General features: G+C 45.8%; 8 protein-coding genes across 10 annotated transcripts in view; 4 read left to right on the top strand and 4 right to left on the bottom strand.

The window, feature by feature from the left end:
• The window catches only part of LOC128304790 (cilia- and flagella-associated protein 299-like), an 817-nt gene extending 248 nt beyond the window's left edge, over window positions 1-569 (top strand). The window contains exons 2-3 of the mRNA XM_053042025.1: window positions 1-105; window positions 177-569. The exon at window positions 1-105 is cut by the window's left edge and continues 49 nt beyond it. Of these exons, the coding sequence (XP_052897985.1) occupies window positions 1-105; window positions 177-569 (498 nt within the window). The remainder of the gene's footprint in view (window positions 106-176) is intronic.
• Window positions 570-16,952: 16,383 nt separating this feature from the next.
• On the top strand, window positions 16,953-21,628 carry LOC128300914 (probable protein phosphatase CG10417). The gene is made up of 6 exons (XM_053037162.1): window positions 16,953-17,870; window positions 18,003-19,267; window positions 19,342-19,523; window positions 19,589-19,770; window positions 19,851-20,048; window positions 20,124-21,628. Exons 1-6 carry the CDS (start codon window positions 17,760-17,762, stop codon window positions 20,502-20,504), a joined length of 2,319 nt encoding a protein of 772 aa, XP_052893122.1. The 5' UTR covers window positions 16,953-17,759; the 3' UTR covers window positions 20,505-21,628.
• Window positions 21,629-22,321: 693 nt separating this feature from the next.
• Window positions 22,322-22,864, top strand: LOC128300917 (intraflagellar transport protein 20 homolog). Its single transcript, XM_053037166.1, has 3 exons — window positions 22,322-22,457; window positions 22,523-22,677; window positions 22,748-22,864. The coding sequence occupies exons 1-3, from the start codon at window positions 22,334-22,336 to the stop codon at window positions 22,862-22,864; spliced, it is 396 nt and encodes a 131-aa protein (XP_052893126.1). The 5' UTR covers window positions 22,322-22,333.
• Window positions 22,865-22,956: 92 nt separating this feature from the next.
• On the bottom strand, window positions 22,957-24,729 carry LOC128300915 (BTB/POZ domain-containing adapter for CUL3-mediated RhoA degradation protein 3). Its single transcript, XM_053037164.1, has 2 exons — window positions 24,319-24,729; window positions 22,957-24,247 (listed from the first exon to the last, which is right to left on the bottom strand). The coding sequence occupies exons 1-2, from the start codon at window positions 24,482-24,484 to the stop codon at window positions 23,532-23,534; spliced, it is 882 nt and encodes a 293-aa protein (XP_052893124.1). The 5' UTR covers window positions 24,485-24,729; the 3' UTR covers window positions 22,957-23,531.
• Window positions 24,730-25,115: 386 nt separating this feature from the next.
• On the top strand, window positions 25,116-25,905 carry LOC128300916 (dynein regulatory complex protein 8). Its single transcript, XM_053037165.1, has 5 exons — window positions 25,116-25,137; window positions 25,202-25,318; window positions 25,380-25,503; window positions 25,571-25,781; window positions 25,843-25,905. Exons 1-5 carry the CDS (start codon window positions 25,116-25,118, stop codon window positions 25,903-25,905), a joined length of 537 nt encoding a protein of 178 aa, XP_052893125.1.
• Window positions 25,906-25,990: 85 nt separating this feature from the next.
• Window positions 25,991-27,124, bottom strand: LOC128305386 (INO80 complex subunit B). The gene is made up of 2 exons (XM_053042795.1): window positions 27,016-27,124; window positions 25,991-26,943 (listed from the first exon to the last, which is right to left on the bottom strand). Exons 1-2 carry the CDS (start codon window positions 27,050-27,052, stop codon window positions 25,991-25,993), a joined length of 990 nt encoding a protein of 329 aa, XP_052898755.1. The 5' UTR covers window positions 27,053-27,124.
• A 1,976-nt stretch (window positions 27,125-29,100) lies between these two features.
• Window positions 29,101-106,157, bottom strand: LOC128305385 (uncharacterized). 3 transcript variants are annotated; one of them, XM_053042792.1, is made up of 9 exons: window positions 106,043-106,157; window positions 42,703-43,114; window positions 42,346-42,630; window positions 41,786-42,261; window positions 39,676-39,860; window positions 31,873-32,068; window positions 29,630-29,842; window positions 29,333-29,563; window positions 29,101-29,249 (listed from the first exon to the last, which is right to left on the bottom strand). In XM_053042792.1, the coding sequence occupies exons 1-9, from the start codon at window positions 106,155-106,157 to the stop codon at window positions 29,101-29,103; spliced, it is 2,262 nt and encodes a 753-aa protein (XP_052898752.1). The 3 variants fall into 3 exon arrangements, with proteins under 3 accessions (XP_052898752.1, XP_052898754.1, XP_052898753.1); XM_053042793.1 differs by lacking the exons at window positions 29,101-29,249; window positions 29,333-29,563; window positions 29,630-29,842; window positions 31,873-32,068 and adding exons at window positions 35,902-36,044; window positions 36,127-36,357; window positions 36,431-36,643; window positions 36,802-36,997; XM_053042794.1 differs by lacking the exons at window positions 31,873-32,068; window positions 106,043-106,157 and adding an exon at window positions 36,802-36,997 and having other exon boundaries at window positions 42,703-42,872.
• A 20,717-nt stretch (window positions 106,158-126,874) lies between these two features.
• Window positions 126,875-127,665, bottom strand: LOC128304859 (uncharacterized). Its single transcript, XM_053042098.1, has 3 exons — window positions 127,494-127,665; window positions 127,176-127,406; window positions 126,875-127,094 (listed from the first exon to the last, which is right to left on the bottom strand). Exons 1-3 carry the CDS (start codon window positions 127,663-127,665, stop codon window positions 126,982-126,984), a joined length of 516 nt encoding a protein of 171 aa, XP_052898058.1. The 3' UTR covers window positions 126,875-126,981.
• Between the last annotated feature and the right edge of the window lie 5,054 nt (window positions 127,666-132,719).

The following is a 132,719-nucleotide window of genomic DNA, read 5'->3' as shown; positions in this document are numbered from 1 at the left end:
ACTAAAGATCCGAACACACTGTTCAGCCGCAGTATTACACCAGACGACCCATTTCTTCAAGAACTTGCCAAACGTGAACGTCCGAACCGGTTGGGTCTTATGTCGGTAATTGTCCTAGCCAAACCGGGTGTGAGTTCAAGAACATGAGTTCTAAAGCAAACGTTCCATCCCCGTAGACCATCATCTATATGCGCTACCTGAAGAAAGGCACGGAAATCTCTGGCTACATCGACTACGAGGAAGGATTGCGGCGTGTCCATCATGACCAGCAGTACTCGAACGACTGGCGGGCTATCTTTACCGGCGAGAAGGTCCTCTACCCAACGCCCGTCGATCTGCTGTACTACAACGCGAAAACGGGCCGTAGCAGGAAGAACAACTCGCGCAACTATCAGATCCTTTGCGATCCGCACCGTGGCATCATCTTCCGCAACATGTACGACCGGAAGGATATCCATCCGGATCCGCTGGCGAGCTTTCACGGTACCAACACGAGCCGAATCGAGATTGCAAGCGATCTGTACGAACAGGTCGTCCTGTACGATCATGTCGTGCGGAAGAACTATTGAACCGGTAGTGCGACATACAGTAACGAATCAATACACGTTCTAGGGCTCTAGGATTTCTGACCGCGTCCTTCCCGGAACGGCGCTGTTTCGCTTTCAATGTGTGTATGTATACTCTTTTTGTTTCCTTTAGTTGTTGGTCTAATACCACAAATGAATCACTTTCCATCGCGCCATACAGATAACGGCAAAAAGCTTTCCAACGCCTGCGCTTTTCCGAGGAACGCTTTTTCTCCAGCTTGTTCTCTCAATCTCTCTCGCTCTTTTTTGCCCACCGACACAAGCTTGCCTTACCAATATCGCTAAACGGTGTAAAATGCACCAAAAAGCGCGGAACAAACCGACCAACTCACAAAACGTACTGACCTCCCTCTCTGTGCGAGCTTTTGTGCTACAGGAATAAAGGTAGCGATTCGTATCGGTTCCATGCGCGGGAACGAATGCATTTCTGGTGCCATTTTACGCGCACACGATGGAGGTGTGTGTGTGTGTGTGTATGGGATGGTATACTCTACGTAGTACGGAATGGAATAGTGTTGCTTCGCTTTATCCTTTGCAAGTGATCCCTCAACGAGCCGTCCTTGCGCGTAGTTCGCTGTTGAGTTGAAGCGTAAATTTACGATTACTATCCCGAACGTCATCAAACCGGGGCTCACTTTTAGCATAGTGAGGGACCACTCATGTACAGCGCCACCCCCGCATCCTAGCTGCTCTACCGCTCAAGCAAAAGCCAAAGGACCGAAACCAATGACGTTCTAACGCCTGCGACCCTGGGAAACGTTTGGCCTTGTTTTGTCGTCACATGCACACGCGATGCATCGTCCCGATGTTGCGTCGCTGTATTTGTGATGTTTTTTTTTTCTTCGTAGTATTGACGGCCTCGTTCTGTACTAGGGGAAAAAACGCAACAGGATCTTGTACGCTACACTACGGAACAGGTGGACGGAGGTTTGGCAAGGTCATGTCATTGGAGTGTTAAAACAAAACAAAAAATCTCTTCGCAATGGCGTATTGCTAATTAGGAACTAACACAACCCACACACAGTTCAAAAGAGTTACAAATCGGATTGGGAAAATCCGGCTAATCGTGAGTAGCGCAGGCAGTGAGAATTTTCAATAAAATCAAATCGAAGCCCGGACGGATGGGACAGGAATTTTGATATGTTGAAGCTGTCGGAAATGAGCATCCTAAGGAAACCAGCGAACGAATTGTGTGTTGGCGTACTAAATACATCTAGACACAGCATGCACGTTCATTCACTCCCATCCACTCCGGTGTAAGGCCACCAAAACCATCTCCCGGTGTTACCTTGATTTGTTCTTTTGGTATGCGTTGGTGGCGTTCATGAAAGCTCCCAAGCGCTTCGAATCCCACGCACCAGCGTAACCCGGCATCGTTATCGTGAGTTTACCCGGTCTATCCTCGACCCATTCCTCGAACCCTTAATAGTTCCCTCCGATACGGAACGGTTATGACGTCACACAAACCATTCTGACCTTCTTTTTTGTAGGTTTGTGGCTTCCATTCTGGGTAGGTGGACTTTCATCTGCCGATTCTGTGCTGTCGTGTCGGGCTGTAATTTGCGGCTGTGCTTGATATTGGTTTCGGAAAGGACAGGTTAGTATCGTTTGTTGTCGCATCCACCCAAAGCTCATCACCACACCCGGTATCGTGTCGTGTTCTCTCCAGGGAATCGTAAACCACCGGCCTGGTGAGATCCGAGCGTTGGCGTTACCGGGAAATGCACGTTTTCCCGTGCCCAGTAGCGGCTAAATCATTTCGCAAACCGTTTTACTCGACACATTGTTTTCCACTTTACGATGGAAAGATTCGCCGCAGTATTAAGCCTGGGGTCTTCGATCTTCTCTATAGTTTATTTGCTCCGGGAGGAATTTTGCGTTGGTTTGCAGGTGAATAAATGTTACCATACGGCCAATACGTTACGTTTGGTAGAAGAAGTTTGGCAACTTTTTTGTTCTTACATCGTTTCGGAAGTGATACTGAAGACAGGAAAAACTTACACTCTACAGTGAGATAGAGCCACCCATTCCGGTACGGCGTAACATCATCTGTACCGGGCTCGATAAGAATTCAGCTCCCTGGCACGAGGGGGAGAATGTAGCGATGAAATAAATTGCCCAAAAATTAGATTAACGGGCCCAGCGCATGGCATGGCGAGCGTGCGATCGTGAAACCGTCTGCCTGCCGCCGTTTGTAAGTGTACATAAATAAGAAGCATAAAAAAGGGGTAAGTCAAGCCGTGCCAAGGAGATATTTGCCAGATTCATTGCACTTTCAGGTGGATATCCGGGGGAAATTAATAAAACGCAGATTAGAATGATAGAGAAGGAGGATTTAGTATTTAGCGCGAAGGTTGCTAACTAGTTATATAAAAGCATATTGGTACTTCTTTTCAGCGGCGGATCAAACGGTAGGCGGAGTAGGCGGTCGCCTAGGGCCTCGCCGTGTTGGGGGCCCCAAACAACTTGTGCCGATTGTGCGATTTTTAGAAATTTAGCAGCAGAGTTAATTTATAGTACAAAATCTAATTAAAAAGGTAGAAGATTGGTTATCCTTGGTTAGAAAATTTTTTTTTATTTGATTAGCTTTATCGGCCCGGTTACACCGCTACGCAAGAGAAGTATGCAGTGTATTCAAACTCCTTCTTCTTAATCGGCACGACATCTTCAAGATGTTTACCATTTCTATTTTTTTACTTTATTTACCCTTAGGATAGTCAGTGCTGTGTACGGAGGTTTGGTGGTCCAAATGAAATTTTTCCGTGGTCCTATCTTGTACAGACCGGCTGCGCTACCAATACACCATCTGGCCGCCCGTGAACCCTTAGATGCCCTTTTACTTCAACCTATTCATGTATTCTATTTCTTGAACGGAATTTTTTCATCTATTCTTAAATGATCCTACCGTTAGATGCTAGAATAGAAACCATGCTTGCTTTCACTTCCGCAATATTCGCCAGCAATTGCCATTGCGATACTCGTGGTGTGGTATTGATTTCTCTCACCGATTGAACCGTGAAAATGTCCAGCCTACGTGTTTCGAAACAGTATTGTGGTGGAGTATTGTGTTTAGTATTTCGATTTTCACAATTTCTGCAAGTTTGCAAGCCGGTAATGATGTTATAAACGACACAATCTGTCTTGTAATACGAAATAGCTAGCATTGTCATAGAATATGAATAAAATCATATTCCAATCATTAGAACTTTCTTTTCCGTTCGATATTTGATACTTCATGATTCTTGGAATAGCATTTCTGTCTTTCTTGATTATTACTTATTCGAAGCTGGATTGTAGGTTCAGCTTATGTCCACCCATCCCAAACTGTCCAAACGCTTCATCAAATCCCCTTGTAGAATACTGTTCAAACTACATTGTTGTAATCTTGGTAACATTTGCATCGTTGTTAGACTGAAATTGTTCTAAAATTTCCAATTCTAAATCCATACGGTTGGAGATCATCACTGCGAAATCGTTGATCTAAATTAAAAAAGAACACGAAAAAAGATACTTGAAGAAATCAAGTATGCATTGATATAAAAACGATGTGTTCAGTGAAGAACCTATCATAGTAGTCTTGCTAAAACATTGTCGTGCGTGCTGAAAGTGGACTCGTTTTTTGCATTGAAAACTCAGTTTGTTTGAGAAAAATAAGTGAGTGCTTTGTGGTGTTGTATCCCTATAATTTGCTACTGACTATCAAATTGTGCCTGAAGAGCACGTAGTGTGTTTCGTACTGATGTAAATGTGACGACATGATCGCAAGTGTGTTCACAATGACCGAAGAGATCGGCCCAGAAATTCTTGGATTTCTTGACGCACGGACAACCGACCTAAAATTGGAGCATCAAACTTATTACGCGAAAATCAATCGAACGATCGAAATTCACATTAATATGTGCAGGGCCACGAGAGTTGACAAATTTGTCCAATGACCAAATAAACTGGGCAACTGTGAAAACCACTATACCATTGCCGCGCACACAATTGTTTTCAGATTTACGATACCAGGAGAGCATGTTTTTCAAGTGGTGACATCTGCAGCTTGGGACAAATTTTCCCATCACAATTGCATACTATCAAACACGTGATAACGATCGCTAATAAGTAATATCAATAAAACGAAAAGCATCCTTCATCTCGCTCAAACTTTCCGTCGGTTGGTACGAATTTCCATACAAAACCAGATGTTTTCCAATTTCGGATACCAGGAAAGCATCCACGGAAGAGGTAGCACCTTGTAGAGCAATTTTGCTCGAAAACCGCCGAAAGGTATGCAATATTTAAACATTAACTTTCCCGTTGGTCGAGTCAAATTTTGCAGCAATTTTGCTCAAAAAACGCCGAAAGGTATGCAATGTTTAAACACTAACTTTCCCGTTGGTCGTGAAAAATTTCTTCGAAAACTACCAGTTTTTGAATGTATAATACCAGGAGAGCATCCACGGAAGAGGTAGCTCCTGGTACTGCGCCGTAAGGTATGCAATGTTAATACACATACTTTGCAACCAATTTTCCGCCGTAACGTATGCAATGTTTATACACTAACTTTGCAACCAATTTTCCGCCGTAAGGTATGCAATGTTTATATACTAAATTTGCAACCAACTTGCAATGCGCCGTAAGGTATGCAATGTTTAAACACTAACTTTTCTACAAACCAGCTGTTTTCAGATTTCCGATACCAGGCGAGCATGTACTTCAGGAGGTGACATCTTCCATCCCCCTCCCCCCCTTCCCCTCAAAGATGACGACCAAGATGGCGGCCAAGATGGCGACCACGATGGCGGACAATATGGCGACCAAGATGGCGGACACAATATGGCGGACAAGATGGCGGACAAGATGGCGGACAAGATGGCGGCCAAGATGGCGGACAAGATGGCGGCCAAGATGGCGGCCAAGATGGCGGACAAGATGGCGGACAAGATGGCGGACACAAGATGGCGGACAAGATGGCGGCCAAGATGGCGGCCAAGATGGCGGCCAAGATGGCGGACAAGATGGTGGACAATATGGCGGACAAGATGGCGGACACAAGATGGCGGACAAGATGGCGGACAAGATGGCGGACAAGATGGTGGACAAGATGGCGGCCAAGATGGCGGACAAGATGGCGGCCAAGATGGCGGACAAGATGGCGGACAAGATGGCGGACACAAGATGGCGGACACAAGATGGCGGACAAGATGGTGGCCAAGATGGCGGACAAGATGGCGGCCAAGATGGCGGACAAGATGGCGGACAAGATGGCGGACAAGATGGAGGCCAAGATGGCGGACAAGATGGCGGACAAGATGGCGGACAAGATGGCGGACAAGATGGCGGACACAAGATGGCGGACAAGATGGCGGCCAAGATGGCGGCCAAGATGGCGGACAAGATGGTGGACAATATGGCGGACAAGATGGCGGACACAAGATGGCGGCCAAGATGGCGGCCAAGATGGCGGACAAGATGGCGGCCAAGATGGCGGACAAGATGGTGGACAAGATGGCGGACACAAGATGGCGGACAAGATGGCGGACAAGATGGCGGACAAGATGGCGGACAAGATGGCGGACAAGATGGCGGACAAGATGGCGGACAAGATGGCGGACAAGATGGCGGCCAAGATGGAGGACAAGATGGCGGACAAGATGGTGGAAAAGATGGTGGACAAGATGGTGGACAAGATGGTGGACACAAGATGGCGGACAAGATGGCGGCCAAGATGGCGGCCAAGATGGCGGACACAAGATGGCGGCCAAGATGGCGGACAAAATGGCGGACAAGATGGTGGACAAGATGGTGGACACAAGATGGCGGACAAGATGGCGGCCAAGATGGCGGACAAGATGGTGGACAAGATGGCGGACACAAGATGGCGGACAAGATGGCGGACAAGATGGCGGACAAGATGGTGGGCAAGATGGCGGACAAGATGGCGGACAAGATGGCGGACAAGATGGCGGACAAGATGGAGGACAAGATGGCGGACAAGATGGTGGAAAAGATGGTGGACAAGATGGTGGACAAGATGGTGGACACAAGATGGCGGACAAGATGGCGGACACAAGATGGCGGACACAAGATGGCGGACAAGATGGCGGACACAACATGGCGGCCAAGATGGCGGCCAAGATGGCGGCCAAGATGGCGGCCAAGATGGCGGACACAAGATGGCGGCCAAGATGGCGGCCAAGATGGCGGACAAGATGCCGGACACAAGATGGCGGACAAGATGGTGGCCAAGATGGCGGACAAGATGGCGGTCACAAGATGGCGGCCAAGATGGCGAACACAAGGTACACTACGGAACAGGTGGACGGAGGTTTGGCAAGGTCATGTCATTGGAGTGTTAAAACAAAACAAAAAATCTCTTCGCAATGGCGTATTGCTAATTAGGAACTAACACAACCCACACACAGTTCAAAAGAGTTACAAATCGGATTGGGAAAATCCGGCTAATCGTGAGTAGCGCAGGCAGTGAGAATTTTCAATAAAATCAAATCGAAGCCCGGACGGATGGGACAGGAATTTTGATATGTTGAAGCTGTCGGAAATGAGCATCCTAAGGAAACCAGCGAACGAATTGTGTGTTGGCGTACTAAATACATCTAGACACAGCATGCACGTTCATTCACTCCCATCCACTCCGGTGTAAGGCCACCAAAACCATCTCCCGGTGTTACCTTGATTTGTTCTTTTGGTATGCGTTGGTGGCGTTCATGAAAGCTCCCAAGCGCTTCGAATCCCACGCACCAGCGTAACCCGGCATCGTTATCGTGAGTTTACCCGGTCTATCCTCGACCCATTCCTCGAACCCTTAATAGTTCCCTCCGATACGGAACGGTTATGACGTCACACAAACCATTCTGACCTTCTTTTTTGTAGGTTTGTGGCTTCCATTCTGGGTAGGTGGACTTTCATCTGCCGATTCTGTGCTGTCGTGTCGGGCTGTAATTTGCGGCTGTGCTTGATATTGGTTTCGGAAAGGACAGGTTAGTATCGTTTGTTGTCGCATCCACCCAAAGCTCATCACCACACCCGGTATCGTGTCGTGTTCTCTCCAGGGAATCGTAAACCACCGGCCTGGTGAGATCCGAGCGTTGGCGTTACCGGGAAATGCACGTTTTCCCGTGCCCAGTAGCGGCTAAATCATTTCGCAAACCGTTTTACTCGACACATTGTTTTCCACTTTACGATGGAAAGATTCGCCGCAGTATTAAGCCTGGGGTCTTCGATCTTCTCTATAGTTTATTTGCTCCGGGAGGAATTTTGCGTTGGTTTGCAGGTGAATAAATGTTACCATACGGCCAATACGTTACGTTTGGTAGAAGAAGTTTGGCAACTTTTTTGTTCTTACATCGTTTCGGAAGTGATACTGAAGACAGGAAAAACTTACACTCTACAGTGAGATAGAGCCACCCATTCCGGTACGGCGTATGGCGGACACAATATGGCGGACAAGATGGCGGACAAGATGGCGGACAAGATGGCGGCCAAGATGGCGGACAAGATGGCGGCCAAGATGGCGGCCAAGATGGCGGACAAGATGGCGGACAAGATGGCGGACACAAGATGGCGGACAAGATGGCGGCCAAGATGGCGGCCAAGATGGCGGCCAAGATGGCGGACAAGATGGTGGACAATATGGCGGACAAGATGGCGGACACAAGATGGCGGACAAGATGGCGGACAAGATGGCGGACAAGATGGTGGACAAGATGGCGGCCAAGATGGCGGACAAGATGGCGGCCAAGATGGCGGACAAGATGGCGGACAAGATGGCGGACACAAGATGGCGGACACAAGATGGCGGACAAGATGGTGGCCAAGATGGCGGACAAGATGGCGGCCAAGATGGCGGACAAGATGGCGGACAAGATGGCGGACAAGATGGAGGCCAAGATGGCGGACAAGATGGCGGACAAGATGGCGGACAAGATGGCGGACAAGATGGCGGACACAAGATGGCGGACAAGATGGCGGCCAAGATGGCGGCCAAGATGGCGGACAAGATGGTGGACAATATGGCGGACAAGATGGCGGACACAAGATGGCGGCCAAGATGGCGGCCAAGATGGCGGACAAGATGGCGGCCAAGATGGCGGACAAGATGGTGGACAAGATGGCGGACACAAGATGGCGGACAAGATGGCGGACAAGATGGCGGACAAGATGGCGGACAAGATGGCGGACAAGATGGCGGACAAGATGGCGGACAAGATGGCGGACAAGATGGCGGCCAAGATGGAGGACAAGATGGCGGACAAGATGGTGGAAAAGATGGTGGACAAGATGGTGGACAAGATGGTGGACACAAGATGGCGGACAAGATGGCGGCCAAGATGGCGGCCAAGATGGCGGACACAAGATGGCGGCCAAGATGGCGGACAAAATGGCGGACAAGATGGTGGACAAGATGGTGGACACAAGATGGCGGACAAGATGGCGGCCAAGATGGCGGACAAGATGGTGGACAAGATGGCGGACACAAGATGGCGGACAAGATGGCGGACAAGATGGCGGACAAGATGGTGGGCAAGATGGCGGACAAGATGGCGGACAAGATGGCGGACAAGATGGCGGACAAGATGGAGGACAAGATGGCGGACAAGATGGTGGAAAAGATGGTGGACAAGATGGTGGACAAGATGGTGGACACAAGATGGCGGACAAGATGGCGGACACAAGATGGCGGACACAAGATGGCGGACAAGATGGCGGACACAACATGGCGGCCAAGATGGCGGCCAAGATGGCGGCCAAGATGGCGGCCAAGATGGCGGACACAAGATGGCGGCCAAGATGGCGGCCAAGATGGCGGACAAGATGCCGGACACAAGATGGCGGACAAGATGGTGGCCAAGATGGCGGACAAGATGGCGGTCACAAGATGGCGGCCAAGATGGCGAACACAAGATGGCGGCTAAGATGGCGGACAAGATGGCGGCCAAGATGGCGGACAAGATGGCGGACACAAGATGGCGGACAAGATGGCGGACAAGATGGCGGACAAGATGGCGGCCAAGATGGCGGCCAAGATGGCGGCCAAGATGGAGGCCAAGATGGCGGACAAGATGGCGGACAAGATGGCGGACACAAGATGGCGGACAAGATGGCGGACAAGATGGCGGACAAGATGGCGGCCAAGATGGCGGACAAGATGGCGGACAAGATGGCGGACACAAGATGGCGGACAAGATGGCGGATAAGATGGTGGCCAAGATGGCGGACAAGATGGCGGACAAGATGGGGGACAAGATGGCGGACAAGATGGCGGACAAGATGGCGGACAAGATGGCGGACAAGATGGCGGACAAGATGGCGGCCAAGATGGCGGACACGATGGAGGACAAGATGGCGGACAAGATGGCGGCCAAGATGGCGGCCAAGATGGCGGATAAGATGGCGGACAAGATGGTGGACACAAGATGGCGGACAAGATGGCGGCCAAGATGGCGGACAAGATGGCGGACACAAGATGGCGGACAAGATGGCGGATAAGATGGCGGCCAAGATGGCGGACAAGATGACGGACAAGATGGCGGACAAGATGGCGGACAAGATGGCGGACAAGATGGCGGACAAGATGGCGGATAAGATGGCGGCCAAGATGGCGGACAAGATGGCGGACAAGATGGCGGCCAAGATGTCGGACAAGATGGCGGACAAGATGGAGGACAAGATGGCGGACAAGATGGTGGACAAGATGGTGGACAAGATGGCGGACAAGATGGCGGACACAAGATGGCGGACAAGATGGCGGACAAGATGGCGGACAAGATGGCGGACACAAGATGGCGGACAAGATGGCGGACAAGATGGCGGACAAGATGGTGGACAAGATGGCGTACACAAGATGGCGGACAAGATGGCGGACAAGATGGCGAACAAGATGGTGGACAAGATGGCGGACAAGATGGCGGATACAAGATGGCGGCCAAGATGGCGGACAAGATGGCGGACAAGATGGTGGACAAGATGGCGGACAAGATGGTGGACACAAGATGGCGGACAAGATGGCGGACAAGATGGCGGCCAAGATGGCGGACAAGATGGCGGCCAAGATGGCGGAAAAGTTGGCGGACACAAGATGGCGGACACAAGATGGCGGACACAAGATGGCGGACAAGATGGCGGACAAGATGGCGGATAAGATGGCGGACAAGATGGCGGACAAGATGGCGGACACAAGATGGCGGACAAGATGGCGGCCAAGATGGCGGACAAGATGGCGGACAAAATGGCGGACAAGATGGCGGCCAAGATGGCGGCCAAGATGGCGGACAAGATGGAGGACAAGATGGCGGACAAGATGGCGGACAAGATGGCGGACAAGATGGCGGCCAAGATGGCGGACAAGATGGCGGACAAGATGGCGGACAAGATGGCGGACAAGATGGCGGACAAGATGGCGGACAAGATGGCGGACAAGATGGCGGACAAGATGGCGGACAAGATGGCGGCCAAGATGGCGGACAAGATGGTGGACAAGATGGCGGACACAAGATGGCGGACAAGATGGCGGACAAGATGGAGGACAAGATGGCGGACAAGATGGCGGACAAGATGGAGGCCAAGATGGCGGACAAGATGGCGGACAAGATGGCGGACAAGATGGCGGACAAGATGGCGGACAAGATGGCGGCCAAGATGGCGGACAAGATGGCGGACAAGATGGCGGACAAGATGGCGGACAAGATGGCGGACAAGATGGCGGACAAGATGGCGGACAAGATGGCGGACAAGATGGCGGACAAGATGGCGGACAAGATGGCGGACAAGATGGCGGACAAGATGGCGGACAAGATGGCGGACAAGATGGCGGCCAAGATGGCGGACACGATGGAGGACAAGATGGCGGACAAGATGGCGGACAAGATGGCGGACAAGATGGCGGCCAAGATGGCGGACAAGATGGCGGACAAGATGGCGGACAAGATGGCGGACAAGATGGAGGACAAGATGGCGGACAAGATGGCGGACAAGATGGCGGACAAGATGGCGGACAAGATGGAGGACAAGATGGCGGACAAGATGGCGGCCAAGATGGCGGACAAGATGGCGGACAAGATGGCGGCCAAGATGGCGGACAAGATGGTGGACAAGATGGCGGACACAAGATGGCGGACAAGATGGCGGACAAGATGGAGGACAAGATGGCGGACAAGATGGCGGACAAGATGGCGGACAAGATGGCGGATAAGATGGCGGCCAAGATGGCGGACAAGATGGCGGACAAGATGGCGGCCAAGATGTCGGACAAGATGGCGGACAAGATGGCGGACAAGATGGCGGACAAGATGGTGGACAAGATGGTGGACAAGATGGCGGACAAGATGGCGGACACAAGATGGCGGACAAGATGGCGGACAAGATGGCGGACAAGATGGCGAACACAAGATGGCGGACAAGATGGCGGACAAGATGGCGGACAAGATGGTGGACAAGATGGCGTACACAAGATGGCGGACAAGATGGCGGACAAGATGGCGAACAAGATGGTGGACAAGATGGCGGACAAGATGGCGGACACAAGATGGCGGCCAAGATGGCGGACAAGATGGCGGACAAGATGGTGGACAAGATGGCGGACAAGATGGTGGACACAAGATGGCGGACAAGATGGCGGACAAGATGGCGGCCAAGATGGCGGACAAGATGGCGGACAAGATGGCGGACAAGATGGCGGACAAGATGGAGGACAAGATGGCGGACAAGATGGCGGACAAGATGGCGGACAAGATGGCGGACAAGATGGCGGACAAGATGGCGGACAAGATGGCGGCCAAGATGGCGGACAAGATGGCGGACAAGATGGCGGACAAGATGGCGGACAAGATGGCGGACAAGATGGCGGACAAGATGGCGGACAAGATGGCGGACAAGATGGCGGACAAGATGGCGGACAAGATGGCGGACAAGATGGCGGCCAAGATGGCGGACAAGATGGAGGACAAGATGGCGGACAAGATGGCGGACAAGATGGCGGACAAGATGGCGGCCAAGATGGCGGACAAGATGGCGGACAAGATGGCGGACAAGATGGCGGACAAGATGGAGGACAAGATGGCGGACAAGATGGCGGCCAAGATGGCGGACAAGATGGCGGACAAGATGGCGGCCAAGATGGCGGACAAGATGGCGGCCAAGATGGCGGCCAAGATGGCGGCCAAGATGGCGGACAAGATGGCGGACAAGATGGCGGACAAGATGGCGGACAAGATGGCGGACAAGATGGCGGCCAAGATGGCGGACAAGATGGTGGACAAGATGGCGGACACAAGATGGCGGACAAGATGGCGGACAAGATGGAGGACAAGATGGCGGACAAGATGGCGGACAAGATGGAGGCCAAGATGGCGGACAAGATGGCGGACAAGATGGAGGACAAGATGGCGGACAAGATGGCGGCCAAGATGGCGGACAAGATGGAGGACAAGATGGCGGCCAAGATGGCGGACAAGATGGCGGACAAGATGGCGGCCAAGATGGCGGACAAGATGGCGGACAAGATGGCGGACAAGATGGCGGACAAGATGGCGGACAAGATGGCGGACAAGATGGCGGATAAGATGGCGGACAAGATGGCGGACAAGATGGCGGACACAAGATGGCGGACAAGATGGCGGACAAGATGGCGGCCAAGATGGCGGACAAGATGGCGGACAAAATGGCGGACAAGATGGCGGCCAAGATGGCGGCCAAGATGGCGGCCAAGATGGCGGACAAGATGGTGGACAAGATGGCGGACACAAGATGGCGGACAAGATGGCGGACAAGATGGAGGACAAGATGGCGGACAAGATGGCGGACAAGATGGAGGCCAAGATGGCGGACAAGATGGCGGACAAGATGGAGGACAAGATGGCGGACAAGATGGCGGCCAAGATGGCGGACAAGATGGAGGACAAGATGGCGGACAAGATGGCGGACAAGATGGCGGACAAGATGGCGGCCAAGATGGCGGACAAGATGGCGGACAAGATGGCGGACAAGATGGCGGACAAGATGGCGGACAAGATGGCGGACAAGATGGCGGACAAGATGGCGGACACAAGATGGCGGACAAGATGGCGGCCAAGATGGCGGACAAGATGGTGGACAAGATGGCGGACACAAGATGGCGGACAAGATGGCGGACAAGATGGAGGACAAGATGGCGGACAAGATGGCGGACAAGATGGAGGCCAAGATGGCGGACAAGATGGCGGACAAGATGGCGGCCAAGATGGCGGACAAGATGGCGGACAAGATGGCGGCCAAGATGGCGGACAAGATGGCGGACAAGATGGCGGACAAGATGGCGGACAAGATGGCGGCCAAGATGGCGGACAAGATGGCGGACAAGATGGCGGACAAGATGGCGGACAAGATGGCGGACAAGATGGCGGACAAGATGGCGGACAAGATGGCGGACAAGATGGCGGACAAGATGGCGGCCAAGATGGCGGACAAGATGGAGGACAAGATGGCGGACAAGATGGCGGACAAGATGGCGGACAAGATGGCGGACAAGATGGCGGACAAGATGGCGGCCAAGATGGAGGACAAGATGGAGGACAAGATGGCGGACAAGATGGCGGACAAGATGGCGGACAAGATGGCGGCCAAGATGGCGGACAAGATGGCGGACAAGATGGCGGACAAGATGGCAGACAAGATGGAGGACAAAATGGCGGACAAGATGGCGGCCAAGATGGCGGACAAGATGGCGGACAAGATGGCGGCCAAGATGGCGGACAAGATGGCGGACAAGATGGCGGCCAAGATGGCGGACAAGATGGCGGACAAGATGGCGGACAAGATGGCGGACAAGATGGCGGACAAGATGGCGGACAAGATGGCGGACAAGATGGCGGACAAGATGGCGGACAAGATGGCGGACACAAGATGGCGGACAAGATGGCGGACAAGATGGCGGACACAAGATGGCGGACAAGATAACGGACAAGATGGCGGACAAGGTGGGAGGTGGGTGGTAACCCGTAGGAGGTTGGTGGTGACACGTGGGAGGTGGGTGGTGACCCGTGGGAGGTGGGTGGTGACCCGTGGGTGGTGGGTGGTGACCCGTGGGAGGTGGGCATCTCGTGGGTGTCAGCATTTTAGCAACTCTCGTGGCCCTGGACCTAATGGATCAAAGAATGCTATAAAACATGATCAGTTGTTAAAAAAGTTCAGTAAGTAGGAGCTCACCATAGAAATCAACCGTTAATTTTTGTTCATCGCCTAAAACATCTACATGAGCGGAACAGGTTGCTAAGAAATTTCGCTGATTGTTACCGAAAAAGTAAACCGATTGGAAACTGTACCTTGGGCGAAAAAATCGTAGAAGGCGTTGGACTAATCAGGATGAGGAAAGGAATCATAAAAGTATGTAAATCGTAGAAAATGTGATCCAAGTAGTGGCGTTATGGTTCTCCTTAGCTCATACAAACGTTTATATATAGACTAGCTTAACGGCCCGGTTTCAGGGCTACGCAATAGAACTCTGAGTTGTACGCAAGGGAACTTTGTTTTCGATACTTTGCTGATGTTTGTTTGATCATGGAGGTAGTCTTTCAACACAAAAACTTGACTTGATTTTAGTTTTGAAACGCTAAAAGCTATGCAAATCTAACCGGCTGTGCATAACACAAATTACTATTATTATTAAATAAAATTTGCGTTGTTTGCTTAATGGGATACACAATATTAAACAATCCACTAAATAACAAATAAATAAAAGAATCGAAATTCACAGCTTAGTAACTCGCTCATTCTGTATTGCAAATCGTACTGGACTATATTCCTGTTATCAAGACTCGGGTTACAAGTCACGGTGATCTGGTTTGCCCAAAAGCACAAACAATGATCATTGAATTTTGATACATTGCCCTCATGTATCCGCAGCAACTGAGTGTTGCATGGCGAATATCCCGAAAGCACTGCGAGCGAACCAATTCGATGGCAAAGTGCTCCTTCAATGCTGTAGTTGTAAATTCCACCACGTGCTGCTTCTCGAAATTGGCGCACGTATGATTGTAGCTCCATTTAGAAGAGTACAGATACAGTGATAACTGGTGTTGGTGGTGATATAGCCGGTTCCAATATTGTATTAGAAGATGGTGATGGCCCTGGCGGACCATTTGAAGAAGATGATTAGGGGTGGCCCAGCGGCGAATAAACCGGTAAGCGGAGTAGGCCCTTTCTTACTGCGCTTTTCGCCTTGTCTCATTTCAAGTCCCCTCAATGTTCCCCTTCCCTCCTGCATCGTTTTTAAAATTAGAGGCCCCAACTATATTTCCGCCGTGGGCCTCCAAGGGGATTGATCCTCCACTGCTTCTTTTTCTATCTCTTCTTGTTCAGAACTCAAAAATAGAGCGATCATCTTACAGGAGCGCAATTTTCAATCACTACATCCATTGAATGGAAGAATGAATACTGTTCTTGACCGCAACACATCTTCCATGTGTTATTGTGTCAAGAACAATTGGCAATGTTGATAATTACTCTTGGCGTTATCACTGCCTTGTAGTAATTAAAATAAGACGCTCGGTGTTCTTTTCGTTTGCGATAACAAAACACAAGTGTTTGAGAAAGTCATAGCAATCAAACAAAATGACACACTAGAGCTACTCGCATGCCTATAATTCAATTCGATTCGACCAAGATCCATACTTCTACACCGATTTGCTAAACTCAGTCTTTATCAAAAACTTGGATTTTACCATTAAATAGGAATTACAATCTTATCATTGTAACTTTGAATGGCTTTGGTTAGCGTTAGTGGGTTAGCACAATAGAAACGCGTTAAATGTTTATACGCACCGCGTGTTTTATTCCACAGAAACAGAGTTTACATTTCAAAACACGGATCAACACTAAGTTGATAAGCAACTGCGGCAAACCGCCGTACCACATGAACACTTTCGCTGTAGATTACAAACCGAATCTGCCTATCAATCTGCCAGAGCAACAAAACACTGCCGATCACGATCACTCGAGGCAAACTGAACCACAGACCAGAATCAATCGTGATAATTTAACCACAACGAAATTAAGCAGTCATTGATTGATCCAATTCATGGGCAATCAGAATGAAAAGTCTTGGACAACGCTTTACAACTGTAATATTATTTTTGTAACAGACGCTACAATACCGTCTATTGTTTCGAATGTTTTATTGGGCACCCAAGGGTTAAAGCGGTGCTGAAATGAGCAATGACATTTGTCGAACAATGAACTGTCAAATGTCATCGAATGAGCTAACCTCGAGTGTACGCTGCAAACAAGAAAATTTTGACCTTTTTCACTTCCCTCTACTCAATAATTTATCGTTTTAGTTATTTTGTAATGCAAATTGCTCCTCTATATCGTTGAGCAGCGGTTTGTTTTTGCTTGTGCGGTTTGCTGTGCCCAATAATTGCTAGCGTCAGCTACGGCAAAGCCCGTCCTGCTTGCCCGATGCGTCAAACTCGATGTATTTTTCCGATGACATGCGTCGGTGCGCGAGTGTGAGAAAGGCAAGCTGAAAAAATTTGCCGGGAAGTGTGGTCCGCGTTTTTTTGGCTCAAGCAAAAGGACACGAATCCTGTCGGGCACACCTTGTTACAAAGTAATCCGTCCCGCACAGGAAGCAGCATAACGGTGCAGTGTGTCGGAAACATCCGGAGGATTGGTAATATCGCGCCGATTATTGTTTATTTCACCGTCGGCAAAGCTTGCCCGTGCACCAACGCCTAGACCGGGTGTGTATGTGTGTATGTTGTGTGGTGGGTTTTGTTCCGTGTACAGTCTTTTAGCGCAGCGTTCCATTCCGGGCCGGAAGTTCTCGGGAACTTGATAGTGTCGGCTTGCCGCTAGTTGGAACCGACCCCGTGTGCGTTGCATTTTGCAAACGGACGGTGACCGCGTTTGTGTGGTGGTGTGTGCGTGTTCATCCAGGCGGCAGTAGCGGGCACGGTAGCGGAACCCTTTTTCAATGTGTTTGTCGTGCCATTGTGACAGCAATCATTTAGTGGCGCGTGCTGGCGAAAAATAACAATCAAAACCGGCTCTGTGGTTTTGGAAACAGCGAACGCAAACATCGCTCCCAGGTGGTTTTGATAAGTTGCCGTCTCTACGTATACGCATACATACAAAACACACGCATACGTCGCGCTTTCTTGACGGTGGCAACCACAGTAGGCGGCGAGCAGCAACATGGGCGCCTACCTTTCCGAACCACTGACGGTGAAGGATTCGAGCGATGAGGCCAACGAATACTTGGCATGCGGTTCCAGCTCCATGCAAGGCTGGCGAATCAGTCAGGAGGTAAGCATTGTTTAGGCGCTTCGCGGACGAAAATGCTGACGCGACTCAACACCGCCGCCAGGATGGTGTTGATTTACACTTTACACCCTCCCAGATTCTTCCCCACTTACATTACACTTTTTTTGCCCACAGGATGCACACAACTGCATTCTAAGTTTCGATGATAAAAGCGCGTTCTTTGCGGTGTACGATGGGCACGGAGGTGCCGAGGTGGCCCGGTACTGTGCTCTGCATCTACCCGACTTTCTGAAAACAGTCGAAACGTACGGACAGAAAGACTTCGAGAAAGCGCTGAAGGATGCGTTCCTCGGACTGGATGCGACGCTGCTGCGGGAGAAGGTGATCGAGGAGCTGAAGCTTCTGTCGAACAAAACGAACGACGAGGAAGAGGCCGACGAGGAGGAGGAGGAGGAGGAAGACGACAATGTGGAGGACCTGTGCAAGGAAGCGGTAATGCCACTGAACGAGGTGCTACAGAAGTATCGCAAAGACACGAAACCGGCCGAGGGCGCCAACCAGCGGGTGGTTGCACTCAAGGAGGGCAACTGTTCCAAACCGATATCGCCCTATCTGAAAGGTAAACGGCGCGCTGCTACGTCTGATGCAGGTGCGGGTTCCAGTGAGAAAAGGCCCGCCGTCGCTGTGGAAGGTGATGCCGGTTCCGATGCGGAAGCAGATCCAGCAGCTGGGACAGATGACAGTAAGTCGGCCGTACCGAAGGAAGAGAGTACCGGTCCGGATGCGGCCGATTCGACTGTCAGTAGCTCGAGCAACAAAACGGTGGAACGTGTAAAAGAAGCGACACCACAGCCGGAACCATCTTCGTCGTCATCGTCCACTGTCAAGGTTTCTCCGAGTAAGAGTGAGACGGATGCCAGTGCTGCCAGTGCGAGCAGGAAAGCTGAGCAAAGCGACGAAATCAGCGACACGGCTGGTAATATTGCTGCGAAATCGAACAACACTGATGAGAAGGTGGCTCCGGGTGCCAGCGCATCTGGTAAGGATAATTGTGCCCCTGATAGCTCATCCTCGGATGGAAATAAGCTGCAGGGAAACAAATTAAATGGTGATGTTGGTAAGGTGGGCTCATCCGGCGCTGTATCATCGTCATCGTCGTCATCGTCTGGCACAGCAGGTCAGGAGAATGGTGTTGCTGGATCGGGTAGTTGTGACAGCGGCGGATCGAATAGTGTTTCTCCTGCAACGGCCAAGGTACACAGTAGTTCCGCTGCTGCTAAGCCTTCGCCGAAGAATGGACCGTCGGCGGCCGATGTCTCGCTCAGCATGGATGACACGGACGACGACGATGACAGTGACTCCGATGAAGAGTTTCCGCATGCTGGTGAACCGGCAGACGATACTTCCTCCACGGACGAAGGTGAAGAAGATGCGTATGGGTAAGTGTGAAGGATGCTCCATCGGTTACGGATGCGTTTACAGGAATTAATATTGAATCAATATTAATTCTCAGTGAGGAAGGCAGCGCCGAGGAGGAGGAAGAAGAACCAGATGAGTATGCCGATTTGGGTGACTACATCAATGAGGAGGACGCCGAGTTCATGAAAGCCATCACCGACGAACCGGGAAAGGATAGTGGATGTACGGCGGTGGTGGCATTGCTCCACGGAAAGGAACTTTACGTTGCCAATGCTGGTAAGTGTTGCAACGAATTTGTTGTCAGGTAATATGAAACTAAACTTGCCGGTACCTTGTTGCAGGAGATTCCCGATGTGTCGTTTGCCGAAATGGGAAGGCACAGGACATGAGCTTCGATCACAAGCCGGAAGATACGATTGAGTTCGAGCGGATAGAAAAGGCGGGCGGACGTGTAACGCTCGATGGACGAGTTAATGGAGGGTTGAATCTTTCGCGAGCAATCGGTGACCATGGTTACAAAATGGTATGATTCTCGATTATCATTGTATCCTAGTTGATGTTGTGTTTCGGAGCTAACTGTCGATACTGCCTGTTTGTTTACAGAACAAATCGCTCCCACCCGAAGAACAGATGATATCGGCACTACCGGATATTGAAAAGATCACAATTGGGCCAGAGGACGATTTCATGGTGCTGGCGTGTGATGGCATCTGGAACTTCCTAACCAGTGAGCAGGTCGTACAGTTTGTACAGGAACGAATCAACAAACCCGGCATGAAGCTGTCAAAAATTTGCGAGGAGGTACGCAACTACTAGGCACAATCTGCTAACGGAATGGAATTAGTGTACAACGAGTTTATTGTTTCTTTTTTGTAGCTATTTGACCATTGCCTAGCACCGCACACGCGAGGAGATGGTACAGGCTGCGACAACATGACAGCCATAATTGTTCAATTTAAGCCGAACTTCACCGGTGCCGCTTCCCGGAAACGTACCGCATCGAACTTGATGGCCGGATCCGTCGACGAGAGCGATGCGGACGCTGTATCGTCCGCGACGAAAAAGGTAAAAACTGATGTGACGGCTGCCAGCGGTGATGATGCATCCTCGACAACCGATGGCAGTAATGGAGTGTCCGCTGGGAAGGATGCAGACGCAACAGAAGAAACAGAGGCGGCCGCGGCTGTTGCTTCGATCGCGGATGATGTAACACCCGCCGATGTGGCCACCTCGGAAGCCGCTTCATCTTCGACGTGAACTCGCCAGGGATCAACTCGTGTTTAGTGCGTTGGTTCAATGGTCGACCGAAGCAGAGAATAGTGTTCCCATCGTCGCCGGTTGGAGTGTCGGGAGTTTGTTTCCCGGGTGACCGTCTGGCACTGTTTAGTACATAGTAAGTCGCAATTCATTTTCATACGCCCATCATCTCCCGTTTAAGAGCAAAACTAAAGTCCCCAACGTATGCATGGACGTGAGAAGTTGCCTCAATCACGAAGTACCCGGCGCAAGGAAGCGAAGAAAGATCCCCACGGAATCAACACGGAAGGTATAAACCGGAAAGCAGCCCAGTATAAAATCTTTCGTCTTTCAACGAACAAAACCACTGCACATCCCACTTAAAGGGCATAAGGGGTTTTAAAGGCTTTTACCTCACAGGATCACTACTCGATTTGTAATTTTCGATCGACTTCAGTTCAGTATTTCGTTACAAAAAGAAGCAAATGGTAAAATAGCGTTATCAGCAAATGCCGAACCAACGCGAGGGAAGAAAGTAGAAGGGTGTGTTAGTTTGTAATTTCTTCCAATATGTTTTTTTTTTAATTTATCAAAACACATCTGTTACATGGTAGAGCGATAAGGCAGGATGAGAAAAACAAATGGCGAAAGGTGTACGGTTCGGAACGAATGTCGCCATATTGGGAAAATCATACCATAAAGAATACAATACATCTTTACTTGATGGCGATGGCGTCTCGGCGATGATTGCGTTTCCATTGCAGAGTACGCAACATTCCGCAAGCGCGTGAGTAACGCCGCAAAACCGGACATAATTGAAGCTATTTTCATCGTCTATATAGATGTGGTTGAGTGTAAATGGATGAAGGAAGCACATTATAACCGTAAGCGTGACCGAATTAAAGCAAGGCGGAACAAGGAACCCTAGTAAGAACATATAACTCCATACATTCGGGGAAGAATTAAACAAAACTGTAACCTAGAGGATGTGTTTTTAGCGATCAATCGATGTGTGAAACGTGACGTCACTCACAGTCCCATTTCGTTTAGAATTAACAGACGGTAAATAAACATTCGGTAGAACGGAAAGGGGAGAACTACAGAAGTAATACAACTTGCCGTTGTTGAAATAAATGAACCATTAAATGTAATCATCTCGGAGTTGAAGGATAATTTTTTCACTGGAGAAACATGATGGTGGTTCTGTCGGAGTAGCTGAGAACCCAATATACTTGTACAATATAAGACGCTGTACTATTCCAATGATGAAGAAAGAATATGCTGCAGACGACTTCAATTCGCACTGAATCTAAAATACATCTGGCAATGTACTAATGTTCCTATAGTTTTCTACCTATACGAAGGCTGTATCTAAAATGAGGATCAATTGACTTTTCTGAAAGATCAGCACATTTTGTAGAGCTCATGTCCCAATGAGTAGGACGGCATGGATGTTATTCCGCACGACACGAAGAGCCGTACGTTATGGATGTCCCCGGCAGAATTATGGGAAGCAATACTTGTCGAAGATCGTGCAACACCGATCTGGGGATGTGGATAATGAACGGTGATTTGTCGTATTAGAAGAAGAGGTGTTCAACTGTGAGTTCTCTGAAATTGGATTGGATTGAAATTAAACTTTGATTGTATTTAAATTATCACAACGATTCATGGACCGAGTATTGTATGGAAGTGTCTCGAGATTTGTTAAGGCGGAAATGTGTTGGAAATGTACACAATTCCACTGGCATTTCGCTGACACATCCTGGTTACCATGACAACAGTGCTAACAAACATTGGCCTTTGGTCAACGTTCAGAAAAACGATTCCATGTTGTTTGTCCAAGCGAGATGAGTGAAGAATTCGGCAAATCCGGTTTGTACATTGACGATCTGTACACGTTACGTGTGATCGACCCAGAAGTTGCCAACGAAACCAATGAACTGAAGGATGAGTGTGAACGGTTCACCGAAAGTAAGTACATGATGGCTCAAAGTAATGCCCCCATTTAATGCGTTGCCTATCATTCGTTTACCCAGAACTTACCGATTTTCGTCGTATCATCGACCAGTTCGCGAACATTGTCGAGGTGTTCGCGGCCGAGGTGGATCAGGAAAAGATGCGTGCGGTCGGTGTGCAAAACATGTTGAAAACATTCTCCAAGCAGCGCGAATCGGAACAACAGCAAATACAGGTATTCGCATTTATTTTGGGTAAATATCCTGTTTAATTTTGTCTTCGTGGATTGGTTTTGCTCTTTGCAGAGTGAAATTATCGAGAAAATGGTTGAGCTGGACAAGCTGAAGATAGAATACCAATATCTACAGCGCATCGAATCGGAGCAACAGGAAATGATCGATAATTTCTACCAGAATCAATAAGCTGACAATAGAATCGCAAACGAACGAACGCATCACGAGTTGTAGAGAATGTAAATGGTTTATTATTGTATTTGTTTTTACTATGTAGTTTAGATTATTCTAGTTTCATATGGATATTGTATGTATGCATTGTTTCCCGTTTATCTAAACGCAATTTATTGATATTAGGAGTCGATTGTTGTTATTATTTTAACGCTTTCACTTTCCACAGGAGCAATAACTCCTATCGCATCTTCAATCTTCCTTTGGTGTTGGATCGCTCCCAGACTAAAGGGCAGATAAGTTATAATGTTTAGGATTGATTGTTATCGTCCGGTTTTGTTAGTTCCGCACAAATATTCCATATCAACCCACGTTGTCGTATGTCGAACGCGACTAACACGGAGCTTTTAATTGTTTCTATATGATTGTAAATTTTAATCCCATAGCTATTCCATTTGATCATTGTCCACACAAAACGCGCACATACCACGAGCCGAATCGTAATACTCAATCACACACACACACACGGTCCTCACTCACACTGGAATCGTATTAGCTGTTGGTGAGCGCCAGAAAGGCCGGAACAGCCGATGCGCAACGCGATGAGTTTTCTGCCTCTGTCTCTGTGGTGGTGCTAGTTCCTCTTTGGCAACAGCTTCCTTTTCAGCACTAGCTGATGTGTGAATCATGTAGGGTTGTTCTGTTTGTTTGAGCGTAACCTAGCCAAACCGGTCCTCTCTTCCTCCTCGTCGCTCGTGTACGAGCTGATACCGCCAACCGCACCGCGTAATGATGTCGCCTGCATTAGCTCCTGATCCGGTGCGTTTTTGTTCTCGTATAGCAGTATGTTTAGCGTTTCCTCGAAAATGCGCGCCTCCGGAAACTCTACCTTCGTGTGCTTCTTATCGGTAGCGTACACGATCGAGGTGCAACACACTTCGGCCACCTTTTTGCCATTGCCGTAAAACGACCAGCAACAGATTTCGCTCGAACCGATCACATCCTTGATGAAGAACACACGCCCACTGAAGCGCAGGGACAGCTTGTCGAACAGCTCAATGTTTTTCAACAGATTATCATCCGATGTGTTCGTGTACGAGTACTTATTGTTGTGGCGATTGATCAGCAATTTCACCACCGGTTTGGTGGCCGTGCTGATCAGGTACTGTTCCTCCTTTTGCGATGTTATCAAGGGCACCCGGCAGATCGGTTCCGATTCTCGTTCCTTCTTAGCGAGCACCTTCTCGCACGCTTCGATCAGTTCCTCGATACAGTAGTATTTGGATTCGGCCAGCAGTTCCGCGATACCTTTGGTTGTTTCCGGCAGTGCTACGCTTCCGTCCCGAAGGAAGTTCAGTATCGTGCCAAAGTGTGTACCGCATCGATCGATTAATATCCAACCTAGGAAAATAGAATGGAATAGTTTAGAAAATATGGTATTCCAACACCAACGGGTTTTCGTGGCACAGTACCTTCCGAATCAGTAAGCACCTCTAGCCGTCCACTAAACATAGCTCGGAGCATTGTGTCCTGCTTGCAAAGTGTTCCGATCGTGGTGTAATGTAAACATCCACCAACGTTTAACTTCACGTACTGTGATGGATTGCCCTTGATGAGGGTTTTTTGATCACCCGACATCCTGGACGATGCTCCGTCGGTCTCAATTTTGGCCGGATGCTTCGCGTACGAATAGTACGCCCCGAGGAACCACTTCAAGGTACCACCGACCCCCAACGGAGCTGGCAAGGAGTAGCGTCCGTTAGCGTTTTCGTTGGGCTGGACCGTACGTAGTACCGGCCGATCCAACCGGTTGCGATAGGAGAAACGAACGCAACACACAGATTCACCAAAACCGTACAGGAACAGAGAATTTTGCTTGTTTAATTGTGATTCACCTGGAGAAATGTATGTTTTGATTAAATTTACAGATTAACAATGTGTCAAATCGTTGTTTGTCAGATAAACGCCTGGTTTTCGCTTCGATAAACGCTTCATTAAGCGTTTCATGGCATGCTGTGAAATTTAAACCACAGATGGATGAATTTAATTACAATTTAGTGATATTATCGATTTCACAAACAAAACTTCGTTATATAACCAGTTGCACTGAATTGTGTAAAGCATTCAGACCATTCAAACTATCCCTCTTTTGTATTTTTGTCTCTATTTTCTATATTCTCTTCTATTTCGTTCTGTTGCTATAGAAACGGTTTTACCAAATCGATTCATCACCGTTTGATCAATATTGTTTTGCCGTCCTTGAAACGATATGACTGATTTCGAATACTCTGGCAAGTATTTAAATACAAAACTCCCCTCATGGGTGAACAAATTAATGGCTTACTTTCCTTGCAGACATCAATCCAGCCAATGAGCTGGAGAAAAGAATTGCCGATGCGTTTCTGATTTTCGACCATCATGGGAACAAAACGGTTGACGTGCGAGAAATTGGAACCATTTTGCGCTTTTTAGGTATGTGACGCATAATTGATATTGAATTTCTAGCATAAAGGGGTGTACATTATTTCTCCAGGATGTGTCCCAACGGAGGCAGACGTAAATGAAGTAATCTCGGCAACAGAATTTGAAGATTCCAACGGCACGGTGCATCTGTCCAAATTTCTTCCGTACGTTAGTCAGCTGATAGCGGAGCATAAGTATGAGGCGAACACATTGCGTTGTAGTGAGAAAGGATTTGTTTTGCATGCTGTTTGATTTCTACAGAATGGAACCAGCACCACCGGAAAAGCTACTCAAAGCGTTCCGTGTACTGGATCAGGAAGGAAAGGGTTTCGTCGACAAGGAGTACATGACCAAACTGATAACCGAGGAAGGTGAACCGTTCACTGTGGAGGAGCTGGAAGAAATGATGGCAGTTGCAGTGGACATGGCAACGGATAAAATTGCGTACGAGCTGTACCTGAACCAATTGCTGGTAACGACTCTTTTGCTGGTCAAACAATATTCCTACTACCAGTTCATCCTTTCTTAACTAGCACGAACCACTCGATTCGATTTATGCACTTGCTGATACACTGCCTAATCGAAGCAATCGCTGATGAATGTTTCTTTCCTTTGCTTTTTCACACCACAGGTTGATTTCTAAATGAAGCAAAATAAATTTCCGACCGGCGTTACTCTCCTTCAACAGATGATTTTCTTTATTGATTCCACGTTGGCTTTGTAGCACTTGAAACTACACAACGGAATGTTCGTTCTCGAACAGTTGTACCGTTTTATGTTGTTGCAGCTAGGGATAGCACACAGTGTGGGTTTCGGTGGATCTCGGGGCGTTTGCTTTGCTAACGGAAAGTCTATCTCTGGCGGGAGAGAGATGGTTGCTCCGTCAATACTATTAACGTACGTTATCATCGGTACCTTTTCCTTAATCGGGCGGTTCTTTATCGCCTTTACCGATTTCGAGTCCTGTTTTTTGAGCAGCCGCTCCATAGTTTTCTTTTTGTCCTTTTCCCGCTTCTCGTCAGCCATTTGCTTGCGTTTTTGGGACTTCAGCTGAGCCTTCTGTATCGCTTCTTCCGTCAAGACCTTTTCTTTGTAACCGGTGGGTAAGGACATTAGAAGCTCCGAGCCGGGTGCTGGCTCTTTATCCGAACCACGCTCGTACATTGCACGCTGCCGGGCCGTCATAAGTTTCGGATCTTTCGGTTTAATTTTCTTCAGCTCATCGTCGACCTCTTCCAGTTTGCCGGACTCAATCGCATCGAGCCAACGTTCTTCCTCGCTAGACGTGCCACTATCGCGTCCTCGTTTACGGCTCTTTTTCTGTGCCTTGTTCATGGCTGCCAGTGATTTTCCGGGTGAGAGTGCCTTTTGTTGCTGGGATAATTGGGAATCGTTTAGCAGTTCCATCTGTGAGATGCTAGCATCGAACGTGGTTTGTACATCCGTTTCAACCTCCGACACTATCTCCGGCTCTGGATCCGCTTCCATGTACTCAATTTCTTCGACCACTTCCATGGTTTCGTCCAGGGTCTGCTCCTCCACCAGCTCGTATGTTGCTTCCGGCTGAACACGGGCCTTTTTGTGTTTCTTGTGCTTTTTGTGTTTCTTGTGGGACGATTCCTGGGCAACACCACCTTGAATGGGACCGTCATTGTTGGTTATAAACGATGAAGCATTGGAAGCTTTGAAAACCGAATGTTACATACCATCCTTCTCCGCGCTATTATCTTTCCTTTTACCCATTTTAATTAAAGTGATCGATGAAAGTTGTGCAGCGGAGTAGATTGTTTATTTGCTACGACCGATTGTTTATTATTGGATTGGAACTGTCAAACTGTCACCTTTGCGCCCAGTGAAAAAACTACAACAAAACAGAAACGCTACAATTAGTTCGATTGTTTACCACCAACGAAAAAGAAACGCTATAAAACAATGGTGTGCAATTATAGCACGCCAGCAACGTGTTTTTGCATTTTGTTATGTGAAATTCAATGGAGACGCCTGGTAGTTAAAGAATCATCGACAAAGAAAGGAACCGAGTTCATGATGTTTAAGGCAAATAGAGGACGTGTTAAGAATCGACAAATTAAACTAAATATGCAAAAATCAATTCGGATTGAAAGTTATACTTGTCAATTATCATTCAAAATTTAGAAGAAACACGAAATAAAATCGCAACGTTTGTTACACGCAGGTAAACATTGTATCTAACGGCTCGTAGTCGTTTTATTGTCCTTTTGAGTATTTGAATGCAGCTACAAGGAAAAGCCAACGCCAAACAAGCATTATCAAACAGGAAGCAAAACCACAAAAAGCCCCAATATTCGGATGTTTCCCCATTGGGAAAAACTAACCAAACACACGGAATTATTCTTATCTCACTGTTTTATTATTGTTATTTATTGGCTGAACTTGGTTTGTTGCTTTCGAGTCTTCGCTCTTTTTTCCTCTCATTTCCGTCTCACATTCTTATGCTAGTGCGGTACAATATTTCCCATCGAATGTATATGTTATGCTAGTCTGTTTTGTCGTATCTGGTTTTACGAGGTAATGCAATACAAAACAAAACGAAACAAAAAAACAAACCGAACGAAAAGAAACTACACGCAAAGGAAGCTTCTCCAATACACAAACGCGCACAATTTATCTACTGCGCGCGATTAAAGGCGAAACAATGTCGAAAGCATTTCCTATACAACCAGTTATTGGTATGCCCGAAGGTACGGTTAGCGGGCTCGTTGGGGATTATAGAGAGGAGCCATACGATACCGTACAAGTCCCGTGGAAAAGCATCTAGTGAAAGTCGAGTCACAAAAATCTGATCCTCCCGCCCCGCCAAGATTTTGCCTTCAAATACCAACGAAATGCTGGTTGGGCGCGGATGGGAAGAGATTCGTTACGAGCTGCCATTACCCGTAGCCGTTTGCCTAAACCAAATTGAAATATAGCTCCGGGTGTAATATTTTATCCAGCTTAAATTGAGCACATGAATTTAGCACCTTTAAGGCAGTTATTGTGTGCGGAGGGGGAAAACAAGTTTCTCTTTTTCCGCGCACAAATTCTTTGGTGGTGAATCATGGTAAAGGTGTGAAGAGTGTTTGCTCACCGCTTGCAGACGATAAATGTAGAAAATCACAAAAACTGATTCGTTTACGGTGTTTATAGCTAGATCGAGAGATAAAGAACAGTTACCTAGCGAACGGAGACTCGTGTTTCGAATCCGATTCCGATTGCGGTAGAGAGACAGACAAGATGGCGGTGGGGATGATTGCATCAAGCACACATCCGGACCGGTGCTAGTTCGCTACGCGCGCACGATATTTTGTTTGTTTTCGACGCTTTGCAATGCTTTTGACGGAGAAGCGACTACACTAGATCATTCGGCAGGGATACTAACAATAGAGTACATTTATCCTAATTAATCGCACTGTGGCAAGAAATGGCTCTACCACCGTGGCCACCAGGCTGGAACACTGATCCGATCTCTGAGCACGGACGCAGCACAGACGCTGCGAACGGGTTCGTTTCGTTGTCCTTATCTAATGAACATTCCTTAATCGGTACGATGACGGGGTTTGCGTGGGAAGGACGGTCGGCTTGGGTGTACAGATGACTTGCAAAAGGTTTTCAGTCCGCCGGTTCCGGTAGGATTTGCAAAAAGGGGCATAGCGGTAGGAGAAGGAGGAGGAGCGTGTGTTGGCGGGTTGGACGTTAAGGGGGAAAAAGGCTGGAACCTTCACATTATGGGACACGAGTCTTCACAGGAATTGGAGTGTACTATCTATTGGCTACTAGTTAAACTTTATAGGAGGTATGTGGTTGCCACATCGTGGGAAGTTCGGCGGCACTGGTGGTAGATCGGCATGGGTACCGATGTGCACCACCAGATTCATACCGATCACTATGTGGAACTGGAAGTGACAATGGAACAGCCAGTATCCTGTTGGAAGTTGAGAAAGAAAAAAGGGACCATCTTTAGTACACTTTGCCAAGTTAAGCTGAGAGTAGGAGTGCTTCACTTACCGGGATTATCTGCCCGGAATCGTAGCACGACGTAACCATTGTTCGGGACGGCGATCGTGTCCTTCAGCGGTGGCAGATTGAACTGTCGATTCAGCAGACCTCGTCGATCCAGATCGAGCGTGTGGCGTAGATTAATCTTCTTCACCGTACTGTCCGGCGAACGGCCCATACCGATCACGTGGAAAGCATGACCGTGCAGATGGAACGGATGACTCAAGTTTTCTTGTTGCACTGTCAGATCGAGTGAGACTGTTAGACGCGTTCTTCAGAAACTGAGAGATGCCAGAGAGATCTTACCTTCATCTACGAGCACTACCTCCACGATGGCGTTGAGCGGAATGTCGACCTTGTGCGTGCACATGCAGTTCGGACCACAGTCTGGTGGGCGGTTATCACCGTTACAGAACTGCTCGGGCGGAATATCATTGATCTGCGACAGCATCGGGGACGGTGGTGATACGTACGAGATTTCATCGATGAGCGAAATTAAATGATCTCCACCGGGGGCAACTAAAGTTTGTAGAGAAATAGAGAGAATAGGGGATACGTTAGATCATTAGGATCATTAGTTCGAGTGGAAAAAAATATTCCTGTCTTAATGACATAGTTGGGAAATGAAGTAAAGTATTTCCACAAGACTGTCCCACATTGAACAAGTCTTTAATTGCAAAAGTCATCATAGCAATTTAAGACAGGCTTGACCGGATACATTTGACCGATTTTAATCCAACATTTCAAGTCTAATTGCAAAATAAATCTGCAATAAATTTGTGCTTTTCATTATTGCTATTAGTTTACTACAATTGACATGTTTACTATTTGCCATAATTGAGTTTGAAGGTGATCTGTCAGATGTTCATGTGTAGAACTGTCACTTTCTAGTAGAACAGATAAACGGACCATCTGTTTAACGAGTGTGAAATTTATCGAAGAACTTACTAACATTACTAAGTTCTGTTTTATTACTTTATCAAAAGTTATGTCTAATAATAAAACCTTTCAACATTTGTACGACCTCAAAGTTTTCTCGCCATATCGAAGAAATTAAAAGTAAATTATCCTGCTCGTCAGCATCAGATAAACTTCGTTCATTAAATAAAGTTTTATCTTTGATTTTTCATTCTCTTACCGACCAGTGAACATGTGGACACCCTACGAGGGAAATAGGAGCCGAGAGCAGCCTCCCTAAACTCCCTGACGTGCGCTCATAAACGTATGGTTGAAAATAGGACACTATTCACCATTTTCTTCACATCGTATCCAACACCCGTTAGAGCAACAAGCTAGTATACTCCATGTGCGGGAATGTTCCCGCTGTGTTTGTTGGTTGTGATCACAAACGAACCAGTGAAGGGCACCAAGATGCACACGGTTGAATCGGATGTGCATTCTTATTTCCATCGTCGGTATCGGACAGGAGCAACAAAAGGAAAACCCATGCAGGAGTGTGCGGTATTTTATTTCATTTCCCGTACCATCGGTTTAACTCTCAGAGGGCTCGCGGCCCGCTTGCGAGTGATACAAGGACGGAAAGGTACAACAGCCGAGTCGACGTTCGTAGCGGCACCTGTCAGCCGGGCTGGTACAAAGTGCAACGAGCGAGCAAGTTTGCTTTTCGTTTACTATCTCCCTTCGCTCAATTCTTTCACTTCCTCTACGGCCAACAATTGTTTCAACCTTTCGCCGGGCAGCCAACTGCAGAAGTGCACCGGGAACGGTAAAGCGGCCGCAGGATGCTAGTTGATGTCTATTTTTGCTCCCGGACTTTTCTTTGAGTCGGCCAGCAGCTGAAAGGCATTCGTGTTTGTCTGGCTACATGGGTTTGTACTTTTGTGTCGTCACACAACCAAACTGTGGCGGGACCCGGGAAGTGCATCCTTCCTGACCTATCCAGGACCAGGGCCGACGCGGAATGCAGTTTGGGGAAAATTGCAATATCTCGTGCGGTGGCAACAGTAAATGCAGTTACCTTTGCATGGCGCAATCGTCCACACATCGTAATGCCGGGCACATTGAGTGCAGGAAGGTATTTTTAGCACGTCCGTCCGGGTACGGGGTACGTAAAGCAATTTTTGCACTGCTGTTATTATTATCTTATCAGTCTGTTTGCACTGCAGAAAGGATACTATGGCCCTGTGTGGCTGTGTGTTTGTGCCATATGACCATTACTCATTCATTTGGAAGCGAAAATAGCTCATACAGCCGCTGCAGTTGGTTCACAATTTGAAAATGAGAATTTTGGTTTATCGCGTGACCTGCCATCTGGAGACCACCTGACATAAATGTGCTTTCCAGGGTTGTCATATGCTGCACGGTTCATTTCCTCATTCGTTCTGATCAGGATAAAAACTAACTGCCGCCATTGATGGGAGTACCATGACACATTCTTTCCATGGATATGCAAGGAAGCTCATCATGATTCCGTCTTCGATAGGAGTCACCCTTATCAAAATGCTGTCAAATTACGCTTCCTCTGTAAATTGGGCTTCAGTTTGCGGCAGATAACGAAGACCCCACACCCGGCGGCCATGGCTACTTACCCAAGAATTTGTTGTACGTGTTCGGTGTGAACAGCTCCTCGACGCGATAGAAGTAGAACCGGAATGGGAGGAAAATCTTAACGTCGGGCCGTTCGGAAAGTACCGCCTTGTCGGCTTTCTTCGCATTTCGCAGATTGCTCACGCAGACCGCATCCGGCCGGGGTACGTTGCAGACGGCATCGAGCGGGTTCAGGACCTGTGAATTGAAAATTAAATCAATTGTTATGGCACACGCACACACACACCGAAGCACTCGGCACGAGTAATGGTTGGATGCCATTCCGAGCCACGGTTGTTGGAGGTGGCCGAGCTCAGCGGGCAATGGAAGCAGGAATTGAACGAAGGCTGTTTGATGCTGGCGGTGCGTAAAGATGGCTGGCTGAAGAGGGTGTTTTTGGTGTATCTGTACAAGTGTTTGGGCGGGTTGTTTGAGCGATGATAGGCAAAGTGAGTGTGATAGAATCAAGCCATTAAGGGAGAGAGAGAGAGAGGATGGCTTGTAACGTGTACTAACGAAAACGATGCTACAAAAATGATACAACGCGTATATACAGAAAACAATGTACATTTAGGATGGAGAACTTGGGAAAGCTTTCAGCATTAAAAGGCGTACCTAAAGCTCACCTTTTTTTAAAGAACAAAATCAGTGCTCTCTGCTTTAACATAATGCAAAAAAAAGACACACAGAAAAGAACCAAAATAACTTTTGCTGTTTTGCAAACTCCGAAATTTCCCGAAGTGAGCTCAATTTCCAGCGACATGTCTCCAATAAAACTTTTACCATGACGAAAACCCACTTCGTCAACAGATGGAAACGAAAACAATGCTTTTTTCCCTACCCACTGGATCAAGGATCAGTGTAGAGTTGTTTTGCTTTCAGTTTTAATTTGTATCCGTGTCGCTAAATATCGTGAAACACGCAAAAGGATGCTATAACAAAAAGCTGTCGTTGCCAAAAAGGTGAACTTCTTAATTATTGCATTGCTGCTACTAACACTTTACTTGTTGTGGGACAAATGAGGAATACCTACGGGAGAACAAAAGTACATTAAGTTTAACTCTTTATTACTTGCGCTTTATCTTTATCTTGGCGCATTTATTTTTGGAAGCACCTGAGGTGTTACTCCCCCTAAAGCGAAAAGTACCTCTTGATGCTTCTACTACTCACTGGTCTGTTCTATCCGCTTCTAACGTAAGGATAATTAGCTTACGTTATTTTCTCTCTTTTCATATTCCGATTTTAGCATATCGTGTATATTTAATTAATTTCCACCATTTCGGTAGCAGTTTTACATTAGCGTTAATTATTGATTTTTTCCGGCTCCTGTTTTGCTCTATCATTCATGGCCAATGTTTTACCCCACAATACTTACCCGCTGTGCCGTTACAGTGGTGAACGTGGTGTCAAAAACTTTTGCCAACACAACGAATGCCAGCCGTGAATTTTTCCTATCAGGGGAGTTGTTTTTTTGTTGTTGTTTTGTTTAAACTACGGTTTGCACTACTGAGTGAGCTGATGGTGTGTACACCCACAGGTGTACCGGAAAGTTTGAAGCAAAAGTTAAACCGAGTGTTGCTGGTTTGCTTTTGTTTCTTTTTTTGCTATTATGGCTTCATAAAGGGCGATAAAGGAAGGAAGAAAAAGGTTCTGAAGAGACGGGAAAATAGGATATTTTTACTGTGCTGAGCGAGATGTAAGCTTTTTCAGTCGCTGCACTGCTGTTCAGGGAGCGTGACGAGAAAAACTGTACAATTAGTGTGACAAAAACTGCAAAACACTGAGCGAAAGAAGGGAAAACCCAAGCGATAGAAATAGGAAAAGCAAAAACTGGAAAGAAAATCTAAATATACACAACTTAAACACTAGAAAACAAGAGAACAAAGAAATATGTACAACGGATAATATTTTTTTTTACAAAAAAAAACTTTCTTTAATAGTTGGCAGATCTATGCTTAGCTGGTTTACGCGCGTTACGTTTTGCACAATCGTTTGGCGGGATTGTGTTTGAACTTTTCATTTAATAGTATAGCTTTATTCATACAATTCCAGTTACGTTATGCAGGAATATGCAGGCTGTCTGTTGGTGTGTATAGAACGAAAAGCGGGTTTTCGTGTGCCTGTTGGTGCTGTAAATCTCAATATCTTGGTTGGTTTATTTTGCTGTAGTTGGTGTATCGATTTGAATAATATTTTCTTCTATATAGTGCGTTCAGATAGCGAAGCCCGGAAGTAGCACAAACGATACCGAGACTACCGGTAAGAAAAAGAAAAGGTAACACACTCACGAAATGTTCATCTATATTACACAGATATATGAGAGGCAGTAGAGGGGTGACGGTTGGTGATGCGGTCTGGATAGCGTCTGCCGGCAGCTGAGCTATGAGTATTTACAATGTAATGTTAAACGTTCCCACCTGGGATGTTGTGTGAAATGTTGCAGAATGTGAGTTCCCAAAGGGAAGTGATGTAGGGAAGGGTAGTTGCGATAGTTTTTATAGATGGCGAACATGGTGTCGATTTCTGATGTGGGGAGTTGATGTTGTTGTGGTTTGGCTAAGGCAGAATCGCCACTATATCGCGCAATCCCCAGAACCGCTGAGTATTTTTTATCAAATATTTACAAACTATCCATCGAATCCTATTTCAGGCGAATGATGAGAAGGAGTATGTTATCATTCCTGTTCCTATTTGCTATCATATGGATTGATGTTGTGTGTGTGTGATACATGTGTTGGAGGTATGATCGATGTTTGACGAGGAAGAGAACAAAGTAAGAACACAAACAAAACCCTACCAATGCAAGCTCTTGTTTGCTTCATTTGCTAAAGTGATTGATAAAAGAAAAGAAAAACATAAAACCGAACTAACTAAAACTGAATAAAACATGTTGGGTGTAATGAAAACAAAAGAAAGATAGAAAAGTAAAAGTAATAGTTCAAAAGTAGAAACAGATATAGAATCAGTACACAAAAAAGGGAAAAAGAGAAGCGAATGAACAAGAAATTGACTTTAACAAACAAATATGGCAACAAACGTGAACCCTCCGGTTGGTGATGTTTCTCTTCCTGCTTTGAACCTTCGCCCTGTTGTCATGTCTCTGTGTATTTTGATCGATTCCGAGTGTTTGTGTGTGTTTGTGTATGAAATCGATCAACATTCCGAAATGCAATCAATTCAAAACATTATAAAAAAAAAACACCGTTTCAATATCCCTATATACTGCCGTATTCGTTCGTGCTCGTACTTGTGGACAACCCATTCGTCCCATTCCCGCACAGAGAGGGTCCAAAACACTGGAGGGAAGTTGAAGGGAGTAGCCTGTTTCAACCGTTCCTTCCATCGTCCCATCTCACCCTAGTTCTATCTACAATTAATTTACTTAAACACTGGAAAGCTTTGCGCTATAAATTACAACATGAAAAATAAAACTCGTACGTGAAGAGTGAAGAGGCGCGCGCCGCAATAGCCACGCCGGTCGCAAGGATTACATCGAAGTACGTTAAACAAGGGAGGGATAATAATTAAAAGATAAAACTGCCCCCGAAAACCGGAAAGCAGGTTTCGCATCCGTCTCGGGAGCAGTGGAGTATTCTCATGCTTGTGTGTGTATGTGTGTGTGTTGGGAATAATTTGGGAATTCCAGACCATTTTCCCAATTCTAAGGTGCGTTATGGGAAGGAAAACTTTTGGGAAAAGATAAAGAAGTTATCCTTTCTTTCCCCTGTTTTCGCTCAGTTAACCAACTCGAGCTGGTTCGGTTCGAGATGTAGAACCTGGAAGCAAGTACACACGAAAAAAAAAACACACACACAAAGGGTATGATAATAAAACATAATAAGGGCAGGCAGTAAATGTAGCGATCGTATGCGATATGCAACTCCCATTCGCGCACGATTCTCGAAATTAGCGAATTAAAACTTCTGTTCATAACGGGGGGTTCTTTTGTTTGTCCCTGTGGAATGGTTTGATTCGTTTGCCCGGGTGCACGTGGAGCGTGTGGGGCGAATTTTTCACGGCGCCTCCACGCCTCAGTTAATCGGTGGTAAATGATCACCGCACGTAGGGAAGTTCGGTGGCACCGGTGGTAGGTCGGCGAGCGTGCCGACCTGCAGGATCAGGTTCATTCCTATCACGATGTGGAACAGGAAGTGACAGTGGAACAGCCAGAATCCTGTTGGGAAGTGTTGCGAGGAAAAGAAGGAAAATCGTAGCGTTAGAGAATGTCCGCAGTCGGTGGGATTCTGCCCCATTACCTGGATTGTCGGCACGGAATCGCAACACGACGTAACCATTGTTCGGGACGGCAATGGTGTCCTTGAGCGGTGGCAGATTGTACTGCCTGTGGAGCAGACCGCGCCGATCGAGATCGAGCGCGTGCTTCAGGTTGATCTTCTTGACGTTCGAGTCCGGTGAGCGGCCGATACCGATCACGTTGTACGCGTAACCGTGCAGATGGAACGGATGGCTCAGATTCGGTTGTTGGACTGTGCGAGGGGGAGAGAGATTGTAAGAAAATAAATAAGGACTTCCTCAACACTTCCGCCCGCCTCAACCTACCTTCGTCGACAAGAACGACCTCCACGATGGCATTCAGCGGAATGTCGACCTTGTGCGTGCACATGCAGTTAGCACCACAATCGGCCGGTCGGTTATCACCGTTACAGAACTGCTCCGGATTGATGTCGTCGAACTGTGACAGCAGTGGGGCCGGTGCCGACAGATACGAAATCTCATCGATCAGCGAAATAACATGATCTCCAGTAGGAGCGACTGAAATTGTCAAACACACAACCACAAATCACAGGATTAGAGCAGAAAAGGGAAGAAGGAAACAATTTCCACGCTGGAATCTCTAGAATCTGAAACACGGGGTTTGTTTTTTGCCTTCGGGACATTCCAAGGCAAAACCTTCATAAAAATCAACTCACCCAAGAATCGGTTGTACGTGTTCGGCTGGAAGAGTTCCTCCGGGCGGTAGAGATAGAAGCGGAACGGCAGGAAGATCTTGACGTCCGGTTTTTCCTGCAGCAGCGCACGGTCAATTTCCTTGGCGTTCTTCAGCTGGCTCACACAGATGGCATCGTCCCGCTGGACGTTGCACTGAGCGTCGAGTGGATTCATGACCTGCCCGACGTTGACAGCGCACGGTTACGGGTGCGTTTTGTTTTATGTGTTCGGTACATTGGAGTTGGGTTGTTTTTTGTTTTTTTGTTTTGAGAATGTGGTTGAATTTGAGTTTTTTTTTTGTTTTCGTATAGATGAGGAAGAGAAAAGCCAATCGATTAAGATACGGATCGGGGGAGGATTGAAGTGGTTGATTTTTTTCATGAGTGACGAAGGTCTATGTTTTGGGAAGCATGCGACGACGATATGGGGACATCAAGCAACGAGAATAACACGAGGTGACAACTGGGCGACAATGAAGATTGCTGGATGTCTGATACAGCTCCCGAACATGACGACTTTCGAGATCCAAAGAGTCACCCTGATGACTCCATTGAAAGGGTCCTTCCATTAGAATGGAGGTTGAAAGGCAGTTGAACCCATGCAGGGTTGTTTTCCATCCTGCTTAAAACAATAGAATCTCTATTTAATTATGACAAGGAGAACTTCATTTTGAAATTCTATTTGCCCGGATGAAGGGAACCCTGGGTAGACATTTTTCACGCTCACATTGTAAAGTTGTGTAATCTAACACAAACAAACACAAACACAAAGCGTATTACAGATATGGTCGGTAATTTTCACGCTCGTATCGCTTCCGGCACGGATACTTCGGGTGTTGGATTAAAGGATGTTTCCGTTTTGGTCCTGCCACCTCGCAAAGACGTAAAGGACACACTCAACAACTAGTGTTTGCCCTCATTCCACTCGTGTGTGGGTTTATCGGCTTTAATAAACGGATGTACGTCCATTTATCGGCTGGGGCTTTGTTTCACACATGGATGAAATAATGGCCACCCGCAAGGAAGTTCGTCTAAATAGGGCATCGTTCGCGGACGCCTCGAACAACAGCTCCGATTAATTAGCTGTCAGCTGGTTCACCGACTAGGGTTCGACTAAGATCCCTACTATCCATTAGATCAGCAGTCGGTGCCTCGAAATAGCGCAAAACCACCGAGGATGAACCGGTACGCAAAATTGCTACGAACAGGGTTAATCTGTTTGACTTTCTGCTAGAAGGATGAGAACTAGGATGCCTGCTTGGAGGGCATTTTTCTTGTCCAGGGCACTAACCACTCCAATGGCAATAGGAGTAACCACTGATCTACAAGATACCGAAGATAGCCGGACGTAGGATAAGGTACATTAATCGCAAGATTCTGCTGGGAGCTTTTGATGAAATTCGGGCCTCCGTGGTCGGGCAGAGCAGACGGTAATAATTAATTCACAATCACTTACCCACCTTCAGCGTGTGTGTTCGCGCTAAAGTGTTCAGCTACCTTACGTGGGAAATGCAGCATTTGCCTCGCCACCTTTCGGGTACCGTAGGCATACCGGGAATTAAATCCATTCGCTAAAGCAAGCCAAATGTTTTCCAGTAAAACCCTTCCCGATCGTAATGTGCATTACGTCCAAAGCGGATAAGGCGTTCGGACTGAGAAAGGGTATATCCTAGGGCGCTTTGCTAAGAAGTTTTACTCTCTGGTTTTCTCGTTCGTTCGTGATCGTTCCCTGAATAATGGGCGAGATTTCATCTGCTGTAGACATATTTTTTTACATCATTCTCCACAAACGGAAAAAAGAAGAAATCTTTGTACAAGAAAAGGATTGATATTTGCTTAGCTTACGGTCCTACTTATATCACAATATGTTACAATATAGTACACAAAGTTATGAAATATGTGATAGAAAAACATAATAAATGGTGATTCGTTTGTACAAATTGAGGTGCTCTTGAGGTATTGTAAAGAAAACATATCTACACAGTAGAGGAGGGTGAATATTGTATACACAAACGCAGACGAAGCTCTTCAAACACACAGGCTTTGAAGAACACAGACTCACACACACACACACACGCACTGGGGACGCATCAACCCCCAAAGGGACATTGTAAGTGGTAAAGGATTATTTACAACCACTTTGGCAGAGCATCGAATCGATCACTGCTGAATAATCCCCCTGCGGAAAGATAGCTTTTAAAAGGGAAGCTTGTTGGGAATAACAGAGATCCCAGACAGAATGTGAAAAAAGCAACAAAATGCGATGTGAAGAAAAGAAAAACACAGTAAAGAGAACAAGAAGAGACAATAAACATGGGGGGGGGAAAAAAGGGAAATAAAGCGGTCGTGTGATAAAACATTTACAAATAACACACAAATGTCACCAGAAAATGGAGGTAGAAACGGTGGCTGCGAATATCAAACAGAAGTGGTGAAGACAAGCGAGCGCGCGCACGTGTGTGTGTGTTCGGGAAAAGAAGATACCAAGGAAGAGGAAAATTGGCCCGGGTAAGCAAACTCCAGGCACAGGCACATTGTACAAACAGTGAAATATTTACAGAAACATAAAAGGTCAAGCCCTTTCTTTTTGTTGCCCTGCGAGCAATTTCCTTCCTTGTACGGTACGAAGGAGCTTTTTTTTTGCTGTAGAGCTTTTGCAGTGTTTTGGAAGCAATAAAATGGGTGAAAGAGTACAATAAAACACGCACACACACGCGCGCACTTTGGAGAGTGAAATAGATGATGGAGGAATAGATCTTCGCGACCTTCACGTAGAGAAGAGATTGGTGTGATGTGTCCCTTACGGGAGATGCGATGGGAGATGGTTTTTTTTAATGGTGATTGATGGCTACTTACAACGCCCTGCGGAAGACCGACATCGTACGTTGGTGGCGGTGAGGCTGGTTGGTACGGTCCGCGGGCATACCGAAGGATGGCCAATTGCTGTGCACGCTTGATGCCGCACTCGCCGAGTCCTCGGAGCTGGATCCAGTACGCACCGACCGGTTGGTCAGCGGTGATGACGAAATCGTACCGCTCTCCTGTGAAGTGACCCGTTGCAGAGTTAGTAATGAACTGGACTGGTTTATCGTGGGCAGTATATTAGAGATCCGATATAAATTGACGCTATGACTGCAGATAATGTAGGTAAAAGATGCACTTCCATTATGGCCAATGGAGAGTTAATATCCCCTTGAAAAAAAAATCCCCACGCATTGTGTACGCCACGACTCAACTTCAATGGAAGGCAGCACATAAAAGCTAACCCCATTTGAAGCTGTAGCAACTTCGAAGTAACAATATCCACCCAACAGGTGGAAACTATTTATTGGCTTTTTATTAAATTGCGTCGCATTAGTGTGCTGGTGCTATTTTATTACTGCACCGTTGCCGGAGTACTTTCCAAGCTATAATCCAATAAAAGGCCAAAGACAGGATAAGGACTTGTTTTGTGATTGCTGCTTTTGCTTGGTAAAACAATCCGAGATCAAAAACTTTCCAGCCACTCTTACAAATCATTCGACTACGAGGGAGGGCACTGGATGGGACAAAGAGACACAATGGAGGAGGGGAACATGGTTTGTTGCACCCGTAATAGAAATAATTTCACCCTCTAGTTTGTGCAATCGGATAGGACTTGCTCGGTGTACATCAAACGAACCGGACACGGTCAGAGGTACCCCCCCCGGAGCGTAAGAAGACACTCCGCGTCGTACGCTTTGGCATCCTTGGTCCGGTTCCGAACGCTTCGCTATGCATGCCAATGAGACCTTGCACCGAGTGGTTTAGTTTTTCCAGTACAGTGTCTGTGTCCGCAAAACCACCCGTTACCGAGTGAAAAGACCGAAGACGGAGCTTTGGAAGTTTCCCTTTTTTCCCCACTACTATGTGTGTGTTTTGGTTGTTTCGCATTAGTTTGCGTTTCTACTGCAACAAATTGCATCGGATTATAGGGTGGGTGGTGAGCGCATTGCGTACACAAGCGTTTTCTTACCGCCGTTGAATGAATGAATGCAAAAATTGATTCCAATGTTGTCTTGATTCGTATGCAAGACACACCAGACGAAGGGTTCCATTTATTCGCCACGAATTGATTTCTACGTTCGGGCAATTTGTGGCAAACAAAAAAAATCGTGACTGTAGCAAACCATAAAACTAGGAAAAAAAAGCCAGAATAACAAGCAGTATGACCAATCCCAATCCGCACCCACCACCACCTAGGCAGTAATTTGGTACGGGTCCGGGGTCCGCGTAAAAGGTCGTATCAAGAGTTCCACTCACCTTGACAGTGAGCACCGGTTGCTGAGGTGCGTTTTTATTTCCAATGAATTCTCAAGACCCTTCCATCTGCGAGTAGCGTTCAAGTGTGGATTCGAGTGCCAAAATCACGCACTCGCGCGCAACGGAATCACAGTAAAAAGAAAAGTGCCAAACGTTATACGATCGCTCAACACGGAAGCGCCTAATGAAACGCCCCATGACCCACTGCCCTTTGCTAGGCGAGAGATGGAAACCCGGGGTTTCAGTGGGGCGGAAGTGATGGGTAAGGGAAATTCGGTAGGGTGCGGCACTGGTAATTGATTACAAACAAACTGACGCCATTGAAGCCGTCAGCCATTGTGAATAGTCAATGGGTGGCATGCACACGTGGAGGGAGCGAAACTCAATTAGCCAAGGAAAACAATCCCGTTGATGGAGGAAATATGAGCGGATATTGTTTTTAGACACAAGTTATTTGATTAAATTGATTATCACCGTATGCAATAACATGACAATCTGTCAAGCTTTAAGACAAAATTTCACGTTATAGCCACAAAGCCGAATGGCATACTATTTCCTACACTATCACGATTAGCGCCATCTGTAAACAAGTTGAGGTACTACAAATGTCAATTTAATCTATTTTTTGTACATCAGTAATCGCAATGCAACATAAAAGCCGTCCATTTAACAACGATGTGCTTACCTGAGAACGAAATAATGGTGTTAACCTGCACCGGATGTACCGGTTCGCCGTCGGTAGCGATGACCGTGAGCGCGTGTCCCTCGATGGTAACCTGGGCCGGACAGACGGAGGCAAAGGCGTTGATCATGCGGAAGCGATACCGACGGCCGGGCGTGATGGTGAAGATCTCCAGCGGTGTGTTGGTCATGAAGCCGGTGTTCGGATCGCGGAACTGACCCTTACCGTTGATCAGCAGCGACTCCGGATCCTGACCGGTGTTGACAGCGAGACGGCCCGGATAACGCTCAGCGGCGTCCTCGTGCAGCCAATCGCTCACCAGCATAATGTGCGTGGTCAGATCGAAATCGTACAGGTGCGAGTTGGGATCGCGCGACGGTGGCTGACGTACGACGATGCTGCCGTACAGACCGTCCAGCTTCTGCAGACCGGTATGTGCATGCCAGAAGTGGGTGCCCGCATTTCCTGTCCATTGGTAACTGTTTTAAGAGGAGAGAGAGAGAGAGTTGCAAAAACATGTTGATGTTGCCTCTTTGGACGATGTCCGGAAGATATGCACTTACCGGAAGGTGTTGCCCTGCTGAATTGGACACTGTGTGACGAATGGTACACCGTCGTAGTACTGTGTGCCACGCTGCCAGATACCGTGCCAGTGAATCGTCAACTCCATACCCTCCATGTGGTTCTCGACGTCGATCACAACGCGATCGTTCTCGCACACCTGGATGGACGGTCCGGGGATCATACGGTTCACGGTGAGAATACCACGCTCGACACCGTCGGCCAGAACGCACTGACAGTGGCTCCAGACGGTGTTGGTAGCGTTCGGTGTGCAAACCTGGCAGGCTCTGTAAAAACGGGGAAAAACGGATTATGTCCAGATGTCCAAGTGCAAGTTCTGGCGATGTCCGATTACTTACGCTCCAAGTACGGTGTAGTACTCAACGGTGAAATGGTAGTAGCAAATCCTTGGTGGTTCTCCCTCGCGACAGGCGCGCGCACACTCGTCCGGGGCCGAGAGACTGGGATTGCGCCGTAGTTCGGCCGTCGCACTGGTGCTAAAGTCCAGATGGCGAAACGGCGACCGTGGGTTCGGGTTGGCAATGGACGGAAAGCCACTGTTCAGGGCGGCCGACGAGACGGTCGGTGCCTTGCGGGTTCCGGAGCTCAAGGGCAACGCGGACGGTCCGGCGACCGGCTTCAGGCTCGGGACGGATGGGTGCGTCTGCAGCAGTCCGTGTGTTGCCTGGTAAAAGTTCTTGCTCGGTGGCTCGGTCAGATGTGAATTCCACCACGAGGAAGCCGGTGTCTGATCATGTCCGAAGGATTCATCTGCAAAATTGTACAAGAATATTTAGGTTAGTTGCACTCGTTCAAGACGCTTCCGTGATGTCACAACCTGCCCGTTGTGCACCAACGCTCAAGTGGCTCCGAAAGACCCATTTATTCACGACAAAAGCCACATATTTGCCTTTCACACCATCAGTCGTGCCGAGTCGTGCATGGGAAATTATTGATCAATATGTATGCCCGCATGCATAAGTGCATCCCACATGTTCACCCGGGGTGGTAGTTCCCACGTGTCTTAGCATCCTAAAAGCACACACACTCGGCAAGCTGCAATCCGCATGCATAACATGCGCTGGTCGTACCAGTCTCGTTTGTTCGGATGGCTATGGCAGTGGATTCCCAACCTGAATGGAAACAAATCCAAGCACATTGACTATCTGCATAACAACAACCGCACGCTGGGAATGCAACAGTCGTCGCACGGGTTCCATTTGCAATGCAACGCTGCAGAAATGGTAGCATCACTCCCTTGCTTATGTGACGGTCGGTTTTTTGTGTCGCTTATTTTGCTTGTTTGTTTTGTTTGGTTGTCGTGTGCTTTTGCAGCGGCGGGAAGATGTTGGAAGCTTCGATTGAAATTGACATTTTGTTTGGGAGTGCCATTTGCTTCGCCCGAGCGCCATTCATCTCGAGCCGGTTGTGCACCTGGTGAAGGTGCCATAAGGCCTTGACATTGCGAAATCCCAGTCAGCGTTAGGTGTTGCTTCAACGTGTTGCAGATCTCAGTGCGTGATGTGAGGTACGCAACTTCCTGGTGATGCGATTGAGCAATAATCTTAAAGTGTTATTGCATCGAGGAGTTGCCATGTTGTCTACGTTAGTTTAATTGATATTTTTAAAGGTACCTCACTTAGAGGCACTTTTGCCCGAAAACTCCCATAAAATATTATATCTGGATATTATGCATCGTTTGCAGGGTAGTAAACATAACCATTACGCGATTTTTAAGCGTTCCAAACATTTTACACGCTTTTCAGTTAAATCAAATTATCCTTCCTAATACCGCCGCTTTGTCCAACTTCGGTTCCATATTTAAGGCATTGTAATAACAGTCACGGACAATCATGACGGACCGTACGTAAAACTGGAACTCCTATTATAGTAATTCGTTCCTGTGTAGAACATTGGTGTTGAGGGACCGACAAAGGGCACACAAACACACACACACCACCACAACATCCTGCAAAAGGCAACGGAACTGCCAGATCGAAAGGTCAGCAGTAACGATCGGTACGGATTTGGTGTTTGGATGGATTCATTTTTCATCCAATAAATGGTCAACCGTTTGAGCGAATTTTCCCACCCGGTACGACGTAGGTTTGGTGATGGTTTTGGAGCCCAAAAAAAAATATACACAACGTAGAACGAAAATGGCAGTAACCGTAAAAGTTCCGTACGTATTTCGATTCGATTACTGATACATATTCCTCTCCCGGGTTTTTTTGTAGGTGGGTTAGCGGTGATGCCTTCTATTCGGAACGCACGGGTATGGACGATAAATTATACTTTGTGCGCCGTAACCCACCGAAGGTTTTTGGCCGTTTGGTCGAGCTGCAGCGGAAGGAGGGCTTACAAAATGGCTTAGGTGTTGGCGTACCGCGCATATCGGTACGGATCAGCACGAAAAGGGGAACACGATACACAGTCGAAAATATCTCCCGGCTGGATTGAGGAAATCGAGGAGCTGCTCGTACGGTACGCTCGATGGAAAATGTCAATGTTTGCCATTGAAATAGCTTCTCCGCTTCAAACGCGCACCCAGCCACGGTAGCCCCGTACCTGGCTAGAACGTTAGATTGCTCAGTCTCGGTGGAATTGATGAAATTTCAGACATTCTGCGACCGGAAAAAGGGCAACAGCGCACGAACCTGAGCGAATGTTTCATCAAAAAACCCGCCGTCAACACGCAACGTTGTCGTTCGGTGTTGGGGGGCCTTTACGGTGCGCACAGATAAATTGCACAATATGTGACGACCTTTGCCGTGCGGCTCTCGGTTGCCCTGTGTCCCTACTTGTTGGCGTTGTCAAGCGGCAGTGACACCTTTCCACAGTGCATCCCGGAGCATTCAGGGATATCAATTTTTGGTTCGAGTTTTCGAGATCGTTTTCACAGCTGGACGATATAATTTATGTTAACGATCCGTTTTGCGGTCGCCCCAGAAAGTGGGTGGAGGAAAACACTTCTGGAGGCAGAATTTCCGACGCACATAAGTCACCGATGGGGCCAATCGTTAGGAGCACTTCATCCAATTGCATTCATGGCGCCTCATGTACGCCTTCTCTTCTCACACTAGATGTTCTTCAACTTCAACTGGTACAGCAACCGGGTGAAGATGATGTTTACTCATCGTATCTACCAGCTAGCCCGATTCCATCGTCAAACCAAACAGTTAGACGTACAGTTAGCACGTACAGTTAGACCACCAGGATCAATATTTCACCTGCAGCAATTGCAGCTAGTTTCCGGGACTGGCAACCGATGCAACTTGTCGGGGACAGATATTTCATCGGCAAACCGGAAGCAACTCTATAAACTTGTCCTTCGCTTCAGGGGGAGACACAGGACAGGACAATGCGCATCGCCAAATAGGCAAAGTTTAGCTGGGATTGATTTTTGAGCTACAATCCTGGAAGGAAGATAGATTGACAGGCTTAAAACTTTTTGCATCTGGGGGAAAAGGGAACAGTTATTTTTGGGTTTTTGGTGGTACCGGTAGTTACCGAAAGTTTCCAACTTATGATGATGGTGAAAACGTAAAAGCTCCTGCGTTTGCAATATTTTCTGCGGACGGCTAAAGTTTGTCCCAAATCGGCTAAACCGACCGGCGAACCGGTCGGTCGTTAGGTGGTATAATTTTTGTTGCCTCCTTATTCTTGCAGGAATTGCTGATTTACGACATTTTCCTCGCAGCACACGGAAGGAAGTTTGTTTAGCATAAATGCAACGTTAGGGAACCGGTTGCCTCGTTAAATGCTGCGTGCGTGACGGTCGCAAATGTGCCAACTTGCCAAATGGCCAACGCGTTGATATGAGATGGGGATGGCAAGGAGATGGTGGTGGGGGGGGGGGGGGGGTTTGGTGTTTAACGATGGTTCAACTGATTGGGTTAGTTTGGAAATGTTTGCAGAATTGTTGAAGCTGTTTTATGGCAGTTTTTTTAATTTGAATTGAGAAATTGCAAATGGAGTTATTCATAATAATTTATGTTTGATTGTAGATTATCTAATCCCGCGAAGATTTGAAGCTCATGAGCAATTAAATATTTAAAGTTCATGCATATAAAAAATATCATCCATATGGACATCGTATAAATATTTTGAGCTAGTTTCATCCAATTTATTTACCACAAAATTGTATAATACACTAAATAAAAGTTCTTAAATGGTTTTTTGTAAAGTATTCGTCCCCTGTTTGTTTTCGATGCCCTTTTTGTTCAATTTAGCTCATGCATAATTGAAAACACTAACACAACTGGGTACAGTTAGAGTTTCATGTTTGGCCAGTTAAATGGACATAACAGTTAAACCACGGGCTAGAAATTAAACACCTCACCGGTTGGGTGGTGGAGTCTTTTAAGTGAAATCGATCCACTCGACAGTCATCGGCACCAGCAGCAGGATGCACCGATGCGTGCACACTGTAACGCAATGGCATGTTTGGCGATCGTCACCAAATGCTTACCGATGCGAACAAAACCGATCCGGTTAGCACAATTTCAGCACACACACGGATAGCACATGGAAGCTCCGTTCGGTAACAACATACCACAGCTGCATGGGTGGGGTGGATGCGGAAAATGGCAACACGGTGCAGTGCGGCATCACAGAAATATCACATTCCTGACCGAGTGTTTCGATCGATGAGGTGAAGTAATCGGACGGTAATTACAGGAAATTGATTTAATTGGCACCGGGTGTACCACAGCCGACTGCCATTGAATGCAACGGCCGAGTGCATTGCGCGTCGCCATCGTCGGTGGCAGGTAGCAGCGTTGCGCATTGAACTCTCCTGGGTCAGCTGATTATGCGCGGCATTTTGGTTTTTTATTTATTTTCCCCCCTCACACTGCCCGAATGATGTTTTGGTAGGAGTGATGTGTCTGCTACTTTTATTTTCTTTGCCCTCCGGCACACATCCGGATGTGTTCTGTTCGATGCAACTGCTGCACTTTCGTTCGGTAGTATTTATTTGTTCAAACAGTTTTTCTTTGTCTGGTTCCGACGATCGTCGGAATCAAAACGTGAAATAAGAAGCCTCGTAATTGATACGTTCGGAAATTGGAAATGATCCAATTTGAGGTCATAAATTGAATTCCGTAAGCTTTCCTCGGCGGTTCGGACACAAATTGCAGTGCAAGCCCTTTGTGAACGGGCATGCCCGAGGTGAGGCGCAGGCGTTAGCACTTTAAATTATGCGCACGGTGAATAATGTACGGTGGAGGGAGAGAGGATTAAAAAAAAATAAAACCATACACTGCTAGTGTACTAAAGTGAGCTGAAAATGAAATATGTGTTTGTCCGTAGCGAGGAGGGTACAATCACCCAGCGCCCTGCTTTATGACAGACTTGACGATTGTGGTACCGCCTGCACAGGCAAAACGAAATAAAAAAAAGGCCCGCCGCGTATTCATTTACACGAGCATGAAGGTTTAGTGTGGCAGTTTTTTTTTCTCCCTTCCCTTCAATGGGGCATTTGCTATCGGCAAGGGCGCAATGCAGGAAGTAGAAGCCTTTGGCCTGTCAAACGTAAATCAATTCCCTGCCATGCCATGTTCGGGTTTTGATTGAGGGGTTCGAAATGTACCGAAGGCGCCACACATTCAAAGGCGTCCGAAGTGCACTCGATCATTCTGTGCGGCTCGGAGACTGCAACCGGAAAACTCCATGTCTTCGGCGGTGGAGGTGTCGTCTAATTAGAGCTGGATCGCGATCGAGAGCGAGAGTAACGCATTTCCCGGTTCCCAGGGTCATGGGGTCGCCCGGGTACAAGTGGTCGCTTCGTTGTCCGACACTTAATTGGGAGTGATTGAGTAGACGGGATCGCTCCATTATCCACGATCCAGGGAGGCTGGTGAAGAATGCCGTGTATTTGTCGTCTCCGCAAATGTGGAGCGGTATGTATAGATACCACTCAAGACGCTGCGGTCGACCATTATGTGTTATGTAAATTGTGCAAAAAAAAAAACCGGGAAGTGATTTAAAGCACCGATCACAACAATTTGCACACATTGTACGGCAGGGTGAAATGGGGATTATACGTAGCAGTACACGGTTTAACAAGGGATACAATAAAAAACATTTTCTGTTCCAGGTTCGGAACGCTCAAACACGACGTTACCGATGAAATGTGCCTTTTGCTAGACCATGCAGCGATCAGGTTGAGTGCTTTCTTAATTAATGAGATTTTGAGCTCGGCCGGTCGATGTGGTCAGGTCGATATTTCACACAGCCCCCCCTTCTGCCTCCTGCGCGTGTACTTGTAATAATTAATGAAATTTCGATTGAACCGTAATTAAATTTCGATCTACATTTGATGTTTGGCCGATGTGAAGGCGTGTATGCCTGGGTGTTGAATAACCGTGAATCGCTGTGGCCAGTGGCTTCTGCTTAAGCGAGTGAAGATTTGCCAAAAAAACCGTGGTTGAATGCGCTGGTGTGTTGTATTTTTTGTGATTCGTCTCATCCGAGCTAAAATTGAGCGATACATTGCCGTTCGGTTGTTCGGAAAATGGACCAGCTCGCATCGAATTGACCGATTCGCAGAAATAGCACCTTTCAATCATAACCCAACCATCATCATCGCAAATAAAATGAATAAAGAAAAAAACACATTCAGCACCGTCAACAACAAAAAAATACGCGAGCGAGATTGAGAAAAAAAACTAGGACCCACACGTGGCCGGACCGTTATGAGACCGTGTTTGACCCTCTGCCCCAACAAAACTATTGCGAAACACACACTGCACACGGGAGATGAGCGATGTGTGAATTTCAGGTGTCTGTACCATGCAAAATGCATCCGCAATGGAACGAGTCCTTCACAAAGGATCAAGCGTTGGTGTGCAGCGATTTTCACCGAATTTCCACACGCGAACACATATCGGCCTGTCACTCGGTCCCACCGCCAACCAATGGCATTGAGGCTGGCAACGTGAAAGATTGGCACATACATCGTTCGCGGACACTGCGCGTTGTTCGGGAAATTGGAAAATCCTCTGTTGGAAAATTAAATTTATTTTATGTGATTATTGGGTGAGGTGGGACCACGGCACGGTGGATGCGATTGCAAACGGTGATGATGTTGATGGTGTGTGATCATTTTCCATTTGATGGTGGTGTTGAAATCGGACAATCAAATTTAGAGTGAAGAATTTAACAGCATGCGTGTGTTGGTACACAATTCTTGTAATTCGAAACTGACGGTTTTGGTCCGATGATTGAAGGCAATTGTAATTTATTATTGTTGGATGCGTTTACAGCTGCATAACATTTATAATGGCTTGATGATGTATACATCATGCATTAATCTGCTGTTGGAAACGCTAAAGATTTAGGATAATTATTAATATATTAGGGGAATATCCCAACTATGGTTGATATTTTACAAATTAGTAGCCTACTTTAAAAACGATGTAGCATGGAAATATCACAAAAGAAGTTTTCTATTTAATTTTTCTGTCTAATAGTTGGAAGCGAATGGTTTAAATAGACAATTAAAAACTTTATAAGAGTAATATTATTCTCCTAGGCGAAAAATGATGACATTCATTTGTTTTTATTCCTCTGGTAATTGATCCCAAACAACTAAATCAATGTTTGCCAAACAATCAAAACCAAACCAAACACCCCATGAGATAACAACTCCCACCAGCGCGACCTAATCTTCATTAAACACACATTCATCTGTGCCATTTTCTGGTGGCCCTCCAGGGTGGTGTTCGGCCGGTGTTGCAGTGCTTTTTATTTAATTGCGCCCCACTGTCAGTCGGAGCTGGTAACTTTTTGTTGTCTACTGAACTTTCTGTCACCAGAACCCGGCAGGGGACTCGATGACGATGATTGATGTAATTAAATGCGCGTCCCATAGTGGTCCCCACCCCGGAGTGCACAATAGCGCATGCTAGGGGGGTGAATTGGCTTAGCAAAAAATTAAAAATAAAAGCACACATTCCAAGGTTTTACCGATACACCAAAAAACTGCTAATCCCGAACAAGGTAAACAGTGTGCTTTAGATGGTATTGAAACATTCCACCGTTTGGGGAGGCACTAATCGTGTCGTTTTGATTTTGACATTTCGATCCCCTGTCGCGGGGGGAAGGTTCCGAGCTTTCCCGCCAGAGGTGTTCAGTTTGTGCCAATTAGTACGCGTGGAGTACTGTCATTAGGCAGTTCAGATGGTTTCAAATGGAAATGCAAACATTATCACAGTAAATCAATGTTTTTCGCGAATGGAAACTAAAATTGTTTACGTTTTTCCTCGCCCGTGCTCTCGATAAAACAACTACGCTAGGATGAGGCGCACGGCCAGCAATACAGTGGAAGCGTTGCTTCCAGAGTGCCTGTATGCTGGTGCTATGTGAATGTGTTTTTTCTTGCTTCTCAAACAACTATTCCCGCGACTGTTGCGTCGCCAGTGCAGCTTTTTCACCGCACATAATGCTAATGTGCGCTCACGGGGCTGATGCTAGGTGTAGTAAATGGTTTTATGTGCGGCGAAATGTAGCGAGCGAAAAATACATCACTACAAAACTGGAGCAATAGTGTGTGAATGTGTTGCGCCAGTTTAACGAGTGTGCATAATTACCTACTTAGCGTGGAATTTTGAAATCGGAGGTTGGCTTTTTTTTCTTGCTCCTTTCGCTGGCTCCCATCAACCGAGCGCAGGCACACTGAGAGCTAGAGTGTGCCAGCAATTGATGCAAATGTTGGGGGCACGTTTGATGCTGTTAGTTTTAGTGTCGTTTAAAGTGGTAATTAAAGTTTATCGCAAATTTGCTGCCAATGCGATTGGATTGGTCTCAAATGTTGGTAAAACAATATTTGATTAGATTGTTTAATTACGGCGAGCGAAGCGCATGGGCTTAATGCCAGATAATATTTGTAAAATGAGGTAATCTAGTCGGATGTTCTGTGCTACTGTTGATCATCATAAAGCTCACTTTAATAAGGCAGAAGCTTAGAGATCATGGTGATGAACCATTTCTTCAGGAAAGATTAAGTGATGATGATTCACCAAGGCATTTTTAACATTACGGATATGTAACACTTGAAGTAATGATTATTCCAGCACACCTTTGGTATGTTTCCTAATCCTCGGCATTTAATAACACTTCAAGGACTTATTCATTAACCAAATAAAACTGACTTCAACATCACAGTCGTATTGTAGAATTTTCAAACAGCAAGCATAATAAAGCAAATGCCACAGACGTGTACAGAATAATTTTGCAACACCTTTCTGCACGTACAGGGTAGCACGATAGAATTCATAAATATAAAATTTTACTGCCATCAGTGCGCTGGTTAATCACTCTAACGAAATCGAATCGGTTCTCACACATATCATCGCGATGTGGAAGACACATTTTCCGACCAAGTGGACGTGTTTATGCAATCTTTAAATTACATTACACGATGGTTAATGATGATTTATCGTCTATCCTCCGCCGCGGGAAGGATAATTTATGCGTATTGCTTTGGCGGCACCTTTTGGTCGTTTATGAACGGTACCGGAAGCGCCGTATCGTGTTTGTTTCTCACCTGCAAAGATAGAGCAAAAAATAAGAGCAACATTAGAATTCCATTGATGAAACTTGTGCTGCAAAGAGTGATGATTTCCAGTAATGTGATTATAAATTACTGAGAGCCATGTTTTCCGCGAGTATTTGAAATTAATTTAACCATCAACGCATCTTAATTGCGTTCCTATTGGGTGGAATTAGGTGTTGAGTTATGAGATTTTGAAGGTTTAATTTTTATTACGGGAAGCAGTTATTTAATATGGACACTAAAATGTCGTAAACATTTATAACAGTTATGGCATAGGAAGTTATACTGCTTGATTTTTTGACGAATAATTTAATTTATAAACGTTTTTGGTTTATGCTGAATTAAGTTGGAAAAAACATCAAATTATTGCTGCAAATTCATTTCCAAAACAGAGAATTAATACTCTTACACAGTCAAAACATAACCCTGGCGCACGGTATGTTTCGTCATGCGTTTTGCAAAGTGTGTCTTTGGTCCATTATTAACTACGCCTGTTACCAACCGCCAACTGTAAACACGGTGAACATGTTTGGTTTTTGTTTTTGCTTCTTATTATGATTTCCGTCGGTCAAACATTTGACTGAGCATGCATTTTGTTGCCGAAGTAAATGCAAAATGCACACAATTACTACACGCCACCTATGTGTTTGCGTGTATGTAGGTACGTGGATTCGCGCAAATTACCGGCGAGCACCTCCCGTACGTTTGGGGATAGTTTAAAGACAAAGGTGTTGACTCAATTCTTCTCGCCACTCGTACGCCCAAAATGAGGCCACCTGACGGGCAAGAGAATAATGCTTCGCAAGCGCCAATGCGTTCGCAAAGGGAGTCACTAATTACCGCAAATGAGATTGCATGCCAGTGTCATTTGCAAATGTTGTTAAGAAAAAGGAGCAGCAGTTGTTGCTTGTACTTGCTCCATAATGATGGCTGTAAAAATTTAGGAAAAGCGCACAATTAACGCTTCAATTATGGGTGGATAATGTAGGGGAAATGAGCGAATGGTTCGTCTATTTCCGGGAGGACCTTCAACGTTTGCGGCGTCTTGCACGTATTGGATGTACCGTTGACGTAAAGCGATCTCCTGTGAACTCTGAGTAAGTGTTTGACATTTTGAAGAAAAAATTAAATTCTTCCACCGATCACTGTGAAGCTCAGCTATGAAACAGGTAGTACCTAGGTAGGTAGTACGAGCCACAATTAATGCACAATCAGTTAGGCTGCATAAACACGCGCATCAGCGCATTCATTACACATTTGCGGCGTGCCACTCCATTCGAACGGTTCTGATCGCCTGCCGGTTAGGCGCTGCCACCAGTCAAACCAACCTGTTAATTGAATTGTACCGGCTGTGACTCGACTAATCTTGCGGCCGCGTACGATTGATATGCATTATGTACGCTGCACTACACTATTTCCTAGCACCGGCAGCGGATGACATTCGCAAGACCGTAAATCGAAGTATAATTGATAAATTACAACTGCCGGACGCGGTGGTGGACGGTGCGCAAGAAGACGACAGTACTTAAGATGAGTAATAGTGGTATGATGGGGACACGATAAGTGGTTTCCCTTTCGCTCGATGGAACGAGGCGAATCATCATCAGCTGCAACACTGGCAACATCCAACAGCCCCACAAACCGAGTTGAGTGACGGCAATAGTATGGGGACGTCTCACTGGTGACGTATGGAATCGTTCCTCGGAACTTGTGTCGAGCTGTTGTCTGCCGAGTGCCGGTGATGATTTGTTATAAAGTTTAACCCTTCCGTCCAGGGCAGCCGAGTGGAAACCAGGACCAAGACGCCATCGGATGGGTCTGCCTGAGAGGGTGGAATGATGCGGAAATTTTCAATCACTCATCTGTCCGGATGAGAGGCGTCGCTGACTAATTGCATCGCATTTGTTTCGAGCCGGATTGATTGACAGTGTTTATGTGCTTTCGAGCGGTTTGCGTTTGGGTACGCGTGGGGCTTCGGCTTTTTTTGCGGAAGCCTTTCCGAACCCATTACCAGCGGTGGGAAAATCAATTATTTTGCTGCCTTAAATAGGTGGGAGGACTTTTGGGAGGACGAAAAGTTATTAGAAAGAAAAGAAGTCGATAAAAAATGGGGATGATTTGTTTTGCTGATTTGATGAAAGTAAGCGACGCGGAATGATTGGTGGGTCAAACATAAATTAAAAGGCAGTGAAATGGAAGTGTTCAAATGTTTGATCTCTGTACATTAGCGAGAGCGATCTATTTCCGATTTGCAAGTACTTCTACTTTCGAATACTAATATAAGGTACTATATATACAAAAGTAAGCAGTAAAATGGAAGATTTTCCATTTTCCGCTAGGTGGCGCCACGCGTTTGTTTGATTATTTGAACATATTGTTCTGTTTCAGTACAATCACAAACGATGTATGCTTTCGTTGCATGAATTTGAAACAATTTGATAAAAACAAACAAATTGCTTTCTAATTTTTTACTTCTAAAACCGCATCGATAATAAACAGAACAAATCAGCTAGAAAATGGCGTACCAAAAGGGTCAAAACATAACTCATTCAATTACCGGGTAAACGATCAGATTAGGGCGTGCTGGTCAAAAAGAAAGCATCGCTGTTTTACCCGTCCATACCCGGTTCCCAGGGAGGTTGAGTCCAACCCTGGCAGCATTATCAATTAAGCAGCTGACTGGCAGCATAAAACCAGCTTACGAGAGTGTAATCGTCCGCAAACCTAAAGCGTTCCGCTTATCCTTAACCATGAAAAGCGATATCTTCTGTGTGTGTGTGTTTGTGTGCGTTTTTGCTTTTGCCCTTCCTTGGGGCACCATACCACCTCCAACCAGCATCATGATGGTCCGGATCGGTTTGATTCATTTTGTACGTTTCGTTTCGATATTCGTCTTCACGGTTTCCTTCATGTTTTACAGCTCTCGCACACACTTGTGTGTCATTCAACGGAGGGGTGTTTGCTTGCTGTACCAAGTCGTTATCAAGCGCCCTGTAGAAAGCCCTCGCCCATCGATAGGGAAAGCATTCGACACGGTTCGCCAAAGTTGTTTTCTTCACTGGAAATCAAATTTTCACTCCCACCGATCGGTCTCTAGTGCGTCGGGTAAGTATTTGCATTCGACTACTGTCCGATGCAACTAACACAAACCTCCCCCTCCTGTGCGAGGGAAAACAAGATTGGGGAAAAAGCGTACCAAACACGCATCCGCAATGGGGCGCGTGGGGCGTTGTTACCTTCACGGCTTTTAGGTGCACGGCGGTGATGATGTTGTTTCACACTGACCTACACCTTGAATTAACGATTTCAATGCAAAATTCGTTTTCAATGTTGTTCAATGTTGTCTGTAGATAGCTGTTTTGTGTTGGCTTTTCCAGCGTGTGCCGTGCTTGCGCTTGTTGCTTCATGATCTTCCTCGTTGTACTCTAAAAGCCACGCACATCCACGCAGGGGTTGGAAAGAGAGAGAGTAAAGCGAGCTTTTGCATGAAGCGACGCAACGGCACGCATGCAGTTCGTCTTGCTTTCTATGCAGCTCATTTGCAGCCGCATTCGCAGCCAGTTCACCCCCTCACCCCTCCCCCACCCGCTGGGTTGGGCCAACCATGGGTTGGAGTACCTCCCTGTAATTTATGGCCTTATTTTTATGCACTCCGCTCATCGCACACACCTCGTGCGGTTTGGTGAATTTTCTTCCTACTGCACGCGATTTGTGCGTGCTGCAGCACTGCATCTGGCGTGCTCCGCTTTTGCATAGATTTTCCATTGCACCACGGTATGCAGGCTTTCCTTTTTTTTGCCTGCTTTCGCCCACGAAGGCCGTTCCTGCTTGATGGCAGAAACGGAACGAACAGGGACAACCTGGTTGGCATTAAATAATTGCACAATTTCTTCCCTGGGTGTGATCGATCGTGAATGCACCCGGCACAGAAGCTTCATGCACCGGTGTGCGAAGGTATGGCAAATTTGGTTCAATTTATAGGTTAAATGAAGCCACCGTTTTTCCTACCGGGAATGACCTTTTAGAGAAAATGGGGCTCCACTTTATGCTGCAATGAAGCTTTCCTAAATTGCACTTTTAAACGGAACCCAATTTTCAAATTTAAATATTATTTTCAAAACGCTTAATAGTGCAGTTAGGGGCTTATGGGCTGTTTATTGCGTGGATTATAGTTATTATAGAAATAATTTCCCAAGAATTGTGAACATTTTTTTTCCCGGGAGTATTTTTCTTTGCAATTGTAGTTTTGCAAAAAAGCAATAATCGACCCGCAGCACTCGCATGATTGGGCCGTGTCTAGGCAATGGTTAATTAACTGTAAAAGCATGCCACAGTGTATGGGTCCAAAAAAGGCTACAAAGCCGGCATAAATCCCCTAGATGGTATGTACCGGTTCTCATCTCGAATCTTTCGACGCCTCGGACCATCAGTCCAAATGTGCAATCGTGCCAAACTGAACACACAAACAACAAAAAATCGTAAAGCTCCTTTACTGTTTTGGTGTCTACTAATTACAAACCGTACGGCAAGCAAACGGCAAGGAGAAAAAGGTCGTTCCGTTTTGCAGCAATTCTGTTGTGACGAATGCAATCGCCGACCGGATGACCGGCACTGGACTAGACGGTGGGCAAGGGTATGAACGTGAAACCAATCACCAGCACAAGACGATGATTGACGTTGGGAATACCTTTTTCTCGTCCCTTTTCCTTCTGTCTCTCGCTCCGGTAGAGTTTGTGCGAGTTGATCGAATCGATCGATGAAACGATGCAGGAAGGATGTTTGGTACCATGGACAGCGTAACGTCCCAATAGGTGGTCGACCACAAATCGGATGAGCTGTACGGATTCCAGGATGTTTTTGTGCCGCTAGAAATTATGGTACATTACACTGCGTTGCCGGTATGGTGATGCAAGCTCCGTCGGCAAGTGAAAAAAAAAAATTGGTCCTATTAACGTAACGTAGGATAATGTAACGCTACATGTTACGTTACGGAGATGGTTAAGTAAGCGAGCGTGTATTTAGCAGGAAATTAATGCAGGTGTGTACGGATGAGAAGTCTCATTAACGACTAGTCTAGGGACATGGTTCATAGAAGTAAAGGAGTTGAAGTTCCGACAGGTTGATACGGGGAAGAATGTTTTATAGCAACTCCATTAGAGAGACTACTTATCAGTGCGAAAGATACTTTTGCAACAGAAACGCTACTAGGCAACATTCTTTTCGTGAGCTAAACAGAAAGTGGTTTTACTGAGGTCCGTAATGGTTGAGTTTCACGCAACTGACATTCAGGAGATTGTTTAAACGTCGCCGTCCTTTGTGTGATATGACAGTTCTAATGTCGGGCAGGTATTCTAGCTCCGCAATGCAGCTATGTTACGTCTCCAGCAATTCCAGTCTGAGGAAATCGGTATCTTAAAATGCCACCAACTGGCGAGGTGTTCCAACATCTGGCCAACGCTTTATAGCGGGTCCAACAAGACCCACCCTAGGAGAAACGCACGCTGACACATTGATCGCATGTGACACCCCGGGCCGGAAGGCGGAATAAATAATGAACAGCCGTTTGCTTCCTAAAGACTGCTGTTAAGCGTTGCGCAAATAAAAGCACCAAACCAAACGGTATCAATTAAGCATGTGCTCAATGCATTCCACTTCCACTTGGAACGTCCTTGAGACCTAGGGTACCTCCCATTGCGAGGACCTCACCGAAATGAAAGGGAATCGTGCATGCAAATCCGTGGTCGTTTCAAGGGACCGGTTCCATCACTCAATTCACCCGCGTACCGATGGGTGGTTCCCATTTTTCATTCTTACTCCACGAAAGTGACTCATACTACACCCGCCTCCGTAATCGTGTAACGTAATACCTGATGCTAGCCGTGGCCGTATAAAAAAATTCTTAAATAACTCCACTTTAAGCGTAGAAGAAAAAAAACGCATCAAACCATCGAACCGGTTTTAATAAAGAGCACACTATGGAAAACCAACCCTCTGCCGTTCATTTTCATCACGATAGCACTTTAAACACTCTATCAGCGCAAATGGGTCGTGCTCCGCTTCTTTTGCTGTTTGCCTCACTGACGAACGGTGACAAGCGGAGTGAGGCTGCGGAGCCGCCGTATTCTAATTACTGATCGATTAGTACAATGTATACTACCAATCGAAGTGGGTCAATTTAGCTCAATAAGCGTTCCAGAGAAAATTGCCCACCGTTGATGCGAGCGTGTGCTTTCGTGCCTGGGAACACTTGGCACAAGATACCGGACGTTTTCCTGGGTCGATTTTTGCGTGCAAATGGCGTTCTATTCTTGTGCCGCCTTGTTGATATTGTGAAGACATTGAGTGAGGCGTATAATTTCGATTGGCTGTAGCTTTTTTGTTTTTTGCGAATGAAATAATTGAAGCATATTGAAGCTAAATGTGTATATTTTTGTAAAACCTGCATAAAGTTGGTATCGAACAGACACGCAACACGCTTGAAATCAGTGAAGGAAAAACTGACCTTAAATGCGGGCGCGCGCGCGCCTGTGTGTGTTTGCACATACATGTCGTTTGCTTTAATAATAAAGCGCGGACAAATAAAGCCATTGCGGGCGACTTGGTGCTGCAATTGGAAACCAATTAAGCTCGCTTTTGGAAAGTGTGTGCACAGGAAACTTTTGCGCATTGCTCATACATTTATATATATATTGGGTGGCGTGAGCGCTGTATATCGATTGATTTGGCAAGGTTAAGATAAATTGTAGTTATTTTTTTCGCTCTCTTCCCCACCACCATTTTGCTTCGCCATCTTATTGCTATGGCGCAGTTTTTACCGTTGTGTCGCACGCACGTAGAACAAAATGGCTAACGAGTGATGGTTTATGGTGCTACAGCTAGCTTGCCCCGTGGTGGAAACGATCGAGTGTATTTTTTTGTGTTTTCTATAAATTGCGCGCATTAAACGCGTCGTCAGGAAACTGCATTAAATGATTAGCAGGAATGTTGCCACCAAATTGCTCAAACTCAATAACGCTTAGCCGTGATGCACGGCCGCCCGTTCTCGTTAGCGCCCGAAATGTGCCCGAAAGGCAAATTGTGTGGCAGTGTGCACCACTTTCACAACAGAACCGGCCCGCGAAAATGGAGTCACGTCGCGCTAATTGAGCCAATTCTCATTAGATGCAGACATTTTAATTAATCAAACAGACTTGACAAAACAAAAAGCCATACAGACACACACAAGCACACGTACAATCCAGTCCGGTGACATTTTCGTGTGCAGCACACAGAAATACGTCCCTCGAGCTGGTTTTGACTCATTTCGTTCCGATGCTCTCGCACCCGGGCAAAAAGGTGTAATTGAGGTGTTACAAGATGCCATTCGAGTGTGATCTGTCTGCCAGGCTGCTACTGCGGTTGGGACCGAGTGTGTGTGTGGGTGTTTCGAAAAATGTCCACACGAAATCTAGTAACTAGTGCAACACGGGGTGGCCATAAAACACGTGAAGGTGGCGAAGTGAGAAACCTTCGATGTGTTTCACCTTCCACCAATGGCCGCCATCCATGCGAGCGTGGTGTGTCGCGTTTGATTGAGAAATGATAACCAAACGAAACTGGCAGAAATTTATCTATCAATTAAAGTTTATTAACCGCGGTTTTGGCATCGATGACGGGAGCCTACTATAGCGTACACGTCACGGTTGGTGAAAGGAAAAATTCTTTCCAGTATTTCCAAGTCCAAACGCCTGTTGGAATGGTACCGTTTACACACGACTTCGGTCCATAAATTTTAAATCACTCCCACGGTAACTGTTGTCTATTTTAATCGCCAACATGTTGATTATCACCTGTCAGCAAAAGAAGCCGAAGGAAGAAAGGGAAAAAATCCCCCCCGATGCAATACAGCATACAGATGCAGCATGTCATTCGTTTTTTGGTGTCTGGTTGAATGCACCCAGCAGGATAGTGCTGCAGTGGGCTTTTATACGCTGTATGTTCTCCCTTTTCTTGATGATGTAAGGTTGAATGAAAGCACCGATCATTGAATGTGTGTAACGTGACGGAATGGGCTGTAAAGCGTTGAACGGTTGTCGATTTTGAAGTAATGATACATGTGTCATGTTTATTGCACCGAAAGTCATCTTGAATCTCGGACAAAGTTTGCCTGAAAGGGCCACCAACATGAGGTTTAGAAGAAATATGACCAAATTCAAAAATATGTCAATCGATACCGAGAAGTAATTAAATGTTTAAGTTGGTAGCGGTGGAATGAGGTTCACTTAAAATAAAATATGCAGGATGCTATTTTGCCAGAGGAAATTCCTTTTTATTCCATCACTCTGCATGATTCGTGGTATTTTATTGCCATTACGATGTTCTGTGAAATGCAAAAATGTAAATATTTCAATGAAGCCGACATCGAAAGATCTTGGAAATTGATAAACAACAAAAATACCCTCGAGAAAAGCATCAGTGGAGATCTTTATGATGTCTTTTACATTGCCCATTACGGATTTATGTCGAATGATTGGAAAACATTGGTAAGAATTCTGTAGCTATAGTTGGAAGCTGTCGCTGCAGGAAAAGATTTACACATTGCGTTGTTCCACATGTTAGAAATAGCTCAATAATGAACATTTGTTGAGGCATATTTCAAGAAATACTGAAGGGATATTATAATAGCTCTTCAGCCGCAAACACAAGGAAGGACTCATTGAAAAGAAATTTTCTTGTAACATTTAATGATTGAACATTTTAATTTGAAGTCTATTTAACTTGAATTATGAAATTAAAGATCTGACGTTAAATCTTAGTATGCATCATAAGAAATGTATGTATAGTATGAAGAGGACATCTACCAAATATTGATGGTCTGGTATAATTAATTTCATTGGATGGCAGTCTATCTAGAAAGAATCAGGTCAAATACACAAACAGGTCGTTTCGTACTTGCTTGCTGTGGCCCTGCGATCCCAGTAAATACCAAACTCGATCAGAGCATTCATTTATGTTACCTGCAAGAGATGGAAGAGAAGAAGAACGAAATTAGATAAACAAAGCGAAAAGATGGAACAATTTATCTTACAGGTCTAGGTCAAGATTGAGGAGCAAAAAGCAACGAAAGTAATGCTATTATACGATCATTCCCTCGTTTTCGAGGCACGATATTGCCGGAACAACGTTACGGCATTGGCACATAAATCAATCAACGGAATGTGCTCTCGTCAAGCAGGACAAGTTTTCGCTTTTCGTACTCTCGTCTGGTCAAGTTGGAGATGAACCTTACGGTTCTCGAAGATCCGTTCCGTATGTTTGTGATCCTGAGGTGTAATTTTTTTACTTTTCCGGGAAGGCTACGTTTAAAGTAGCATTTCGTGTTGCTTTGTTACCGGGAAATGTGGATCCGAAATCCGGCCTACGGTGTGGGATGTTGCATTCGCGCAGTTCCCACCGTTTCTTGACCACGCCTGGAACACCTTTCGCTGCTTTGTTCTGTTTGTTTATCAAACAATAACGTAATTATAAATCATTTCCACCGCTCGTTATGATACCGAACCCGGGCGGGACCACGGGACTGCAGGGGACCCACCTGGTGGGCAGCATAATCATTCCCCAAGGGTCATGACAGTGGTCACGATGGCCGAGGGTGTCGTTCGTGAGCCAATCCGCCTCCAATGTTTGGTCACATGAATTAGGGTGGATGATTCCGGTGAAATCATTAGGCACTGGGGCGGCGTAGGCACATATTGGCGGGAGGTCCCTTAGGAAGCAGCGTGGAAGCGTGAACTAATCACCTGTGGCAGGCTAGTTGCAGCCCGCAGTAATCGTTGTATGTGAGGTGACGGCGGTTGGCAGTCCCTCGTGACAGGAAGTGATCTGATTAATCAAACACCCGGAGCCATTGAAAAGCGTTGGCTGCGAGCTGATTAGCGGTGTGAACTTGAGTGTAAGGTGCACCACCGACACACACGATCAGCTTTACCGAGCGTTACAACGCAATAACGGCAAACAAATTGTATGTTGGCTTTTCCCGTTTTTTTTTTGACAATTTTTCAACGTTAAATAGAGAGAAATTACTGTACGGTGGATTACACTCCCAGGCAGCCGGAACTGGATGAAACCGGACAGCTTAATATTTAACATCTACTTAAACGAAACCAAGGACATGTGGATTATGCCGGCCAAACAGGCACACCGTGGCTGCAGCAATTTGTCGTGAAAGCGATTTTAATTTGCCATAATCGGGCGGAAAATGACGGCCGACCGGCTGGTCAGTGTTATTTTTTTCATGTTTTTGTAAACCGTCCTGGGTGTAACTGGCAATATCGAACGGGAAAATGGTTGTTCAGCGGGTATCAAAACGAAAGGGAAAGTTTCACGTTCGCTTCGTCCCGGTGGGTTAGGGTTAGGTTTTTTTTTTCTTTAATCGAGTGCTGATGGGGGGTTGATTAGAGCGGTCTGTTTGCTGGAACCTGTTGGGAAACGGGACAACAGCTGGAAGCGACGGTTTTGTTTGACGCAACTTCATAATCGAAACATTATTTGTACGGTAGCTGTCATTTATCATCGTCAAACTGGTGCCCCTAATGTGCGTTTATCATGTAAGGCAAGCGGAGTTACGATTTTACGCCTATTTAAACATGGGGTAATTAATAACGCGGATTTGTTTTCCGAAATTAAAGGGAACTCTCTCTGTTTGTTTATTTGTTTACCTGTTACAGGTTAAAGCTCACCTCAGCGACTTAAGGCTAGTTCTAATAAATTAAACGCAATTCACCTATTTACTTGAATATTTAGAATTTTGCAGAACTAGCGGTAGAATAACATAAAGTTAAGAACAGCTTTCCCATGTTACTTTGGGAAAGTCTTTCACTCTCGTCTGTTCTGCTGCGTGGAAAATTCGTAAGCACTCTTCACCCCGCACGCCGTATAGATCCGACCGAAATCTCATTTAAAACTCTGTCCACATAGTAAATCTAATGAAAACGTGCCCCAGCTGGCGGCGTTCACACCGAGCGCTGAGGGAAAAATCTGCATTTTAATACGATTCGTTCCCTGTACGTTCCGACTTCGTTTCGTCGCCGTGCCCGGTAGGGTTTTCCGGAGTTCGGGTGGGTTTTCCGGAGCTAAAACAACACCGACCGAAAGCTCTTTTATGAATAGAATAAAACAGAGAGCAGCGAGCAAGGGCTTCCAGCGAAATCTTGCTTCAGACTTTCCGATCACGTTGCATTCGGTAATCCGTCGAGTTAGCATTTCCACCGGAGGATACGAGCCATGGATAACCGGGAAACCGGGGGTCAGTTTTCGAATAGGTCGGTCGGCTGGCGTTGAACAATAAACGGGAAGATGCCGAGTAACGTTCTCCAAATAAGCCCTTTTTCCTTCCCAGAGAGCAAACATAATGGGCAAACAACCAGAGAAACAAAAAAATATATACGCTCGAAATAATCGCCAGGCAAAGCCACGATTTCCATTGATGAAGCCTTGATGAATCGTGACAAACCGGCAGTGCTGCAATTAGCCGAAATCTGCTTGTGGTTAAGCAATGTGCGCCCCATTTCTCTGATGTAATTCTCTTTGCCTTTCGATGGAAAAGCTTTCAGCTTTTGGGAATGCGAGGGAAAAATAAAGCATGGTCGTTGATGTAACTATTTCAAAGTTTTCGTTCAAATTTCTCATGAAATTTATTCTGAAAACACACAACAAACGGCTTTTTGAACGATTTTCAATTCACTTTTGAAATAAACAATAGAAATAAAACCGATAGACAAGTATTCAAGTACAATTTGATCTTTTCTGGAGAAGGTTCTACGCCGTTGAACCCTTAAAAGCGAAAGGGCTCTTTAACGTTTCGCACCAAATGGTTCCACTTTGCGCTTCGGCACTCATCCATCTGGGTGGTCAAACCAGACGCAGTGAATGCAGTTTTTTGCTCTTCGGCACCCCATTTCCCATCGCACCAAATGCATCGATCAATCGACGCGGATCGAAACGTGATTGAAATAAATCGCACAGTCACGAGCAAAGGATGGCCACGAGAGCCAAAGCGTGCAAACCAGCGAGCGTACGCGAAACTTTTACCACCCATACGCGGTTAGATAAATTCCACGTGCCAATTGTAATGGTACCGCGGTGAAGAAGGACAAAAAATAAACCAAAAACAAACACAGCGTCGCACCGAAGCTGGTGTGTTGTACTTTTGTTTTTTAATGTGCACGGGGTTTGTTGGTACACCGTGTTGTGTTTGTTGGTCGTTTGTGTTTAGCTTTTGCTACTGGCCAAATAAACAGGCATGTACTGCACTTTAGCCCGCCAAACGGTTGCACCACAAACAGGTGGCAAGTGTTCATTGACTTTGCAGAAGACAAAATGGGTTGGCTTGCATCATTCATTCATGCACGTGGGCACGCACGAAGGCTTGGCTCAAGAATGTGACCGGTACAAGAGGAACGAGACAACAAATGGCACCCTTTCTTAAAGTTATTACTACAAATTCACTATAAAAATTAGTCTCATTTTGAATTGTGTTCACCATCATTCCTCTCTCGGTTGAAACATGTACTAAAATTGTACTAAAAACATAAGGGTTGATGCTTACACCGCTTGATTACATGATGTCTCAAATTCATTCACAAAAAAGCTACACGCTAACAAGCGTTTGAGTTCCCCTTTTGTTCGGCATCGATCGAACCCGCACCCTGGTGGAATGTCACACAAATGCCACACAGGTGGTGGTGACTATGCTTTCAATTAATAGTACATGGGTGAACGGGTGGGGACAAAACCCGGGGGAGAGGGTTAAAAGTTTTAATTGCGCGAAACGGTCAAAACCGAACCTGGTGGCACTAATCGACTTCGATCAAAATGTAAATCATACCACCGAGAGGGGTCGAGGCGTGCGTGCGTGTGTCATAATGAGTCGAGGTGCGTTTTCTTCACCTTCACTTTCCTTTCGAGGACGCGAAGCGAGCACATGTCAACATATGTTCGTTTCGGTGGGGTTTGAAAGCGATAGACACTGAGCTGATCGTTGCTTGACTGATTAGTGAGCCGCCGTGTCCGATGGTGAAGGAATTTTCTGCCAAACGATCTTGTCCGAACCCGCCGTACGGAGGAGCGCCCGTTGACCCAGTTCAGGGGTTCGGTTGATTCATAATTTCTAGCAGGTGCAAAAAAAAACCTCACCACGCATTCATTTGGTGGACTGCTACTTCTACTGCCAGCAGCTCCCATGTCGGCCATTTGGTAAAGGTGGTAGTTATCTAAGACCTCCTACGAGGATTAGCAGCCGTTTTGTGGTGCAATTTTGATGTTTCCTTCAAGTAAAACGGTTTGACATGATGAGAAGAAGTGGCGAACCGTCTTTACGAGCGTGACAGACTAGGTGGCAAAGCGATTGCGCAGGAGCGCAACGAAAAGCTCCCAACATTATCCTGTCACTCGCGGAAAGGTATGTGCTCCGACTTTCATTGGCAGTAGACTACACAAGGGGGTACAAAATAAAATACAACGATAATATCAGCCGGGAAAATAATAACCCCGTTCCCGACCATGAAAAGTGGATGAGTGAATGAACTTCCCGCCACTTTTGGGGCTGTGGTCTGGGGAGAAATGTTTTCGACGGGCTACAAAAACAAAATGGGAACCTCACAATGGGAAAACCGAGGAACGCGCTTAACCTTCGTTTCGATGCTCTTGGGCGGTGTGCGTCATCATAAAAATTGCGTTTCGCGGTAAAGTAACTCAATTATGTGCGGTACACGCACCGGCACAGTTTGGTACATTACGCGCATCGCCTCGCAAACCAATTGGATGTTGGCAAAGTGATGAACGGATCACCGTTACCAGCAGACCAGAGTCTTTCTGCCGATGTGTAAAAAAAGGGGGAAGGAAACCACACTGTTAGTAACTTTCTCGGGCACAATTGTGGCATTAAAGTTTAACTGATATGTTTAACCGAGGCCCTGGGCGTTGTATTATTGCCCGAAGCTGGACAATTGGTCAATTTTGGTTTGTGGTTCCAATTTTATTGGACGACATGATGGTTTTGAAGAAAGTTGTGCGAAAGTGTGATTACATAGTAAAGTCATGGAGAAGATTTCTTACAAAATAACAAAATTTGGTAGTAAATCTAAATAAGTAAATAAGTTTCCATTATGAAACGCTTTCTATGAAGTGGTTCTGAAAGATTTCGAGGCGGTAAACACTTCCAAGAAATCGTGAAAGACTTGTTTTCTCTGATTAAACAGATTTAATCTAGCTAGCTCTGAGCATACTTCGAACTTCAGCAATGCTCCTGATGTGACGTTAACATTATCTATTTATCTTTTATATTTCTTCTACGTTTAGCTTATATACCACTAGATTGAAATGATAGGCGTACTAAAGTATCATTAACACGGATACGAAAAGGAGTCAATACCCTTCTTCTTTAGTGGCACAACACAACCGCAACAGTTGTCAAGGCCTGCTATTTCCGGCTTTCGGCGACGGGTTGTTCCGGATTTTTTTTTTGTGACAGCTGCTTACGAGTGTATTAAGGCAGTAATGCACAGTGGGTCTTTTTTGCAGGTTTTCTAATGTCAGGATGCCTGGATGCCAAACCTAATCAATGGTTTAATATGTTTACAAACTATGTGGAGTTATTAAAAACCTTACTAATTGATTAGTATTGAAGATAAAAGTTGGTAAACTAAACTTAATTAATTACATAAAAAATGTAAATATTGTGAATTAAATTGTGAATTCTGTAATTATCTTGTTGATAGAATTTTTAGTAGTTTCTGTTAGCTAATTGTAAAATGCTTTTCTTTACTGGGTGATTTTCATTGTTTTCATTGTCATTCCACTAGTTCAAAAGCTGCATCTCTAACGCCTGCTGGTGCAGGTATTGCCGGAGGTACATACATTACCCCTCTCCAACTCTCCGTGCACTAATTAGCATGACCCGAGCAAAGTCCGGTGCGGTAGCTGCATGTAAAATTGCTTCCAAACGAGAGCGAAAGCTTGTCGTAGATCGAACGGTTCGAATGCATCTACCTGGATATCAACCTGCATTCGTTGCATTTTTCATCCGAAAGCATCGGACGCAACGGATCGTCATGCATAGCCTTTAGCGAGCGAAAGCGAAACCATGCATGTACAAAAAAGTGCATCGATTGGATGCAAAGAAAGTAAACGCGGTGCGCTAAAAAAAAAAGAAACAAAGCTTCATGTCCACCATTGCTGCAAGTTTGGTGAGAAACGGTGAAGAATGTAAACAAAGGCCAACCCCAAACCATTCACACTTCCCTGCTGGGAAATACATTTTCGTATTTTGTGTGTCGGGAAAATGGGTCCGCTTTTCACGTCACCGTTCACGTGGAGCACTCGCGGTACACACTGTTGCTTCGCTCCTGAAACTCACACAAGCCATCAATCTTTCCATTGATCTCCTCGTGTTGCGCCACTGCGTACCCTGTGTGTCCGGTGTTTTGCTATCGAAATAATATCAACAGTTGTATCATTTTGTCCGTCCCCGAACCGTCATCTGAAAGCCACATCAGGCCTCCGGACGGCAGTGGAAGCAGCAGGGTCATGGTGTAATGCGTCCCCTGCTGCTTCTGCTGCCGAGTCACCGTCGGTGCAGGTTTGCGAACGCCATCAAGGAACGCGACGAAGAAAAGGTGGCACTCTCGGGGCCGAAGAAATAAACACGACCCGCACGGACGGGCTGGAACATGGAGTAAGCTTTCGCACGCCGTACCATCGGGCGTGTTGATGAAGATTGATTTCGTTGCTAGGAAGTAACAAAACACGGGATAAACAACAACCCAACAACAGTGAAACACAACTTGACGGATACCGAAAGCGAAACAAGTGAAACACGAGCACTCAGAAGTGAGAGACGCACTTTGAAAAAAAGGCGAACCGGAGAACACTTCTGCGCCACGTGTTACGGTTGTGTATCGGTGACTTAATTGAGCTCGGTGGAAGAGAAGAAAGGCGGACGAGAAACGTAATATCTGTTGCCGATCCTTACCCGTGAGCTCAGTGTTTTGTTTCCTCTATTTGCACTAAACGGAACTTTGGGGGTTATCACTTGCACAGAATTTACTACACGCGGACGCGGTTCGGATGAGTTGCGGGAAATAGACTTACTCGCTCAGCGTTCAGATTGTAAGGACAATTCCCTTCTGCGCTCGGTTTACACCCATGCGTTGGGTGATTCGATTGAGTGCTGCGTCGCGCAGTTACAGTCAGTCCCCGAGATATGCGGTTCCTCGTATACGCGGATTCGGAGATACGCGGTTTTTGGAAATTTGACAACTGAGCTAGTTTAATGCACAAAATTTAAGCAAAATGGTGAAAAATTGGTCGAAAACACATTTTATGTCACATAAAATATTTGTTTTTAACTTATTTTAATGTAATCTTTCTAAAAATCGTCTGATGCGCTGCATAAATTAAATGCAGAGAAGGAAGTCGACTCTGTGACTTTGAGCTATAAGCGAAATTGCACCAGGATTCGACTTACGCGGAAATTAGAAATACGCGGATTTTCCCCGGTTAATATAACAGCGTATCTCGGGGTCTGCTTGTACTTGATTCCTGCTATCGAGCAGTTCCCTACATCACTCCCCCCTTCAGTAACAATTTCGTTCCGGTATTGTGGTCACGCAACCATATCGTGTGGTGTACTTTTTTCCGTCAGGCACTGTCGTAGTGCTTATCGGGAGAGAATCTTCTTGCGCCTGGAGTGCGTTCCTGGGAGAGTGCGGGACGAACGGCATCGATACGCATCGATCGCGCATTAGAACCACACATGCGTGCATGGTTCTAATTCTGCTCGTACGTACGACTTGCTTTTGTCATGGCGCTCGTGTTTGTGTTGACCTTATCTCGCTCATCATTTGTTTTACATTATCTCTCTTGATCGTTGATCTTTATCCTTACAATACGATTGCTAGTGCCTCAGTCCATCTCGCGCGGTCGTGGCACATTGTTGCGTATTTTAATAGCCGGTGCACTCTTTTTATTTTCCCGTTAGCTTGTGGATGGTATGGTGTTGTTATTAAATGGTCTATTCGTAATAGTTCTAACATGCGTTTAAAATGTTCTGATTTGTGCTGTCTTCCGTGATCTGTTGTAATCTGTTTTGAGGGCACGCCGAATCTCGATGCCCAGTGTGTGACGAACGCTTTTGTTCCAGTTTCTGCGGCCATTTTGGGTAAAGGCCAGAGGCAATGGCCAATGAGTGAATTCGTCTATCATTATTAGACAATAGTGGTTTCAATATTGGATGGTGGAAGTGGGGCTATTACAAGCCCATGTGCACGTGGTGAAACTTATGATCTGGTACAGTGATGCGTTGTGTCGGAGAATATTGTTTCGAGTGATTTTTTTTGTCATACTAGTGGCATAATAGGCATAGTGTTTGGTGAAGTGTTTGAAATCTTTTCAAATCATATCAAGTGTGTGGTTCCCGGATGTGATGTGTAGTGCAATTTGTTTATTATACGCTTCCTTAGCTTCAAGCGAGCAAGTGGTCTAATATTGCGTGTAGATGTGTCGCGAGAACAGTGTTGTGTTTTCGTTGCGGGTGTATATAATTCTCTCAATGTTAAGGTTTAATTAGCCGGTGTATTTTTTTGGGAAGTGTTGTGTTTCAATGTCGGTGCAGTGTCAGTGTGTTTAGTGTTGGTGCGTCAGTGTCAGCTACGCCATGTGCTCATAATCAATCGCGTCAGTGTTAAACGCATCGACCCGGCTTAACATATCAACGGTTTGTGCAGCTCGCCAGGAACGTAAGTACTCGCTTTTTGTAGACAGGGGGTTAAACTTTTAGAAAATGTGTTTGCTGCATTTCTTAAGCCAAACGCCGAACGGCGTCTATATGGCCGTTCTCGCGTTCTATCTTCTCTCTTCTCTGGTATCTGGTGATACGCTCTCTGGAGATCTATATATGTACAAATGCGAGCTCCACTGAGAATGTAATTCACGTCCTGGATGTTCGGAACCGGATAACGATCGGGAATTGTAACGGCGTTATGGTTTCGGTAGTCTCCACAAGGGCTCCAAGATTTTTTTACCATTTGCAATGGGCTTGCCCAGTTACTCTTCGACGGTCGGCAAATTGCCTTGCTTTACGAGAAAAAGAAATTCTGCTTTCCGCTTCCTTCATTTTATCTAAAGGCATCCTGCGTGGATGGCTGAACACAGCTGCGCCTGTTGTTAATATTTGACCTTGTTCGACCTTGTGGCGGGGCTTTTTCAATGGATTGAGCTTCGTAATATCGTTACGAACGCTTCGATAAAATATGGTTTGTCAGATTTTACGTCGTTCACGTAAAATGCTGCTTCCAGGCAAAGGAACCAAGTGTCGACATCATTTACGTCGGATGAAAAATGGAGAAACCATTTTGTAGCGATAAAAGAATACATTCAGGCGTTCTGTTAGTTAGCCTGTGACGCAAGTCAAACCAATATTTGGTTACACATGAATTGAATTGAATGTACTGTTTTGGAATACAGCACTACTTCAGCCCACATTAATTTACGCATTCCGTTAGCTAAAGCTTGATTTTGGCGCTCTTTTCGCTTATATAAAACAGTCCCTAACGATGGGCCGGGTATTGGGTATGGAAATTCATTTAAAAATATGCGCCTTCGCTGGAGAACAAACCACTGGGACTGGGAGATTATTATCGATTTATGGATACATGAGTTGTTGAAATCGAAAACATCGTCGACTGTCTCTTCAGCGGCCCACCATGGAATGGCTAGGCAGAAACCTACGGTTCATTATGACCAATTGTGTTTTCGGTCATGTTACTGCCTACATGGAGCGAAAAATCCCGCACTATACCAACTAGTTCCATTCCTGCTGTTTCCCGTTTGCCAAAAGGTGGCTACCATGCGTTCGTAGCGAAGGAGATCCTTTGCTGTCGAATTTGCATACCGGCGCCACTCCCGGTCTAATGAAGTTATTCAAATCCATCGATACCGCAACGTGTGCTGTCGTCGTGCTGTAGGCGACAACATGACATGACGGTGTGCCACCATCGGGTGACTTGTGTGTCCACCCGCGTGATCCAAGCTTTTCTTCGCGCCTTTCGCTGGGCCGTGGCTAGTTGCGTACCTTGTTGATCGCAATTGGCCATACGGTTCGTTTTCCATCTCATCGATACTGGTACGGAATTGTTCGTGCACAATTATAGTGTCAGTTTGAAAAGAGCTTTCGAAATGGCGGGAAAAAAGACAAGAAGGCTAATGGTTACCATCCCACACACACCTTCACACTGTCTTCTGGCCAAGTGATCGGGAGTGGAAAATTGATAAGATTAGCATGTTAGTTTAATGGCGTTTGGCGTGGTGTGCCTCGCGGAACCGGTTACGTCCGGTGCCGGTGGTTCACAACGGTAGCGAAATTTCTCCCGATCGATATCAAGCTGAAGGTGAGCCCCGAACCCGCTATCTTGCATCTTGCGGGTTGGCGTCTCGGTTAAAGCTGACTTCGTTTGATGGTGGTGCTGGTATCGAAGGCTAGACCCAGTATCGACCCCTTGCAGGGTGTGTGTTTTTTTCATTCGTTTTGCTGTAAGCACTTCAACTTTATCGCCATTGATGATGGGGTTTTGATGGGTTCGTAAACTGCACCTTACTGCTCTGTCTGGAACTGCCTGTCTTTATTCCGTGCTCGGCTAATCTTGCCGATCCGGATGAGGTTCCGTCGAGTGGAAGATAAATTACAGGCTGAGTGATGTTTATGCACCTTTGGAGGGTGCAGGTTTTCAACCATGGTCCCTTGGTGTAGTGGCGAGGCTGTGCGAGATGGTAGCTTGTCTAATGAAGCTACCGTAGCAGAAGTCGTCACATAAAACTATGCGGAAGAAAGTTACAATACCAACACCTGGAAGCAATCATAATTGGTGCTTGAAAGCAATTCCAGTGGTTATTACATGTTTGCGAAACTAGGGAAAAATAAGGCTAAGAGTAGTTGGCTTATTCATGTATGCTTTTTGACTGTAAACTCATATAGAATGACTTACCACATCGATCAAAGTGCTAAGATATCGTGATTGAAATCAGTTTTCTTGGGCTTACTCATAATGCGAACCATTTAAGGCATTTAAGATTCTTACCGATAACTTCGAATTCGCTGTGCTCACTTGGGTGCTATGGAATTCTTTTGAGACCCATATAAATCTAATCATTCATCGGATGGCAACCGTTTGTTGGGCTGCTTAAGATGTCAATTACTTTGCCAAAATGCAGCTCCACAGCAATAGCGGTCCACGATTACGATCGAATGGAAATTGGAATTCGTCACTATCACGCCAAACCAATCTTCAAATTCAAAGCCGTACCAATTAGCGTACCTAAGGCCACCAGGTTCAATCATGCGCTGTCCGGCGGAATGTAGATCTCTTCGCGAGCCCGTTAAGCCATCGATTGGTGTCTCGCACCTCATTAACTTCGACTTACGGATAGCTGACGGGCGCGATACGATACCCGCTCTGTCATGTCTGCTGGCAGCTGTGATGTTTTGTTGATCGCTTTTGATGGTTTAAAATGCGTCCAACGTTTGACAAGCATCACCCTGGCTCTTGGTCAGGGGTTGCGCGGCCATCAGACACCCGGTGAAGGTACTTCCAATAAGTTGACCATGGTCGGAACCGTCGCACCAGCTCGAGAACTCCGACGTTCTCTTTGGCCGTTGCTGTGCTACCGTTAAGGTCAGTTCGTGCAGAATAGACGACGGCTTAGCACTGGGTGTTGGGTTGCACTTTTGTTGATTAGTCGTTTAAGAGTGGCTAGAAAATTGGCCTCTTTTTGGATGTGTGCGGACTTTTTAGTGCTTGGTAATGCTATCGATTTAGCCTCTATCGATTGACCGTACCGATAACTTTCGGCTCGAGTGGAGTTGGCAAGTCGGCTAAAGACAAGAGGTGGTAAATGCTGTTTATTTCAAAGCTTCTCTTCATTGTCTTGCGCGTTTGCCGGGTAATTGGAACGGTTTCGATTGAAGCGCATGAAGCTGCTTGGGAAAATTTTTTGGCAAAAAACACGCTTGTCCTTGCTCAAACGAAGCTCAAAGTCAATGGCATCGTAGAAGAGCCATATGTGTGACGAGGTTCTTGGAAGGGGAAAACACCCATTTTGTGTGAAGCTTGGAAATGTAATTTTGTCTCCAGGTTTATTGGAATTTTTTGCCTCTTTCTTCGATTCTCCCTGGGTACTGAGGTATGGGTGTGAACTTAACCTTGAAGGTATGGAGTAAGATTTCATACAGCAAGGGTGAGAGGTTGTTTTGTGAATCCGAAGGTCATTTCATGGGCAGGGTCTCATGGTACACAAATCAAATTGCACGAAGTAATATCCGTCTCCGCGTGCGTAGTTCGCCGCCGATAAACCCGTATCGGGATGGTTTACGTATGCAAGCAATGCTACCCAACATCCGAGACGTAATTGTGCCCCCTGGAACGAGGGAACGAGTTTGCGGGCTTATTTCTAATATGCAATGTCTAGCGTACGTCGACTTCTGGTAGATAGACAAACACAACTTAGCACCGTATTACTTGAACCAAGCTGCAGAGACAACGAGGTAGAGTTTCACCTCCGGTGTAAAGTATCGCGATAATTTACTGTTTACAACCGCTGGATTGCTCCGCGATAGTAGCAGGTGTCGGCTAGTAATTGGAAGTGCCACAATCACAGCCCCCATGTCCGGAATATGTCTTTGCAGATAGCAGCTTTTCCATCGTTTCCCTAACCTCAAACACACACACACACACACACACACACACACACATAAGATGAAGATCAAGTTTGGCGAGTTTTCCAATTTGTGTCCGTTTCTACTTTTACTCCGTCGACTAAGCGTAAGCACGCAACAGCTCGCTATAGAGAGTGCCCGTCAATCGGTCTGAAAATCTGTGGAACCACACTTGGCAACAAAACCCGCACCGCTCATCGTGGCCGGACGTCGTTCCAATGACGGTTTAAGTGGCAATGCATGTGACATCATCTACGGTGGCATCACGGTGGTATTTTCCTGAGTGCAGCTGGGGAATCTTTACAACCATGGTCACCCATTTGCCGGCACGCGCTGAGGCTGAGACGGGGTGGAAAATTATGTAGCACCGGGCAAAACGGAGTGTCGTTCGTCGCGCGGTACCGTTTGCCGGTTTGCACCGCGCTGGCAGTCGCGCGACTTTGGAAATTATAAACTTTCTCATCTCATTAGCGCAGAAAGAAAGTGTTTTTCTGCGATCCGATGGCCGGTTGTCTGATGGTTTGCGCCTTGGAGATGAGTTGTTTTTCATCTCCACCAGCCTTGGGCGGCCGAATGCAGCGGTAATTGCGGAACTGTCCTGTGTCTTGTTGCCGTACCCGGGTATGGCCTTTGTCGATTTGCATAATGCTGCCGGTAGATTAATCAATAATTAACAGATATTCAGAGCACGGATGCGTTTGATGGAATCTCGCACGTTTCTCCATTACCGCGCGCGCTGAACCTTCGCTTAATACTGTCAAGGCTTTTCGGACGCAAGTGACTCATCGGTGTTTGAAGCTTACCGAGGCGATGTCATGGTCATGGTTTTTCGGAGAGATGTGATTCATTCGGAGCTTGAGCTGAATGTGTGAAGCGGGATGACGTCGCCAAGGGGACACAAAACTTTCCCATTGGTAAATCTTGTTTTCAAACCCGCTACCCACACCGGACGAAAGTTTGCCAACCGGTCCACAAATTTTGTATCAATTGGTGGTGTACAAGATTTCAGCTGCCTCAATCTGGTTATCTTAATTATGCACATCCCGTTACGGGTTCTCGTATCAGTTTAATGTAATTATGAGCAACAACTCGGAAAGCTCATTGCGGTACATCCTTTCGGGGATGGGAGCGCCGTTGGAGCCAAAGTGCCCCAGAAAGCAGCTGTCTTCTCGGGGTGGTGGGGTAATAAACTTTATTTGTGCGAATGTTGTTTTCATCAATGATAAAAAGAAGCTGCAGCAGCAATCATCATCATCGTTGCTTGGTGGGATGAGCAAACGCTTCGGCTTCACCAGTGTTTATAGCGGTTTCACATGTCTACCCTCCGCTAAAACCGCAAACCCTACCCGGACAAGTGCCCCGGAGCAGCAAGTGTGAAAACATTCGTTGAAAAAGAGAGCTAACTTCATTATAACACTACCTTATCGTATTTACACACGGGTGTATCGCACCAATCACACCTGGCACTGCCTGACTGCGAAGGCTTGCGAAGAATGGCCATGCGGCCGTGCTTGCCGTAAGCACTACAACCCGACGGTTATGCTAACGAGAATGGTACGTTCTTCGGACCGGCTAAAGGCGTTGAATGGCTTCTTGGCACCACCGGGGACTAGAACTGGCCAGTCTGTGGTTAGGCAGGGCCTGGGTTTATTGAAAAGCACAAGCGCCCGCTAACGTTGGGCAAAGCATTCTCTTTTTCCAGCCCCTGTGAAAAGCCAGCCAAGGGTTTCTCACATGGGCCATTTGGGTGGTTATTCACGCCATACCCCATTTCCAGTGATAGTTGCGTATTAATTGCGGTGCAATTGAATTAGTATGTAGTGTTTTTTCCCCTCCTTTTCTTGGATTGTGCAGGCGAGAAATACTGGGTCACTGGAGGTGATGCAAGCGAAAGCACTAAGAAGATGAAGTTTTGTGTAACGGGTTCTGTAGAAGAAAAACTAAACGTGGAAACTTTCCCGTCTTTTTAACGTTCAGTTAGAAGCGGGAGGAACCCGCCGCTTCGCTTGGCACTTGTTGCTTCGTTTTAGTTGCGTTCTTAGCGCCTGGTGGCGGTATGAAATTATTATGGAAATACGCCAGGCCTTTCTTCTGCCACAGCAATTCAGACACTGGTCAGTGTCTGGTGGGAATTCGGAACGGTGAATGAATGGATATGAAAATTGCTAAAGTTTTTCACTTTCCTTCTGGAGTAGCAGCTGTCAGCGTGCTGCTTCATTCCTTTTTTCGTCGCAGCAAATGCCTCGTCTATCGAAGAGTTCTTTTTTGTCGCTTTCTCTTGGCAAAAATGTGAAAACTATTTGCATGGGAGTGATGCAAGCGACAAAGCCACTCCCCACAGGATGGGAGATTTAATGTGAATGTCTTGCTGGATTTTCGGGTTGAATATCGCTGTGCGAATTTTTGCAATTTAGGAACGGGAAAGGTTGATAACTTACTGAGATTGAACTGAGCGAATTGATGTGGAATCTTTAAATTCAATGCTGTAAGATTTTGGATCACCCAAAAGCAACTAGACCACTTGCTTCTTACCTGAAATAGAAAATGGAGAAAATAGTAGTCAGTACTATGCTTCAAGAAGACATCACTTTTTGAATCAAATTTTGTAAAAATTACGAATTCATCTAGTTTAATAATATGTTACTCGTTTGAAATATTTACCATTATGTAATCTGTAACAAGGTCGATGTATTTCCCTCTCTCTTTTTCCCGCGAACAAACAAGCCAGAAGAAAGTAATTTCCCCATCATCCAGCGTTACGGATTCAATTATCAACCTAATGACAACAATAAACGTCCCACGCTTGTCACACGTCTAATACCACGGTTTAACCGTCCATCCGGCACGGGCAGAGAAATTTAATCTATTTTCAATTATGCTGCAAACAATATAATTCAAACCCAGCCACTAAAACCACCTTGCGGGATGTGCCTTTCGGCCGGTAAAAAAAAAAAAAAAACAGCCGGAAAGTACCCCTGGCAGGTCGTTTAATCCGGAAACACGTCCGGGAAGGTAGGAAAAGGGTTTCACGCGGATCGATGCACGATTCTGCGAGGTTACAGGCATGTAGCGGCATCCTCCCCGGTAAAGCTTTCCCGAAGACAGCATGAAAGCGCGGTGGAACCGCTGTAGTAGCACAAACAGTCTTTTATCGAATGTCGAGCGGGATGAGTTGTATGAGAGTGTGAGAAAATGTTGGCCCTTTTGAACAAAATAGTCACAATGCTGGACGATAAACGCTTCCAGCACACTAAAACCCTATCGGATCTTTATACAAACAATACAGGTAAAATAATTTGTACTCTTGTTCGATGCCGCTGTTGATCGGCATCGGAACGGGTGAAATAGGGGAATTTGAAGGTTTTTGGAGGTTGCCTTATTTTCCGCTTTCCCAACCACCGTCCACCGTTGGCGGAGTGGAATTTAAACCCCTTTTTTACTAATGACCCGAACCGGCGTGCCTGCGGGTCCAGCCAACATCAATCGAACAATCGTCTAACGGGTGACGCAATGCCGTTAACGAGTGAAAACTTTCCGTATTGAGTGTTAAATTGTACCAATTAATCATGATAGCGTGCAAAAGGGCGACCCGCCGGCTTCCTTTCGTGGCGTTTCCGCTGTTTCCCGAATGATTATTTATAGCGGGCAGAAGGATTTTGTGGTGGTTTTGATGTGTTTTTCTGTAGTTGTTGCTGTGTATAATCTATCTAACCTTTTGATACCGTACTTTGCGTAAGTGTATAACTTAAGCGGCAATGCTTTCTGTTTGATTGCCTGCGGCTAGGATTATTTGCAAAGGTAAAACACCGCTGTTTTGCAAATTCACCCGTCGATTCAATGCTAATGATGGCTGTAGGGTGTTTTTTTGGTGCGAAAAAACTAGAAGAGAAGCTTAGCGACTTTTTGTTTTTGAAACGTTTTGCCTTAAGCTCGATTTTAAGGACTCCATTTGCTTTCGTAACAGGTAAATGTGGCATGTCGCATAGTTTTGTTATCATTATTTGTTCAAATGAATATCCCCCATCGATATGAAGCAGTCTGCCTGGTAATGTATAAGACAGCCGCGTGGATTTGCGTAAATCAGGCTTGATTTTCATTGATCTTGACAAGATGTGTTACCGAAATGGTCAGCGAAAGGCATGATAATACTTATGCAATATCAAAAGTTCACTTTTCGAAAAGTTACACATCGCGCGAACGTAATACCCCCCCCATGTCAAACCGTTTCAGTCCGTCGGCTTGGTTTATGTTTTAAAATGATTCAACCTTACTTTCACCACAATCAAGCGGTTACCATCATCGGTTGCATTGGCAGAAGTAAATCTTCTTAAGTGATACGAATGTCCATCATGATAACAACGTCCACGAGCGAAAACTGAAAGGAAATTGCTTTTCGAAATTATTCGTTCGTAAGCTTAATTTTTTTCACACGAACCAATTCTGGAAGGACGTCAACGAGTGTGAGCAACTTTCAATCCTGCATGATGAAGTTTCTCTCGTGGCTTTAACACTATTCATTTTTGTTTTAATTTTCCGTCCACAAAATCTCAATGCTGTTAAAAGATGAAAAGTGCTTTTCATAGCCGCCATGCTTATCGGACCACACTTTGCTTGATGAAAAGTTATTCTATTCAACACACAGGTACACGGCCGGATCATACCGGCCTAGAACTTTATAAATCTGTGATAAAAAAAATCAACCCCAAAAACATCACGGGTATGTGACGGCAGAAAGAGGGAACCAAGGACGTACGTCAGGAAGGCAGTAAAGGTCCGTTTCCTCACCAGTGTCACCACACCAACCAACCATTTTATCTCATTCGTTGCGAAGTTTCTGCTTCACTCCCACCGTTCTGCCCTGTTTTGGGCCCTGAAGGGACTTGGGAAGAATATCGGTGAATGGTAACCAACTTCACGGGGGTTGAGTCTTTCGGGGCTAGCAGTACCTGGGGAGTATTGGGAGCGATGACTGTTTTTCGTCCTGTCCCGTTTTATTTATGGCTTGTGCAAGCTTTCGGTCCGCTCGGTGCACTGTTTTTCATGTGCCACACATCATGCAAATGCAAAAGTCACTCGCCGGTCAGTGGCTTCGGTGCGCTGGATACTGTTACAATATATCGGAACGGATGAAGGGACCGAAGGATAAGAACATGAACGGACGTAAGGGCGTATGTGAAAAGACAACGGGGAACTGGGCCGTGCATTAAACCGACGAAAATAACTGGTTCAACAAGTTATGTAAAAAAGTACCACCGCTGGGTCATACTTTCGCTTTTTTTTTCTCTCTCCCTCATTATGCTGTCGCTGCTGTGTATTTTATCCAACTGCTTCTGGTCAGGTTCCCTACCACGGTGCTGAGGAGGATGCGGTCCAGAAATCCTTTCTCCATTTGCAGGATTTCTCTCCGGTACATGTGTTTTGCATCACGCACCAGAAGGTCACCGGAGGATTTATTTCTCCTTTCGGGTGCTCTGCACAGTTTCTGGTCTTTCTTTTGAGTACGAATCGTTGTCGAGGGAGTTAACTTTAATTAAAATTCAAGCACAATCCATCACCACACGAGACAAGGACGCTAGGGAACGCTTCTTTGCTCAGTGGAGTTCGAACGTATCCACCTGAAGTGAGCGACAAACGATAGGGATTAAGGGAAACTGTTACAAAAATAAGCATTTCGTAGAGTGTAGCGCTCGTAAATCAATTATTTATTTAAAAAAGCAGTTGTGCTTTCACTCCCCCGAGCCGGGTGCTGATGCGATAATCTTACCGCTGGTGAGTGTATTATTAATATGTTGTGTTTTGTTGTCGTTGCTGGGGCTAAAACTAAATTTTGAAATTTCATAATGGAGTGTAGCGCCCATACTGCTGCTCCCTGGGTCCGGTAGTAATTTATGTGTGCTGGATTAATGTACCCACGCCGGGTGGTCGAGATTTTGGCGTTTTCTTTTCTTTTCCCTGGGTAGAAGTGGGGTCTTAGAAGGCTCCACTTAAACCTGCCAAACTTGCGGCAGAAGGTCATTAATTAGCAGGAAGACAAATGTTAGCGCCAGAAGGCGCGAGCGCGCGGCAACTTCGGTGAGGTAATTAAATTGATTTGTTTTTCCGTTGATCCTCTTATCGTTCGGAAGGATATTTGGTGTGTTTTCGAGGCCGACTGGCGGCTAGTGAAAGTAGTAGTAGGACTCTTTAACGCCAGGAAATCGTTTAAGATAAGGCAGTTTAAAGCGGCGAACCTTCAACTCGGATCGTTAGGAATGAAACATATTTCCTGCGAGCTTTGTTTTAAGGGCATTCGCAAACAGCCACAGCACGCAAACCGAAATCTAGCGGACAATTATACATTTTTATTACATATTGGCATGGGCGATGGGCAAGTGTTTCCTTACCGCAAAAACCACCTCCCCTGAAGCACCTTTTCGTCATGGCTTGTTGCGCCTTTGATTCCCATTTCCACAACATGCCGTGTGTTTAACAACCGTTGAAATGAATGCTAATATTGACTTTTGCCTAACCACTCCATCAAAACGCATCGCGCTTGCGGTTTATGGACTGTGTGCCGTTTGCATAAGCACCCACCAGGAATGACGGATGCCATACAACATCACATGCACTCATCGTGCTCGTCGACTGTGTGTGGTTTATTATTATGATTATTTCGTGAAAAATCTACGCGTCTGTTGGGCTCGCGGTGATAGGGCGGCAGTACGACATCGAGGCATGACATTTGAAAACTGCTCATCGTCAAGTGTCGCGTGCTGGAAGTCACCCTTCCATTCATGGCCATAGTGACGAACCAACGGAAAACTGGACCGACTGGGAAAATGTATGTCTAGCAATGATTAAAATGAAAATCCCTTTCCAACCTTTAACCAAACCCTTGCTTAGCCCGTCTTATTTGACGTCTAATTTTCATCCACTCGCCTGTGCAGGGCTTTTCATTTTCTAATCCAATTTTGTGAACGTAATAGAAAAAAAAACACCACGGAAAAACGAATTCCCATTACGAATGTGGGTGGGGCTGTGGTGTTGTGTTTGGGGAGCTTGCGTGTGCATGATGAACTGTGATTTGATTCCATTCCGACCCGTAGGGTTGCGCGATAATAATCTAATCCCATGCGAATCGCACCAATTTTTTTTTCGGGTTGCGTACGGTTTTGTAATTGTATAATGCTGCTCGTATCGCCGTTCCCATTGCAGCCCTGTTCTGGTGCGGGGAGGGTGAATGATGGCAGTCATAATTGGGGTTTTGGCCGGTGTGTCGTGATAAACAGCGAGGTTTATTGTTTTTGTGGGAAAGGAAAATCTATTTGAAACCAATTGCACCTGATTATGGACCAATTATCTGTGTAGCTTTGGGGTGTAATGATTTTTATCTGCGGTGTTTGAAAAAAAAAACTATCCAGCTGAGACTGTTAGCAACCATAGCCAGATATCATTTCTGTGGAGAGGAAATGTTGGGTAAGGTCCACATAAGCCATTTGCTTGCCTTTGTCCGATGTGTTACTTTTTCTGCAGATTCTCTTCGAGATTGAAGAAACTTGGAAATATTAAATAATTTTGTAGTGTGTTAAAGGTTTCTATGATCACCATTTTTTATGAGATTTTTTTGATATCTTAAGAATTAAATATGTGACTGGTTAATAACTCATAACTTCCATTAACAGTTTTTTTTTAATATTGCTATTCTTTGATGCTCGAGAATTTCCTCTTTGAAAGATACATAAAAGACCTTTGAAAAACGCAATCAAGTAGTCGAGCTTGTTTTCCATTTATAGGCGGAGATTTTTCTCGAGATACCGAGTGTATATCTCCGCTTGAAATCAATTCACGTAACAATTGTATCATATCTGCACTAAGATAAGATTGCTCACACGTTGCACATTATCTATCGATGCAACAAAAACCAATTGCCGGTGCGGCCATTAAATCATTTACCATCATAAAACCCGGTGACACGAGGAATTCAGCGCTGGCCTAGTTAGTCGCCGTCATTGTTCCATTGGCTTAGCCAAAGGAAAGCTGTAACATGAAATCGGCCTCAAACAAGGCTCAAATTGTCCTGTGTGTGTAAGTATGGCCTACAACGGCCATTATGTAATAGGGGCCCACCTCACCACGAGGTGGTGACAATGGAACCACAACAACAACAAGTTCTGGTGGTACGACAACTATTACCTTTCTTCGGCTCGTTTGCAGCAGCCCGGGCGGCACGGCACAAGGTGGTGCGGTTCGTTTTCAAACGCGATTCAACATACAATCGAACTCGCGCGGGGTTCGCATGGGTGACATACCGCGCACGGGCACGGGCATTCAATCGAAACCTGAGCGCGCACCTCGTCTGGTGGCTGGCCTCCCGCACAATCCTCCTTCGCCGGTGAGAGGGAAAACAGTGCTGCCAGTTTGCACGAGAACATGCACGAGTGTTTACGTTCGGTCATTTACGCCAACAATGTGTTGGCTGGCCCTTCAAGCCGCACTCAAACCACCTGATCCAGTCCAAAAACCACCACTTTCGATTGTTCGGTACCGATTAAAACGAAATAAAAACCGTAATAAATCGTTCGTCTATTGCTTCAGGACGGAGTGGTACGACGCCGGGTTTTGTCCACCCACCGCATCGCGCAGGCATTAAAATGTTGTACCGCGGCGCTCGCAATGAAAACAATGGTGCAATGTTTTGAGTGTGCGGTCTTTGTAAAGTTTTGCTGTCGTCCATTTGGTTTGGTGCGGCGTCCCGGAGGCTATCGTTGACCCTTTTTTTTTTCGCCTCACTTCAAGTTTGAAGAAAGGGCACTTGCTTACCATGCAGGGGACATTCCATTACTGAGTGGAAATTCTCCCTAGATCTCCATCCTGGCCTCCTCCACCCTTATGGCATCCCATCGTTTAGAACGCATTACAGATCGTTTCGAGTGAAAATGGTTTCAAATGGAATTGGAATTGGAAAAACGTTTCGTTCCACTTTCGCGCAATGGAGCGGTTTCGTCCAGTGCACGAAACATGCTGACAGTTTGCCCATTGGGGAACGTGTGCCATTTTGTGCTTTTCCATTGATGGCTGTCTGTGGCGATGCTCCGTTTGGGGTGACCTTTTTGCGCTGCTTGTCGTTCGAAAGAGGGGACATAAAACGCTAATGACTTTTATTGTTCAACACTTTTCCACCCGGTGTCTGTCTGTCCGGTGCGGGGTGATACATTTTATAGCTCAATATGTATGTGTTTTCTTGACAAAATTGCCAAGACTCATGAATTTTTAGCTCCTTTGTTTATCGCACAATGTAATCACGGGACAGTATGGAGGAAAGCTTTTCGTTTTCTTAAAGCTCGGAAAATATCCCAATAAGATCATTTTCCAGCCAAATTACCACCCTCAGGGGCATTTGTCGAGCAATGAGCCGGCATCGGAAAGGTAGACATGATAATTTGACAATAAATAGCCCTCCCCCAAATGGAAGAAATGGTGTCGATACCGTGCACGACACACTGCCTGTCTCGAATGTACAGCAAGTTTGAACTTTTCTTCACGACCGAGGGATGAAACTGATTGAAAGGAAGCTAGCCAGCGCTAACCTATCATTTGAAGGGCAACTTCACAACTGACGCACACAAACACACTCGCAGCAACACATAGAAAGCACGTCGAAGATGATGATTAATTCGCTTCGGAAGTCACGCACGTGCGCTTGGCCAGTGCTGGAACATTGAACAAATAACATCACCCAGCGTGGAGGAAAGCGATGGAAATGTATACATTTTCTTTAAATTATTATCATCAATATTTATGTCAGGTCCGAAACGCTAAATATTGCCCTTTCGGAATCAAGTCGTGGGGGTTTGCTGTGCGTAAATGAAAGGTAGTGAAAATACTAAGCTAGCTCAATACCTGCCCTTCTTTACATAAGCGCTGAATAAAAGAAAATCCCAACACCCCAAAATTTGGGACTTGCTTGAGTGAGCGAATTACATTGCATATTTGATTTTGTGAAAGTAAAACGAAAATTAAAAATATGCGCAAAAAACACACACACAACCTTTCGCCCAACCCTTGGGTAGTTGCAACGAATTGGTGCGGGAATTCGTACGGGAAGTTATAGTTTTGCAAAACAAAAACCCCGAAAAGAAAAAAAAATCACCCCGAACAGATTGAGATGAATAATGTTAAAACAATAGCGGCCGTATTCGCGCCGTACTACAATTAATAGGTACGGGGTTAAATTGAGTAACAAAACTAAACCGCAAAAGGAATTGTTTCGCCGTTCGCTGGTTCGCAACACGCGTCCGCTACCAACCATCGATCCTGGGCCTTGCTCTACTTGCGCCGGGTGAAAGATGATGGCCGTGGACAACCACGGGCTCAGCGCGGATCAGATTGGATTCCGGTGAAAGTTTTCGCCTGAAAAGCGACCGTTCCCTTTTTCGCGTCCCGCGTGCAGTACCCGCGGGGCCCGGTTACGCAATGTACCGAGAGTGTGCGAAAATGAGATCGATTCCGCATTTGGGGATGTATCCCGTACCCGTGTCGGATGCACCGCTCCGGGCGCACCTTCGTGATTCGAGGTGATGATCGAACTGACGGCCGGATGGGTCCGCTTCTTACGGCACCACTCATAAGCCAAACCAACACGAAGGGTCGCGAATTCGCGAATGGAGGTTTGACGTACGTCAAGCCCAATTTTGGCATGATCATTTGAAATGATCTGCTAAACCGTGCCAGAGCCCACCCCGGTTGCCCTGGAGGGTGTTGGAAATAATGAGTCGAAATCGATTTCGCAAAACACCTCGCTGGGGCTGGATGTGTGAAGGGTCGTACAGAGGGTTGCCGCCCTCCTATCCGACACAGGTGGCCGGTCAATGATTGTTAGGCCCGGCAAGGGTCACGACCCGCGGGGGCAAACCGATAAAAATCAATCAATTCTCACCGTTGCCTGTTGCCAATTATTTGCAAACCAGCATTAGATGGGTCTCTGCAGCCGGAGCTGTTGGACAGCGTCATGTGTACGATAGTCGCGCTAGCGGCGGCCCTCCAGCGATGTCAATGCCGCTGAGAGCTCTAGAGCACCGGGGCACCGACGAAAAGCACTGACTTTGGTCATAAAATTAATTCCTGCTGTGTGAGTGTGTGTCGGTGTGTTTCTGTTCGGGGGCAGCATGGAATGATTCCATCAGGTCGCAGTTTCCTCGATGCCTTGGATAGGGAATGAGAAATAGCGATCAAACAGATTGTTACAGAAATTGACGAGCAGCGAGTTGCAGCAGGCCGTGGAGAAACATGTGAGAAGAACCACTGTTGCGCCATCAGCTAGCTGCACACTTGCAAAACAAACACCATATATTGGTACGATCTGACCTAAATAAAGGCTCCGGCCTGGTCACAAAACCCATCGTGAGATCCATCCAAGTGTGCGCATTGTCGACTTTGCCCGCTCACGCCAAGATTGGCAGGTTACCTCCTGCTCATTACGCCGCGCATACATTGATCCGATGACTGATCGACAGCATAATATTAGCTCCATTTGTAGTAGTAGTCCCCAATGTCTGGATGATACAGTTTCCAGCCAGTTCCTGCTTGTCTTCTCTTACAACACTCCACTAACCAGCTCATAGAGACATAACTATTGCGCAATAAATCAAACTACCGATCGGCGGAAGCGTACTACACAGAGTACTCCGCAAAAAAAAATGTGCCTTCTTTTTCTTGTGGCCACTGGCCACCTTCAAGCGTGATGGCTTCAGTGTGTGGTGTTACACACAAAATAAACCGGACAACGGAGAGCGATTGATTTGACTGCACATCGTTACCCAATTACGTCTCATAAATAAAACATAACGCATGTAAACAGAGAAAGAGGCCTTTCGACGGCCAGGTTGAAGGCCCAGCCGGAAGGCACATTTTCGGTGGGTTTGGCACTTTGCCGGGTCATGTTTGGAAGCGAAAAGAGAGAAGGTAATCCGTAAGTTATGCCAGCAACAAGGTGCTGATGCGGTATAAATTGGGAAACGCTGGATTGGAGATGGGTTTCGGGCCAGCTGATTAGGGTTTCGTGGCAAGCCTCTGGATGTCCCGAGAGAGAGAGAGAGAATAAAAAAGAAAGGCTTATGGAATGCATCTTCCAATCCATCGGCAAAGGTTGTAGAACCTCAAAAAGAGTAATTTATTAAGGCTCCTTTCGAGGGCCTTTCAATTTGGGGTGAAGTGGTTTATTACCTTTAACTCGACAAAAAAAAACGCCTCACAGAAAATGGACAAGAAGACGGAAATGGTTGTTGAGTTTTATAGCGCGAAGTGCCGTAGTTTGTGTTAAGTTAAAAACCAGATCGAATCGTTATTTTTTCCATGATTTAAGGCGTTTCGGTTGACTGATATTTCTGCGTATTGTACGAATCAAAACCACACTTGAGGTGTGGAGGTTTTTTTGTTCTATCCAATTCGCCAAGCTAGACGAACTCCATCGGCTAGGTTCAAGGTGATGGTGATAGTCTGTATCCACCCGAGTTCCTTAATGCGCCTGATGGCGGAGTTGAAGGCTACGTTGGCAAATATTTTTGCACCAAAGCACAGGAAGTGAAAAGACCTTCCCAAAAACGCCACCTGTGTAGCATTTATATTATATTGATCGTAGATTAGAGATAGAGACTTAAGAGCTAAGAGTAGGTGTAGCGGAACTGTGCTGGGAAGGTTGCAATAATTACTAACCACAGAAGCAATTCACCAAAAAGGGAAACAATTCACCACACGAAGCTAACGTTGCGAGTGAATGGACCGGAGTCCGGTTGATGCGGTGATTGTTCTTGTCAAATGAACCGTTTGAATGCCACTGAATGCCGGATTTAGAAATTGTCTCCAGCTGGGTGATGGTTGGTTTTGGGGTGGTTTTTTTTTTATTTCTTCCGTCGCATTGAGGTCTCACCTCCCGCATTGGGTGGTCGATAATTTACAGTATCCGCACAGGACAGCTCGTACTCCACTATTGTTCCACGCGGTGGGCATTCGCCCAATTCGTTCTGTCCAATTAATTGATAAAATGAAGAATTCGAATCTCCGCTTCGAATCAGGTTGTTACAGACGATTGAACGGGCACGATCGGATGGGGACAATTGGTGTGACTGTGTGTGGTGACATCGTCACCATCATCATCATCATCATCATCATGATCCGCACCAATTCGCAGTGGACATTACGTACCAATTAAAAGCATACGGACGGACTCAACGGAGCTGCGAACGGTTCCTCCGTTCCGGCACGGTACATTAGGTCCCTAGCGGAGGTGCCGGGTCGTGCTGAACTAATTCTACGAATATGGCGCTGAAGTTCAGCCATAAAAACCGGTTCTCCGATCTCTTCAGCCCATTTGGTGGCTTTAATGGACCCCGGGCATTTGCCGAGCGCTGGTTCTTGTTGTGGGCTTAGTGCGCTTTTGCTGCGGTCACTAGCCTTCAGGTTGGTTGGTTGCTGCACATAAGCACAAGCAGTGTGTCAGTTTGTCAGAGGGGTAGATTTTTTTGTTTGTTTGTTTCGCCTTCTGGTTGGATGCTTGCTTGGAGCCATTGACCATCAACGCGAGCCGTGGAAACATACAAATCAAGTACTTTCATTTTTCTTTCCGTTCGGTGTTCGTTTTCGGGGTGTGCAGAGTGGCGCACAGTGTTTGTTGCCTCGAATGGATCCGTTATTTTCAATGCCATACACCCCAATTCCAGGTGTTACCGATGGGCGAGACAGATGGGGCGCTGTAAAAGAACTGGACCGTTTGATGGAGAAACTTGCCTCAATCGCGCCAAATACATTTTAAAGTCTTATCGAACGTTTTGCATCTCGCACGATGCATTTGGACGAAATATACGGCTCTGCATCTCTGTTCTTTAATGACCGTCAGGGTGACGGTGTTTTTTGTACGGCCTTTAGAAGTCATTCCCAACGCAGCCACATAAACCTTTTGTCCGATGGTGTTGAAATGAAGTAATTACTTCGCTATTACGTGCGGTTATGTGTCTTTGTACTTCATCGAAACCTCGCCTGCTTGATCTTAAATTCGCGTGCTTCATACCGCGTGTGAAACATTTCCGGCGGAAAAGGAAAACATTACACGAAAGCCACGGGATGGGGGACGAACGTCTGGGAATCGGGGTTTGACCTAAAAATCGAGCGATACTTCAGATACTTGATCTGTTTGGTAAGAAATTTAGCCAATCTGTCCGGTTGCTCCAGCCGTTCTTCGAAGACCTCAGATTGCTGCTTAGCTCATTAATCGAATTGAGCTACTGTTCTGCCACCACCGCACCAAAGAAACCGTTTAAAACGAAGGACCATATTTTTCTCACCCACAGGTCCATACTCACGAGCACCTCCTGGGGGCCATAAATCGAGTGTCTCCATTATGTAGCTGACAGCGATTAAAAAGCTATTTAGCAACCGTTTTACCCTCGGCACATGATCACGGTAAGATATAATTTATTTTGTCCACCGTCCGGTGTGCTACTGGACGGAGGTGTTGAGTTATCCGCTGTGGAATGTTGATTTTTTCCTCTCTGTGTCTGCTTGAGGGGACCAAAAGTGTCCTTTTAAAAAGACGTTTCGTAAAATTTGCTAAAACGAGTTAATTTTAATCGCTTCTGGATAAGGGATTATTCACACACCCGGGGATTGTTTTCGTGTTCTGCCAGCATGAGCAGCAGATCGATGCGTCTTGTCGGGGTGCATTAATGGTTAATGGGTGCGTTGATTTGGACTTTCATTAAAAACACCATGAAATATGGGGTTCGTGCCTTTAGATAACGGCGTTCCGAGCAAGAGAAATATGATGCAATTTCATCATGTTGCCGGATCATTAACAAAGCATAGCAGTGTGACTTTTTTACATGAATTATGCAGCACTCGTGTTATGTGTGTTATGAGTAGGAAATGATTTCCGAGATTTCCGAGAAAAAAAAAATCAGAAAAGAAAAACTCGTAGAATTTCAAACCAGCATAATAAATAAACGTTCGGTTACCGGTGCGACGCTACGCCTTGCCTGGCGCCCTGTTCCTGTCAGCAAACACAGCGGGTCGTTTTGCGGTTCGTTGGTGGGTTAATTAAGTTCTCTTTTTTACCGCCCCCTGAACCGTGTACCCACTCCCACGGCGATAGTGGTGCCGCTGGTAGGAAAAATGGAGAAAACTTAATCGAATTTCACCCGAAATTCTTCTCCACATTCTTCGCTGCTGAGGACTGTGCTGGCAGAGGGTGGCGAAAAATTGTTAACTTCATCCCTCACTTTCTTCAGCCGGCACCGGCATGGCCGAATGCATAGAAAAACCCCCTATTCGGGCACATCTTACGATCTGCATTCGGAATCGGCGATGCGTTCCGTACCCGTGTGCGGTTGAACATTGTTTTAAATAAATTCACTAACGAAGCGATTTCACGGTCCGTCCGTTCCAGGGGGGGGTGATGCAGACGATGTGGCGTATTCGGTGCAGTCGAGAAGAAAGCTTTATTGACTCGCGTAAGTGTTGCGGAGATTCGCAACTTCCAACCCAGCGTACCGATTCCGATCTTCTGTACGATCGTACGATGCGATACTAATGGTTGATGATGATGCCGATTTGGAGGCAACCGAATTTCTGGCCAATGTTGGAATGTGGGGGATGTTGCTGGGGGGGAGAAAAGTTTTCCACTCCCCAGGAAGCTGGCACGGTTGTGCGGAAGAGGCGTAAAGTTTATAGCAACCGTCCGGAACGAAGAAAACGCACCTCTTCGGTGCGGTGATTCAATTTCGGTACATTTTATGCCAGGCATTTTATAGAGATGCTTACCGCTCTAGCATTCGGTGCAGAGCAAATGATGTAATCGGTCGTATTTTAAACAGTCTGCAGCCATGGGCTTTTGTGTTGGTGGGAAAAAGTGAAAGTTTTCTTTTCTGCCGGCGGTTCCGCGTCATCTCGTGACATTATTGGTGGCGGTGTGTAGGTTGTGCCGCTCATTAGCCGGTTTCTGTTGTAGCGTTCGGTTCTGGTTGCTGGTAATGACCGGAAGAATGGTAGCAGAGCATGCTTTCCCCGGGCTTAGTTGGCAACTTTTCTTGCATGATCATTTGGCATTTCGAACACGGCCCCGAGAAGCAGTAGAACGAAGACCTGCTATTATGCTCAATATTGTTTGGTAGTCTCCCGTGAAGAATACGGTCACCCGGTTCCGTGATTGGCCGAAAAAGGTATTGAACTCACTAATGAAGTTGGCGCTGTTATAAAGCGTCTCTCAGCAACTTCATGTCCTACATTCAACATCGTGGCGTGCTGCTTTTCTTCACCCTGCTCCTACCACTTCCTTTCCACCGTCCGTGCTCCCTTTTGAACTTCCCCACATCAAAGCGTGTCCGACCTGACCGAAACGTGACCACGTGGCGGCAAACGGTAAAATCACCGGAGAGACGGAGCACGTTATGGTGTAAAAATTTGCACTCATTTAGTTGCGCAATTGTTACGCAAACACCGGTGCCGATGATTTCGTTGACCCTTCGGCGGGTTGGTTGATATACGCGGTTTGTTCTGACGATCGGCGGCCTGCAATCCCTTCGAATCTCAAACTTTCAGTTCGAAATCATCATGCTGCCTCGGTACTGGCCATCTCTCTCATTCGCTCTCGAGCGCGCGCGTGTGTCCTTGCCAATCGATGGACATACGGACATGTCTCACCGGTTCATAACCGAAAAAAGGCTACTTTCGAAATTGTGCAGCGGTAAAGCCGAACCGGTGGAAAGTGGTAACGGAAAGCGTTAGCAGTTGCATTGCAGTCGTGTGCATTGCAGGCGGGCGAAACCTTGTCTGATTGTGGGGGCCAGTTTTGGCCTTTTTGGTAAATGGTGAGATTGAAGTCGAAGGATTTCGGGCGACTGAATGGTGCTCCAATTTGGTGGAGTAATTTGAACGTCGAACAGGTATTCTTTGCCGCAGGAAAGTTGATTCTTTATTGCCGCACCAAAAACGGGGCCCCGCTTTGTTTTTGGAGTGGAATTTTTCGCAAAATTATATCACACAGCATGCGTTGCAATTTTATGTTTCCAACTGGTTCAAAAGTCCTTTCCATTGTACGTCTAGCAAACTTCATCCAAAAACCGACAAATTGCCAATGGAGCAAAGGAGCGAGTGAAAATTGTCCCCATTTTGCAAAGGAAAACATACCAGACATCCGTGAGTGTAGGTAGAAATAAAAAAGTTTTGATTGAAATTTTGTGTCACTCCCGCACTCAGACAAACAAAAATCCTCCCAAAAAGAGCGAAAGTACCGCTGGCAGTTACGTTGAAGTTTGTTGGAAACAAATTCGGGCAGTATGTTTGGGGAGGGGTTTTTGTTTACGGTAAACTCACCCCTACGAACAAGCGAGAACTCATGTACTGTTGGGGTGTAATTCCAGTTAAAAGTTCCGGTCGGTCCTTACATACCTGGAAAGAGGGGAAAAATCATAGGAAAAATATTAAAGAAAATGTTTGATTTCGTGGTGAGAATAAACAAAAAATGGGAAGTTTGATTTGGAGTGGAGAATTTTTAGGCAACGGCAGTTCCAACCATCAACAAGCATCAGCCGAGTGAGCGTGCAATGAGGCTCAAAACGACGGGAGACACGAATCGATACAGATTCGTTGCGGCTGCTGGTAGCTGCAAAAATTCGGTCAGTTCCGCTCGATGAGTTCCCAACAAGCGCAGCATTGGTACGGTGTGTCGCACTGATGACTCCATCATGTGTATGGAACAGGGTGTACGAGACGACGTGGAAAGCGAAAGTGTTCTTTGTCGAGGCAAGCTTCACCGATGGTGTAGTGACTCAATGGACCGTAAGTTTGGTTATGTCACAACCATTGGCAACCGTTCATTGTTGGGTTGAATTCCTGTGAGGTTTCGGAAGCTCTTAATCTGGACAATTGACAATGAACTGCCCGAATAGTGTTGCGTGTTGGGTGATACTAGAAGCATCAGATTTGAGGAACATCCCTGCAAAAGCTTTTTTTTCAATCAAGCATAGCAATGAAGTCCTCTCGTGCACAGTGAGTATTAAGCCATAGATTCTAGGCACAATCACCATACTCGAGTTCGAAGAACCTTAAATCTGTCACACCAACGTCCGGCGTATGGCGCATTTTTCACCGCTAACACACCAATTCCATTCACGATCGGTTGAAATCGTGTGCAATAAATTTATTCGCCCACGGGCGAAGGATAGCGGAAAGGTCCACACACACACTAGCATTCTCCTTCTATGGCAGCGCAACTCGGCAATCGGTGGTTTGTAGCGACCACCAAACAAATGCCGCCCGCTAGTGCGTGGTGATGGCCGTATCGCAGGGGGGAAAGTGGTTCAGAGTTAGATTTTACAACGTCACCTGCGCATTTACCCACACAAACCCCCCCAGATCAATGACACGAGATCCACGGGCGAGTCGAGTACGAGTTGCAATGTACGTAGTACTCGCACCGTATGGCCCGAGGCACGTTACGTTTGGGCTTTGGTTTGACCCGATTTGTGGAAATTCTGGTGCGGGAAGTTTAGCGCAAGTTGCGTTCAAGCTACTCGTGGGTGGTTGTCTACAGATTGATGGCGTGATAGCTTCCAAAGTACTTCCAAAGTGTGCTTAGATGCTATCACTCAGCCGACATTTGCCATCAACAACTCGTCATCACAAGTCGGGAGTCGGGAGTGTCGTGTGGGAGTCGGGATGTGACTGACCTCGATGTCAGTGGGACAACCGTTAGCGTAATCGTTCCGCTGCTTCATAAACTGGAGCATTACCGGTGGGGACTATTAGTGAAATTATTTAACCAAAACTCGATCGAAAGTTTCATGTGCGCCCATTAGCAGCCCACGAACTCGCCATCAGTTCCGCAATCTGTCTTGCTGGGGTGTTGCTAGATGCTGGACCAACCGACCAGCCACCCATCCACGTGGTGCTACAGTGTTGAGGTTGAGCACGGACCCGGCAATTAACCTTCCGATTCCCTAACCTAGGCCAATCGGTACCCCGTGCGTTAGACGTTTAGAATGTGTTGAGCTTAGCGGATACCCAACGCACGATTGCGGCTAGTTGCATTAATAAATATTTATGCTCCCGTCTGTGCCTCACCCCTGTACCTCACACTCATGGTCAACATTCACGGTCCGTACACTGCAGTGGGCTGGAAAATGGACGTGCAAATTCTACCATAATGGTGATTATGCAGCTAAACTGGGAGGGTAGACAAGCGTGCTTTAATCCACCACCGCTACTGACCGGGCACTACTGACGTGTATGCGTTTCGCGTGCTCACGGTAAACGACGTCTCGAACAGACGCGGGCAGCTGGTTCTACAGCTTGTCTATGTAATAATCGTAATAATCATCATTTAAATAAACTCAATGTGAGTGAAATGAGCTTCGGAGAGGTGCAAGAACAGCGTGCACATTCGTTCTGTTCCGTGCTGCGGTACGTGTTCGCGCGTGGGATTATCAAACTGCCCTTTTAACGATCTTCAGCTTCTGTTCGGTAATTTTTGTACTAACGATGAAATACTGTGGCAGTCGCGTCTGGCAATGGGAAGCTTTGCTACAATTTCACGCTACTCGAATGTAAGATGGCGAATAGCTTTATCAAAACATCCTTGAGCTACGAATTGCTTTTAGGGAGCTGGAGCCACATGTTTGTGTGGGAGCGATATTAAAATTAGCAGAAACTAAAGCCGTCCTTGAGGATGATTATTATTGCGAGACTGCTACGGTCGGTGTGACTTTTGATTTATATTTCCGCACTCGAAGTTCTCGAAAGCGGCGTGAATATATGGTCATTGTTTCTTTTCCAACCAGAATGTTTTTAAATCGTGACTTTTCAAGGAACTGTGTTTGCATTCTTGCGCACAAAGCAACTTAATGATAAATATCAGCAGAATGGTCACACACAAAAAAGGTGTGGATCGCCAAGAAATAGTCAACCGAAAAGGTCTTTAAGAATTTAATTTGCTTGCAGTGCAAATTTTTCGTCATTGCTGTCGTGAGCGATCTTCACCCCATTCACAATAATTGCCCAAATTTTGTCGATGATCGCACTGTACGATGCGAGTTCAAACAAACAAACTCAAAACACGAAAAACACTGCTGCAGAGGTTTATTATGTTTTTTGTTTTGTGTTAGCCTTCTCCCGAAAGTAATTCGATCGCCAGATCGTTCACAATGTGATCGGCTGTGTGTTTTTTTTTCGTCTTGTTGCTCTTTTCGCGTACAAAACGCTTTGCTCACCCCAAAAGGTGAACTCATGTTGCCGAACAAACAAACAACTGTAGCTAGCAAACCAAAGGTTGCACTGGAACGTGGAAGGGACGGTGCCGGGGCCGGCAGCTTGTTTCGCAGCCATTGCGAAATAGTTATTGAATTTAAATTAGATTGTGCAACCGGTTGCGCTGGATGGTGACACGGTGCGAACCGTTAAGGAAACCGAATCCCTGCAGGCACATACGACCCAGCACATTCCACAACCTCCGAGCTGGTTCGGGGCAGGAATTCCCAGGAGCATGCATGGTGGCCTTTCGAGGACACGACAGCGGGTCTGTTAGAAGCTGTCGGTTTGTTTTTTTGCAGGAACTATTTGCCGTTCTTTAATGCCAGCGTGTGTGTGGGGGATGTACTGGAGATCTTGTTTTGGAAAATCGATCGAATCAAGATCCGTGTTCTGCTCAAGGGAACAACGAACGGAATTTCCTTGATTTCACCGATTGACAATCGAACAACCTGTTGGGGTTCGTTCTAGGAGGTCGTCAGATGCTGTGAAGTGCCGCATGGTGCAATCACTGCATGGGAAGGAATGTAGCAATCGGTATGTTATTTTGTTGTTGGATCGCTTTCGATATCCCCGAGGTGCCCGAATGGATTGGAGGTTGATTACCGACGGGTGAAGTTAACTGTCCGACGGACAGAAATGGCCAGGCGGCCCGAATCTGGTTCAAGGTTGCACTGAACAACGCGGCAAACAAAGCGACTGCCGGAGCGTGAAAGTTGTCCCACGCGAGGCTTCTCGCCAGTGAGTGTCCTGGTTCGTTCGAGCTCCACGATTAAGTAACCGCTGTAACCGGACAGATAGTGCGAAACGTATCAATAGCACAGCTAACCGCAAAGGGCCAAAGGGTGTACCTTTCCTGGGTTTCGGTGGCCAGACAGTAAAACGGGCTCTCGTGCCAGCCAGTGCCAAGAGGGCACACCGCATTCAAACTCGCTCGGAGCACGCGATCCATGGAGCGTACGTTAGATTGGATTTAATCGTAAACGTTAAGCATTAGCCATGTGACGGTGGGTAAAGTTCAAATAAAAGTACACCGCCCCGCAATGCAGTGCCGCCGGTACACGATTGGAGTGGAGTTCTTACTGTCAGCATGCAATAAACGATAGGAACTTGGCGTCTTTTTATGGGCATTATGAAGCATTTCGAAAAAAAAACAGGCAGGTGAAATATTTCATAACACCTTCGTTCCTGCAGGAAAAAAAATCCCATTAAGCTGCTTTGCATTCCGTTTCCAGCCAGTGGGATGAGAACCCGAGCTAATCATACGAATGTTCGGTTGCACATATTAAAGGTGATGGAGGAATGGAGCGACCGTGCGCTGTGAATGGTTCGTAAATTTCACACCATAAAACCAATAAAATCGCGTTAATTTGGCCCTGTTTCAGCAGGAGAAAACGGTTTTTGAGCTACCTTTGAGCTACGGAGCAGTAATCAACTTTAATCGATTTATGCTCAAGTTCCGTGTCTCGCGCTAATGCGGTTGGCACGGGAAATGTATGGCTCCACTCGGAGCTCGGAGCAAGTTATGCAAATCGAGCACGATTTAAAGCCTCTTAGCCGATCGCACGAAAAAACGGGAGTGATGAGTTATGATTGAAGATTTCGGTGATTGCAGCTGCACTAGCCGAGTGACCGATTTGTACCGCGCACTAATGGGGTGGGCCGGTGTTAAGAGCAATTAAACGTTACCGAGCCGAAGAGAAATTCATTACGCCCAGTCTCACCGTATTGGCTAATGATTCGCTGATTTTGCTTCAGTTTTCTGCTCTCTTCGCGCGTTATTACGTGCCCTGGGGTGACTTAAACACGCGAAGACATTTCAAATCCACCGCACAGAACTAAATGAGGGGGGTTTTGCGCTGTAAACGTTCTTAATGTCTTTTCGGTAATGCGACATAATTGTTAGGTGTTAGTTGGATGCAAACTTTACAACATCAAATGGCAAACGAAGGCTGCCGGACGACTCAATCATGCACAATTTCAGCAATTTAAATGACCGTAACGGCCAAGTTTAATATGTTTTGGCGCATGGAACAACAGTGTGCGACGGAACAGTGGTGGAAAACAGACCGTCGCCGAAACTGTTGATGCATATTTAATGGCAGATGCGTTGCGATATTTCTATTCGATTTGTAGAAAAAAATGCGTTAAAATGTTACCTATTACCTATTAAGACATAATCATTGTCTTTTTCTTTAATAACTTTGTTGGAGTGTGGTGTTGTTATTAGATTTTCGTTGAAATTTACAGCAATGAGAAATGCTTAAAATTTTGTCTAATCGATTTATTCCAGCTGTATTATGAAAATCTTTCCATTATTTAGATTAATTTTCCCATATTGCAAACTGCTTTTAAGCTTGTAACCATTAATTTCAAATGAAATTGACTGCTTCGTGCATTGATTAGTGGCTCACTTTCGTTCCACATAGTGACACAGTGTAGGCAAATATGCGTCGGATGTGGTCAATTAACGATCGTGGTTGATAGTGGGCTCCAGCCATCGCTGTTGGTGGTCGACCGTCATGCATAGTTTCGACCGGGCCGGATATTGCCATCAATGCACCAGTTGTTTCTAGCTACATCAGCCCCGAGACCCCTTGGAGTGTTTCGAAGGGATCTAGTTTGAGCGTCGGGAATGGCGTAGCAGTGGAACAGAAATCAGGAACCGATGCGGAACCGGAGTGCCAAGTTTCACGTTTGCCATTTTTCCTTTCCTTCTGAGTGCATGTTTTACGGCGACGAGCGTAATCCAATAAAAATAGGCGAAAAATGGAACTAACGAGCGGTATTGTCTTCTTTCCAATCTCCTTGTCCTTGGGGGAAGGGGGGGGGGGGGGGGGGGGGGGTATCAATTAAGCGACTTTATATTCGTTTCTCCCAATATCTGGAATCGCTGACTAGCGGTGAGTGATTGTAAAAACTTAAATTGTTTTAAAGTAATGAGCTTCCAACCCAGCTATTGTATGAATCTCAACGTCAATCTCAATACCTATTCATATATTCCTCCCAAAAAAGGAAGTTAAAATTTCGGTACGCGATAAATAAAGATAAAGAAACTCACATCGGGAATGATAAAAACTGGAGCTACTTTTTAATGACCGTTCAATGTGCAGGGAAACTGGTTTCCCCGCAAGGAAAACAACACTGCCAATTTGTTTTGCGTGCCGGTTTGGGGGTTGTATGTATTTTGTTTTTGCCTTCATTTCGTACGTATTGTCGAACGCCAGTTGTACCGGTACACGCTGGACACCGTGTGGCTAGGCAGCCTTCGAACGGTCGGTAGGGTTTAGTAGCATGCAAGAGGAAGGCAGCAAGAGGAATGCAGCATAAATTGGTTGGCCTAGAAAAGTGTTGAACATACCGTGCCAGGTCAAAATCTTCGTCCCGGTGACTAGCGAAAATCATAGCCCCAAGGAAATGGTGGTGAGGTCTTTTTTGGACACCGCTGAAGAAAGCAGAAGGAGCATGTGTAGGGTACTGCTTTATGGTGGTTGCGATTGTCCGCTCGAAACAATTGGAGGAGATGACTTAATCAGCAAAGGCAAGACATTAAGCAATCAGCCCGTACGCTCCAGTTATGATTTGCTAGCCTTCGAGCTCGAGGTGGGCCATGTTAAACTTGTCGAAGGCTAATTGGGTGTTAACACTAAAGACTGGTCGAAGTGAGTACATCTAGTGCGCACCTCCACAGCAAGCGCATTCCAATGACAACTTCCCCAGTACTATATCATTCTAATATCCACGCCTTTATTTATTGCTGATCTGACAACGGTAGACAATGCGCTACATTGTAGTACAATGTATGGACTTCCAACTTCCAAGTGCAACCAGTTATTTCCAACGTTCCGATTCTTGACCGTAGTAGTACTACAGGATACGTACAATCAAATCACTACGGAGAGAGATTTTGCATTTCTACCGCACTGTAGAAACCGGTCAAGCTCAACGACAGCGTATCCGTACAGTTAAACCGGGTCATGCAGGGTCCAGGTTCCGGTTTCGACGGCGACCCACAGAGCTTTTCAGCATTGAGAATGTTTAAAACAAGAGAAACAGATTGCTACACAACGTGGCGCATTTGGGGGAAAACCACGCAACGTGTTGTTGTTCCCGCGCTTCGTGCAGTTAGAACTTGACACCTGTCTGACACTACGATGAGTTTAGCTGAGTGGGAAGAAAGGAGGGAGAAAAAAGCGCCGTACAATTCTGTCATGATATTCACTTCAATCTGTCACGACTCTTCCGAGTCACGATGGTGTTTTTGACGCGAGAAATAGACTTTTTCGGGTTGTTTTGTTTCCCATTTTGTGGTTCCATTCCACCAGAACGTTCAAACTAAGCTGAACCAACGTTGACGCATTTCGTAAGGCGTGTAGGTAGAATAACCAGAAAAATCGACGAAAAAACGGGTAAACCTGACCTAACGCAATGACGCTGGTGGACACACCAGAATGTCCGATTGAAATAAATTCCAAACGCTACCGTCAAATGTCAGCCTGACGGTGGTTAGCTCCAAAAGTAGGCGAACTACATCGACACGACGGGCGTCACAGCGAACCGGGAATGCGAGAAGTCCCACTGACACAATTAACGTTTTGGCTGGTTTTGCTGTGGTCTGTGTTCCATATTTTGATGTTTGATGTCCGGTTCTGCCTTGGGAACCTGTTTTTCGGAAAGGCTTGTACCAGACGGGAGCACAGAACCAGCATCAATACACAATATTGAGGAGTGAGTAATGGAGGATTAGTGGAGGATGGTGAGCTGATTAACTTATTTATCTTATTTTATTTGGGATGGCGTTAAAGCGTGCACAAGGGAATATTTATTTTTGATTAAACAAAAAAGTGTTTGTGGTTTAGAGGCACACGACGCAGACAATGTTTTTACTTGGCTGAGAAGAAAAGCTTTTATATTTAGCCTCTGCATTGGGGTTGTTGCTTGGTGTAAAGCACCGTTATTGATGGAATCGAATCTATACGAATTGATTTTTATTGGGTAGATGTAACTAGAGGGTACGAATTTTTGGGCAGAGGAGAGAAAGTGAGACCGAAGAGAAAACTGAATGTGCTGCGCTGAGGAGAAAAACTGTTTTTTTTTTTTATTATTGATGATCATCAGCAAAACAGTACGAGCAGCATGGGGCGTTAATAAGTTAAACTTTTTAGCATCTTCCGGCATGCTGCCGTTACTGTTTCCCATTCTTACCCCGGTCCGGTATTTGTTTTATGCAAGCTCATTAAAGCGCTATTGATTGTATCCTCATTAGTGTCGATCGATGCGAAAAGGAAAAGCACATCTTGATCATCGTGCTCAGTCAGGTGTGTGGGGAAAACGGAAAACACACACACACACACACTCAATAAAGCGTGATCTTTGCCGCTTAAACTGACTTGAACAAAAAAATGGGTAAATAATGCTCCGTTTGCCCGGTTTCCGTATGGACGAACCGGTGTCATCCGATATGCATATTCATGAGCTGATTTGAAACGAAAGCAATAAACTTAGCAGGCGAAAGAGTTTTGCTAACGGTGAAGGAGAAGCTGCGCCCGTGCCGTACGGGCTCGTGCTGTGTTTGTGAGAGATCAACAAATTATGGCGTGACTAATAGGTAAAAATCAACAGCAGTGTTGTTTGTTGATAAATGGTTGCAGTGTGGTGGACTAGTGATCATTCATACGTACACGTAGCCACGCATGCTGTCCGTTTAAATTGGGGCTTAGCTTTTGCGTCAATTTCAGTGACGGCGTGTGTGGAATTTAAAGCTGATGTGCTGTTCATTCGCATACACACTTTCTTTTGCAATGCAAACTTTTAGAAAAGATGAGAAATTTTAAACATTTTTAGTGCACTTTTCATGTTTAACAGAATGTCCAACTAATGAGTACGACATCACAAACAATCTCGCACTACCTCACGTGATGTAATCGAAAATATTATACAACAACATAATGATTACTGATTTTCCGTACGACATCATTACAATAACTCTTATCACAAGAAATAAATTTTGCCTTTCGAAAGAAATTGCTTCCTCGTAGCAAACGTCGGTATGTTTCCAGCAATTTTCCATCGCTTTTCACTTTCCCGCAAGAATTATAACCGTTCGTCTGTCATATTTAACGCATCGTTCCCAGCATCGTTGCATCGCAGCAGGCTAGAGATAAATTCCACGAAAGCGTTTCGAACGTCGGCTCAGAACGGTTGGGGAAAATGATGACGCTCGTCCGTACCCGTGGAAGGCGAGTGCGACTCGAAACAGCTGACGCTCTGGCTGACGATGTGCAGCGCTGTGGGTTTCGGTGCAACCAGTGCCGTACGGGATCTTCCGGACTTCCAATTATGGAGCCAGCGGATGGAATTTCAACCTTCCGGAATGTCCGTAAACGAAACGCTGCGGTGAAAGAGCTTTTGCTTGCATCGAGATTTCCCTCGAGGGGGGAAAAATGTTTTCCTTGTCTCTGTGTGTATGTGTGTGCGTGCGTGCTTGCATTTCCTCGAGAGAGAAAAAGAATGGATGGAATGGTTGGAAATGGCTGAAGAGCTCACGCTTATCGCATTGCAACGTTTAATGAGATTATGTCGTAGATTTAGTGGAAATCTTACAAACTATCATCGGTCGGAAGCACGGTGCAGCTCCATAGCTGAGGTACCACTTTGCGGAAGTTATGTAAATATTACAACTCACTCAGAACTATTAAGTTTACTTATGAACTTCCAAATAGTGCGATAAGTTACCTGCAAATACACAAAAAAATAAAAGAAGTTTAATAAAGTTCTATTGTAACTTAAAAACATGCTATAATAATTGTAAGTTGAATAATCATAATATAAATTCTATTTCCCTTCCGTTTAGTGCCACAAATAGGGACGTGGTTCGCAGTATTTATGAGCCACCACAAAGCTCCTTTCTCAAGTAGATCAATTTCCTACACCCTTTACGTTCATTAGGTGCTCCTGCATCTCGTTAGCCCCGGTACGTTCCTGTGGAGGGCCCAACAATAGACCCATATCATGCAAATTATTATGACCCTTTTCGCAAATTGACCACCGCATCAGCAGCAAATGAGGCCCCGAAAGCTTCTATCCCCCTAACGACATATAAATTGACCGGCGGCTCTATCAGCTTGGCCGGTGAAGAAGTGAACGGGTTATACAATAAATCGCTTAGTCGTTGGATAATGCTTGGACACCAGAGCGACAAGGCGTTCCAGCCTTTACAGTTCCGTGATGGTGCATTAAACGATTATGCATTATTGTTTTTTAATAATTAAATTACAATCCGAGCTGGAAGGCGTACGAGCTGGACGGCAACGCGGGACCTCATTTGACGGACGACTTTGGCGTGCGGTGGTCCCATTTCCTTTTTGCCGTGAGTCGCCCCAGATTCCAACATTCAACAGCCTGATCTGGAGCAATAATGGTGTGATTGGAGCTTGTGCTAATGTTGCACCAGGTGTTCTGAGACGGTTCTCCCACGGTGGCATGCACGCTTGCCATGTTGCTCACGGTCCGGTGGTCGTGTGTTAGGCGACGGCGGTTAAGGTACCGATATGGTACCGCCGGGGACGTGCTCCGTTGTGGCAATAGGTCGCTGTTAGCTGTGTAATCTCACCACTAATCCATGGTATCGCTGATTGCACCCGGAGCAGTCAGTCGAAGCCGCTATTTGTGGCCGCTACCTGTTGACAGGCGAGAATTCTCAAGCTCGGAAACGCCAATTCTGATCCCTTTCTAAGACCGTCCAGATGGTGAGGAATCTTAAGGGGGTCCTTTAGCTAACCGACCGTAGTGGTATCCATAACAAATGAGCTACAAGCAAACGTGAGGTCATGCGGTTGGTGGTGGACGACTACCGGACTCACCGGAGTACGAAACACTTTTTGCCAGATGTCAAACCGTGGATCGTGTGGCCACTGCCACCAAGATGCTGGCTCGGAAACGGATCAATAAAAAATAAACCGTAACCGTCGACGAGGAGTGGGCACTCGAAGGCGTTCTATGTCACGACATTTTATTATTTTATTATATGGCGTATAATTGTGGCGTAGCACCAGCGGCTGCTGCTGCTGCTGCTGCCTATTTAAGCTTAAAGCTCAATCGTGGACGCCTTTCGATTGTTCGATAGGGTTGGTTTTTGTTGTTGTGGCTGTGGCTGCTGCTTACGTTAGGTATGCCCATACTACCCTCCTCTGTGGGATCGAACGAGTCGATACATTACCGTACGGTTTAGCGTTTGTTTTCAGTTGGCTTTCAAGATCGTTCACTCGGCCATAAACCTGGCGTGTTGAGAAGGAAGCCAGCAAGGTTGGAAAAAAACGTTAAAGCGTCGTAAAATTATGGCTGCAACCGAGTGCCCACCAGTGTGCCGTGAAGTAACACTTTAAGCGAAGTTCTAATCGCTTCGCTGGACACATTTCGTGGCCAATTCTCTATTACATTCAGCGGTCAGTAGTGCTGCTCTTTTTTTTCTCTCTTCGAATGCAAGGGTAGGAAAGCTCATTACAAGAAAGAGTAGAAGTTGTTTTAGTACACCACCATCAGAAAAAGAACCAACCATCCGCTTTTTCTACTTGCTTGCTTAAGAGGAAAAACTGGCACTCTCATCGTAATTGCACGTGGAGCACCAAAAGGGCGCAATGAAGTGCAGGAAAATACTCCCATAATGTCTTCATTTGTTAGCCAAACCGGTACGCTTGCACGGGTAAGTGAATTGACCGTCTGCCAAGGACCGATACGGTGGACCACCCAAGCAACCGGCAGGATGGAAACAAATGGATTAATAAAGTTTGTCATTTTTCTTGCACTGCCACGTCCGGTGAGGGTTTTTACTTTATTTTATTTTTTGCCCCACAAGCTGTATTCGCTTCCGTGGAGGGACAGGACTTTCTGTGCAGTTGGTGCACAGTTCTTTTTTTTCCCTTCGCTCAACTCAACATGCTCCAACAACTTATCCGCCCGGTGGGAGTTTAAAAAAAGCGAGCCAAGAAATGAACAACTGTATTTCCTTCGGTATGCTTTTGCCGCCGGTTCTCGTGCTGCTTTTGTTTGCTCTCGCTCGCCATGAAAGTGCCTGTTGATCGATAAATCTGTACAGGTCGGCAAGTTATGGACGCGCTGTTGGTGGTATCGGGCGACAATAGAAGAAGCCCCAGCGCTACCGGTTGTCGGTCCAGGCCTCGAACGAACCGCGCTTGACATTCGCTACACGTTTGTTAGCTGTCGAAAAGCAAAATATGTACGCGTACGCATTTTGCGGCAGAATAAACATTGCACATTTCACGGGTATCGCTGAGACCGGCGCAACGTCGCGACCGCGGAAGTTCAAAAACCTCCGTTCCGTTCCGAAAGTGGAGATCGATCGAACAGAAAACACTCGATGTAACATCTGTCACACGTACGATGTATACAGGCGTTTAAATAGACGATGGGACCGGAATGCTAATGGTGGTACCGACCGGGTGGAGCACACGGACCGAATGAAACGTAACGTAAATACAGCAAACGAGAGGAGAAAAAAAACAACAAACCCTCCCATTCGATGTATTGTTCACTGTGCTCTCCATCAATGGACCGAAAATGACAGGCCGAACGCGCAAACAATTTGTTCCTTCGTCTATAATTGTTGATCGGTCTGGTTGAAAATCACTTGTACCGAATCGTTCGGAAAAGGAAAACGAAAGTGAAATGACGCGTCCCCCTCCCTACCGGCAGCGCATCCTCTTACCCCCTCTTTGTTCAACACTTTCAGTCCCGTGGGCTGGTGTCAATTGGGCCGTGTGGCATGGTTTTACAAGGGAGTTGAAATAATTTCCTAAAAAAACAGTTACATATTGGAGGCAGTAAAGTTTTCGTTGAACGAATGTCAACCTTATCGCATTACAAACAACGGTGAAGTTTTGCGATCTAGCTGATGTTTACCCAAACGGAACGGTCGATTTAATTGGGCATACACACGAAAATATTGATCTAGCGAAGAAGGGAAACATTTGCGATGAAATTATCTCACAATTATTGATTTTACTTTTCGAACCAGTGCTTTTCTGGATCGCAACGTTTTACTAGCGACACACGTATCTCATAACACAATCTCCAAACAAGCTCCAAAAACGACCACATTTTCGCCGAAAATTATGAAGTTGTTTTTCCCGAACGAGTGGAAAAGCTTTCTCGTTCCACTGTCCGTTACCAGCATCGTTACACATTCTGTGTTTTTTATTTTTTTTTGGTGGGAGAGTTGATGATTTTGTGACCGAATAAAATCGAAAAGCAAGCTTGGTTGGTTGGATAGAAATTTCTAAATGGATCCCTTTGCCACGCACGAGAGATGGCCAATGTTGTTTTCGACAAAGTTCATTTACACTCTAGCGCTTTATGCAGTGGATGGTAAACAAGAACATCAGTGTACGGGCACTTTCGTTTCGCTGAAGCGTTGAAGTTGTTTGGACATAGCATATGAGTATGTGAGTTTAGCAGGGAACACAACATTTCGTAGCATCGAGTTTGGAATCATGAGCAATGATGCTGATTGAGGATAAGTGTTGTGTTGGGTGAATCTGAACGGGATGTCTGGATCTTAAAACATTTTCAAAACTAAATAAATTAATCTGAATCCCTATGATAATGATTTATCATTCCTGTAAAATTTCATGTAGAATCTGACATTTCTTAAAAAGTTATGTCATAATGCTTTCCTATCCCTGATACACATGCATTCTCTTCAAGTTTTGGTTCAGGGGATTACCCCGTGTTGTAGTTACATATTTTAGTAACATATATCAAGAATTTAAGGTTGACATTTTTTGTAAACCATATTGGGGTAATGATATTTTACAACACAAATTTGCTGAAGATGCTCTGTAAAAACCTATTTTTTCTAAAATAAATGTTCCTTTAAAATTTATACCCATTTTACAGCAATGATCAGCATTTTGTCATCGTTCTTTTGCCATACTCAAAAACCAAAGGCATTTCCCGAATAACCTCACCATTTCTGTCTCCTTCGGGGCTCGTTTAGCTCGATAAAGTTGTCCAGCAAATTTAATGTCAGCAATTTAGTACGCTCGATTCACGGTTTGCTAGCAGAACAAAAACCGAAAAGAAAAAACGCATACAGAGCTGCAGAGGGTGCAGCTCCTGCCTCTTCTGCATCAGTTCCGGTGACTACACCTTGATTCGATGCTAAAGCAAAACACAAAAAGAAATACAAAACAACCGAACATAGTCCAGATATGGTGTGACCTTACGGGGTTTCGTTCTTTCGGTGTGTTCAGCACCGTGTAGCAAGGTAGTTTACCGAAACGCCTGCTGCATTGCTTCCAGATGCAAAGGAAGGAGATACAGAACATAGAAATCGCTGCAAGGAACAAACAGCGGGACGTACGGTCGCACCAAAGACACCCGGACCTGGGTGTTACTGTGTGGCTCGCGGGTGGTTAGTGTGGGCACCCCTTTAATTGCGCACAGAATGCAACGATCGTGGATCCGCAAAACCCCGGTACCCTCTGTGTGTGTATGCCTAGGTACGTACGAACACGAGGCCGATTTTATTGGGTCGCGAGATAAAGCGGACAGGAAAGAAGTAAAAAGAAATAACCAAACAAAAACAGCACCGCGTCTGCACCGTTGCAACCGGGGCGCTAATGGGACACACATAACCCACATTTTTATGCTCCCGTACCCGTCCCGACTCGGCTGCGAGGTCCCGCCGGCAGGTGGTGGACGGTAGGGCCTGCGAACTGCTTGGCTTGAAAATTGCATAAGCACGGAACAGTCGCGAGCCTTTTTGCGTTCTGTGTTTCGTACTGTACACTTGGGGGTCCCTTAGACTTGCACGACCTGCATGCGCCGAACCTTTTGCATAGCGTTAGGTTCGGTTTGCACTGGTACTGAACTTTCGGGTGACTACTTTAAGCTCCGGACGGCTCCCGCTGACTAGTGACCTTTCCCCGGGGGGCAAGAATGAAGGTGCCACATTTTATCATCACACACTGTTGGAGCGTTACTTATTTGTGTGCCGGAAACAGTACACTCTATCGCACATACACACACACACACATACACACATGAATAACAAACACTCATTTTCAGAAATTCACACCAGCTTCTGGTCACAGGGCAGGGAGCTCACCTTTGAATCTTCTGGACGTGTGTTGCTGTACGCGAACGCCTTCCGCCGCCAGGGCAACCACCAGCAGCATCCCGAGGGATAATATGTTCACACGATTTCGCCAGTCTATGGCCATGTTGGTTGCGGTGGATTTGCCTTTTTTTTTTGCTTCAAAAACCAACTGCACAAAAGCTTTTCCTTTCACGGAAGAGAAAATTCTATTCGTCACTTCGAGGGGTTGTGTTTTCTTTCTTCTGCGTGCGCGGACGCACGTCTCCCGCTTTCCTGGGCACCAAAAAATTTGTGAACGCGTTTCCGCCCTCTATTGTTGTCACTGCTCCCCGGATGCACCTTTGAGCACCTTACGCACTTGTACCGACATTCACGCACTGCGCGGTGGAAAAAGCTGATCGCAGCGAACACTTTAAAATCACACTCGCCAAACCACCTGGACGGACAAAACGTACTCCACGCGGAGGTCGCGTATTCACCACTTCCGTACCGGGACGGAACGGGCGAAGAGGAAGGACACCACACCACTGCTCGGACGAACGGATCGAGTGGAACTGCGCAAAATAATTCGCGAACGCTCGCTAGTCACCTTCGCGCAGGGTTTCGCACGATCGCACGATCGCGGATACTCGCGACAGGTTCGCGTACACTCGCGGTGGGCTTTCGCTTTTTTGCTTCTCGATCTATGCTGATCGCGCATGGAAGTAGGGAGTAGCTGGTGTGCGTGTGTCTGTTTTTGGCTGTTGTTCAAGGGAAGCAATGCGTGTGCGCACACGCCGACGGTCCGCTGGGCAATGAAAGCTAACCGAGCCGAGTGGCGCGTATTGAAGGAACGGTAATCTTTCAATTTCTTTCACCCACTCCGAAACCGGCGGACCGGCTCGGGCAGACCCGGACTTGCTGCGAAGAAAACCATGCGGTAGAAACGGGGAATTCGAAAAAGTAAGCCAATCGGCGGTTTTTTTTTTCATGATGCACAAAAATTATTGCAAAGATGTAAAAAGTGTGCAAGATCACTTTTAGTGGTACGGAAGGTTTGTCGCTTATTTTCGTATGTGAGAAATGAAATTTTCATGAGTATTTCACTAAATTGAGAGTTTCAGAAGATCACCTATTTTTGGTATTTTTCTATGTTGCTGATACAATTTAATTTAACTACCAGAAAACACATTACAATTTCGTCAATTTAATCGCAGTAGCCTACGTTACCACTCAATCATACATGCCACTCACGGGAGAGCTTTTTTCGCATGTGTAAAAAATGAGATATCTGGGTCGGATTAGTTGAGTTCTTTGCGGAGCAGGTTCGTCGCTTCGTACGCTCGCGCTCATTGAAGTCTTTCGATCGGTTAAAGCGCAACCATATGGAAGGGATGCCGTTAGGAAGTAGCTCAGCACGTGGTAAGCGAAAGGGAGAAAGAAAACAGAGCCGTTTGAGCTTAAGGGTGAGTTCCTGCATTTACTCCCAACCGAGAGAAGGGATCGGTGGTTCGCGGCCCACGATCGCTGACCCCACCACCAGGCAGCTGATCGAGCTTTTTTCCTTCAACCAGCCGGTTTTCCCTTTTGTGTATGTGTGTGGGGGATGCATGCGCGAACCACCGTACGGTGAACGAGATCGAAAGTGATTTTTTTTGTATTGTATCATGTGCGCTTGTTGTTTTAACGGTCGGTACGTCTCCTTCTCGCCGCCACTCGTGCGTTCGTTCTCGCGCGTGTTCACGTGTTTGGTCTCGCCGTACCCGTACGATCCCGTACGATCGAGCCCTATTTCGTCTGTGCCTTCTTTTCCGTCTGCTTCTCGTGCCGCTCGTTCAACGGTCTGAAGGTGTTTTTGGCGTTCGGCACTCGCGATCTCTCAGGTGCAGTGCAACAGCAATATGGCTTTGCGGTCCGGCTGTCTGCGCTTGTGTAAACGTTGCGGCGTACGTCCAAAACGTTGGATGGATGATGAAATTGTCCACCCGAAATGGCTCAGAACTTTTGAGCCAATGGATTTCCGTAGGTTGATTTCTTAATTTTGCAACGAGTATTTATGGCCTAGTAACAGTTTTATAAAGTTAGTTCAGAACAACATTTTTTATTTATTGGTTATTTAAAACATTCAATAAAAATCTTTTTATTTTTTGTTAAACAGTTTGTTCCAGCTCCAAAACTCATTCTCACATTGCATAGCAAATGAGAGCAAATTAATATGAAACTGCATCGGTTTAAGACAGAGTGACATTCATTTATCCTTCTTAATTACATGACATGTGTTTAATTATTTTTTTGATGGTTTTTAAGATTAAACGTTATATTTCAATCGGAAAAATAATATGTTTTTAACATTACAAATTGAGAATATTTTTCTCAAGCTTGCTGCCATTCCTAAGATAGCAATTTTTTGTAATCCTCCCCATACTCTCCAGGGGATAAAATTTAGCCACTGGATTGCTCAACCACCAAACAGCGTTAATTACGGTCCAGCAGCACGGTGAACCATCGGTCCCATTCGTTGCATCCTTTGTCACACGAGTGTTTCTCAGCAACCTCAATAAGTGCATAAATCATAATAGCGTATACAAATATACACCCGAAATTAAACCTTCCACCTATTCGGTGACACCGTTCGGTTAGCTCCGGTTCAGACGGAAATGGTCCATTTGGCGCGCGATGGATTGCCCGTCACGGTGGGGTCCGCTTTTTTTTATTTTTTATTTTTCGTCCAATCCCACGACACTGGTACATGTGGTCGAAAATTGTGGCGCTTGTACGATTCGGTAGATTGTTTTGGGCGGTAAGATTTGTGTTTTTAGACCGCTCGAAACATATGTCCGTACGCTGACCGGTGTCGATCGGTTCGCAATGATAAAGTTGTGACCAGGGCGTATTTCGAAAGTGTCAAATGAACATATGTCTTATCGGGTCGAGATCTGACTGTCAGTCGCCCGGTAAACTGCAGTTTTGTACGTAAAGTTTTGCGAATTCAATTGTGTGTTGTCGTGCCCTGACCGGCGGGTTTTAGCGACAAAAATATGACGTGATACCTTTCCGTGCCACGTAATCTGTGTGTGGCATGGTGCGGGGACACCGGTGACAGAATGCAAGCGACGAGCGTCTATTTACATAATCCTGCGTCACATGAAGTCGCGGTATGTGACCGGAATCGACCGATCGTGACAACTACAAAGACTGCTCCGGGTTGGGGGTTACACGATGGACAGCCCTTTGTTGCGGGTAGACCTTCGCCATGGACGAGCTCCGTTGTCCAGAATGAATCGAGCACTCGAAATCCGGCTTGTACGGATCGTAGCGCTCTGGAGGTGACCTTAATTAATCGTATCCTGGAAGTGAGCGAACACTTTTATGGCTTCCCAGATAGAGCCCGATGGAATAATGTACACCCTCGCAAGGGTTTGTGTTTTGTTCGATGAGAAATGAAAGCAGTCTAACAGCGAACAATGCAAAAGTCTCGCATCTTAACTTGGAAACAAAAAGAACCTTAGAATACCGTCCCCAATAAAACGTTAATTCGGTTCCTTTTCGTACGGATTTCGTGGTGCTTTACTCACGCTAATGGATCAACTGAAAGGTAGAAGAAGAAATGATCAAGCGTACGCCGCACATTAAAGAATCGAGTCTCATTTAATACTAAGCCGAACCCCGCCCATGAACATGGAACAGAATTAAATTCTAATAAATCATGATCGACTAAGCGGAGCGCACTCTGTTCCACTTTGTTCACTGTGCTGGTGGAACGTTTTAGGGTTGCGCAAATCATTTCCCGCCGGCGTAGTTATGGTTTCTTGATTTGAGATATGGTTCGTTTGATTTTAAACTTTTTTGCTTCGACATCCCGTTCATTTATTTGAATGATTTAGGGGAATGATTTTTTTACTCAAGTTTAGATTAGTAATGCTCGATGAAGTATAGTTGTTTTGAAGATATATATAATAAGTTTCTTTTATTTTTCATATCCTTTCAAAGATCTTTCTTGTTGAAATATTATTTGAGCGCTATATGCAAATATTCTTGTTTAATTATTTTTAGTTGTTATGATTTTTTCTGTTGAATTTTTTCCACAATGCACATTGTGATGATCTGCAGCATATTAAATATTCACGTTTAATTGCTTCAGTTTGGATTTTTTAGACAAAAAATTTGTAATACGACATTATATTACAAATTCGTTATTTCATCAATGCATTATTTCACACCATGGGTGAGTTGCTTTTACCAAAAATGGATTTTTGATTCTCTTAAATTGCACATATACATCCTTTTAAAGAATAAATCTCGTTAGAAAAAAAAAAACCGTTAGAAATTATTTACCATTAGTGGGAACGTTCGATTCATTCGCCCCCATGCCGTCGTACGGTTCCGATAGTTTAATTCATTATTTTTAACCTCAACGCCCGTCGCAACGACCTCCGCCAGCAGTACTAGCTTAAGCCGAAGTAAGTCACACACCTTGTCGCAAATACTTTGCCAACCTTGCGCCGTTGGTCACCACTGGAGCGCTGTAGCATAGAGCACATGGGTGCTAAAGCCGGAGTTGGATCAGAGAAGTTTTTTGTTCACTTCCAAATTTACCATCTGTACGGCGCAAGTCCGGCTTTCGCTTTTGACGAGTTTTTTTTCTATTTCGGCAATCTCAAGGCCCTCTCTCGATCGCGGTCACCCGGCATGCTTGCAAAAATCGTAAGGGAGTGAGAATATCAGAACACTGCCCAAGACCCGAGGTAGGGCGATGCGGCACTGGGAAAGGAAGGACGTTTGCTGAGGGCGAATAAAATGGATTCGGGTTCTCTTTTGATTTCCATCCGTCATTTTTTTCTGCCTGGCTTGTGTAGCGATTCTTTTATTAGTCGTTTTGCTTCGGTATCGCACTAATTATGCTAGTCCTGTTGCTAGCCCGGTGAAGGGAACACCGGTGGACGAACCGTATCCGCCTGCAGCGTGGCGTGGCCCCGGAATGACGTATTTGGAGCGCATGTCACTGGCCGGTGATGGGCGCACCCCGACGACAACGGGGAAAGACATTGTTTGAAAACGCGTCCACCACCGGGCCACCGTATGGGATCATTTGAGTGAAGCGTTTTGTTCTCTGTTCAGATGCCAATTGACTGATGGATGGAATGCTTGGAGGTATGTGTTGGCCGTAGTTCGAACTTTGGCGGCTCTATTAATAGACACAAGACATCTAGAATCGTGAACCTTTGTGATCGTTTCTGGCGGATTATCAACCGATAGCGATCGTTATCTTATTACTTAAATCGTTCCCAACGATCCATAACGCCACCTGTACGTTGGAATCAATCATTTCGTTATCTGACATCTTTAAACAGATCAGTTTTGCCCCAGCACAAGTTGAGGTGATGTGAAAAGGCATGAAATAAAACTCAATAATTAATAACGCCCCAATAAGGAAATTGTGTTGCGATGCTGGTGCTGCTAAGGGAGAAGTTGTAATCTGGCTGGTTCGCCCAGCAGCATGGATGTAATTAAAATTTTGCCATTAGCATACTGGCCGCATGCCGGTGTGCTGGTAGTAAGAGGTTTATTTATTTATTCGATCAATAACGCCACCGAGCCGGATGTTGGTGATTTGAAGTATTTGAATACACGAAACAGTGTAGTGAAGAATATTTATTTGGGATTACTTTAAGAATTTAGCACATAGTTGTTGGTAGTCTTTGAATGCAATCGGAAAATTAATCCGTTTGTTTGGGACCAGTTAGAAGAGAATACTGCAGTGCAATTATAACATATCTTTTAAAGGAAACTTGTTTATTTCTGCATACCAAACGAGGACTTGATCATATATAAGCAAAGTGGCCTAAGGCTACTTTTGCTTGGAATGCTGTCTTCGAAATAAGAGTCATTGTTGCTGACTTTTAATTTATTTAGCTAATCTTATTAGCTTTAAGTAAGTTCAATCTGAAAGACTCTAATCCAACTTTCAACACTGACCTTCGAATATAAAAATGTTGTTCAAAAATGACTGATGAATCTTCCAATGGTCTTTGTCAATATTATAAGTTACTCCTTCGTGCATTTCTCAATCGTTTTGTCAACTAAAATGTAAGTTGTTGTTATAAGCATACTTCATAAATAAAAATCCAATTTCAGAAGTTTTTAGATGCTATATTAACATTCTCATAACTTGTTTTACCACCTGAACTCAACTTCACGAAGAACAAAATACGGCGTACTAACTATTCAAGGACCAAGGCTTCTACTTTATACACATGGCATGCGCACTAATCGATTGACGTATTAAATCTGTTGACATATGATACGTACTTTAATCGGACACATTTACCATACCTTTCGCTTGACGCTAACAATGTGACAAAATCATCTACCGAATGTGTTCTGTAGCGTACATTAATACGGATAATCATTTATTATCGAACACTACTGCGCCTAAACGTTTTCAACCGGCTCAAGGAGATGGAATTTATCGGACAATGTTTTTTTTGTGTCTAACTGCGGTATTACAAAAGGAACCGCGTTAATCCCGTGTGCGTGAGATTGGCACGATCGAATATAGCGCGCCCGTCATATCGGATGAATTAGCATTTCATCTATGGTCCACCAGCTGACCTTCCGAATCCGTTCCAACCCATTGGTTCACATAATATCGCATAAATGCGTTCGACACTTTTCCTGCCGACCCCTTTAGATTACTGAACGTTCGACCTTCGGACGGCTGGTACGACCTTCTTGTGTGCTGTTATTTTGCTCCATCTTTCTCCAGCAACACCTACACCGCGGGGTAGCATTGAGAGTTGCATAAGGAGAGCGAAAAAAAATCGCGTACATACATATGCGCACTTTGCAACATAAGCTGCAGCTGGCATTCCTAGCAGGCGCAAAAAAATGTGCGTGAAGGAGCGCCCCGAGCTGGGTGCCCTAGAAATGGACACTCCAAATGTTTCATTTGGCAGAAAACTGATGGCCTCAAGACGGTTTTGGGATGGAAATAGCTTGGGTGATCGTGACTCCCGTAACCTCATCTCGTTCGTTGATGCATGGGCACATTGGGCTGTTTCAAGTTTCAAGGGGAGTTGTAAGCCACTTTCTGTCCTGCGTAACCACTCTTATCGGCACGCTGATGTTGGGGTGACACCTGGGTCAAGCTAGCGCCAGTTGGTGACCCAGAGCGCGCATGACACGATCGTCTAGAAGTTATGGCAGGCGAAAAATGTTGTTATTTAATGAACCTGTTTGCGAGTGAAATTAACCCTTCATGGAGAATATTTCGGTAATCTTGCATGTCAAGAAATTCGTTTTGCCGAATTGGGAGTTTTTAAGCATTGTTTTGACTTCCAGAACTGAATGACTTTAAACACTTTCCCGAACTTCAGAACTTCAAAATAACTTTCTCATCGTTTGCACTAAGGGTTAAGAGTGTTAAGAGTTTGTTCTATCACATGATGTGTCTCGAATATTTCCACATATTTCAGGACGCACATGGCGTCCGTTTCGAGGCATGCAAGTGCATGCATGTCGCACCACGCACTGCCACAGACGACACCCGAGACCGTCTAGTGCACACCTAATTGCTTATCCTTCGACAGTAGATTAAACCACCGTCACTCAACGATCACTCCAAATCCAACCTCCAATGTGTGCCCTGCCCGTTCCCGTTCCCCCATTGCGTGCGATAAGTGGATCGGTGACCTCAACTATGAGCATTAATGTTTTACACTCGGGGTAGTTTTTTTTCCTTCATTCTTCATCTTGAGCACCATTTTTCCAAGCGATCGTTTGGGCAGACAGTTCGGTGCGGACCCTTAAATGTAGTCCTCAATCAACCAATCGATCGAGAACGACGCGAATCGGGTATTTTGCTCGCAAAAAGCAGTACAACCACACCTTCGCTGAACTCGGTTTAATCGGCAAGCAGAGCAGGAGCATGAGCGATCGGATTCCTGATCGATCAATCGATCGCAAAAATTAATTTTACGATTTAAGTACGATTTAGATTTGCGTGCCCGCCGTAGGCCGGTGAATCAGAAAGGCTAACCATTAATGCCCCAACCCCTGCGCCTTTTTGGCGCGCCAGGTGGGAGGTGGGCGATGTATGTATGATTTGTGAATGGAATTCTTTTCCACCAAGTAGTGCTTTTATTAAAACCTCACCCCCCCTATCGAATGTGTCGATGGCTGTGTACCGCTGATAACTGGCCACCGATTAGCATTCCTGACCTAACGCCGTTCGCCCGATCGGTGAGGCGTGCAAAATACAGAAAAGCCTCCCGCAACAGGGGGTGGCGGAACGCAATTCTTTCGGGCCGGGAAAGAAATATCGATTATTCCGCTGACCTTACACCAACCGTCGAGGGCTGTTAACCTTCGGGCTGGTGTTTGTGGTGTTCGCACAGGAAACGTACGGTTACGGTTACATTGTTGCTTTCGGGTAGCCTAGGGTGTTGCACTACGTCATCGGTCTGGCATCGGCGTGGTAAAGGCCTAAAGGGTGGGTGAGCAAGTTGTGCCAACTTCAACTCCATTCCGTCTAGCATTAGAACAATGTGGGGGAGAAGAGGAATTGGCATTCGGGGCTTGAGCTATTTGTACCGGTCATGTTTCGTGTGTTGAGGTTGTGCTGTAGGTGCAGTGTTTTGGTGCGATAACTGTATCACGACATGATTCACAATGGGTGGCCATTCAGATTGACTTTGTTGCTCGCGGGCAAAAGAATGCAGATCACACGTGAGTCTGAGAAGTATTGGCAATGACAAGGACTTCAGTTCTAAATAATCGATTCAGGTCAAAATTCAGGTCTAAATAATCGATTTGCTTATACAGGATGGTGTGAGGTCTAATTCCAACCCCACCAGGCCAACGCCCAATTCTACCCCCTAAATAGCTATGTGTAATTAAGTTTTTCAAATCACCTTTTATTGGCACATGAATTTGCTAATAGCCAACGCCATCCGGTCTCCTTAGACTCCCGCCATATACTGCATCCACGAATAAAACGGACATTGATTTGAAGAAAAATGACTCACTTCCAGTGCATAATATGCGTCAATCGGTGAACGTTTTGCAAATACACACCCAGCGTATGCCTTGGGGCGTTTCGTGAACCGAAAAAAAAATCGAACGAAACCGCCTCATTACGTACGCTAAAGGACACGTCTCGATCAGTGCAGCAATTAATCAAAATTGATCCTTTATTTGCCGTGCGAATGCAAACAGACATTATTGTGCCATTTTTCCTGCCACCATTACCATTGCTTCCAACATTTTGCATGTTTTCTTTTTTTCTGTTAATATATATTCATGTTGCATTCAACGATTCGATTCGTAGAACATCAATTAATACACGTACAATGCAATTGCCTGCTTCGATTGCCGGTGTTATGATCGATATGGAAAAGCAGACAAGGACTGCACTGTTTGCTCCTTTGCTGCCGTGGTTGCTGAGCGTATTATCGAACCACGGTTCGATACAATCCTGGTTCCCTGGATGTTTATGGTCCTTTTAGCCTTTACAAAAAAAAATAGCAACCCCCCATAATTATGAGCCTGAGCCGAGGTTTACTAAATACTGCGGGCGAACTGCATGTTTTCTCCCCCATCCCCTACACGACCTAAACGTTCTGAATAAATAACCCAACCAGCAATTGGACTCCTCCCATCCATTTTTTATTCGGATCTCTCGTTCTGGCCTACATGCGACGCGAGATAAAAAATCGAACACACACGTGATACACACGCAAAATCACGGTACGCGATCCACGCCCTCCATCGCGCGTATACGGATATCGCAACGCACCAACACATTCAAAGCAACCGACCGACAACGCGTGTGTCGACAGGTACCTGTGTACTGTGCTCGCGTCTGCCGACTTAGAGTAAAATTTTGTCCTTGCAGCTTACGCGCCTATGTACGCATAGGCGAACACATTCAAAGCGACCGACCGATAACGCGTGTGTCGACAGGTACCTGTGTACTGTGCTCGCGTCTGCCGATTTAGAGTTAAATTTTGTCCATGCAGCTTACGCGCCTATGTACGCATAGGCGAACACATTCAAAGCGACCGACCGATAACGCGTGTGTCGACAGGTACCTGTGTACTGTGCTCGCGTCTGCCGACCTAGAGTAAAATTTTGTCCTTGCAGCTACGCGCCTTGCAGCTCAGCATATGCGGCTCGAAGCCCACATATTCAACCTCTCATTTAAAGCGTCCAACTGACTGGCGTGTGTGGATTTCTGCATTTAATCGTACTTAAATTATTATTTATTTCTAAACCATCGGTTGTAAAGTATTGGCAACACTTAAACTAAACAATTGGAACACTTTTTCCTAGGATATTTGAAGGACAAGCGCACAAATTCAATGATCAAAACTAGGTATAGTTTGATACATTCGAAGACATTGCTTTGTGGCGATCGGTAACACACGGGAGTATTTAACAATAGCAGGAAAAGTTTAAGTGTTAGATACATACATTGTTCTACAAAGTGGTTAAGAATAAGAAATGTAGTTTTTCTATACATATTAGTGGTGATTTTTCCACAATTTTTACATATTTTTAAGAATAACTAGAAAAGTAGCAGAGATAGATAAAAATGATGTTCTACAAAAATGTAAAGAATAAAATAATACATCTTTCTATGGTGTTTGAAAAGTTCTAAAACTTATACCAAAAATTTTTTTTCATTATTTTTCAATGCAAAAATTATTTCAAAATGCCTTAAATTTTATGTTTTATTTAAAAACAGCCAATCGCCAAGCCATTTGAATGTTTTTCAAAATTTTCAATGACAAAAATCCTTCCCGTTAGGCTTTGTTTATAAACCGTTAGCAACGCACGTGAGCCAAGCTACTCGCGCGACCCTGAAGGATGTACCTATTGCTGCTGCTCGACCGACTTAATCCAATATTCTCTTTCATTACAGCACTATCGCCACGCAAATATATGGGGAAAAAGAGTATCATTCTCTGATAACGGCTCTCACGAGAGAGCCAGAGAGTGGTGCTAGGTCCCCCACCCCTCTTTTTTTTGCATAGAATCATATTTTTGCTACGAGCCGGCGTAGGTCCACACGCTGCAAAAGCCGCCGGGCGACTGAAGCGGGCGTGGTTACGCGCCGCTTTATATACCATGCGGTGAGAGTGTGTGCGTGAAGGTTGAAGTTCGTCTTCCTGTCGGTTGTCTACTCGAAAGAAACTTGACTCAAAATTTGACTATGAGAACAAAAGAAACTCGACCAAGAGACTCCGCCTTTGCATGACTGGGAATTGCTCTCACTTTGGTGCGTTGCAAGTCGCTGGTGCGTGAGGGTGGCATAATTAACTGTACGAGTGCCCTCGGAATTTTGCACCGGTTTTCGGTACGCTTTCCTCTAACCTCATTGCACCCGTTTTTTTCCACTGCCAGGGAGCCTACATTTAAGAGCTATGCAGGGCAAGAAAGGTAGATGCATTTGGTATGCTTCTGAAACGCGGAATCCACACGGCACTGCTCGCGATTGCTTGATCTTTTGCTACGTGTAAATAATAAATTATCTCCCGCCGGGAATTCGTGGAAATTGCTGCTAATTGTGCGCTTGTTCTCGGGTTTGTAAAGATGCATGAATTATGAAATGAAAAGGTGCAGTAAAGCCCGATCATCAGCATAAAGGGCGAGGTATGTTGAATGAGAAGGAATGTTATAGAATTGTTAACATTGTTATTTGAATTCATCAGAAGCGTAGAATAGAAATTGCATGGATATTCATAACATTTGTATGTTTTTGTGAGAGTAAGTGGAACTAATATTTGATCAGACTCCACGCCAGTTTACATCTGGGGGTTCTGTAATACTCCTCTAACAGTCACTTTAAAGAGTATATAGCTTTCAGAGTATAGATATATTTGGTTCCTGGATGCCTCTTAAATGAAATAGTCTTATGATATGAACGCTAAAAAACTTAAGGCAATCAACATGATGAAGTCTTGAGCCGTAGATATCTCTGCGCTAAATTATGAGTCTGGCTTTAGGCAGTAACCGATAAATTGATTTAATTCCGTTTAATCCGTCCAAAAGAAAAGAGATCTAATTTACTAATTTTCTATTTTTTTTTAGATTTAAGAAAGAGATCTAAAGAGTTCTAATACTAATTTCTAAATGATTTTTAGATCGCATCATATCTATAGCAACAGACACTTCGAAAAACCGCATTCATATCTCAGACAATCCAAAATTAAAATAAATATGAAAGCAACCTGACGACATGTCTAGTAGAGTGTCACACAGAAAAAAAAAACGCTTTTTGAACATTTAACAAACCCACTTTAGATGTTCACGGTAAAACGTGCTTCGACAAGGAAGTATCACCTAGTATTCTTAGACGAAAACACATTCACCCATACTGTCAGTGTTGAGATTGATTGGTTATGTACATTTTATACCTCCAACCATATTCAACTTTAATCATCGATTACATCAAATTAGGCAGTGCTTGGGGTGCGTTTTTATATTCTTCTTAATCTCCACACTCCACCAATCACGGGCAAGGTCGGTGTGTCGTCGAGATCTAGCGCGCCCAGCGCTTGACTCCGATTTCAGGTTATTAAAATGCTCTAAACTGAACCTTAATGTTCAGTGCGTGCCAGTAAACAGTCAGTGACGGTCAAGAATGTCGTTTGCGTTGGTAAATCCAAGCAAGTACCGTTCGGACAGGTCTTCGATCCGTGCAGCTTGCAGGACATCTAGCCGCTAACCGTTTTGGCGGCTAAAAAAAAGGGGTGGTGGCATGGCCTGCCCACTGTTGCCAACTTGTTGACATTGCGCTGGCCCCTGCGTAAAGGAGAGCCCTCCAGTAGTGGACCGGAGCGCACCGAATGGGAAGGTGATCTTGCAAGCATTATCCGTCGCCAGTGCGTCGGACGTACACACGGATGCCTTTCCGTGAGAGGACCCTCGGTCGTCTCGGGGACTGTACGAGGCGGTTTTCGGTTGTTTGGCCGATTTCGAAAGTTGAAACCACCACGAGTCGAGGCGGGTGTGTAACAGCAACTCCGTGCACTTATCCGGGTGTTTCTACTTCTGCATCCTGCAACACCTGTCACAGCGCACCGGTGGCCTTGTCGGTGGCATGATTATCAGTCATGGAAACGAGTTCGGTCCTGTGTTACGATCTTATTTACGACCTGGTGGTACCTGGCGACCGACACCGTACACCAGTTGCAGAGACCGTGATTTCGAGACCCGCAACATCAACGCGATATACTTCCTTTTTATCGGATCTCCAGCAGATCCCCTCTTCTCTGTCGAGCGAGTGTGCTTGTTTTTGTTTTAGGGGATGGCGAAGTTTTTTTTCGGTAAAAGTTGTCACACCGGCACCATAATTGCCTCCAAACTGATCAAGGCCGGCTGAAGTTGGGGTCCTGCAGTGTCGCGGTGTCCAGATGTGGTTATGGTGAGCGTGAGTGAGAACTGCACCGCAGCGAGTGCCATGTTTTGAGGGATTATGACGAATGATGAAATGGTTCGGTGGGTACGTATCTTCTGACACGAATCACGTCCTTCAGTGTGCGTTTTATCTGAAACTGATTCTTGAATCTACATTTCTTTCGCAAGTGTTTATGTTTAACGCCCGGGATTAGGATGCCGATTTGCCCTAAACGTGTTGAGTTGCAGGCTGAGAGGTTATTACACAACCTATCTTCATGAGTCACTTCTTAGCTCCCAATGCCGCTGTGGGAAAGAGCGACGATCATTCACGAAAGATGCCGACGATAGTGTGGAACAGAAAATGGGAGATCACGAAATCTTACTATAAATCTAGCGTAAAATTAATTCCCTGGCTGGAAGACATCCGAGGTATCGAAATATTCTGACATTGACTTTCGCAATCACTTGACATTGTCCCTGAGTACGTACCAGCATGTATGTTGATGTGTCGATAGGAAGTTTTTTTGTGTGTGCTTAGAACAACCACGTATCCGGGCAGTAGTAGCAACCGGTAAAGCAATCAAACCTCGGCCCAGAATTAATTTGGCGAAACCACAGAACACACCATTCACCAGCTGCCAACCTCCATCAGCGTGCCGAAAAGTGGTTTCAGATATAATGTTAATGTTTTTTTGCTACCACTGTTTGTGTAGGCTTTGCTAAATAAAGCAGGTGCTCCGATTGTTTCGTGCCACCGGGCTGACTCCCGATGACTTCCGCCTCGCTGAATGGCAAAAAAATTGAAAGGGAAGCCAAACAGAGACCGGGAACGCTCCGATCTTGAGCGTTCGCTGCTTTGACATTTCGATCCGGTAGGCTATGCGGTGCGGCACAGTAGAATCTCACGCGATTATGATCACTTCGTGGTGGACCACACCTCGACCTCGGCCGAGGACAAAGAACAGCGTGTAGGTTGCCTCTTCATTGGAAGGCTCGTGAGCTTCTAGCGACCAAAGACGTGAGACTTCAATTATGATTAATACGCCCTGTCTTGTCGCCCCGGTTTTGGTACGGGTTGGGATATATGGTTGTAATTGCGTACGGACCAACACCCGGAAAGGCGTGCAAGTTGATAGAAGCGTTCTTAGTGTACCGTTAGTGAAACCGATCACTCGATGATAGATAGTCCCCTACACCGTTTATCTTAACGTCGACGACGTCGGGCGCACCATTTTGACAGGTTGTTTTAGAATAATGTGGTACTGTTTTTCGCAGACACTCCTATCGTGAAAAGGGCATATTACGCACTAATTCCCTTCCAAAAATGTCATATTTTTCCCGGAACTTTTTGCAAATCCCCCATAATGGTTTGTTCTTACAGAAATCAAAGGTTAAGTAGGTTCCTTCCTATGCGAAAATTGTGTACGGTTGGCATAATGAGACGAGGGTCTGACAGTTGTTCCTTCCGGCAGAATGGTTTTCTGCGAATGGATAGCGGAATGAAACCATTTTGAAGGCGCTTCAGGACCCGGCATCCGTCGGCTAGACAATTCGAAACGTCCAATTATAGGACATGAAAGTCTTGCGATTTGGGAAGGGTTCGTGTGGGCGCAATGTCATAACCAATGTTTGCTCATTAAACCCACGTTCCTTGCTTTATGGTGTGCCACTTTGTAGGGTTCCAACGACGGGATTAGGAGTTGGTTTTTTTTTTGAGCTGGAGTCTTTTCTTTTATTATGTTTCTTACCTAATTAAAAACAGCGACCCTAATTGATTAATATAACACCACCTTTCACAACCTGTTGCAATCAGCGGGACCAAGTGATTATGAGAAATAGAAAATAAAGCTGCTATGATTGTTTTACCACCTAAATCCCTCATATTAAATTAGCGATAATCATCCTTAAATGTGGAAAACAACAAATGTTCGAGGCCATGTAAACAAAACAGCTTGGAATGGTCCCCATCCCAACGATTTCAGCGTATCAATTTTTAATTGCCCGTAAAAAATGCCACAAAACAAATGTGAAGCAAGAATAGACAGCTGATTTTATCGCTTACAGCATACCAAATTTGATCGCGATGTCTTCATCGCTTCTTCATCCTTCGTACAGCAACCGTCATGCTGCGACAGACAACCAGACATCGATACCCATCCTAAATTAACCTTATTTCCATCTGTAGCACGGTGTACCGCCGTTGTCTATTAGGTTTAATCGATATCACTTGATCGCGATGCGTGACAAATCAATTAGTGACGAACTCTGATTGATCGTGCTTGTTCGTTCGCAAGGGTCCGCTTTGTGTAAGGGCTGTTCCGTCCCGCGTAGGACTGTATCACCCTAGAAGAGGAGGAGGATCCGGTCCGCAGGGTGTTTGAACTCGGATGGCTTCTTGCGCGCGGTTCAGATCGTTGGGGTGTTATTTTTTCCACTCAAGATCTCTATCGCCTACGGATTGGAGATTTGTTTTTTTTTTGTCTACTTCTTCTAACTAAGGGCGGCAACTTATTTGAGCGGATATCATTTGACTACCACCTGTCAATCTGATCGAACACACAGGGGCACATTTTAATCATGGCTGCTTAAATTAATGGTGTTGGCTAGCTATGGTCGATTGCGGTAGAGAAAGGAAGTTCACCCCGTTCAGTGGGCCGTTTGTGATATTGCAGGTGTTCTAATCATTGGTGACCTCGGTGACTACCGTCCTTTGCGCTGTTGGTATCAAGAAATTTAGAAATAATAGCAGCTAACATATGTCCCACAGACGGTGCATTAGAGAGGCATGAAAAATCGCCCCAAAATATAGCCAATCGATGGGAAATGTTTGCCCGCAATTCGGCACGATTTGTATCTGTCAAGACGGAAGCAATTTAATCGTCTTACTCATACACCGCCGCGTATGATCAGTTGGCAAACCTCCATCCTTCCCGGCTCGGCCCTTTCATTGCACTGGGTTTCGAACATTTGTTTTGATCGGCGGCTTCATGTCACGGTCATAATTGGCAAACAGATTAGCAACTTCCAAAAGAGGGTTCGGCAAACGTTCGCGTCTCGTACGATTGTTGCAAGCCCTGGACAAAACGGTACTCCGGCTAGCTGGCCGAACAATGAATCGTTCCCTCGTCTGCGGGACTGGAGCGGGAGTATCGTCTTGAGTCCGTGAGAAACCGGAGGCCGTGCATCCGGACGGTATCCGTGCCGGTGCTGGCGGTGCTTATGCAATTGGTCAGTGGCGTGACGGCCACCGGATGACGGATCGGATATCACAATAAAGCCACAAAGCGGAGTCGACCGGCGAAAGTAATTTGTGTACGACGCGTTTTTAACGACGTTTCATAAGGCAAAAAAAACCGAATCACAAACGCACAATAATGGGCCGAAGCGTGCTGTTGCTGCGGCGGACGAGATCATGCGTGGCGTCATTCCGTTGGCGGTTTCGTTGCGTTCGTGCTGATATTGCTGGATGAAAACGGGAGCTTTTTTTGCTGTTGGTTTCGAGTGAAAGGGGTCTATCTCTTTGAGGTAGACCATATCTTCCAGATGTGTAACTCCAGCTGGAGTTTGAATGAATATTTCTTTGCTATTTACGGTGACCCTGACGATCGTCTGGTGGGAGAGATCTACAACAGCTCATAACGTTTGTCACTGATAGTGCAAAAAATGACAACACAGTGGTTCGGTTCGAGTGCAGGTGTGCTCCACCGTTAGACACGGGGCTGAAAAGAGCACTCAAACACACAAACAAAAACAGCTCCGGCGTTCCAGTACACCGGTAGCCCATGATTACTCTAATTAAGGTGATGTCGTGAGCTGAGATTAATCTAATCAGCGACACGTTTTCCCTCTCCCCTAGTGCCGCGTACAGTTATGGAAACATATGTTCACAGTCGTCGACTAACGCCAGTGCTTGGCGGGTGCCCCACATCACTCGGAGGACGCCACCGGGCCCGTGTGTATTGTGTGCTGGGTTGGGTGTTTCCTTAGGGTGGGAAGAAACGCTAGAATGAATGGTGATGTGGCGTGAGAAGTGGTAGCGAGATTTGCAACGTTGCTTGCCCTACGAAAATGTCGCCATTTCGTTCTCTTTTGTTTGCCGATGCATTGCTGGGCCCGTTTGTTGCAATGCGCGATCGTTTTACTGCTCGAATGTGGAACAGTCGGCAAAGTCGGCTGTACGATAAGCTGGTCTAAATTAGGGCGAAATAATAGCAAACCACCCGGTCCATTCAAGAATTGAACAGCAGAATTGTTCTACTATCGCTGATGAGCTGTTTCGCCACAAATGCACCTAAGTCGACTACCGAAGCCATTGATAAATAGCGAAATACGACTCGATGAGGAAACGACGCCGGTTGCATTCGGAACAATCAATTCTTCGGAGTTGCTGGCTTAATTGCTCTCTTGATTGATTGCTTTGCACATATTATTTGCTGTTCCGTATCAATTTCGTAACATTCTTAATTAAATAAACAAGAAATAAACGATTGCAACCCTTCCCGCATTTCCAATTATAAAACAAACAACCTGTGATTCCGATACAGCGGTGTGTTCCACGAGTGTGTTTTCTCCATTTTTCCGCATCAAAGTTTACGTAAATGAGACGCGAACTGCCCGCGTTTTGGCTGGCCATGTTACGGTGGGTTGGGTCAGGAATGTTCCTACATAATACGCGTGCAGAATATTACCAAACATATCCCAGACGAAAACTCTCCACAACTCACAGCCGTGTGAGGCAACTGTAAAACACACAAAGTCGTCGGAAGGCGGATGTTATAAAATATGTTAAATTAAATTTGGAATTTCGAGTGGAAATTGAGTTGTTGAGTTGGGTCGTGTGTGTTTTCGAAGCAGAAACATAATCATTTTGTATGCGAAAATTGGACCAAGGGAAAACTAAACACACGGTCAACACACTCACTAGCTGGCGTCTGTGAAAATCTGGTGCCAACATCATCGGATGAAATGCATGCTGAAGGAAAAGCACGCGCACACACACACACAATAAGTCTGGGCAATCTCCGTTACACAAAGCTCGATCAAGGATGCCCCTGAAGCCAGGGTGGCAGGAAGAGACCGGTACTGATGCCCTCCCCTCGTAGACCACACGGAATTGTTGGAGACTGGCTGCGAAGGGTGCGTGTTGCAGCGTATGCCGCGTCACCAGCCGGACCGAGATACCTTCACCGGCTTCGTCCGACTGGCCGTTGTTGGAATGCAAGGTCGGTTCAGTTCCGCTGACTTCGGGCTCGGAGTCTCGTTTCTGGTTGATTTTATTATACTGCAGCGAGGCATTCGAGTGGGCTGAGCTGTTGGTCCTGGTTCGCTCGGTTGGGCGATTTGTTTAACGACAAACATCGATTGCTAGGCGGGGAGTACTTTTAAGGTGAAAATTGACGTCTTAAACCACCTGCTCTCAAAAAGAAGGTCTGGATGGTTGGGCTTTTTGTCACTGCCCGTCGCTCTCAAACGATCACCAGAAACCACGCTCGAACTCAATTCCGACCTGAAATAATTCATTCGTGCCGTGGCGAACCGATTTGGAAATCGACAGACGCACAGTTTTCCTGCCGTTTTGTTTGGCGGCCCAAACTCGTGAGGTTAATCAAAGCGCAAGCACCAGACGATCGATTGTGTGCGGTTCGATATAGAATATTGGTTCGATCGATCATGCGTTAGGAAAATGGTTAGTCCCTCACGACCGCTTTCGATGCTGTGTTGCAAGCGCTTGAGAATTGCAGATTTGTTGCAAGCGAAGATTCGAATCTCGCCACTCGAAAAAAAAACGGAACATTCCATGGGAATGGTAGTACAGACGGTCGAGGTCATTATCATGTCGTTACGATCGGCGCAAAAATTAGCGAGCTGCGCTCTGGACAACATAAAACTCGTACATAAATGAGTTTAACTGTGCACGATTTGTTAAGTAATGGTGTTTGATACCTTTAAGTACTTTTTTCCACTTCACCGCACAACCAACGAGCACACATTCTAGCAGTTGCGTGCAAACACCTGTGAAAACGAAAAAAAAATGTCAATAATGTGATCTCGCTTGCCGAACCTGTGGCTAATTACGAAGCATAGCCACACAGTCACAGCTCGTACATGTTCTTGGTCCGGTGGCGTTGGCGGTGTGATTGTAAACATGCATGCTAGAAGCAAAACGAGTGAGAACGGTTATTAGCACCACGCACCGGGCATCGGGGTGGGTGGGATAAAGATTTGCTTTTTGAACGAGATCGTTTATTGGCAATTAGAGAAAAAAAGCTGTTCACTGCTTGCTCACGGTACGTGCGGTCGCGATTCGGTGGGAATGTCCCAAAAAGCCGCCCGCAGGTGTTGGGTGAAGTCGTGCGTTTGACGAGCGAATGCCAAAGCACTAATTAGTGTTGGCAGAATGGGCCGCACGTTTTGTCCATTGCCGCGAGAGTGAAAGCGTTTTCGATTTAGTGTTGTTTGCGCCAAGCTCAGTGTCTGTCGTTATGCTTACAGAATAAGGTATAGCAGAAGGTATAGTTTAAAGCACATGAAAGTTAGTCTAAACTATTATTACCTCTGCACGATGGTAAATTTTAGAGTTCGCACTGAAAAGGCTTAATGTTTAGCTGAGGGGTGTTTTATAAACTAACTTATGGTTAGGCATAAAACCTAAATGAAAATACAGTTGAGAATTTAATCGCTAACGTTACTTACCAAGAAAAACATACATATTTCCTTTGAGTTATGCGGTATTCAAAAAAAAGGATTCAAAACTTGTATCAGTAAGGATTCCATTTAAGAAGGTATTTTATAAAGGAAATTCCGAATCGATTTAAGTCAATGGGCTAGATTGTTCAAATAAAAGAAGATGAGTAAGATTGATATTTGTTCTGCATTGTTCATTTATTCGTCATTCAGTATCATTCTACTTCAGAATTCTTAGAATGCAACTTTTTTTAGGTCGATCAGGTGTACATGAGAGTTAAGTACCAATGTCACTTTTCCATCACGCTTCATACTAGAGAAATCGTAGGAATTATCCTTCAATCCGTGAGAATAATCCTTGAAGCATACTTCGCGCGTTGAACTTTACAGCTTCTAATTGTTTATCATCTGGAACTTCTTCATCGTCATCCGTGTTCAAAAGTACCTTTTCTAATTATTTGTTTCATTCTCTTTTCCAGTATAAAATTACAAGGTGTAATTTTTCAAGGTAAGTGAATTTTTTATACCAACTCAAGTGTTCAAAATTGGAATTGTAAATGAGAGCTGATAATTAGATAATGGACCACGAAGGAGTGAGTTGCTAAACTAACACTTTCTTCAATAAACGCTTCTTCTAGATCGAAGCTCTAAATTGGTTTTGACAGGATAAGCATTTCGAATGAATATTTATGTATTTCATTGCCTACACTAACCACTTATTCTACAAAACAGAGTTCTAATACCGGTTGTTTAACATTTTCACCCTGGTTCGCTAACAAACCACACAGTTTCGGTAAACGCATTAATGCGCATAAATTTCTTTAAATTGAGCACTTATTTGAACGCTTCTCGAACAAATCCGCCAACGCTTGACTTTGAAATCAATATTTTTCATCATCATAAAACACTTCAAAGCTATCCTTTTCCGCACGCTTGCCCGAGTTCATTTCACGGTACAGCAGCAAAATAATTGTGCTGGCAAATGTAAGAACCACTGGAACGAGGGAAAAAAAAATCGCACAACACAGAACGCTGTTTAGAAATGTTGTTTACAGCTCGACACAATAACACTCACGCGTTGCAAAGATGAAAGCAAAAATACCAAACTGTCTCTCGCCGGATCCCGCCTCGAACAGCATCCAATCGATGTGTGCATGGCCAAGGAAGCCGGTCGCCGCTACTAGGAAGCACAGAAATGGTAGCAAATACTTAGCCTTCTCCTGCCATATGCCCCAGAAGAATGCTCCGCCGATGACGAGGTAGATGATGGAAAGGATAACCACGAGAGTAATTTCCAGGTTGTACGCTTAGCCAGGGTAGAAAGAATTTTGCATTTGGTTAGTAAAAAAAAGAGGAGGTTAATTGGTTTGGGTTTCCTCCATTCCACACTCACTACTGTTCTCGGAAAAGCAAGGGCTACTTTGATCGGAAAAGCTCAATGAGCGACCGGCCATGGTTAGCAGGTACAAGCTGCAGACAGTCGTTCCACTACCAGCCAAGTACGCAATTAGCTTCTTCTCCTCGTAGGAAATGTGCAACCAAGAAGGAACCAGCAAGGGCCGCATTCTGGAGAGAACTGACTGAGGATTGCGATTTTATGTTATTGTTACGATGACGGCGCTTTGATTGGCGCTTATCATTGGATTGGGCGACAAAGCTTATCAATTCCATGTCGAACGAACGGTGTTTTGTTTACAAAACTCGGGGTGCTGTGTCAGACAAAATGCTTTGCTAGTATACGACTGGCTAGTGTGGATTTGAATTGATTTTACGCCACTCGCATGAGAGATTTGATTATCTCTCAAGATGCAGTTTTGTTATGAAACACATCAAGGGGAATCCTAGTGTTATATTTAAACATCCAACTTTTTTTGAGCAAGTTTTCACTTTAAAGTGCAACGATTTGCACCGTTTCCCGAAACGTTCGAGAAAGTAAATGCTAATAGAAAGTGCATCTAAATTTGGCATCATGCTGCGAATGACAATTTGAGCATTGCGCAATGATGCATCACATTTCGCTAGCTCGTAAAATCACGCAGTTTTGTGGGAGAAATTAACTTTTACGACTTCAACTTCACCTTAAGAAACAGAGGAAACTAGTTCAGCACTCTCTTACCGCATGTGACACGCTCCTAATGCAGCCATAAAACGACCAAGTATTGCAAGGCAAACCTTTCGGCAATTTTATGACACTGTCCCAAAACCGGCCCCCGAATGAATTGACCAGAGCAACTTGAATAACATGAGACATTGTTACGGATAGTGTTTTGCACGTTCCTTGAAGATTATCTCACCGCGAGCATAATCGCAATGTAAACATGCCGTAGCAATCAAGATCAGATCAAACTTTGGCACATGGTGATTGATAATGAAGTAGTTTTATAGAACTGTGCCGTAAAAAAAAAATGCAGAAATAAAGCTCCATATCGCACACCTCAATAATAGTGGACAGCACCCAGACAGTTTAAATGCTGGTGGTATTAATGTACCTTCGATTCGCTGTACGCCACCCATCGAAACGTACACATCGATGCATGATTTACGACTCACCACCAAAGAACGGGTGGATGCACACCCAAAAAAAAAAAAAACCGACAAAAAAATAGAATTCGCCCCATATTCAAACCCTTCTTTTTCGGGGTTGACACATGAATGGCCGCTCCTTTGGACGATTGATTTACGATCTCGCTGGTCAAGTACGAGTCACTCATGACTACCTCCAGGCGGGGAGGCCACTCTAATTGTTGGTGTTATAATGAAGTTTGTGGCTCCCTGAGAGGTGTTCGGTTCGGCGGAGTGCTTTGGCTCTTTTTTTGGAACCGTTCACAGATGTTATTAAAGTGATTAGTCACACCTTGTGAGTTTCATATTTTCACGTTGTTTGTTCTGGAGGATTGAATGTTCGATTTTTTTTTTCGCTTTTTACCAGTGTGCTACAAATCCTCACTTTTATATGATTTATTTCTTAATTTTAATTACTATTGTCTAGAGACAATAGATATAGAGACGTTAAGTCGTGAAAATGGAACGCGAGTGAATGTATCTCTTTCGTTCGCTGCATGTTGCTCAAGTGGTCGCCATTTTTTCCTGGTTCACTGCACAAAGTAACGATCGGTGGCACATTCCGTGCCAGTTGTGTCCATAAAACCGTCCATCGACGACCGATCGACGGTGGCTGATTTGCAAATCGTTATGACTTTCGCTTACGCATACGCGTTTGATGGAAAGGACGGTGTGCTCGGCGCTGACCCAAACCGTCCCGACCTGGCGGAGATCCCGTCACCATTTAAGGGTGTTTTAGATTAATCAAAATTTCTTACATTCCAGAAGCGTGGCCGGTAAAATTGGAACACACAGTGCGACACTGCGCTTATCCGAGCGTCTTGCGCGTAAACTATCGTTGATGATCTTTTTCGCGCTGATGTATGGCACGCAAAACGAAGAGTAGGCAGATTAATGACATAATAATGGTATGATTACATACTCCGTTACAACGGCCGACCGGCCACACGGGGCTCGCCATAAAGCGGCATACCCCCAAATGAGAGACAATGTTCGCATGTTGCAACGATGATCCATCGCGCAGAGTGATCCGGATCGATCGGAGCTGATCGGGTAATCGGTTCGAAGAAGAACAGCCACCACAAACGGGAACGATCAGCCAAAGAAAAGCATAACACGTAAGTCAGCAACCAAGCGAGACACATTAGAGCACCTGGATCCAGGGCAGCCAATGTTGGCCAGTCTTTGCAAAATTACATGTGGTCGCTTCGGTTCCGGATCTTCGTACCACTGGCCGAATGGTCAATGATGCGTGGCAAGTGGGTCGATTGGAAAGGGAAACGAACGTTACCGGGCGGATGGGTACCAGCTGGTATGTTAAGGTCACTCGAACGTCTACCCTTTTTTTTCGGTGGAGACCGCCAGTAAGGACGTAGATAGCTACCGTTTTGATCGCTCGATATCGATATCGATATCGAGACCGGAACGAGTGTAGGGTGCACTTGAAAACCTTAGAGGAAAACAATAATGGAGGGAGAACAAACGGTGCTTCTTGAAGTGTAATGCGTGCGGTATCCAATGCAGCACGGCTTGGAATTAGTCGACTAGGTCACGCGTGAAAGATATTTATTGATTCTGAAGGTTCGTTTTTAGTAATTTCTTTTATAAATTCGATTTCTATCCTTTGATTTTTGAGGTGAAAACTAACACGTAACCTTAAGCAGTGATTGTAATTTAAAACAGTGAAAATCTGTCGAATCTGTGGTGGGACCTAAACGGCGTACTGTATTGTGAGTCGTTTATTTTATTTTTAAGCTAATATAAATAACCAATTTCGATATCCTTATTACCTTTGTTGACATCTCAAAACAGAGACATTACATTACATTGCTTTCTTTTTCACGCAAATATCCACCAGTATGAAACAGTCAATCTGGTTAACTCTTATGGATTAGGCCATAAAACAACAAAATGAACGTATCCGTTACATATTTCACACCAACCCTCGAGTGTCGGCGGAAGCAGTTTCAACTTTGCAACATATTGCACATACCTAATCAAATCACACTTTCCATTTCTACCTCAACCTTGTCATAAAATCGGTTTTCGATTGCACGTCACCATCGGCGGCAAGAATCGCAGCCAGTAGTTCTGCGGCCCCAACACCTAACCCAACGATCATAATTTCCCACCACGAAGCCAACCCCAAAACCGCACCACGAAAAACAGCTCCGTGCGCGTGCCCGGGTACACTGCGGATGTGGATCAAAATCGCGCGTGCCACACTTGCGAGCCGCTGCATTCTACCATGTACAGGCTACGTCCGGGGTGTCGCCGGTGGTTTTATGTGTTGCCGCATTGATCGAAATTCTTGCGAGCAAATTTCGAAAAGCGTATAAAAGGCCAACAAATAACTTTAAGTCAACAACAGCGGCACGGTCGACGGTTGTAGGAAGTGCCCGCGTGGCTACCGTGTTCGGGGTTGGAAGTAACCCCTTTTTAACAAAGTATCGTACACACCCCTGTCCAGATATCTTACGGAGTTACGGTTCGCTGAGAATTCAAATGCAAACATCCGCACCCCATCGGGGTGGGTTTTCGTTTTTTTTTTGGGTAGACGGACGTACTTACAACATGGTTAATGCTTGTGGTCACTGCGATCGTGCCGCAGTTGTTGCTTGGCGCAATCGGTCCGGGAATTGACAGGGCAGGACTGTTGCAGGGCAGCCCGTAAGCACACCCTTTCGACGACGTGCCAATAAAAGTTCCATTAGCGTACGTGATATACGGCCACGGATCGGCTTAATTAAGCCAATGACCCTGCGAGGGCGCACGCGCGTCCCAGCCCGGTGCGCTGATGGTGGCCCATCGATCCGTACGTCCGAACGTCGAACGGCGATGGATTTAGGGCCATGCCAATAATCAGCTTGTAATTTGGGCGCGTGATAGACGGTGAGAACGGCCACGAACGTATCTCCTTCCGCCCTTTTTTTTGTGTGGTCGATGGGGTGTGTAACGGAGGTTTTCTTTTTATTGTGTGACGATGAGAATCGTGACAGCTAATGAAGTCGGAGGGAACCGACTGTCAAGCGAGGTGATTGTGATGAAATAAAAGTGTGTTGTACGGCGTGAATCAAATAGATATTGACATTCAAAGATTCAATTTGGTGAAACCTAGCCAATATGTATCGATAAAAGCGACGAAACGTGACTGGCTGATTTCAAATAATTTTCAACTATTACTCACTTAGTTTGGGTACTTGAAGAGAGAAAAATGTCTATAGCCTCAGAATAAGGAAGTACAGAAAAAACCCAAGTAAGTATAAACGAAACACATGAAAACAGAGTTTTGCACGATTTTAATACATACTAAATAATCTTTTAATGTTTCTTACGATCAAATTAAATAGAGTATTTATTTCCATGTACGACCCTCATTGAAGGATGTGAGCTGAACCCGCAAACTACAAAAAACCAGATTATTTATCTTAATTAAAATCCTGTATAGGAAATGATAGGCTTAGGTTAGTTGCGATGTTTACAGCCCTGCTACTAGGAAACCGTGCACCTTTCGTGTGTAGCGCACCTCATGCTCGCCCGGTACACACATTTACACCCCATCAGTCAGTCCATCCGTGCCCACGTGCGTTACATGTACGATGCCGAAACCAATAACGCGGCATGGTGCACGATATATCCGATAGCACCGGTACACGCGTTTACATGGTAAGGCAATTTCGACTTCGGTTACGTTCGATTGAAAGTGCCGTCCTTTTGCTTCGAGGAAAATACTCGCCGACAACAAAAAAACCTTGAATACTTACCCCACACTTTGCAAAGAACTGTCATACTTTGGCAAGATTTTCACATTGTATGCTTTCTCCTAAAAACCGTTCCATTCATTTACCAGGAATTTGTATGGAAAACTTGTACAAAAGTTTATTGCCTTGCTTCTTGGAAACTTGATGGTGCAATTGGTGGACATTTTTATGTTGTTACTTTGTGAATGAAGTAGTACCATTCAGTCATTCGAGTTCTTTTTTGTTATTACGTGAAGAGAATGGGGCAAGATGCTTAATGCCAAACAGTTAAGAAGCTTTAACAAATCCATAATTTT

The sequence above is a fragment of the Anopheles moucheti genome, chromosome 3 (genome assembly GCF_943734755.1).
Source record: "Anopheles moucheti chromosome 3, idAnoMoucSN_F20_07, whole genome shotgun sequence".
Lineage (NCBI taxonomy): Eukaryota > Metazoa > Arthropoda > Insecta > Diptera > Culicidae > Anopheles > Anopheles moucheti.
The sequence above is the reverse complement of the archived record's forward strand: the minus strand, read 5'-3'. Positions and strand labels throughout refer to the sequence as shown.

What these genes read in the sequence shown, in the direction of transcription:
- LOC128305386 (XM_053042795.1), bottom strand. Translation starts at nt 27,052, where the DNA reads ATGGGTAAAAGGAAAGATAATAGCGCGGAGAAGGATG. An exon ending in TAATAGCGCGGAGAAGGATG is followed by an intron (nt 26,944 to 27,015) that starts GTATGTAACATT and finishes GTCCCATTCAAG; the next exon opens with GTGGTGTTGCCCAGGAATCG.
- LOC128304859 (XM_053042098.1), bottom strand. Translation starts at nt 127,665, where the DNA reads ATGCGGCCCTTGCTGGTTCCTTCTTGGTTGCACATTTCCTACGAGGAG. An exon ending in TTGCTTTTCCGAGAACAGTA is followed by an intron (nt 127,407 to 127,493) that starts GTGAGTGTGGAA and finishes ACCCTGGCTAAG; the next exon opens with CGTACAACCTGGAAATTACT. An exon ending in TGCTTTCATCTTTGCAACGC is followed by an intron (nt 127,095 to 127,175) that starts GTGAGTGTTATT and finishes CCCTCGTTCCAG; the next exon opens with TGGTTCTTACATTTGCCAGC.
- LOC128300916 (XM_053037165.1), top strand. Translation starts at nt 25,116, where the DNA reads ATGACTGATTTCGAATACTCTG. An exon ending in AACCATTTTGCGCTTTTTAG is followed by an intron (nt 25,319 to 25,379) that starts GTATGTGACGCA and finishes TTATTTCTCCAG; the next exon opens with GATGTGTCCCAACGGAGGCA. An exon ending in TGTACCTGAACCAATTGCTG is followed by an intron (nt 25,782 to 25,842) that starts GTAACGACTCTT and finishes TTTCTTAACTAG; the next exon opens with CACGAACCACTCGATTCGAT.
- LOC128300917 (XM_053037166.1), top strand. Translation starts at nt 22,334, where the DNA reads ATGAGTGAAGAATTCGGCAAATCCGGTTTGTACATTGACGATCTGTAC. An exon ending in GTGTGAACGGTTCACCGAAA is followed by an intron (nt 22,458 to 22,522) that starts GTAAGTACATGA and finishes TCGTTTACCCAG; the next exon opens with AACTTACCGATTTTCGTCGT. An exon ending in CGGAACAACAGCAAATACAG is followed by an intron (nt 22,678 to 22,747) that starts GTATTCGCATTT and finishes TGCTCTTTGCAG; the next exon opens with AGTGAAATTATCGAGAAAAT.
- LOC128305385 (XM_053042792.1), bottom strand. Translation starts at nt 106,157, where the DNA reads ATGGCCATAGACTGGCGAAATCGTGTGAACATATTATCCCTCGGGATG. An exon ending in CACCATTATTTCGTTCTCAG is followed by an intron (nt 39,861 to 41,785) that starts GTAAGCACATCG and finishes GTCACTTCACAG; the next exon opens with GAGAGCGGTACGATTTCGTC. An exon ending in ATTCCGGGCAGATAATCCCG is followed by an intron (nt 29,250 to 29,332) that starts GTAAGTGAAGCA and finishes AACTTCCAACAG; the next exon opens with GATACTGGCTGTTCCATTGT.
- LOC128300914 (XM_053037162.1), top strand. Translation starts at nt 17,760, where the DNA reads ATGGGCGCCTACCTTTCCGAACCACTGACGGTGAAGGATTCGAGCGAT. An exon ending in GCTGGCGAATCAGTCAGGAG is followed by an intron (nt 17,871 to 18,002) that starts GTAAGCATTGTT and finishes TTTTGCCCACAG; the next exon opens with GATGCACACAACTGCATTCT. An exon ending in GTGACCATGGTTACAAAATG is followed by an intron (nt 19,771 to 19,850) that starts GTATGATTCTCG and finishes GTTTGTTTACAG; the next exon opens with AACAAATCGCTCCCACCCGA.
- LOC128300915 (XM_053037164.1), bottom strand. Translation starts at nt 24,484, where the DNA reads ATGTCGGGTGATCAAAAAACCCTCATCAAGGGCAATCCATCACAGTAC. An exon ending in GGTGCTTACTGATTCGGAAG is followed by an intron (nt 24,248 to 24,318) that starts GTACTGTGCCAC and finishes CTATTTTCCTAG; the next exon opens with GTTGGATATTAATCGATCGA.